Source organism: Artibeus jamaicensis, unplaced genomic scaffold (assembly GCF_021234435.1).
Source record: "Artibeus jamaicensis isolate MK-2021 breed Jamaican fruit bat unplaced genomic scaffold, CSHL_Jam_final scaffold_474, whole genome shotgun sequence".
NCBI lineage: Eukaryota > Metazoa > Chordata > Mammalia > Chiroptera > Phyllostomidae > Artibeus > Artibeus jamaicensis.
Genome location: NW_026522046.1, coordinates 21,363,151 through 21,507,329, shown reverse-complemented (window position 1 = coordinate 21,507,329; position 144,179 = coordinate 21,363,151). Strand labels below are relative to the sequence as shown.

The 144,179-nt window shown below is 33.0% G+C and overlaps 1 protein-coding gene across 1 annotated transcript; it reads right to left on the bottom strand.

Annotated features, from left to right (window-relative positions):
* Positions 1-62,279: 62,279 nt before the first annotated feature.
* SI (sucrase-isomaltase) lies at positions 62,280-140,631 on the bottom strand. The gene is made up of 48 exons (XM_037141239.2): positions 140,590-140,631; positions 136,588-136,705; positions 135,296-135,429; positions 133,023-133,140; positions 132,000-132,109; positions 130,965-131,116; positions 129,551-129,722; positions 127,510-127,609; positions 126,438-126,550; positions 123,711-123,836; positions 123,055-123,186; positions 122,395-122,514; positions 120,433-120,546; positions 117,113-117,197; positions 115,421-115,538; positions 113,504-113,675; positions 111,308-111,424; positions 108,442-108,596; positions 107,561-107,645; positions 106,713-106,769; positions 105,733-105,857; positions 104,044-104,132; positions 100,934-100,983; positions 99,839-100,009; positions 98,852-99,007; positions 95,346-95,549; positions 92,872-93,026; positions 91,193-91,361; positions 88,701-88,797; positions 88,492-88,604; positions 88,275-88,400; positions 87,162-87,290; positions 86,237-86,347; positions 83,924-83,986; positions 82,598-82,714; positions 80,571-80,658; positions 79,526-79,664; positions 78,157-78,290; positions 77,212-77,246; positions 77,012-77,128; positions 74,402-74,550; positions 72,272-72,356; positions 71,831-71,887; positions 71,117-71,241; positions 68,464-68,552; positions 64,991-65,040; positions 64,582-64,749; positions 62,280-62,544 (listed from the first exon to the last, which is right to left on the bottom strand). Exons 2-48 carry the CDS (start codon positions 136,703-136,705, stop codon positions 62,476-62,478), a joined length of 5,478 nt encoding a protein of 1,825 aa, XP_036997134.2. The 5' UTR covers positions 140,590-140,631; the 3' UTR covers positions 62,280-62,475.
* Between the last annotated feature and the right edge of the window lie 3,548 nt (positions 140,632-144,179).

The window sequence follows — 144,179 nt, the reverse complement described above, 5'->3', positions numbered from 1 at the left end:
GAGTCATAAAAAATCTAAATAATGAAGCGCTCTTACTTTGTTTGTAAAATTAATAGTATTAATTATTCAGGCACCTGATTTGGCTTCTGACTAAGATTTTCCATTTCTTTCTTTACTCAATTTATGTTTGTTAATATTTCCCAGGCACAAAACCCGTGTATTGTTATCATGTCACTCACATTTTACTTTTCTTCTTCCTGTACAAATATACTCCCTTAACTTCAATCACTTTTCATTCTCAAAAAGCTATTTCCAAACAAAAAGTGGCTATTTTCTTGCTCTTGATTTTGGAATTCATCACTTTAACATATTCTCTGTAAAATTCTCCATTCCATTCTCAACTAGAAATTTTAGGTTTCTGGTATGTTTCTTAATAAGAAAAGTATGATACCACTTTACACCAGTCAGGATGGCTATCATAAACAAAGCAACAAACAACAAATGTTGGAGGGGTTGTGGGGAAACGGGGTCCTTAGTTCACTGTTGGTGGGAGTGAAGACTGGTACAACCATTATGGAAAACAGTATGGATTTTTCTCAGAAAAATAAAAATCGACCTGCCTTTTGACCCAGCAATTCCACTGCTAGGATTATATCCTAAGAATCCTAAAACATCAATATCAAAGAACCTATGCACCACAATGTTCATAGCAGCACAATTTACAATAGCCAAGAGTTGGAAGCAACCTAGGTGCCCATCAGTAAATGAATGGATCCAAAAATTGTGGTACATATACACAATGGAATTCTATGCTGCAGAGAGAAAGAAGGAGCTACTACCCTTTGCAACAACATGGATGGAACTGGAAAGCATTATGCTGAGTGAAATAGGCCAGGTGCTGAAAGACAAATACCATATGATCTCACCTTTAACAGGAAGCTAAACAGCAAAACAACCAAGCAAGCAGAAAAAAAAAACCCCAAGACACTGAAATAGAGAACAAGGGGATAGTGACCAGAGGGGAGAAGGAAGGGAAGTTAAGGGGAAAAAGGGGGAGGGATTTGGAGGAACAAATAGGAAGGACACAGGGACGAGAACTAAGGGGGGGGGGAGGAAATGGGAGGGAGGTGGGGAGCAAGGGGCAGGGGAGGCTGGGATGGGAAAAATAGACAAAAAACTGTACTTGAAAAATAACTAAATAAAATTTAAAAATTTAAAAAAAAAAGCATACATAAAGTAAATTTTTCTCTGCGGACTTTTAAAATAGGCACCATGTATTTTTTCTAGGTCCTGAAATTCTGGTGATATTAAATGCCAGCTACAAAACACTGCTTCTCTGGCTCTATATCTTCCATTTGTAAGAAACCCAGTTCCTTGAAATACTTCCAAAACAGTTTCATCATTTTAGTGAGATCAGGCCCCTACTTTGAGTCTTCTAACACATGTAACTGCTATTTTAATATTCTATTTCTCCTGCTTTGGACTGTGAAATCTCCAATTTCTACTGATAACAAAAGTAAAAAATATAATGTCAAGGTCTCCAGAAGGCACAAGAGAGTTGGTGCTGCTGTTGTATCATTTATTCCAAATTTGTAAATGACCAAGTTTCAAAGGAGTAGGTCTTACAGTAAGAGTATCAATGCCCCACGTCAAGCATGTGGAAAGTGGCTGTAACCACAGTCAATATTACTGTTTCTGTTGTCAATGCTTTGGCCTTTGATCACTATCATGTTAAACTTCCTGCTGTCATGGTCCCACTTTTTATGCTGAAGCTAAAGCTGCTCACACCTTGCACTACAGCGTTATTTGTTATTGTTGTCTGTTGTTGTCTTTTGCTTCAGGTTGGTACCTTGTCCCATCTTATTGGGGCATTAATAAACTGATTAAAGCCAGCATTCATTCCAAAGTACAGTCAGTTAACAACTCTTGGAATAATTCCAATCTTCCAAGGTTTTTGTAATCTTTTTAGAAACAAATCAGAGTTTTGATTCTGGGATTAAGAAACCTCAAGTTTCATGCAAGGTTGAAAAATATAATCCTTGAAGGATAATTTACTCTCATAAACTTCAAAAAGATTATTCTGAACTTTTTAAATGAAATGAATGCATATGTTTATAATAACACTAAGTAGCAATTACTTAGTGTATTCCTTACTTAGTGTACTCCTTGCTCCCTGGGCCTGAGTAGAGATTATGTAGTGTACTCCTTAACTGTCTTGTTAAGATTTATGGAGTGCATTAATATGGAATCCTGTCAGCATCTGAAGCTGACATTATAAAATCTGCCCTCAATACCTAGAGTCAATCTAAGAAAGAAGTGGAGTGGATCACTGATATTGTTAAAGAATAAAATCACAAAACAAATATATTTTCTTTTCTCTGTTGAGCTATAAATTTATCCAACATTAATCTCTTATTTTGATGGCCATGAATAAAGAATTGCTACTCAAAACATTATCTATAGAACGATCAGCAGTGATATCTTTATAGAGTTTGTTGGAAATGCAGAATATTGGGCCTAACCCCCAAATCATTAAAACAGAATTTGTACTTTAACGAGATCCCTACAAGCTTTTTGTGCACTTCAAAGATTAAAAAACTATTATAAGCATTTGCCAGCTAACATTTAGTCATTCTAAGTTCAAGATTTTCTCCATCAATTAATAATTATCAGCTGTTTTCTAATAACTTCATTCATAAATGTTATCTCCTACCTTTTCCTTACTCTCTAATTATCATGTATAATAAACAAAGCCAGTTAAAAGTATCATTATTTTACTTTAAATTTTTGTAAATTCATGATGAGCTTAATACTATATAATACTACCTGGATAGCTTCCTTCTCCATTTCATTATTATCACTTCCCAATTTCCTCGTTAAGTAATTCTCCAAATACTGTATGTTCCATCTTGTTTACCAAAAGTCTTTAATCTAAGATCATACTCATAAAATGATCAATGTTATTTTTTTGTGTGTGTTAGAATCTGCATCCATTGTACTTTGAAATGGCCTGATTATTTTTAAAGGATTACTTAGTTCCCTGGGCCTGCAACACTCCCAGGGTGTTTACAATGGATGTACAGCAGAATCAACAAAGGAAGGTGATTTTAACTGTTAATAACTGAATTCTAAACTCATAGATTTTAATCAGATGAAGATGCAAAGTTTTCTAGGAATGCACATTTGGAGGAAAAAGAGAAAAAGGAAAAGAGGAAGGGAAAAAGAGAGTGAATGAGAATCCTGTTACAGCAGTTAAGAAAAGAATCACTACCCTGGATTAGTGATTCACTCTCAGTCATATAGTCAACTTTATCCCAAACTCAGAATAGTTCTTACCCTAGATAGGAATTAGACAGTGACTATTCCTAAACAGCTGAAGGATTTCTACTTTTGTTTCTTGTGACTGAATTCCAAACCAAGCCTCTAGCCTCTAACGACTGGATTATTCTGCCTTCAACCACAGCTTCCCAGAAAAATAAGACTATCCTATCGTGATGAGCTTTTAATTGTCATCATGGGCTACCTGCATCATTCACATTTATCCGTTGCTTGGATTTCCACTGATAACCTATGTTTTCCCCTGTTATGAAGATCACCATAGTTTTTAGATTTAGATTGATTTCTAGTTAATTACTTTGCATGCAGCCTTTCTCATTTTGTACTGTGATCCGTCTTTTTAAATATATTTCAATTGAATTTCTGGGGTTACATTGGTTAATAAAAATATATAGTTTTAGGTGCACGATTCTATAATGCATCATCTGTATATTGTATTGTGTGTTTACCACCCAAAGTGTAGTCTCCTTCTATCACAATTTCCCCCCTTTACTTACTTCTACCTCCCCCTCGACCCTGGCTATTCTTCTGCTAACCACTATACTGTTGTTTATGTATGTGAGGGGTTTTTATGGCTTAAATCTTCACTTATTTCACTCAGTCCCCCTCCCCTCCTCCTTTCTGACAGCTGCCAGTCTATTCTCTGTATCTATAATCTGTTTCTATTTTGTTTGTTAGTTTATTTTGTTCACTAAATTTCACATATAAGTGAAATCATATGCTATTTGTTCTTTTTTTCTCTAACTGGCTTATTTCACTTAGAATAATACCCTCTAGGTCTATCCATATTGTCACAAAAGGTAAGATTTCCTTCTTTTTATGGACAAGTAGTATTCCTTTATTCAAATGTACCACAGCTTTTTTATACATTCATGTATTGATGGACATTTGGGCTGCTTCCAAATCTTGGCTACTATAATCTGTTCTTAATATTTAAACTTATCTCTGGTCTTCCTCTTAAAGAAAAACAATTAATCAACACCTCTCAAACAACATACTTATCCAAACTCCTGTTTGCACATTTCATTGTTTACATCTAAATCACAATCTGGCAACCAAATATCTCTTTGAATATGATGCCTAGAATAACTTTGAAAGAGATAACTAGAGGCACTGCCAGAGAGAGCAGGCTCGGTGTCACCTTTAAACATCATAAATGCATTCTAAGTAATATGACAAAAATAATTTTTCTATATGTCACCTTTAAAGATGTTTTATTTTTCCAAAGAAGGGGATGATAGACACAAGTAGTTCAATCAGTGGTGTCTAATAGATTAATTCATCAACCCCTAACCTATTTCCATCTGTTTTCTTTTTTCATTTGCCATTACTTCTTCATTATTTTTAAGATGATCTGGGAAAAGTTCATTCTTTCTTTGAGCCTCAATTTGTTCTTTTCTTTTAGGTTAATAGTAAACACTATAAAAGCATCTCATGAGGGCCAGTCATAGTTTCCAACTGTACATTCTATAAAACCATAGGACATCTGCAACCCTTTAGGGACTCATGTATGGTTTCTACATTTTTCCAAATAAAAACAAAAGCAAACCCTATAACTATCATGTGTTATCATATAATCAAATGAAGCTATTTTAACAAGAAGAAACAATATAAATTCAGAATAAAAAACAATGGAATTCTACACAGAAGAAAGAAAAAAGGAGCACCAACCCTTTTTAAGAGCATGGATGGAACTGCAGAGCATTATGCTAAGTGAAATAAGCCAGGCGGTGAAAGACAAACACCATATGATCTCACCTATAAGTGGAACCTAATCAACAAAACAAACAAGTAAGCAAAATATAACCAGAGATATTGAAATTAAGAACAAACTGATAGTGACCAGAAGGGAGGAAGGAGGGAGACAGTAGGGAGAAGAAGGGGAAGGGTCAAGCCAAGGAACATGTGTAAAGGATCCAGAAGGAAGATGGGAGGATAAAGAGGGGGCAAAGGGTGAAGGGTTTACAGGAACAACTATGAACAACACATGGGCAAAAACAAGAAGGGGATGGAAACAGGGGAGGGAGGTAGGAGGTGGAGATGGCTGGGTAAGGGGAATAGGTGGGGGGGAAAGGCAGAAAATTGTACTTGAACAACAATAAAATTCAAAAGTATTTAACAAAAATAAATAAATAAAAATAAAAAATAGGATCTTATAAACTTAAAATATACTTTTACGCATTTTAATAACCACCAATTTACATAGTGATTTTCTCATTTTACTTTGGACTTTTGAATATTTTGTCATTAACTGAGCTATATATGCATGCAACACAATATAAGCCATAGAGCAGGTGTTCAGGGCCAATTAGTTCTTCTTTCCAATAGTGAAATTAGCTAGAAAATTTTAGGAGTAAAATTATGTCACTTTATAAAAGATTAAAATTCCCCTATTCATTTTTTAAACAAGCACAGAGATGAGCACTCATTTCTATACTTATTGTATTTCCTATATCACATAATGAGACTCAAAGGAGAATCCTTTATTAATATTCATACATTTTTCTTAGATAATTTTTATCTCACAAAATGCAATTTGTTTTTGAATCCTTATTATATGCTTCACAAGGAGAAACAGTAAGTGTGGAATCAGGACACCCGTGGGATTTCTATGGAATTTTGAAATCTGGTGATTATTATATTAAGTGAAAATATTAACCACAAAATTATATAATTATATTTTTCTCTAATTTTAATATCTTTTTGAATAAAGTACCTAGAATTCTGCTAATTGTTTTGAAAGAAGTACTTTAAATATTTCACAGATCTTTCTTGATCTTATTACTACTGCCTATTAGATTTTCAGTGAGATAAATCATTATTTTTGCAGATAATGTTTTTCTTTATAAGACATAACCAGAACTGTTTAATGTTGTAATTCAAAAATGAAGTGTTATTTAGAAAAATAAACATTACACATTTCTAAAAGGAAGTGTTTCCTCTAGTAACATTGCAATTCATTTCACTTTATTGATTTTGGGAGCCAATCAGTTTATAAGAAGTTGTCATTCATTACAGAATATTAAATTCACTGACCAGAAGCTTTCTCGTATGTCATCTGTCAAAATGTTAATGAAAAAATATAGGGTTTTTTGGGAATGGGAATATTTTCAATAATTACTATTTATCTAGTATACATTGAATCAGGGTTTTTTTTCTCAAGTAATTTGTTAAGCTTTAAAAACATCAAAAATTCACACAATGATATAATAAAGGATGGAAAGTGCATTTCTATTTAAAAAATAAAAATAAATTAATACAAAGAATATTAAGTGGAAAGATATCTTGTGTTGACGGATTGGAAGAATTATTACTGTTAAAATATCTATTATACCCAAGGTGGTCTATACATTTAACATGATCCCTATGAAATTCCAATTTCATTTTTCACAGAACTAGTAATAAACAATTTTAAAGTTTGTATGCAACAAAAAAAACCCCTAAAGAATTAAAATAACCCCGGAAAAAGGAACAAAGTGAAACGCCTCACACCTTCTAACTTCAACTTGTATTTCAAATCTGCAACCTAATTTCCAACAATAGATAAATAAAGAAAATCTAATTTATATAATATAATATAATATAATATAATATAATATAATATAATATGTAAAATTTTCAACCTTAGAAACATGAATTGCTGCCATTTTTGAAAACAGATGAACCTGCAATGCTGTGTCAAGTATAACATCCTAGGAATGCTCTAATTCTAAAACAAGCACTGCACAAGCAAGCATTCATTTGGGAATCACTGTGCATGCTGCTCATTTGTTATTATGTTTTGTTTTAGTAACTTCTAAATAATTTTTTAAAGAGGATAAAGAAAATATTTTTTATTTGAAAATATATAAATAAAGGGAAAAAAGGAGAAAAATGATTTAAAAGATTAGTTTATGTAGATATGCATACATGTTTTTAAAATCATGATAAACTGTGAAAGTGTCTAGAAAGTGTTAAAAAAGAAACATGGACCTAACGTGTGGATTTAAAACTTCATTGGTCTAAAAACTTTGGTGAGCTGATATGGGATATGCTTTGGCAGGAGTGAAATAAAAAAAAATGAATTGAGGATGGCATGTAGAGTTTTTGCTTAAGAAAACTGATGCTTTCCACTGAGAAGAACATCAGAGAAGAATCTGTCCTGGGGTAGGAGGTTTCTATGTTTGACACTAAGTATACAGGGTTAAAATGTCTATTAGACGTTCTATTAATGTCAAGAATAGAAATAAAGATTTCTATCATCAAATAGAAAAGAATGTAAAATGATGGTTTTTACACATCATCATCAAATAATTAAAAAGCTATGGTTAGACAAAAACACGGAGGCAGAAGGTAGAAGTAAAGTTTGCTGGGTCACTCCATTGTTTACAGATTAGACAAAAGAGGAGAAGTAAGGGCTTTTGTGGAAGAGTCAGTTTGGTAGGAAAACAAAAGTACTGTTAGAGTAGGCAGCTACGAGTTAACAAAGAAGAAGGAAGCTAGACTGTTAAGCCTGATTAACTCAGGAAATTACAGCCGTAGACACCCCAAGGGAAAGCTACATCCTCCACCAACTTGGATTTCATCACCAGAAGATCAGCTTTCCAATCTCAGCAGTGGACAACCAGACATTGGCTAGATCAGTGAGGGAGGGAAAGGGGAAATTCTGCTGGGAGCATACCCAGTGGAAACCCTGACCCAGGAGGAGGTAAGCACATACGAAGTCCAAACCAGATGATGCAACAGAACTTTGGGATGTGTGCAGGAGAAGCCAAGATGGTGACCACGAAGGGGAGGTACCTCTTCTGGGGAAAGAATCAGATTGGATGAGGACATGAAACCATGGAAGATCTGGAAAAGAGATTGGATAGGGAGAGGACCCAGCACAAGTCTGCAAAGTATTAGGAAAGAGACTGATTAATTTGAAAGAAAGCCTTTCTCCCAAACCTGAGGTAATGTAATCAAAGCTTAACAAATACCCATCCGGCTAGCACACATTTGTGCATTTGTTCACCAGTTCATTTGTATGTTCTCTTTCCGTTGCAGCCTCCCAGGCCCAAGCTTGGGCAGGTTCCAAGTATCTGTTTGGGTGTAGCGGCAAAGTACTGGCAGTGGCATAGCTGGGAATAGAGTGTAAGCTAGAAACTGAGCTGGACTAAGCGTTGGCATGGCCTGAACTGAACCATAAAAGCTTCAGATGCCATGCTGGCACTGGGCCAATGGCACAGATTCTCTGGGCCCTGGTGCTTCTGGTCTTGGTGAGGACCAGTGAGGGCTGTGGCTCCCAAGGCTGGACTTCCCCCTCAGTGAGATCAAGTTAAGCCACCTACCTGGCCATGATTCATACTGGGGACGAATCAATCAATGGACAATGGAAAAAAATGCACTTAGCTGCATTGCACTCATGCATTGTGTTCTTCATGTAATCCCATATTTCATGCAGAACTCTGTGAGAGCAACTCTCACATTTCATTGTACTGTTATCATTATTTTGATTGAGATAATTGTATATTCCATGAAGTGGTAAGAAATAATACAGAAATCCTTATACACTTTACTCAGTTTCCACTAACAGTAACATTTTGTAAAACTATAACATGATCTCACAACCAAAATATTAAAATTGGTACAAGCCACTAATCTTACTCAGATTTCACCACTTCTGTCTCACTCACTTGAGTGCGGGTATGCATGTGGTTTTATACAATTTTATCACAACAGTATGTTCATATATCTTCCACTTCAGTCAAAATGCCAAACAGTCTATCACCACAAAGTTCCCTCATAATGCTCTTTTATAAACACATCTATCTTTCCCTCCCACTGGCAACCAAAATCTGTTCCCATTTCAAAAATGTTATCATTTACGGGGCAGGGTGAGCTGGGATGGGAGAAATAAACAGAAAACTGTACTTGACAAATAATTAAATTTAAAAAATAATTAATTAATTTTTAAAAAGCAGTAATAAAGTTTGTGATATTTGGGAATTGTGTTTTTCTATCCAGCATAATTCCTGGAGTTTTATCCAATTTATTGGGTAAATCAATAGTTTCTTTTATTTATTTGTTTGTTTGTTTGTTTGTTTGTTTTAGGGAGAAGGGAAGGGAGGGAGAAGAAGAGGGAGAGAAACATAAATATGAGAGAGAAACATTGATTGGCTGCCTTCCCTAAGCACCATGACTGAGGACCAAACCTGCAACCCAGGTGTGCACCCTGACTGGGAATCCAACTGGCGATGTTTTGGCGCACAGGGTGATGCCCAACCAATTTAGTCACACGGGCTGGAGTATCTTTTTTATTGATGAATAGTGGTCCGTGGTATGTATGTGCCACAGATTGTGTAAGGACATGTACACTATTTTCAGTTTTTGGCTGTTATGAATAAAATTATGGGAACATTTTTGTACAGATTTTTAAGTAAACACGAGGTTACATTTTTCTGGGACAAATTCTCAAAAATCTATATGCTGGAACATATTGTAGTTGTATGTTTAGTTTTATAAGAAACTGCCAAACAAATTTCTGCAGTGGCTGTACAAGTTTGCTTTCTTACCAGCAATGTAGAAGTGACTCCCCTTTCTTACATTCTTACCAGAATTTTGCATTTTTTACCCAACCTGATTTTTATGTAGACTCTTCTTATTTATAAGATGATCTCTTTTTCTAAAAAATCTTTGTATCTGAACATCAACATTGATTTCTTTCTATATTTCCAGTGTGTTACATACCACCTTGCACATAATGAGTCCTCAATTAATATTTTGTTGGAGAAATAAATGAATAAGTTAATGAATGAAAATAAAAAAGCTTTTAATACTCTAAAATTTTAAAGTCAAATATATTTAAATATTATATTAACACAATATAAATGAGAGCTGAAACTGAAATCTACATTGCCATTAAAATAAGCTTCACACAGATGACTAAAACAGGGAGATATTTTCATTATATTAATTGCATTTTATGAATATTATTTGAAATTATGATGTTATCAATAGATTAACTTCCTGAAGATATTTACTGCATTATAAGAACATGGTGAAATATAGTTTATGAAAATATGCTTAAATTATTTTCCAATGAAAAGTTTATCCTAGAATCATCATTATAGTTATTCCACAATAGAATTATTATTGAAACAGAACATATTGTAAGTGAGTATTTTTAGATAAGGAAACATCTCATAATGAGTAATTAAAACAATGTCATACTGTATTAGAAATAATAACATATTCACTTCTCTTTACAAATCTGGTCTGCTATTATATAATCAGAACGAATTACTAAAGGGTCCATACAGTTGAAAAAAATTCTCACACCACTAGGTGAGAAAATAGAATTTTGTGTTTTGTATTCATTTTGAGCAAAATACTTTTTTTATCCAAAAATGTGAATTGGCATGGAGTAGACAGTGAACCAGCTAAACCTGAGGTTTCACTTCCTTTTAACTTAGAGGGAAATAAATATGAAAGGCTTAAAATGAAATTACTTCATCAGAATTCACATTTGATTTTCATCTTTTCAGCTCCCCGTATGCAGTGATGCTCAACTGACTGTACTCCCAGCTGCATTAGTCAAGGATGTTATTGAAGAAGAAATACTTGCAATATGTGTTCTACTGAGTAGCAAGCTAATTAAAAGAACTTCGCAGCTGGATTTTTAGAAAGCTTTGATCTTAATTGTAAAGTGGTAAAAATACTTGTTGGTTGAGTTTTGTTCTTTATACCTTAAATCTATAGTTTTCTCTTATAAGAAAATTGGTAAGAACTGTTTACAGATGAGTTAGTGAATTCTTATTTCTGTTTTTTTCTGTTACCACTTAATAAATTATACAGGATATATGATTGTTTACATTTTAAAGGGATCCCCTGCCTTGGAGTAATGGTAAGAATGCAATACTATATTCTCCAAGAATGTTCTATTATTGCTATGGTCAACTAAAAACTCTACATTTTTTAATCCACTCATCTATGGATGGACATTCGGGCACAATAATTTTTTTAACTTTTTTTATTACTGTTTAAATACAGTTGTGTCCATTTCCCTCCCACTAACCTCCAATCCCAGCCACCCCCATCTCCCACCCTAAACCCTACTCCCCTTTGGCTTTGTCCATGTGTTTCTTACAGATGTTCCTTGACAACACTTCTCCCTTTTCCCATTATTCCCTCCCACCTCCCCTCTGGTTACTGTCAGTTTGTTCTTAATTTCAGTGTCTCTGGTTATATTTTGCTTCCTTTTTTGTTTTGTTGAAGAGTTACAATTATAGGTGAGATCATATGAGTATTTGTAAAAATACGTGTTTTGAAAACTGTATTTCTTTAATTCAAGACATAAAATGCTTGCATGTTTTGCTTTGGTTTTATGTTCTTCTCACCAAATTGTAAGAATTTTTCATTGCTAAAATGTACGGTTAAATTTAGGTCATGTGAGATCTAGAGGGAGTGGGCAGGCAAAGCTAGTAAAGGGGACTAAACAAAAACATAATATTGAGGCAAATTGTATGGACCATATGAAAAGGACATTGGACAAAGAAGTAGCAGTGGAAAAACTTGTTGTAAACCACCTTTGTCACTGACAAATAGTCTGACCTGTTAATCTACCTCTTCGGTTCTGTACATCAATATCTCCAATTACAAATATATACACTGTGCAAGTTGGTATAATTTTATTCCAGAGGTAAGTTATTGTGTTAAAAGTAGTTAAAATTTGCTTTTATTAGCTTAAACAGAAAAGGGGAATTAAATATAAGGAAAAGAGTGAATTTTAAAAACCAAGAGCAGATAGTATACTTGAGACATGGAACCAGGAATCCACTTGGATAATAGCCTTTTTTGAACTACTTGGTTTCTTCTTTCTGCTGTGATCTAAGTTAGATCGAATGGTTTGATTTCTTTATCTCTCATTCTCTCTCTCTGTCTCTTCCTCTCTCCATTCTGTGCTTCTTTGGACAAGTCCTCACAGGCTAAGTAAAAGTAATACAGCCTTAATACAAACTCCAACTCCATAGACAGAAAAAAAGACTTGTCAAGCATGAATCAAAATCTGCTCCTTTAAATCAATTGACCTTGAAGATGAGGACATATGACTCAATGTTTTTTCAGGTGGCACATTGGAATCTACAACAAGAAAGGTCAGTATTAAGAGAATAGAACAAGGTGACTGAACAACATGTCTACAGACTATTATGAAAGTTGAAATAACATAAGTAAAAATACTTTAAGTATTCAACAATGTAAATGTTCTAAATAAAATGAATATATATATTTATAAAATATAGTGAAAGGAGATCTGTTTAGAGAAAAATCACAATATTTTGGGACCCTATGTAGCTTTTCACTTTTAGGATTAATTGAGAAAAGTCTATGTGCATAACCTTTTCACTTCACAGTTATCTGTGAATTAGTCTTATAACTTCTTTCTGACTTCCATATTCAATTTTTTTCCTCTCAATCTTCTTTGAAGTGAGCTATTAGAGATGTTCTTTATTATTTCCCTTTTCTGCAAAATAACAATACAAATGGAAGTAAAATTAATCTTATGAAAATCACTAGAAGATGGTCAGAAAACTAGAGAATTTATATATGTTGATTTAAGCTCAGTAAAATGAGATTCTCATTTCCAAAATGCTCCACATTTTTGATACAGCTTATTCACTAGTGTGGACTACCTCAAGTTTCCATTAAGTTATTTATTCCTCAACTACTTGATGTTATACCAAAATGTTTTAATTTGAATTATATATTTTTATTTTTTAAATAGCATAGATTAAAAATTGAAATATTCAGCACTTTTAAATTTTAGAAACAAATCATTTTCTCAACTAATTAATATTTATCTAAAATCTGTGTTATATGAGTCATTCAGCTCAATCTCTGCCATCTTTAAATATTTAAAAAGTATTACTTAGTAGTGGAACTAAAGAGTATTATGCTGGTGAAAACCAAATATCATATTATCTCACTTACAAGTGGAACCTAATCAAGAAAACAAGCAAATGAGCAAAACAGAAAGAGAGACATGGGAATAACGAACAAACTGACAGTGACCAAAGGAGAAGGGGCGGGGGTGGGATAATGGGGGAAATCATTTTATTGCCTATACTAACAAAAAAGGTAAATATATTTGTAAAAATAAAAAAAAATACTTGATTAATTTTAGAGGCTAATATCTGATGCTAAGGTATTTACCATTATAGTGGCTGACAAGCCCTGCCTGACTGGTATAGCTCAGGTGGTTGGGTTTTGTCCAGCAATGCAGAGGGTCTGTGGTTCGATACCCAGTCAGGCACATGACTGGGCTGCGGGATCCATCCTGGTCTGGGAGCCTATGTGAGGCAACTGACTGATGTGATGTTTCTCTTCCTCTTTCTCCCTCTCTTCCCTTCTTTCTATAAAATAACAAAAATCTTTTAACAATAGTGTCTGATATGCAGAATGTTATTGCTATATACATTAACTTTTAATCTTAACAGCAACCACATACACCCAGTTATTTTCTATTTTTAGAGATAAAGAAACAGATACAAAGAAGTTATTTTTCTCTCTGTACATAGTTAGCAAGTGGGAGAGCTAATATTTGAAAATAATCAGTCTTAATATTCTGTTCACCATCTCTCATTATTAAGATGGATTACTGACTTTCACTAGAAATAAAACACTATATGAAGAAGTTTGAGTGAAGAGTAGACATTTAAATTTTTTTCATTGTACAGCTTCTGTCATCCTGTTGATGTAGAAAACCAGGGCCATTGGATGAAAGTGAGGGTTTCATTTACTCCCTTAGTAACAAACCACAGTTGCAGTTTATATAAATTAAGCTCAGTGCTGACAATTGAGGATTTGTTGAAAAATGAAACGTGATTTTTGCTCCAGCAGAGAATTCAAATTAAAATATAAGAAAATAGATCAATAACACAGCTATGAACAAAGATAATGTGCCTTGAAAAAATATATACAGGGGCTGAGATAGAGGAGGACAGTCCTGAGAAGGGATCAAGCTTTATAACAGGGTAAGGAAAATTCCTCCTTAAGCAGTTGAAATTTAAAATGAAACTTGAAGGATTATATGAAACTAGCCCAGTGAAAAATAAGAGGAAAGAAATTCTGGATGAGAATACTAAAAATGAGAAAAGGATTTCCAATAGAAAATGTTACAGCATGCTGAAAATAACCAAAATAATTTGAGTTAAGACTAGTAACACATAACAAGACATACTAAAAAACAGAACTGACCATTATGTTTAAAGTTTGTTTAAATGGTGATTTAAAGAAATCAAGACCAATCTTATAAGCTGGTTGGGAAAATTTAATGCAAAATAAATATTTTAGGATAATAAGAAATTTTTGTTTATTTCTTTAGGTGCAACGATAGCATGGAGAATATTTTTTAAAGTAATATATTTTACAGATATGTACTAAATTAAATGTAAAGAAAATAATCTGATCTTAAAAATTTTCCGTAACACAACCCAGTAGCAATGGAAGTAGAGATGTAGTGGTAGGGAGTTATACAGATGAAAGTCAATTGATCATAAAATGGTAATTTTTTAATCTGAATGACATGCAAAAATGGAGTTCATTATGCCAGTCCCTTATATGTTTGAAATTTCCTATTATTTGAGGTACAAAATAAGATTTTTTGAAAAGATAATTCAATGCTAAAAATGGAGAGATTTGAAACTACACTTTAGTTATAATATTTATATTTTTTATGAACTTCAATGTATATTTTATCTGCTAAATACTATATTTAAACTTCAAATACATAAGTTTAATTTATATTTAAATATTGAAAGATAAGAGAAATAAACATGAGATATTTTAGTGTCTTTATTCTTCAACCAACCTTTGCATTATAGCTAGTCTCCTTTAACCACTAACCCTGTTTTCTCAGTATTTTTACTTTTTTACTTAAATTTCATATATTTTAAAGGCTTAGTGAAAAGAACCCTCATATCTTCTATATTTGTATGTCATATATCTTTGTATTTATTTTTATTCATAAAGCATTAGATTCCATCTAGGTGTCTATCATTTATCTGTTATCCATCCATTCGCCCATCTCTACACTTATCTGTCTATAATAATAAAAGAGAATTACCAATTAGAAATGATTTGGGCTGCTTCTTGTATGATTCTTATACCAGTAATGGACAATAAATTATATTACTTAGGGAAGATAATTTTGGGATTATTTGGTTCATTCATTTCATTTGGAAAAAGAGTGAAGCAAGACTGAAAATAATAAGCTAATAGTCATGTGACTACTGAGTTGTTTTCTAAAATCATTTTAAGTAACTTTAATGCCAGGGTAGAAGTCTCTTTGAAGAACTTCGAAGAGATTATTCTTGAATTATAAGTAATAATTCAAAAGCTAGAAACTCTAGAAAATGCAGTGCAATAAATGAGGCTTAGAATTGTTATAAAAAATAATAAGTGTTCTAGAAGAAAACTTAATTTTGATTTAAAGTGGCATGTACATAATATAATAGGTAGTAGAAAATCCCTCTTGGTTTCTAATTATTTTTCCTGTCTTCTTTTCTTCCTCCCTCCCTTTTCTCCTTTTCTGTCTTATCCCTTCTCTCTTCCTTCCGTCATTCCTTCCTTCCTTCCTGCAGATGGATACACACTGTAAATTCTATTCTTAGTTTCTACTTCTATTTATTCTTTTTAAATTTTATTTATATGTGTGTGTAAATTATAAAAACATGGTAATATATCTCAACTTTGCCTATTAAGGCACTTTATCTTGACTTCTATAAACCACATATAAAATCAATTTTATTTATATTATAGTAACAATTTTAGATAAAAATAAAGAGATTGTGCTCAGTTACTAATTTTATTAGATGTTTTAGGCACTTAATATTTTATTTTCTTAATCTATAGGACATGTTACATATATATCTTTATACTCCATCATCTCAGAAGTATTCTTTTACTGAATTCTTGTCATTTAGAGCAATAATAAAGTCCTGTGGAATTTTGATGTTAAAATAAATATAAGTATTCAAGTTAGTGAAACATATTTGTGCAACAAATTTTTCACATATGAAATGTTAAATTGTTTCAATTTGCTTAATTTTTGGAGAAAAAATAAGCCTTTAAGTGAATAAAGTGGTTATGTAAAGGAGACAAATGATATTGGGAAACAGAAGCTACATTTCTCTGAATACAGTCTGTTTTGTCAATTTGGCATTGGAAGCACGTAAAATGTTTTCATAATTATAAAACAAAATTAAATCAAAGAGAGAAAAAGAAGCCCTTCCTGAAAACCATGAGCAAAATTGGACAAATAAACCTGAATTGGTGGCTGCATCATGCAAAGAGAAAATATTTTCAATGATTTCAAAATACAGTAATTTGATTGTGGATAAAAATAACTGGTGTGGGGGAGACCTTAAAAAACTTTCAGTAGAACTGTTAGAGATACTATTAAAAATATTCTAAAAGAAACATGTAAAATAAATAATTACATTAATGTTTAGGAACTAAGATTTTTAGTGTATGAAAAAAATAAAATATACACAAAGAAGTATAGTAAAAGCCTACAGTCCTAAATTTAAAATGGAAATATCAATATAAATCCCACCGACCTTTTTTTTAGAACACATACATTTCTGGCTCAGTTTTTGCTAAAGGTTTGGAAACAGTGACCAGTCCCATGAGCAACAAACACTCTATCATCCAGATGGCGGACTGTAAATACCACTTGTCACAAGAGAGAATTGTGACTGCTTGGAGAAATGCAAAATTCCATGTTCACAACAAGAAATGTAGAACGAGTACTAGCTTGTAATTTTTATATTCTTAAAACCAAGGAATATTATTGTGGTTACTGTGGTCACATTTAATATGTCTATAAACCAAATGGAGGAGGTCATCGGGAGAATTTAAACACAAGTTTCCTTGTGGCAAGCATTTACTGCAATACGAACCAAGATCTCTATACCTCATCCACAAGCCTCCATTCCCATAAGCTGCATTGAGAGACCAAATAATTTACCAACAGTTTTAATACCCAAAAACCAAAATGTGAAGTCCCCCAACTTTCTAATTACTCATCTATAAACAAAGGAACTTCCTATGAATCTACCAATGTCTTTTTCTATATAATTATTTTACCATGCTACAATATAAAAAAAGACTTGAAACAACTTACAAACTGTACTCTAAAAGGTCAAAACATAACTGTGAAAACATTAGGTAAAGAAAAAAGGACAGGCTGGGTAAAATTTAAATTCCATTATAATTATAAGCAAGTTAAAGGTTGATAAACGAAGACAGCAAAATCTTTGGTATTTTCAAATAGCTTCCAGAGTGGAGAGAAGGGTAGGGATGGAACAGTACCAAAGCAGAAACTGTTCGATATCTATGTGTCTAACATCCGAGTGTGTGGATTTAGATGAATATTAAAAGTGCTCTCTTACACATAAACCATATATAAGCATTTATATATTTGAAAAACAGTTACTGAATCTCTATTATGTGCTTAACATTGCAGTAAATTATGTGGAACAATTGAGCATAAGTATTAGAAAATATCTTTGGTCACAAATCAGAAAATGTTCATTCTAGTCTTTAAAAGTGTTAACATAATACATTTTATTTTACTTTTTTGGCAAATAGTTATTAAGCTCATTCTGCATCAAACCTGTGTTTTAGCTCACAGCATTACATACATTAAATCATTTACATCCTCCTAACAATCCTGCATGACATGTATAACATCTACTATAAAACTAGAAATTTGGACAAACAGCTCCTCTGAACCTCTTTTTCAACTTGTACAATGAGAATAACAATTTCGATAGTAGCTGTTACAAGGATTGCTGTAGGAATAACATCCAATCGTGGGCAAGAGTGGTCCTCACAACTTCAGTGATATTGTTAAGTCAAAGAGCCTCAAATAGTTCCTTTGAACAAAATAAACCATTTAAGATTCAATTCTAAATTTCTATTGGGAACTCTAGAATATGCCCCACATATATCTCAGACCAGTATATACATCATCTCGTCCTTTGGTAGCCGGGATGTTGTTTTAGTTAAGTGACTCATAACTGCCAGCCAACCAAGGTGCCCTCAGAGTTCTGACAGTGTCCACCAAGCTGCTGTCCAGAAGCAGGAACTGGGCCACGTCCACATGCTGTTCTTTGTGTTCAAACCCAGAGGAGAAATTAACACTCAGAAACAGGTTTTGGGGTTTTGTTTTATGGCTGGAGTTTGAGAAGAGAAGATGAAGAAGTGATGTTAGTTAAGAGACAATTACTTTTAGTGAAAGAGTATATTTTATTGTTTAGGCATTTCTGCTTTTTAGGGAAAAGGGAGCAGTAAACAAGGGGGTATGTCTCAAGAAGAGGAACCAACTGATCTGGCATACTACTGGCCTCTATGAATAACTTCCCCAAAATCTACAAAGATCACTGTAGACACTCATAGAGGAAGGAAAGGGAAAGTTCAAAGAGAAAAATATAATACAGAAAGCAAGGGCCTAACTTTCAAGAGCAAGGGATGAGTGCGGAAGTGAGTGGAGTTTCTTCAGCAACCTTATGCTTATCTTTTCTATTTTTTCTTCTGTTATCATTAGGGCATATTATTCGGACCAGTCTTAGCTCCTCAATCTAATTTTCTCTAGCAAATGAAATAACAATGATTAGTTCAAATATCTAAAAACTATATATGCAAATTTAATATCTTTGGTACAAAAGCACTGTTTTCTATGTTCCCATATTTAATAGGTAAATTATTTTAAGTTGATGAGCAATCAAATTCAGTTTCACCTCTCACAAGCATATTACTGACATTTAAATCATAACAATATTAGAGTCAGAAAAAATTATTTATACTCAATTGGAAATAAAAATAAACCCAAATGAATTAGTACTTTCAATTTAAATTACATATTTTTTGTATTTATTCATTCAAATTAAATTGGTTTAAATCACATTTTCCTAGAACTTCTATTCCATTTGTGCTCTATCTTAAGGTGGCATTGTGAAAGTCTATTATTCAAAGAATATACCATATTTTTAAGTTTTTAGGGATTTCTGAAAAGGTAAATTTCTATGATTCAGATCTAAATGGAGTTCATAAACTTCTTTGATTTTGAAATAAGCATGACTATCAAAGAGTACAATTTAGCCTGTTATAAATAATTTGCACATGTAAGAAAAATATAATTTGAATATTTTGAAAGCAAAATCTTAAACTGCAAACCATTGGGTATCTTTCTGTTGTGAGAAACCCATTCTTTTAAAAAATATTTTATTAATTATGCCATTACAGTTGTTTTATTTTCCCCCTTCATTCCCCTCCACCCTGCACACCCCTCCCCCACCATTCCCCCCTTTAGTTTATGACCATGTGTCTCAAGTTCTTTGGATTCTATATTTCCCATACTATTCTTGACCTTCCCCCTATCTATTTTCTACCTACCGTCTATGCTACTTATTTTCTGTACCTTCTCCCCTCTTCTCCTCTCCCCTTCCCCTGTTGCTAACCTTCCATGTGATCTTCATTTCTATGGTTCTGCCCCTGATCTAGCTGTCCTCTTAGTTTGCTTTTGTTTTAGGTGTGGTTCTTAATAACTGTGAGTTTGCTGTCCTTTCACTGTTCATCTTTTTTATCTTCTTTTTCTTAGATAAGTCCCTTTAACATTTCATATAATAAGTGCTTGGTGATGATGAACTCCTTGAATTTGATCTTATCCGAGAAGCACTTTATCTACCCTTCCATTCTAAATGAAAGCTTTGCTGAATAGAGCAATCTTGGATGTCAGTCTTTAGATTTCATGACTTGGAATACTTCTTTCCAGCCCCTTCTTGCCTGTAAGGTCTCTTTTGAGAAATCAGCTGACAGTCTGATGGGAACTCCTTTGTAGGTGACTGTCCCCTTAGCTCTTGCTGCTTCTAGGATTCTCTCCTTCATTTTAATCTTGGATAATGTAATTATGATGTACTTTGGTGTGTTCCTCCTTGGGTCCAACCTCTTTGGGACTCTCTGAGCTTCCTGGATTTCCTGGAAGTCTATTTCCTTTGCCAGATTGGGGAAGTTCTCCTTTATTATTTGTTCACATAAGTTTTCCACTGGTGGCTGTTCCTCTTCCCCTTGTGGTACCCCTATAATTTGGATGTTGGAACGTTTCAAAATGTCCTAAAGGTTCCTAAGCCTCTCCTCATTTTTTTGAATTCTCGTTTCTTCATCCTTTTCTGTTTGGTCATTTGTTTCCTCTTTCTGGTCCACTCCTTTGATTTGAATTCCAGTTTCCTTTCCATTACTATTGGTTTCCTGTGCATTTCCCTTCATTTCAATTAGTTTAGCCTTCATATATTCCTCTAACTTGTGACTAAAATCAACCAGTTCTGTGAGCATCCTGATGACCAGTGTTTTGAACTGTGCATCTGAAAGTTTGGCTATTTCTTCATCGCTTAGATTTATGGGCTCTGGGGCTCTGAGTTGTTCTTGAACCATATTTTGATCTGTTCATGCCTATTATGTATGAGTGACGCTGTATGTGGAGGCAGGGTCAGAGAGGGACAATGGTGGTTCCCTTTGCTGCTTCCTGCCACTGGGGCCTGCACTGTGTCTCACCACTCGCTCCTTCACCAGTTTATTGGTTTGGCTGAAGGGTTCATTGTTGTCACACTTCCATGTAGTTCAATTTTCTGTGGTTTGGCTGCATTTTTGTTGCTAAAACTTTGTTGTTTTTAAACTTGGTTGTGCGAGAAGGTGCAGTGCTTCCACTTACGCCTCCATCTTGGCGGAAGTCCATGAGAAACCCATTCTTAATATCATATCCAAACAGAGTAGGTGAATTTATCTTGCTAAATTTGGCTTCTGGCACTTAAGTCAAGAACAGGGAGAGAAAGAGCTTATGAGCATTACTATAGAGCTATATAATTAAAGGGCATACTATTTGCAAAGAAAAGTCTGCCTCACCAATACTTATCTATCTATCTACCTATTTATTCATTCATTTATTTATTTAGTCAGCTAGTTATCAAGTTATAGCCATGGTTTTCAGGAAGGAAAGGCTTATTCAGTGGATGCCAGCAGCAGCCGTGCCATTTACACGCTGTGTGTTAAAGCATCACAAAGGGTTACATTATTCACCATTGTCCATTATGTCAATCTGAAATTTTTACATAGACATGACAGTGACAATTGTCATTTCTCTTTTGTACAAAGTGTACTTCATCATAAAAATCATTAGACTTTAGTGGATAAGAAATACCATTTTGTCAGAGAGCAAATCTTCCAAAGGGTTGGAAGTGCAAATCTTCCACACTATCAAGATGGTAATTTAATTAAAATACCCAAGCCTCCAACCACCACATCTGGAAATGGGTTATTATTTTATCTACCTTAAATGGTTAGTATTAACTGTGATGATAGATATAAGTGTTGACATGGTACATACCATGTAATAAATTATTAACAAATGATTGGGTATCATAATACACCACATACAGAATTGTGAATTGGTACTTCTTCCACAATTAATTATAAAACTTGAACCAAGGGGTTTACATTTATTATCCTTAGATACATAAGTAAATAATAATTAAACTGTAGCTGAATTAAAAGGGGAAAGTTTAGCTGCTGGTCTCTATAAAAGCCAAAGTCATAAGGCAGATGCTAGTGCAAAAGTAACGAGATCTTGTCAGGTGCTTTGCAGTCTGAAGAATGGCAGACTCCTGTTTGAAAGCCCATCTCCTCAGCAAGACCAAGACAAAAGTGAATGTGCAGAGTTCCTGCTCCAATTTAAAGTACAGTCCTCTGGAGCCTGTAGGAGACTGCTAAGCAATGACAGTCCCCAGCCAGGTAGTTTGGCTTCTTCCAGGAAGCTGTTCATTTCAGGGTCCCTCCTGGAGACTGAGTGTGGAGCCCAGGATGCCCATGGGCCATGTGGCTGCTAGGGCAGCAAGAGAGTACACAGATGTACCAGCCAGTACATCACTAAGATCACTAAGTGGGCAAGAGAGAGCGAAAGGCTCCTTCCTAAAGGCCAGGGGCCATATGGCTCTAAGGCCACATGGCCCATGGAGAGAATGGGGGAGCTCACTGTGCAAGTGCAGGTTATGAGCCAGTGAGCCATGAGCATGTTCCCTTGGGATTATATTAGCTTGAATGTGGGATGGAGCAGGTGCTTTCTCAAAATAACCAATCATCTTTTCAAAGTTTTGTGCACCTTGGAGGGGTCCACCTCCCACCCAATCCCCTCTTTCTCCAGGTCAGAGTGACTCTATGGTTCCCCGGGTTAGGTTTGACTCTATGGTTCAGCACCTCCCCCTGTGTGAGTTTGACTTCTATCGTGCATGTGCCTGCCTTCACCTGGTCTCACCCCCAATCTCGCACAGGAGTGGGGGTGCTTTTTCTCTATTCAGTTATGCTGCTAACTTTTCATGTGCTGAGTGCAAGAACCTCCCTGCTGCCACCATCTTGGTTGAGGGGGAGACTCCCTGGCACTCTGGAGAGACTGTCTACCTGTAACAGAACTGCTAGTGATTAATCTTTATAAATCACTTGCTTTTAAAGGGAGTACATCCAGAGCCAAATTCTTAGGTACACACCTGTGATACATTCACATACTCAGAGAACATAACGTAATGAGCAATAAGACCTTCATCAAAGTAATGACTTTTATTAAAGCCAGTAAAATTATCTTTTTTAGGAAAGGGATTTATATAAATATGCAATGGTACTAAACTAAAATTGAAATAAGGATAAATCATGAAGATTGAAAATGATATTTTTAACACTTGGACAATCTTCTAAAGATGAAAAAGAGAAACAATATATCAGAAATGGGACATTATCATTTAAATACCTGACAAGTGTTTCTTTTATATTATTTTTATCTTCTATATTACAAATGAAGTTCATCCACTATCTAACACTTCATTAGGGGAGTGTGTGTGTGTTAAGGGATAAAATGTATATATAAGTGCCTCAAATTCTGCTGTTTTGTTTTTGATCACACTCTGTCTTCAAGGTAGTTTAAAAAATTCTGGACACATTTTGATCTCTTAGTTTTATAACAATAAAAGCTGTTATTTAATTTCATTACACACATCTATTTTTAATAGTTTATTTATTTATTTTTAGAGAGGGAACAAAAGAGGGAGAGAACCATCCATGTGAGAGACAAACACCAATGTGCCTTTTGTATGTGTCCTGACCGGGGACAAACCCACAATCCAGTCATGTGCCCTGACCAGGGTTCAAAACAAGGACCCTTTGGTTTGTGGGACCATGACCAACCAAAGAAACCATGCTAGTCAGGGCTCATTATATATATATATATCTCAATAGTATTTTCTACTACAGTAGCTTAAGTGACAAGATATGTTCCATATGTATTTATGTTTTTACCACAAATACTGTTTTGCCAATTAAATTATGTTGTGAACATTTTTTCTGTAAATCAAATGAGTTAAATCTTTATCTTCAATGTTTTCACAAAAAATATATCTGAAACATGTATATGAAGTTAAATACAAAAAGGGACACTGGACTAACAATTCCCTGAGCGGATAAAAGTATTTGTTATATAAGCAAATCTAAGTCTGCTCATTTTCTGAACATAAGCAAAACCTAATAGGTTATATCTTATAAATTCCTATGCTAATTAAAAATATACTTAATTCACCTTTCTAAAATGGTATGGGATAAACATTTTTGAGCAATCGATTGCAATAATCCAGGCTATCTGAAGACAGCATATAGTACCCAATCATGGTGGTTATCATATTAGACAGTGAGGCCTATAATGCATAACCGTGTTTCAGAGCTAAAACAGCAGTGCTTATTAATGGTTTTAATGCTGTTTCAAATATTTTCCAGAATAAATAGTGTAGTGATAGGACAAAAAAACAGAATAGTCCTTTTTGATAAGGACTATCAAATGTAAGTAAGTAAGTAAGGTAATCCATACTTACCTGAGGCTATTTCTGGAAGCTTAACAGAGTTAAGTTACACACAGGGAAAACCATAAATGGATTCAGACAAAGTCAAGAAAGTTTTGTCACCACATTCCTGTCTCAAGTTTTTGACCTTGAACAGCTCCTGGTGAGGGGAAAGCAAGTGGAACATGCATTCCAAGGGCAGGGGTAAAGGTGAGGAGGCCTCAATTGATCAGGGTCATCCCACCAGCTGTATACTAGATGACCTTCCCCAAAAAGTGAAGAATGTTGTGGCTACTTAGAATTTAACTTTATGTACAATAAGCGACAAAAAGAATTATTTTTGGTCTGAAAAGGGCAAAATAAATAATCTTGAATATTTTAAGCTAAACATCATTAAGGCTGATCATTAATCTTAATTTTAAAGTAGGGCACTGAAGTAAAGAAAAATAAATATAGAAAAAATGGAAAAAAGATTGAAGAGTTTTTTGAACACAATGTCCTCTTTTCTGGAGATTGTTATAAAAGCCCGATCCTATGCTTTCTGACAACCATAATAGAGATTTCCATAACTAACAGTGACTACAATAGGGGGGAAAAAACTTCTGCTATCCAGAAGTGTCACAGTTATTCCCAGAACTAAGATCAAGGATTTGTCTTCTGCCTGTGGTTACTAAGAAATAGAGCACTGTGAAGGTTTTCAAAGCTAGGAGTTAAGAAAGCAAAAAACTCATAGGGCTGTTTCTTATTTTATTTCTCTTTAGGCTGATGACATAATACCAAAAGATGGTTCAGGAAAATAATTATTTGAGTAGCCAAAATACAGTTATAGGTATGCAGCTGTCCCAGGAATGTTCTAATTTAACTCTAGGATATAGAAGATTGGATGCAGTGTATATGCTTTGACTTTTACTTTATATTTCCTCAGACAAGGACAGGTAGGTTGTGCCTGTAGTACCTGTTATATTTTCAAGACTCAGAGGACCTAGAGCTTGGACTGACACTCTCTTATGGAAATTGAGAAAGTTATGATAAGCTGTACCTGAATCAAAGACTATCACATTTACTCAGAAGTAAAGTTTTCATAATGCAGAATAAGAAACATTTCCTTCAAATAATTATGGGTCCTGTTCCATGTATGAAAAGTAAAGGGATGACATCTCAAAATGTTATGCCTTAGAGTATGGTAACAGTAGTGACAACCAGAAAAAAATGTGAAGGCCTACCAAATTATTACTTTGCCCATAAAAAAAGATGTAAATAAATCACTGACAAAGATGTTAAGCAACCAAAAAAGCAAACAATCCCATTGAAAAATGGGCAAAGGACCTGAATAAACACTTCTCCGAAATGGATATACCAATGGCCAATGGACATATGAAAAGATGCTCATCACTAATCATCAGAGAAATGAAAAATAAAACTATAGTAAAATATTGCTCACACCTGTTGGAATGGCTATCATCAATAAATCAGCAAAAACAAGTGCTAGCAAGGTTATAGAAAAGGGGGAACTTTTTTGTACCATTAGTGGGAATACAGATTGGTGCAGCCACTGTGGAAAGCACTACGAATATATCTCAAAAATCTGAAAATGCCTTTTTCCAGAGAATCCCAAGACACTAATTTGAAAAAAAAACATAAACACCCTTATGTTCATTGAAATGTGATTTACAGTTGCCAAGATATGGAAGCAGCCCAAGTGTCATCAGTGGATAAAACAACTATGGGACATTTACATAATAAAATACTACTCAGCTGTAAAAAAAAAAGAAGAAGAAGAAGAAGAAGAAGGAAGGAAGGAAAGAAAGAAGAGAAAGAAAGAAAGAAAGAAAGAAAAGAAAGAAAAGAAAAGAAAGAAAAAGAAAGAAAGAAAGAAAGAAAGAAAGAAAGAAAGAAAGAAAGAAAGAAAGAAAGAAAGAAAGAAAGAAAGAAAGAAAAAGATTTACCCTTTGTGACAGTATGGATGGACTTAGAGAAAGTTATGCTAAGTGAAATAAGTCACTTGGAGAAAGACAAATATCATATGATTTTATTCATTTGTGGAATCTAGTGAACTAACTGAACTAACAAGCAAAATAGCAAGAGAATTCATAGATAGGAAACAGACTGACAGCTCTGGAGTGATTGTCTAGGGGGAGAAAGAATCCAGCCAAAAGGGAAAAAGAAGGACTCATGGTCTTAGACAACAGTATGGTGATTTGGGGGGGAAGGGGGCATAAGACAGGTAAATGGTGATAAAATATACAATAAAAATTTTAAAAAAATGTACTATGAAACTACCCTGTTTTCACTGAACCTTAAGATTTGCAGTTAGAATTTATTAAATGTAGAGTTATAGCTTCTTAGAATTTTATTTATGTAGTTGAAATAGTTGGATTGAAAATAATATTTCTAGAAGTAATTAAATGGCATTATCTTGTTCATTAGTTAGGCCTGTATAGAATTTAAGAAAATATAAAATAATTAAAAATAAACATTAAAAATTTTCAAATATAAATAAAATAATTTAATATTTGAAAAAGATTTAAAATTTAAAATGTAAAGAAAAACTATTTTTTATCTACCAGGATTTCTCAATCTCAGCACTAAATTATACCCTGGGAACAAGATTGTTTCACATTGAAGACCACTGTATTGTACCAGTCTGTTGTTGTAATAAAATATTATAATTTAATTATAATTTTAAATAAAATAATTTAATTTTTCTAGTATTTATTTTGAATACTCATTATTCATAGCATAAACATGATGAATATTTGGAGTGAATAAATGCATAGTGATTTAATAAAATCTAACCAGTAACATATCTTATTTCAGAAACTATATTTTGTTTGAATATTTTTAAACGCCATTTGTACATCTTGAAAAAAAGATTATTCCTATTACTCTCGTAAGTCAGCATACCAGCATTTACTTATAAAGAAGTTTGACTCATGTCAGTTAAATAAGCCAATACTTTTATGAGTCTGTTAAAGTGAATTAAGAAATAAAAAAATAACATTATTAGAACTTCAAAAGAACAAAATAAAAGTGAAAAATCTTACCTCAGACTTGTTTTTTTCAATATTTTTTAGAATGATGGTCAAGTGAACAAGTATGTATATCTATTAACAATTTGTATGGTTATATTGCTTTGCTATCAAATCTATCAGTAGAAACAGTAAACATTTTTATATCAAAAAACTAAATTTAATCATGGCACCAAAAATGACTGCCATGGACAAATCAGTTTAGGAAGTTTAGTTGTTAATTTCTTTGTTGTTTTTACCTTGCTCATTATTTTGTACTTTATGTTTTAGCTGTTGATTTACCAAAACAACTATTGTGAAAACATACAAAATGCTTTTTCATGCTTTTCTTTCAAAAAACAAAAAAGTGTTAGTTTAGATCTCATTTTGGATTGTAAATGTGTAAATACATTCAATGTAGAAAAATTTCTGTGAAATATACAGGAAGTATTTTACTGAGAAAACATTGAATGACAAAATAGATAGTCAATTCAAATTTGCCTTATTGTGAACTGGGAGGAAATGGAGTCATCTTTATTTATTTGGAATTTCATCCACTGAAGTACTGAACTAACCACACACATATCTTTTATCATATCATCTCAAACTAGTGATATAGACCTGATGTTTTCTCCCAGGATGTGAATTAATGTTCACAGACTACAGTCATATTGATCTATTTCCCTTTGAAAATCTCTCTTTTAAGATCTTTACAAATAACATAGGTACTTTTATAATCACAATTTCACAACTGGTGGTGTCTGAGTTCTTTTAGCTATGTATATTCAGTATGTGTTCCCTAAATTAATTAATATATATACCTATCATCTCAGCTTGTGTCTATCAATTTGACACAAATCATGGCTACATTCTAAATGGTCTCCTGCATTCACAAATTAATCAATTAACTCAACTGACATTACATTTTCTCACCATGTGGCCAGCACTGAATAGTTACAGATTTTTGGCCTTAAGATACATATCTAATTCAATATTAGGAAGTTCACTTTGTCTTTCAAAAACAAATGAAAAACCTCATATAGTGCCTACTTTCTAAATTAGAAATTTGACTAACTCTTAAACAAATTTAGAAGCTCTCTATGATTTTTAGGATAAAGTACAAAGTTCAAAATCTTATGTGAAAGACCCTTAATGATCTAACTTTATGCATTCATCTGTTCACCTGCTTGCCTTCTTCATTGTATTTATGATCAGACATTTGTTGTTTTGTTAATTAATATCTTTATTATTTTATAGTTTTGTTTCATATATGGTTTCAATATATATGTAATACAATGTAGATATATAAATATAACATATGAAAAATAACAAATAGAAATTGTAATAAAAATAAAAACAATGGTAGAGACAAAGAAGTTAAATATGTCTAAAATGTAGTGTCATATACCTGCCTCTACTTTTCATTAGGTCTATGTTTTGTGCCACCTTTCCTTTTACCAGTCAACTTGATAAAAGAAAAAAATTAATAATACTACTTTTTATTGAAATAAACAGAATAAATACAGGTGCACAAACAGAGAAGAAGCCCTTTCAATGTTCCACATAGAAGCTGCAATGTTGGAAAAAGGTCTTCTCTGCATCCTTTATACAGATAACACTACTTTTATTGAGGCTTCTTTTCCTTAAAATTGATCCAGTATGCTAAAGTCTTAGCATATTCATTAAGGCACATTTCAGAAGAACAATTCTGAGATGCACAGTAATGCCGTACCCCTACTTGTCTGTTTCCCATAAATCTTGTTCATCATATGTCTTTGCAAATCTCAAATACTATATAATATAGACATTGCCATGCTTGGTATCCCATTAGGCTAAAGGTCCTTTCAAGAAGTCATTATATCTTATTATACTTGACACCACAGTGATTTCCACACAGTTGAGAAAATGTTAAATAAGCCTTGAAAAGATATAAACTGCTTGATATTTAATTTCTTAATATGTCAACTTTATAATTATTGTAGACAATGGGTTAAAGAAAAGTGCTTATCAGTTAATGACTGTTTAGGTCATTTTAATAATAGGAAATTACTTTGTATAGCTTGAATTTAAACTCCTAATTTACCGATCCAGGGGAAATCCTCTCTTCTTAAAAAACAAGATACAGAACATCCTCTCTATTAGTCAAAGTCCAACCAATCCTTATACTTAGGTTAATAAAAAAAGCTAAGTTCTCTCATATCATTTTTAACAGCAAACTACTGGCCTTTACTGTAGAAAGAAATAGAATAATTTTAATCATTTGATCAATTAAATCTTTATCTTTCTTATAAGGCTTCCTCTTCCCAGTCTGCTAACTGCTGAGTATAATTTAATTTCAGATAAAAGTTCTCATATTAGCTTCTAGTAACACTGAAGCATTAAGAAAAACTCCATAAATCAGCCCAAGTCAGAGTATTGACAATATGTTACAGCCATGAGCTTCAGGACATTTTTTATATACTGTTTTCAATAATGCATAAATATTTTTTACTCTGCTGTTATCTTTAATAAACTTCAAATTTTACTTTTATATATTGTTCCCAGTGAATTCACAAAGGTGTGCGCTATGTGTTGACAACAATGAACATAGGATTGATTTTGAAACCCACATACGTGATCACTTTTCAAGTCTGTCATCCTGGTAAGGAATAGATACTATTCACTGTCGAAAGCTGCCAATGTGCATTCTCGGGGTTCAGCTCAAACCATGTGACTACAGTAGACTTGTGCCTAGCCTTTTTGCTGCAGCATCTTTGCCATAGAAATCTTTGCCTTAAGTATTGTTTCTGCAATTATTTTCTCCACACAACTAATTGACAGTAAGGCAGTTTTCCTATAAAAAAAGCTAAAATTACAACAAATAAAAAAGAAACATTAAAGATAACATAAAATATGAAAAATTAACAACAAAATTAAAAATACTTGCCCTGGCTGGTATAGTTCAGTGGATTGAGCGCAGGCCTGTGAACCAAAGTATTGCAGTTCAATTCCCAGTCAGGGCACATGCCTGGGTTGCAGGCCAGTTCTCAGCAGGGGATGCATGAGAGGCAGCCATACATTGATATTTCTCTCCCTCTCTCCTTCCCTTCCCCTCTAAAGATAAAATAAGTAAAAATCTTTTTAAAAATAAAATAAATACTTTATTGTTTTTTTACCAGACCTATAACAAAATTATGAAAAAAATAACAGGTCTGGTTACATTTCCATTTTGGGGAGAATTACCATAGACTTCAGGGAGTTACTTTGAAGATATGCATCTTGTATCTGAGTTTACATACAAGCCAGGGCTTGTATCTGAAATCAGGGTGAGAGAATTTAGTAAAAGCAAGTTACAAAGCATCATTGAAATCAATAAACAATCAGTGGGTCCAATGACTCAAATTCTTAGATCAAGTCCATCAAACCAATGTTTGGGGTTCAGCTAGCTAAAATTGCAGCGGAAGGTCTGAAAAACCTCTTGCTAGGTTAAGAGTTGAATGTCGTGCAGCTAATGACGTAGTTGAGCTGCAATTTATCAATTCGTCCCTTTAAGTTGGTAGAAAAAATCCCTCTTAGGTGATGTTGAATACCACTCCAGGGGTGTTACACACAGCTTGAAGAAGTCTGGATCAGGAGACTCTAATGGATGGAGATGCATCATAATCAGGGAAGCCTTGTCTGTGATATGGCTTTACCTTCTTTGCTGGCAGCTCCAAAGATCATTCCACAGTTGCCTCTGAACCCTTTGGGAATAAAGCATTGAGTTCTGTCTTTCTTAGGTGTGTGCCCATGGCATTGCGGCTTGAAACTTCTGGTAAATGAAGGAGGTCCTGAACTCGTAGGGTCCCTGTCCTGGGCACCAGATGTGGGGGCAACTTTTCCCGCAAATCCGCCCATCCACCACAGATGAAAGTAAACAAGACAAGACATGATCTGCTTGGGGAGGAGAGGTGGCCAATCCATCAAAGGGAAGGGCCAGGAGCGGTGGCCAGTTTCTCATGGGAAGAAGGCCTCGAGGCCCCTCCTCCAGAGGCTTTTATTGGGTTGTAACACACAGGAATACAGGGTGGCAGGGATCAAACAGTAGATAACATTTCAAAGAAGTGTGAGGGCTTAGGGAGGTGGGGTGCATGGGGGAGGGGTGGGCTGGAATGGGAGAAGTAAACAGAAAACTGTACTTCAAAAATAACTAAATAAAAATTTTAAAAAATTTTTGAAAAAAAATGTAATACCCCCCCAAAAAAGAAATGTGAGGGCTTAGTCTGAGTCAGAGTCTGTCAGGAAGGGAGTTTTGCAGAAACTTTTAGGGTTTCCTGCTTGGATCCTTAACATATGAATGAAAGCACTTTTAGCAGAGCAGATTTCACAGGTTTTTCAGGAGTTCTTTGGGATGCCAGATTTTCCCCTGAGATCTGCTCTGGCAAGGCAAGGAATTGCACCCCTCCCCATCAGGTATTCAGGCTTAAGAGGATTAGAGCCAGAAAGTGCTTCTCCCAGAGGACATGGGGACTCAGGCTATGTCACATAGCCAAGGGGGCAAGAGTTTATTGCTTGCTCTTTTTTGCAGTCCCCCAAGTCCTTCCATTATGGCCTCCCAAGTGATCATGTTAGGCTTATGTTGCCCCTCACTATAAGGAGACTTACCCGTCAACAATATAGACCAGGCTTTGGGGGAATGGAGGGGAAACTGAGGCAGTGTTTGCTGCCAGAGATAAGCTTTGTCTCCTGTGGCTTGCATTCCAGAGGTCACTGGCTCATCCTTAGTCACAGTGGGTAGAGTTACAATTCCTGAAACCAGGCTGAGCAGCCCACAACACTTTATTTAAAATATGTGTAGATTCGTGGCAATACTGTGAAAATAATTGACTTTGTTTTGTGAATTGTACATTAGCACTCATCTTTGTTCTATGGGAAATGGGGCTTGAATGATATGCCCTCAAAAAGCACCCTTAGCCTCTCCTCCCAATGTAGTATATTTCAAAATAAGAAACTGACTACTGGGGCAAATCACCATTATCCAGGAAAAATGCTATTTTAAGGCCACTACCACACCTACTTGTCACTGTATAAACCATTATGAGGGACAGTTAAGATTTATATCTAATATAAAAATGAAAATAACTGCAAAAACTTCATCAATGGAGAAATGAAGCCAACCAAAGAACAGCAAAAATCAAAGTTATTTTATCTTTTTTTATAGCAAAATTTTCTTCTGACAAGTTAGTGATGTGGCAAAAATGCTTGCAGCAAAGATGTCTATGTCAAAAATGTGTATGGGGAAAGTATCTGAAAATAGACCGTTTCTATCTGATTGTTCTTAAAAATAGGGCAGACAACAGCAACAAAATATGTCATAAATACTCATTTTAATGTTTAAAAGCATTTCTGTCCATTTCACAAATCTATTAGGGATGATGAGATCTGAACACTATTGTGTTACCTCACTCTCCTTTTTGTCACGTGCTTATTCATCAGATTGTAGAGATCTCAGTTTGGTCCTTCCCACTTCATGCCCAACCTTTCTTTAGCTCCTTAGCCTGCTTTAAGTATTTTGTTAAAACTTGCCACTAACTCATATTGTATTTTATATTAATTTCTATATTTGTCTATTTCCTATATTTTCTTTTACAGTTAAGTTCCATGAAATCAGGGATTTGTCTTCCTCTCGGCTAAATCTCTAGCCAAGATTAAGCTGTACCTAGAATCTTTAGCCATTAAGCTGTACCTAGAATATAACATTCAAATGTTTTATTGAAGGGATAAATATAACTCACTGCAAAAGCTAGATCTCTAGTTTTAGAGAATGAATCACATAGATCCCTATATGATTCAAATTTGCTTTTCATTTTAACATTTATTCTTGGAACCTAACACAGTGCCATTTTTTCTGAAGTCAGTAGTGTCTTTTTTCTCCCTAGCTTTTTTTTTTCATTTGTTAGGTATTTGTCATGAGTTCTTTCCACGCTCTCCAAGAGAACTATGAAAGCACATTCAATAAATATTTACATGATTGAGTCCATCATGTAATCTATTATTTTTTTTACCACATCCAAATGGATGCTCCCCTCACTCACACTTGCTCTAACCTGATTTCACAGTAGGCCAGATGCACGGCTTTTGTTCTGGTGTTATTAGGTATTTCCTTACCTTGTCCCTGTGTTGTATCCCTTCTTCCCATGATACCATACACATTCCTTTTTGTTCCTTTTTATTTTTGGAAAATAACCATGAAATATGTGGCAAACATACTCTAGCATTCCCGCTCTATGATCCTCAATTCTGGTATCTCTCCCTTTGAGTAACTGCTCCTTGACTGTGGACGAACCTGGACTAGCTTCTAACCAGTAAATACAGCAAATCTGTAGGATAGAATGTACATTATTATATATGAGTGAAGCATCATTCATGCTGGAGTGTCTGTCTCTCTCTCCTTGTTGACGTCATGCTGCAAGCAGTCATGTTGATGTAGTCCACGTGGTGAAAACTACAGGAAACCTCTAGGAACTGTGGGCAGCTTCTAGGAGATGATGAGAATATCTGACAGACAGCTAAAAAAAACAAGTCTGTAACTCTTAATTCTACAATTGTGGGAACAAAATATTGCCAAAAAACAATTGACTAGGGGTATGGATCCTTTCCTAGCTCAGCTTCCAGATAAGAACTAAGTCACAGCCAACACCTTAATTGCAGACTTGTGAGGCTCTGAGGACAATGCAGCTCAGCTGTGTTTGGGCTTCTGACTCATAGAAACTGTGAGATAATTAAAACGTTTTGTTGTAAACTGCTGAGTTTATGGTAATTTGTCACAAGGCCTAGGAAATTAATACAGTGAGTAGCTTTATGAGTCCATATGTGTCTGAAAATGTATTTTTCTACTCATTAATTTTGGATTGGCTGATCTTTAAATTTTATACATTAAATTTTTTTTCAGAATTTTAATACATTTTGCTATTGTCTTTCAGCATTCATTGTTGTCAACAAATAAAATTATATTCTAATATACAATAATAAATGTATACGTTCTCCAGTCTACTGTTTCTTTAATGATCTGCTCAATCTTCCAAAAATGTTTTTATATCTTGCATCTGGTGTTGTCCACTCTATTTAAATTGCTCTTATGTGTCTATAAATTTTGAGCTACTGTTTGCGATTAGAGTAGAAAAACTATATATGTATTTTCTATATTAAACTACTATTTAAGATATTGCTTTTAGGAGTTCCAGCCAAGATGAAGGCATAGGTAGAAACCCTTTGCTTCCTCTCACAACCAAAAGGAGGATAATAAGCAATCTAAAATCAATAAACAACCAGAAGCACCAGAAAATCAAACCACATGGAACTCTGACAACTAAAGAATTGAAGAAAAAAATCAACAGAACAACCAGACCGGTGCACCAAGACAAACAAATATGGCTATGGCGGAAATGAAAGAACACAGCAAAACCTCAGAACTAAGTGATGAGGAAATAACCATCCTAACTGATGGAAGATTTAAAGCCCTGGTAATCAAAATGCTCACAGAACTGACTGAGCTTGGTTGAAAAATGAAAGAAAAGTGAAATATACTCAAAATGAAATAAAGCAAAATATTCAGGCAACCAACAGTGACAAGACACAAATCAGAATTTGAAGCAACAATTTGGAACAAGAGGAAGAAATAAACATTCAATTGGATCATAATGAAGAAATAATACTCCAAAAAATGAAGAGAGCCTGAGGACTCTCTGGGACAACGTAAAAAGTTTCAATATTCTAATTATAGGGGTGCCAGAAGGAGAAGAGCAACAGCAAGAAATTGAAAACTTATTTGAACAAATAATGAAGGAAAACTTCCCCAATCTGGTGAAGGAAATAGACTTCCAGGAAGTCCAGGAAGCCCAGAAAGTCCCAAGGAAGTCGGACCCAAAGAGGAACACACCAAGGCACACCATCATTAAGTTACCCAAGATTAAAGACAAAGAGAAAATCCTAACAGCAGCAAGAAAAAAGGAGACAGTTACCTACAAAGGAGTTCCCATAAGACTATCAGTTGACTTCTCAGAAGAAACTTTGCAGGCAGAAAGGGGCTCTGAAGAAGTATTCAAAGTCATGAAAGGCAAGGACCTACATTCAACATTACTCTATCCAGCAAAGCTCTCATTTAGAATGGTAGGGCAAATAAAGTGCTTCCCAGATAAGGTCAAGTTAAAGGAGTTTATCATCACCAAGCCCTTACGACATGAAACGTTAAAGGGATTTATCTAAGAAAAAGATAAAAATATGAATAATAAAATGACAACAAACTTGTAACTATCAACGAATGAACCTAAAAGAGAAAACAACAACAACAAAAAGCAAACAGCCAGAACAGAAACAGAATCAGAGAAATGGACATCACACAGAGAGAGTTGAGTGGGAAGGGGGAAGGAAGGAATGGGGGGGAAATGTACGAGGAAGAAGCATAATTAGTAGGCATAAAGTAGTGGGGGAAGATAAAAATGGTATAGGAAACAGAGGACTCAGAATTTATATGTACAACCCATGGGCATGAACTAAGCGGGGATGCTGGACAGTTGGAGGGAAGGGGGTGTTAAAGGGGGAAAATTGGGAAAACTATAATAGCATAATCAATGAAAAATACTTTTAAAAAGATATTGCTTTTAGATATTTTATTTTTGGCTTATTTGGGTTTTATTTTTTGCTATTAATAATTTCACGTTATTCCCCACTTTCCCACAGAAATGTCTTATGAGCAGGAAAAAGTCAGAGGGCTCCTTTTCAAGAGAGCAGAAGGAAATTTTAATGGTTCAAGTTTATTGGAAACACCTAACATCCGAATTAAGTTTTTCTTTTTTAATGCATCTGTCATTGCCCATGTGTATATATATAGCCTCATACTTTTTCTTCTCTCTGTGTTCTTTTTTTTATTTTGAACATATCTTTCTTTTCTTGTAAGGGCAAGGTGAATGTACAAGAAAAGAACCCTAAGAAGATCAGGTACAGGACACTGGAACACTCTGCGCAGAACATGTCCACTCGAAATTCCTAACACCCTCTGCACCATTGAAGGTGAACTTCTGAATTTCAGTATAATTCAAATATGTCAACCCCAAAAAGAGTTTTACAGTATTTATTCTGATAAAAAGAGAACACTTTTTAAAGAAAATCCTAACATTGTATTATTGTATTTTTAATTTAATCTTTATTGTAGTTTTTTTCTAGTACCATTTAGTCCCCTTAGACTCCCCACCCACCAGCATATCATCACACTGCTGTCCATGACCATGTAAATATTCAATCCAGGTGGTCCACTCTTCATGTGGACACTGGCCCACAGTGTCCGAGTCATTATGGATGAAATGAGACATTTACAGGGACTACTGAGTCCACTGGAAGAAAAGGGACAGCATGACTTTTTCTTTCAAGGAGAGCAAAAGCCTCAGCCCTTGCCTTGACCAGCCTTTATTGGGTTTCTTGGCACATTACATGATGATCCTCATTTACTATGAACAGGTGGCTTTAGGTGGTTACCTTTTACAAATAACAAAGAAGCCAATGCTGCCAATCACCTCACAGAAGAGGGGCATTTGCAAATGAAAAGGCAAAAGTGGTTGAACTGTTACACTTGTCCTTGGAAGGTTTAGCATGGATTTTAGAAAGTTACTTTGCAGTAAATGTTTGCCACTAGGGACTGGGTCCATGCCACACAGAATGGTCTTCCACACACTCTTAGTTATTTATTTTTATTATTTATTTATTTACACAATACAAATAAAGCGTATTATTTCTTTTTTAAAATTTTATTTAGTTATTTTCAAGTACAGTTTTCTGTTTATTTCTCCTATCCCAGCCCACCTCCCTCCCATTTCCACCCCCCTTAGTTATTGTCCCTGTGTCCTTTATACTTGTTCCTCTAAATTAGTTATTTATTTTTAATTAAATAATGTTATGGCTCCCCAAAGTGAAAATGTTAGGCAAATCAGGACTATTACATATAGCTTGGTTTTACTCAAGAAATACAATTAGTTTAGCTTGTGCCTTTAAGATGATCGTATCATTATAAAAAGAAGGTAAAGATATTTATATTTTGGTATGAGGAAATTATTGAGGAAGAATTAGCTGAGTATAGATAGAAGTAAGCCATAAATGATTCACATACATAAAGTCCAAAGTTAGTTATATCTACTCTATGAATATTAATAAAAATGCAAGAAAATAAGTTAATATTACTCTAAATGGTCCTAAGAAAAATTACCCTTGAATTCTCAGTCTGCTTTCCATAAATTACTTTTATGGCTAAGTCATAAATGCTAATCCTTAATAGAACTTGAGTTTCTTTTACAAAAAAATACATATTCTAGATGGTTAGTAACCATTTGACACAAGTCACCCAGCAAATGATCAATCAGGCCTAAATCTGCAACTGACATTTCTGATTCATTCTGTCTTACCTTTTAAGCAACACAATGAGCTAAAGTGTTTATTTATTTACTTTTTTTAATGTCCCATTGTTTATCAGGGCATTCTGCCACTTATCTTCCCCAAATATTGTCATTTTCCTTTTATTAAAGATGGAGATAATTATTATTTTCTGCAAAAGCCATCTTTTACTGTTTCTTAAGATAATTACATTTGTAGTTATATTTTATTTTAATGCTGAAGCCTTGTACTTTTATTACAAATGTATATAGATGTTATAGGTGCCTCTACCTACTTACTCACAAAATATTGTGTTGGTCAAAAAGTTCATTTTTTTCTGCACAATAGATGACACTTTTTTTTAATTTACCCAACAACTTTATTGATTTGTGTATTTTGAGTATGTTAACTAACTCCCACATGGTACAAAGTTGATCATTCTCAATTAATGTCTCGACTTGATTGTTATCAACTTCAACTACTCTACTCAGCCATGGAGCATAGTCTAGCGAGAAATCTCCAGCACGAAACTTCACAAACCACCTTTGATACCTTTAATTACTCACAATAACTTCTCCATACACTGCACAATTCTTTTTTGTGTGTTTCAGCTGTGTTTTTACCTTTCTTGAAATAATAAAGTATAATATACAGAAAATGTTGCTTATTTTCTTTCATCTTCAATTAAAATGGCTACTCAAAAATTCACCAATTTTTGTTTTATTTTTAAATGCACCCTGATATTACAGCTGCCCCAATACAATCTAACAAAATTGTTTGAAATGAAGTTAAAGACATCTAAGCATTGCTAGAGCCATCTTAATGGGGAAAAAATGAACTTTTTGGTCAACCCAATACCAAGGAATGAAATTGCTGGAGTATACAATAACTAATGTTTAACATTTTTTCCTTTTTTTTCTTGCTTTTCTTATTGTCATTCCAGTACAGTTGTCTCCATTTCCTACCACCACTTTCCCTTGACCCTCCCACCCCCAACTCCCACTCTCAATCCTTTCCTCCTTTGGCTTTGTCTGTGGGTCATTTATTCATGTTCCTTGATGACCCTTCCCCTTCTTTTCCCTGTTATCACTCTCCCTCTGCCCCTCTTGTTATTGTCAGTTCATTTAACTTTTTGAGGTAACTCCACCTTATTACTCAAAGTAAAACAAATCATTTATTTGGCCAACCCAATATATTTACTGTCTTTGTAATTTTTCTCAATTGTCAAAATATTTCTGAATTATCTCCATAGTAAAGAGCAGAGTGTACATTTTTTAAGAGTTTATATAGATAAATCCTTTATGTATTTTCAATTAGGAAGTATATATAAAAGCTAATTTTAAGTTATGCATATTATATCTCATTGTTTTTTATTGAAATATGATATAAATTGTTATATTATATTTATATAAATTTTGTAATATAAAACATTTATATGTTTATAATATGAAATGTATTTATTTTTAACATATTTATAGAATAAAGTACATGACTGCTCTCCTACTTTGTCAATGTATAAACTGCTAAATCCTATAAATACCAGAATGTATATATGTAAGCAAATATTCCACAATCAATATGATACAGAGGATTGTGGAAATTAGTAGAACTTCAGTTTATTCTGCACCTTTTGCCTCAATTCATAGACAAATATAGGACAACTTGACTCATGAAAAGTATAGTTTAAGCCCTGGCTGGTGTGACTTAGTGGATTGAGTTCAGGTCTGTGAACCAAAAGGTCACTTGTTCGATTCCCAGTCAGGGCATATGCCTGGGTTGCAGGCCAGGTCCCCCATGGGGGATGTGAGAGGCAACCACACATTGGTGTTTATCTCCCCCTCTTTCTATCTCCCCCTCTTTCTGTCTCCCTTCCCCTCTCTCTAAAAATAAGTAAATAAAATATTTAGAAAAAAGACAAAGTGCAATTCATACTGCAGTACTGTTAACATTTGGTACAGGATGAATATAATTTATTTTTAAAAATCTGTAGAACATCAGTTTCGAAAGTTTTTTCCTTATTCCTTTTTTAATGCTAGTATTTCCTGTTAAATCTGAAACTGCTAGGATTTCAAGACTACCATCAATTTTTTCCCATCTTATCTAAACATTCATTGCTCAACTGTTACAACATGAACTCTCTAATGTATAAAGGCCAGTTTCTAGACACCCCACCAATATACTATTTTAAACATCTGGTAGTTTGGGTCTCATCTACATCCTCTCCATTTAAGAATATCACTTTTTTCATCTACTCAAGCTGTTGTTCATTTCTAATAGTTTCTCCTATAGGTCAAATTCAGGCTTTGAAGCAGGGATAGGGGATAGATGTCATGGCATTTTTATGGTCTTTATCTCTTCATTGCCCATCTGTTCTTTGCAGCTAATTGTTAATGAATAAAACATACTATCAGCAAGAGCCCTGGGACCACCAACTCATCATTTCAGGCTAAAATATGACAATTTACAATATATAAAGGAACAAGCAACGGAAGAAAGTAAAACTTTGATTTAAAAAACAATGATTTAAAAATTTGTAATGACAAAATGTCAGCCTGCATATAAGGTATGAGAAAAAAACCTGTTTATTATCTATCTACAATATAATTAAAAGAAAAATACATTAAAAGTAAACAATAATTGTTTTTGGATGAAAGAATTATATATTATAATTACCTTTTTATAATGTTTTACTTCATTTTTATTATAACTAGTATGAGCTATGTTTATATAAAAATATGTTGGATCTAAAATATATTTCAATTTAAAATAGTTTTTATATAACTCTACCTAATCAATTTGCCTATATATGCATGTCTATATACGTTAAGTGCCTCATTTTTTTATTCCAGAATTTATTCAATTACATTAGGTTTAGTCGTTATGTGTGTAATAGTTAAGATTTCCCCATTTAAATGCTAATTTTTTTAAAGTGTGGATAACAATTACTTAACATGCACCTTCTTTGCAGCATATTCTCACAAAAAGTCTCAGGATTGCTGTAGCCATGTCAAAAATCACATAAAAATAGCAATCTCTGATCAACAAGACTCAAAAGGACAATTCTCTTTACCATGTGACTTGTGCTCCCTTCCAATTTCAGATTCTACCCAGAGCTGACTGGTCATCATGATGATTGGCATCTTCACAATTTTCTCTATACCACAACATCGTTGTGAGTGAGAACTCTTCTTCCCTGTAAAATTCTAAAAGTGTCATTTTTCATTTGAGATACTTCTGCTTTGTCCTTAGTGTCCTATTTTTTGTAGATATGAATTACATTTAATTAACATAAAGTGTTCCTTTATAAAATATTTTTGAGGTGATGTTTTAATGGCCTCCATTTTATCCTCCATTTGACCATCGTATTCAATTTATCTTTATAATTTTGACATTAAAATTTATTATCTATTTTTATATTGCTTTTTAATTACTCTTTAAAATTTCCCTGCCTTGTTTTTCTGCTTTATAATTTTTTATATAAAGCAATAACTTAGATTTGAGAGTTCTGTACTCCTTTCTTTCCTTGTGCACATCTTTTAAAATTAATTTGATGTTTATTGAATCATTATTTAACAGTTATTTCATTAGTTCTGATTTCACTTTAATCTATGTTCACTACTGATCTTTATTCCATTCTTGTACATATTTTTCTGAACCTCAAGATCTTTGAATTTGTCTCTCTACTTTCTTCCAGAATATTCCGTTTTATCTCTCCCTTATTTAACAAATAATTATCTGACATTATATTAATCTTTCTTTAGTTGTGTTTCTATAGTAAGTATATATAATCCATAATCCATATACCTGAGAGAATCATGATCCTTTGTCTTTTATTCTATTATAAAAGGGGGTGGCTTTCTATATAATTATAAATGCTCATATTTTAGGATCATCAGTAAAAAATGGATACTTTTCTGGAAATATGTGTTTTAGATTTGTAAGATGTAAAGAAGAATTGAACTTGTAAATATTCCTAGATGAGATTGTGAATGAATATTTCCAAGATAAATAAAAAGTCAATTTTCTTGGTAGGCATACTCAATGACATGGTTCTTTATTGTCATAATTTACACCGTACCATGTCTGATCAAAACATTTCTCAGGGGCCTTTGGGTAATAGCATCCTATAATTTAGGATTTTAATAATAAGGGATACAAATGAAAACAAAGCCTAATTCTATATATTTATAACCAGTTTGTAAGCTCCTCACTAGTTGTCTGCTCCAAGTTTCAATGTGTACGCGATGTAAAATAAAACTAATTTCTGCACTTGCACAGACATTCCATTCAGAAGTCTGCAAGGTAGATGTTTCTGCATTAATTCACTGAGTAATTTCAGTAACACACATGCTCACTTGTGCACACAGAGGCATTCTAACTTTCTGAATATAAAAAATATATATCACTTTGCATGGCTATGAAACAGAATAGATGGAATTGAATCTTCCTGAACAATGCTATTACATTCTAGGAAATTAAATTAAATTCAGTAAAAAACATATTCTTGCACAGTCTGTTTTCAAGCAGTGTAGTCATATTAGTCAACCTGTCTTTTTTGCCAAAATGCGAAAGAATATTTTAGTTTTCAAGAGTATCTAAACAATGTTACTCAATCATGTTTAGAATATTTTACTAGGTAACAAATTTGAGACATGATTTCATAAAATACTGCTAACACAATTTTAACAAAATATAGTTTTTTCTAGCTACTCATTCATGTATTTTTTTAATTTAAAAAAAGTAAGAATAATCTGATGGAACATATTGCTAGCCTTTCCTAGTGTGTCCTCTAAGAAACAATGGTGTGGAAGACATGTTCCTTAGAAGGAAGGAGGAAGGAGAAACAGAAAAATAAAAACAATCTATAGATAAGTTATCCTTGAAGTAAACATAGATTATAGGTAGAAGATAACATATTCAGACCTCTCAGAAATTCTAGTTTAAAAATTTCTAATTATATGAGATAAATTTTCTAAGTCAAAAAAAAAGAAATATTGAAGAATATACACATCTGCCCACCGCTTATGACTACACAAGGATCATATTGTGACAGAGAGCGGTCCCCAGCCTTTTTGGCTTCTGGGACCAGTTTCATGGGAGACAATTTTTCCATGGACCAGGGTGAGGGATGGTTTTATAGTCTGCCATCAGATGCAGCTCAATTGTCACTTGCCACTCACTATTAGAGTTTTGATATAAGTCTGCAGGCAACGGATTTGTTACTGTTCCTGTGCAGTCAAACTTCTCTGCTAATGATAATCTGAATTTGCAGCTTCTCTCCAATGCCATCACCACCTCAGCTCCACCTCAAATCATCAGGCATTAAATTCCCTCAATGAGTATGCAACCCATATCCCTCACATGTGCAGTTCATAGTAGGGCTCCTATGAGAATGTAATGCCCCTGCTGATCTGACAGGAGGAGGAGCTCAGGTGGTAATAGGAGTGATGGGGAGCAACAGTGATGGGGAGATGAAGCTTGGTCTACTCACCAGCCAATCACCTCCTGCTCTGCAGCATGATGTTGGGAACCCCTGTTGTAACAGATTCCAAAAGAATCTGAAAGATATCTTTTGGAGTATCTTCTAAAAGATATCCAATCAGAAGAAAAGTGTTTTTATGTCACAGAGAATCATTTAAGTAACAGATCAGAAGCATTGTCTACTATTCAGTGGTAATAAAGAAAAATGGGTTTTCATTCAAAATATTCTAATGGTTTACTATGTTGTACAAAGTTGAGAATATTTAGCCTTCTATCTATAAAATGGAAAATAGTATTTTTACTAAACTATTCTTTGGAGAATTTGGAAACCGATATTGTAAATCATAATGTAAGTGTAGCTCACAGGAAATCATAATTGTAAGGCTGAATTAATTTGACTATAAAAGTAACCTGTGTATTGAAGGAAATAAAAATAGGAATTTCAAAATATGAGTTATTTTCCCAGAATTGGTACAACCCAAATCTAGGTAAACCAAGTACATTTTATGATATAGTTGACATTAGTACTCTACTAATTATACCCTTTGGGACAATAATTTCACAGTATGTCAAAAAGTTATTATAAAAATAGATTTGATGAACATATAAATGTAAATAATTCTGAATAAACTAATTTATATAAGTTTTAATACTTTAGAATTTTATCATTTTCTTCGTTATTTTTAAAGTATACTTTATGGATTATGCCATTGCAGTTATGCCATTTTTCTCCTTTTTCCCCCTGAGCCCTGTACCCCCTCCCCGCAGCATTCTCCCACCTTAGTTCATGTCCATGGTTCATACATATAGGTTCTTTGCCATCTCCATTTCCTACACTATTCTTAACCTCCCCCTGCCCATTTTGTACCTATTAATTGTGCTTCTTATCCCCTATACCTTTCCCTCATTCTCCCCTCTACCCCTCCCTGCTGATAACCATGTGATTTTCATTTCTGTGATTCTGCTCCAAGTCTATTGTTCGCTTAGTTTTTGTTGTTGTTGTTGTTTGTTTTATTTTGGGTTTGGAGTTCAGTTGTTGTTAGTTGAGAATTTGTTGTCATTTTACTGTTCATAGTTTTATTTTTGTTTTTTTCTTTTTCTTAGATAAGTCCCTTAACACTTCATATAATAAGTGATGAACTTCTTTAACTTTACCTTATCTGGGAAGCAGTTTATCTGCCCTTCCATTCTAAATGATAGCTTGGCTGAATAGAGTAATCTTGGATGTAGGTCCTTTCCTTTCATGACTTTCAATATTTCTTTCCAACCCCTTCTTGCCTGCAAGGTTTCTTTTGAGAAATCAGCTGATAGTCGTATGGGAACTCCTTTGAAAGTAACTATATCATTTTCTCTTGCTGCTTTTAAGATTCTCTTCTTAATTTAATCTTGGATAATTTAATTATGATGTGTCTTGTTATGATCTCCCTTGGGTCTAACTTTTTTTGGTCTCTCTAAGCTTTCTGGACTTGCATATTTGTTTCGTTTGCCAAATTGGGGAAGTGTTCCTTCATTCTTTTTTTCAAAGAAGTTTTCAATTTTTACTCTTCTTCTCCTTCCTGGCACCCCTATGATTCTGATGTTGGAATATTTAAAGTTGTCCCAGAGGTTCCTGAGTCTCTCCTCATTTTTCTGAATTCTTGTTTCTGCATTCTGTTCTGGTTGAGTGTTTATTTCTTCATTCTGCTCCAAATCATTGACTTGAGTTCCAGTTTTCTTCTCTTTTCTTTTGGTTTTCTATATATTTTTCTTTATTTCATTTTGCATAGGCTTAACTTTTCCTTTATTTTATGACCATACTCAATTATTTCTGTGTGTATCCTGATTACCAGTGTTTTGAACTTTGAACCTGATAGATTGTCTATCTCCTTGTCACTTAGTTCTTTTTCTGGAGTTTTGATCTCTTCTTTCATTTGGGCCATATTTCTTTGTCTCAATGCATCTGTTACATTATAAGGAGTAGAGTCTTAGGTACTCATCAGGGCTGGGTAACCAACTTCTCTGACATTGTCAGAGAGGGAACAGTTTTGCTTGCTCAGCTCTCACCTCACTTAACAGTCACTTTTCCCATTACCCACAAGTAAATTGGGCTCTTCTGGTGCTGATTCCCAGGTGGGTGGTTTTATGTATGTTCTAGGACCCTGTGGGTCCCTCTAATGGACTCTCCTGTAAGACTTGGAGTTTCTACAACCACCACACCCCCTGTATATTTTTACTGCCAGAGGTTTTGAGAGTTAATTTCCCTGTGCTGGAACCCTGGGCCGTGCAGCCTGCCACGCTCCCCAGTTGTTCCTGCTGGTTTATCCACAGGCAACTGTGGGACTGCCCTGTCTGCCAGCTGCTGCCTTTCCATGACTCCTCTCCACTCCAGCTGCCCCTTCTACTAGTCTGGATGAATGTTTTAACTCCTTGATTGTCGGACTTAACTATTTTAAGATATAGTCCCTATATATCTAACCCAGACTTATATAATATTTATTGTCAATAACCATAAAACAATATAATCAATAATTACAACTTATTTTTATTGTAAAACCTAATCTCACACAAGAGAAGATATTGAAATTCCCCCCAAGGAGTAACCATTTTGATTTTCAATCATTTTCCAATATTAATGAGCAATTTAATTATCCCTCAATGTTTGTTAACATGGCAATTTAGTCAATATTATTAAACCTTTAAGCTACTTTGACATATCTATTTCTAGTAAGCATTTGCTAGGCATTTAAGTATAAAATTGAATCTCACAGCATCAAACATAGCTGTTTTACTAGCTAGAGGAAAGAGACTAAACAACGGCAAAAAAGAAAATGGACTTTTCTCTGGATATTTGTTATTATTTTCTTCATTAGAATTCCTTTAAATTTCATTCCCTATTTACTGGTATAAATGAACACTGAAGTACAAGTGTACACATTGAAATACATTAACTATGAAATATGAAAGATGTTAATGATCTGTGATTATCTATATAATAGCCCTTATTTGAAACCCATGCATTTTAGCAATTTTTCTATTTTTTTTAAGTATCCATCTTTCTTTCCTAAAGACATGTGCAGAATTCTTCCTGGCTTATTATTAATTTGGTGAGGATGACCAGAATGATTTTGACTGTGAATGACTCAGTGGGTTTAGAAAATGCCAGAGCTTAGGTAAATTAGTGATACAACTTGGAGTGGACTGCATCTTTTGATATTCAGTTAACCTTCTATTTTTTCACACTACCCAATTTCATTATTGAAATTAGATAAAAATGCTTTATTTCTTTATTTTTTTCACTTCTCTGACTTTTTTTCTCTCACTTAAATGTGGTGTTATTTAGTCCCTTCGACTCATGGAGATCATTCTGTCTGCTTTTAAATATCATCTGTGCCAATCCTAAATGATCTTCAAAATTTATTTTACTCGCTCAAGTACTATATGTTGATTATTTCCAGAATTCTATCCTTAGCTCATTATTTCTCTTTTGCTATATGCCTCACATGATTTTACCAGTTTGCTGGATAAAAGATTAACTAACTTTGGAGCCAGAAAGAGCTGGGTTTGAATATTTAACTTTACTACCTAGAGCTGCAGGACAAGATGCTTGATTGTTTTCTAACTGATCCTTTCTTTCCTTGCATATGGAAAATTGTTCACTAATTTTAGCAAAGGCCTGCTGACTCTTATATCCAGAAACCCCCTCCTCTATAGTCTGGAACTGTTCTCCACTTTCCTAACTCCTTATTCTAATATCTTAGTTGGTGGTACTATTTTCTTCCCAGTTATGACACCACAGAAAAAAATCACTTGGCATGTAATGAACCAGCTATTCTCCACTGCTGCTTTTCCTTTTGATGCTTGACTGTTGGCAATTGATTACCTTTGTGCTGCAATTTTTACAGCCTTGAAATTCTCATACCCACAAAGTTAAATGTAGTGCAACTATGTCAAAATGGTTTATAAATTTAAAACACCCAGATATTATTTATCTGCCGGCTAGCAGTCTCTATCTCAAGCACAATGATAAATTTATCTCAAATTTTACAGTGCTGAAATTCAAATGCACATTTTTGTGATCTCTAGTAAGAAGAAAGTTGACCATTGTGTCCACAGTGATTCCAAAAATCAGTTAGTATAGCCAAAAGTTAGTACTGCCTTGTTCAACCAGCCAAATACTAGAAACTGTCAAGCACTCTTGCTAACTCAAGAGGATGATTTTTATCAAGCCACAAAGAATGATGTATTTTTCTCAAGCTATATGGTGCCACATCCTCTTCCAACCATGTTGTCTGACAAGGTCCAGGCATGGAGGATTTAAGTTCAAGGAATTTGTCTCCCTGGAGGAGAACATGGCATCCAAATTGGGTTAACAATTGGCTGTTTTATTTTAATTATTTTACTCTTGCTACTGAATATAGACATTGAACTGTACTTACTTATTCCTGTGAAAATCACCCAAGAGGAGGGAACAGTTCAGAGGAAAACATTAGTATTCCCAACGAAACTGCCTGAAAGGATGGAAAAATCTCCGCAGACTCCCCTCTCCCTTATACAGGGGAATACACCAGCCAGGGTAATATAATTGTTAACCATAAGGGAAAACCTGTCAAGTTGTATAAATTACCCTGGTTTGAGCAACTTAAAATGATCAGGACTGCCATGGTGTACCAGAAATAAGAAAAACAAGTTACATATTTGTTTTGATAATCAAAAGGTGGTGGGATTATTAGACACTTATATTTCAGGTTCATTGATTCGCATAACTCCAGTGAAGATGTACAAAATAATTTCTTGACCAGAGAACAAAGTTTCCTCTAATGAAATAGTCCCTGAATGTTTAAAAGTTGTTGGAGTAACAGCCCCTCCTTTACCTTGAATAAGAATATATATCAATTAGACAGGCAAAGAAATAACAAAAGCTGGCTAGTACAAACTAAACACATAGAAACAGTTACTAAAGAGTCAGAGTTTATAGCACACAGAGAAACATTTTAGACAAAAAAGAATAGATAGCTAAGTTAGATATCACAAAGGCCTTATAATAAATTTTCTATTACCTCTACTCAATCTAGCGTATCCTTTTGCCCCATGACAAAATCTGAGAAATTTTAATATACAATAAGATATTCAAATTCTGTACATACAGCTACTTCTAATTGTCTGATTAATGGCTGTCCTGGTCAAAATAATCTTTGTTTATTATAACTGAATCTATGGGAACTTTCGTATTTTTCCTGGTTACCTTTGTATTAATTTTTTCTGCTTAACTGGTCATGCTATGCTGCAAATGTTAATCACTACCTAAAATGAAAATATAAAAACCTGCTTGTACTTGCAATAAACAGAACAGAGCTTCACTGTCCTTTGAGGCGTGTTGTCATCTGTTACCCATCGCCAACTCCTTACCTACTTTTGAGGAGTGATGTTGTCTGTTACCCATCACTGACTCCTTACCCACCTTCTGGATCTCTGCACCCTGCCGAGGCTGGACCCCGGCAATGTGAAAACTCAGAGTTGTACCCATCTTTGTCATGCATACAGACATATTCACAGGTTCGAAAGAGTGTAACATGGGCATCTTTGAGGGGGTACAATTTTTCTTTCTACCACAATTAGCTACTACTTGTAGCTAGACAGTTAAGTTTTCAGATCAAAAACACATAAAGTTGGAAATTCTCCTAAGCTTATCAGTTTAGAAATTGATAAGCTTATCATCTACATAGTTTCAGGCAGTTGTATTTTGCAACAGTGCCCTCATATTGTTATGTTAAGTATATTCTATCTACATGTGTTATGGCCTTTTGAATTCTATGATATAAAGATCATTGTTCTCTAATAGAGTGTCTATCAAATACTTCATGTTTAAATCTCTGAAATATAAATAAAATTGATGATTTTGTTAAAAAAAGGAAATGTATAATTGGATGATTGTATGCTATGGTTGTGTTTGAGTAAATATACTAAGTTTTTCAAAAGAAATAATGTATTTGCTGTGATGGTTTTTCTAAAGGTAGTCATGGCAGTTTGTGGATATCTGTACGGATTTTACTATTATAAATACAGAATGCAGCATTCAGTTTTCATTTTACAACATTGCTCTAAGCAAGGAAAATTACCTTCCTTTAATGAAACTTCTACTTTAAAAATAACAATTTCTAAAGAGATAAACCACACTTCTGAATCCCATTTTAAGCCAACTGACACCTATTAGTACGTGTTGAACTGAAAGAGGAAGCATCCATATCTATAGTGTTCCTAAAGCCTATATTTCCTGCAGTTTGATGTTTCAGGCATGAAAATGCTCCTTTGGTCAGTTACATTTTGCCACATACATGCCTAGTTAAATGTAGAAATCTATCAGTGCCAAGGTAAATAATACTGATTTTTATTTACTAATAAGATACATCATTTAAAATAGACAGAAATAGGGAAATGGAGTACCCCAGGAATGTTAGTATAGAATAATAACTATTCTTAGAGTTGAATACAGAGGTGTGTAAAAGAGACAGAGGGGGATAAAAAGAAGCTCGTGGTAGAGATATGACCTGGGCATTACAGTTGTTGAAGTTTGAAATAATAAACCACCAGAGAAGCAGTGACATCAGCCATCAGCCTGGCTTCAACTAAGGATAACAAAACATGCTGTTTGGAGAGGTTAGAGGAGAAATTGAAGATCAGAGCATTTGCTGACTGTGAGGCTAAAATGTGTTCTGGGCCCTGAGCAAGCAAAAAGGTGGAGAAAGAAAGGTCTGTATCAGGGCAGAGGATGCACTGAGACGTGAGGAGACTCAGAATGTCTTTAAGTTTAATTTACACAGTTCTGCTCTGAGTTACTGAATGTTAATTTTACAGACAATCTTACATTCAAACCTCCAGATTTGCTTTATTATATAATCTCTATGTATTGATAATCCTTCACATTTGACCTAAATACATCAGATGAAATTTAAGGTAAATATATGGTAAATGCTAATCTTATTGTATTACTAGATAATTATATTTCCCAAATAGTTGTCATATGCTGTGATTACAATTTTTGCATAATAGAGCATATTCATATATTTCAAGTGTGAATCTCACCTGATTTATAATTTTTCCCAAACTTAGTTTTAAGAAAAGAGATATACTTGTTAATAAGTATATAGTGATATGTATTTTCTTTTTCTTTTTTTAATATTTTATTTATTTAATTTATTTATCTTTAGAGGGGAAGGGAAGGAGAGAGGGAGAGAAACATCAATGTATGGTTGCCTTTTTCATGTGTCCCCTGCTGGGAACTGGCCTGCAACCCAGGCATGTGTCCTGACTGGGAATCGAACTGCAATTGTCTGGTTCGCAGGCCCGCGCTCAATCCACTGAGCTACACCAGCCAGGGCTGTATTTTCTTTTTCATTTAACCTATTTTATTGCAGTCTTATTTTTATTTTTTTAAGACTTTATTATTTACTTTCAAAGAGAGAGGAAGGGTGAGCACGGGCCTGCAAACCAGACAATCGCGGTTCGATTCCCAGTCAGGGCACATGCCTGGGTTGCAAGCCAGTTCCCTGCAGGCCACTTCCCAGCAGGGGACGCATGAAAGGCAACTGTACATTGATGTTTCTCTCCCTCTCTCCTTCCCTTCCCCTCTAAAGATAAATAAATAAAATCTTTAAAAATAAATAAATAAATAAATATTTTAAAAAAAAGAGAGAGGAAGGGGAGAAAGTAAGGGAGAGAAATATCAATGTGTGATTGCTTCTTACGCACCACTTACTGGGAACCTGGTCTGGAACCAAGGCATGTGCCCTCACTGGAAATCAAACTGGTGGCCCTTTGGCTCCCAAGCCAGAGCTAAATTCACTAAGCCACACCAACCAAGGCTGCAGTCTTATTTTTAAAATAAAGTTATATAGCCCTAGCTGATGTGGCTCAGTGGATCAAGCACCAGCCTACAAACCAAAAGGTTGCCACTTCAATTCCTGGTCAGGGCACATACCCAGGTTGTGGGCCAGGTTCCTTTCCCCCTCTCTAAAAAATAAATAAATAAATCTTTAAAAATAATAAATAAATAAAATTATATAGCTGCTCTTTACATAATGTTCATATAAAAAATAAAGCAATATGCATATCCAGAATAAACAGAAATTTACATCAAAGTGTCTTTAAATATTTATAAATGTGACAATAAATAACATAAAAAATGTGTAATAGGAGGGAAAGTTAAACAGTTTTAAGAAATTGAAGTGTATTCTTTTATAAAATTCCTGTTCTTTTTTTGTTTATATAACTTATTGTCATGTCACTAAGTTATTGTCAGAACTTATTGTCTTTTATTAATTATGAATTGTCTAGATATGCAACAGCCATATATACGTTTGTACCACTTTAAACTAGACATATTATGTAGGACATGAAATTATCAGACTTTCAGTCAGATAATTAATCCCAGGACTTGGAATTGAAAATACGATATAATTAAAATTAAAAAATAAAATATTTAAGTTTTTAGAAAATACATAAGGTACTTTTTATGATAATAAAAATCAGAAAGAATACATATGAATGAATACTTGCAAACCACAGTATTCTGTCACTGTAAAATAATCCACGTGGTCTTAAAAGAAATTGGTACATTTGTTTATTGATTATCTTATCAACTTTACTCAACTTCTAGAATGTAACAGTTGTTTATTTAGAAATAAAACTTTATGATCTAATAAAATAATATTTTTATTTTCTACTTATTGACCCCCCCACTTTCTATTTTTCTAATCTATCAACAACCAACCACTATTTTTCTATGTGCAAAAATTGCCATTTTGAATAACCTAATAAGCAGAGGAAAATTATTGGCTCTCATTTAATTTCATATTGTATATGGAAAGAAAATTTAGAATTCAGAAATGTGTAAAATATTAGCTCAGATTTAGCTTCCACGTAATTGTCTCTTTTGATTTTATATTTTTGTGCTGTTCTAATCTTTTTTAACCTCAAATTATTCAATGGTAAGATTGATGGATATATTCCGTGAACATAAAACCCTGTGATATTATAATTCTAGGAAGGCAATGAAAATTTTTTGTACTAATAAGGAGGCCAAAGGCAGAAAAAAGAAGTTGGAGGAAAATAATACAAAACTCTAATATCTGGGAGTTTGCCTTCAAAGGCGCTGACATCAATTTTACATGACCTCAATGGAGAAAGTCTATTTCTTCATCTTCTTGAATTTTGGTTGGTCTGTGATGGCTTTTACTAATTTTATCAATTCTTCTCACTCGGAGCTCTGAGTTTTCAGGTAAGTCCAAGCAAATCAACAGTCAATAGAGTCTATGAGGATGAACAGAGATGCACCATACACAGGTGAAAATGTCAGCTTTAAATTCCAGCCAGTCAAACTTTTAAATGACTCTAGTCCCAACCTACATTTGACTCACAACATGACACAGACAGAAATTTATATTTTAGTGATATAGACTTGAGGTTTTTCATCTCTTAATTAGGTGATTGTTATTGTAAAAAAAAATGATGAGGGCTAGAAGGAGGATATGAATGGGACTGTAAACAAATGAAAAATGACATCAAGGTTTTCAAGAATCTGAGTCAGGAATGTAAACTATTCAGTAAAAGAAAGCAGAGAAATGTCGAGATGTACAATACACGCTCTGTGACCTGTGAACATTTATTTTTACCTTCGGGTTGTGAGTTATGGATGTCATATGTTCAATTTCTATACATGTGAGTTTGAGAAAACTACAGTAGATATGAGTCTGAGCACTTATTAACTTAAAGAGTGGTGGCAGTGGTGAAAAAGAGTACATAAATATTTGTAATTATAAATAAATTAAGCATTCACATTGTTCAGTGACTTATAAGAAGCTAGTGCATTGCTTAGAGGACAAATAAGTACTTAGTGCTAAGTGTTTTTGAGAGAGTAATTTCACCAGTTATATGCTTTTTAAAAACTTTTGAGCCATTTCATTATATTAATATATAAAGCTTCATTTAAAAAATTGTACACCAGAAGCAGACTGAAACATAAGTTTGGTATTGAAAAAAATGTGTGAAAGATACGAACATAATAGTTGAGCTCACTAAGAGGATACTTGAAACAAAAAGAATGAATAAAGACATAAAATAGAATGACGAAAGACATGAGCAGAAGACTTTGGAGCAAATGATTTAGGAAAAGAAAGCATCAGGATTTTATTATATGTTGCTTATAGTTTCAGGAGCAAGTGTAAGTATCAATATATCTATATCTGTGTTCTACAACTAATGCTGTAAAATAATCTTTGTCCAAGATGTAATGATTGTGATTATAGAAAATTATGAATCTGATTAGACAAAGACTTCAAGAAATGAAATATAGAAACTAAATCAAAACTATCAACCATGTTTCTCTTTATCTTATCTCATAAATTCCTCAAATTCCAATAAATTATTGAAATGTACACATAGAACTATACACAAGTTAAGAACTAAATATATTTCCCTACAGTGAATCCACCTTTGGAGCTAATAACTTGATTAAGAAAAATAACATTACTAGCACCCAGAAACCATGTTGCTGTCTCCCTTGAATGGCTACCTCCACAAAGGTCAACACTGTCATGACTTTTAGCACCATCCATTGCTTTTTCCTGCTTTTTGATCTTTATATACTTGGAATCACATTGTATCTTTACTTTTGTATGTGCTTTTTAATTCTTGTGGTAAAATTTACCCCTTTAAGTGTACAGTCTGCAAGTACTGAGAAAAAAAATATATATATATACACCTATATCTGTGTAGTTGTCCCAAAATAGGTCTCTGTGCCCCCTTGTAGTAAACCCATCCCCTCACCTGATGTCTATGACAACCCTGGTGTGTCTTCTCTCTCATGGTTGTTTTTACTCAATTCCAATAAATGAAATAATAAAGCATGGTGTTTTGAGTTTCACTTTCTGCAGTTAGTATGATCAATTAGAATTTCATCCATGGTTTCAGAGGTCTCACTTGTTTATTTGCTCTTACAGGTATACCATAGTTTATTATTCCTTCATTGAGGGACATTTAGGTGGTTTTCAGGTTCTGGCTATTATGAAAAAAAAAAAAAGCATTGTAACATTTGCAAATAGGAGTGAGATTTCTGGGTCATGTGATAGGTGAATACTTCACTTTTAAGAACTTCAAATGGATTTCTAAAGTTGATGTACCATTTTGCCTTCCCATCAGCATGTTTGAGAGTTTCAGCACCTCTGCACCCTTGTCTGCATTTGATATTGTCAGATCTTAATTTTATTTTAGTAATTCAAATATGTGTGCAGTGGTATTCTGATCTTCTGGGCTTACCCTGCTACATGTCTCTCCTCTATATCCAGAGAAGGCTCTTGGAGGACAATGGTTATAAACTAGTAGTCTGTATTATTCTACATATTGTAAAATCTATAGCATGCTATCTCATTGGAAGGTAAAATAAATTTATTTTAGGTTGATAAAGCACTATATTGAATATATTACTTATTCAGTGAAACAGTTTTAGTTGCAGTATCATCGATTTAAAAGTATTATCCATGTTGAAATTTATCATGACTTTCAATGTACATATTTTAATATTCTCTCTGAACATTCTTGGCTCCAAGAGCCAATGATGATATTATATACATTTTATGTATTTTTAACTCAGTAAATAGTTGTTAATATGTTATTATGGAGATTTTAATGGTTTGGGGGATTATAGATATACTGTGGTTTTTGGATTTTAGAATCTTTTGGGGATTCTTATTTCTTGCAGGGAGTTATTTTATCAGTATGATAGTGGACTGCCAAAGTACCCTCAACAGCTATCTATTTTAGCTACAATTTCAAAATTGCAGCTTTAAGATCCATAAAATACTACTTCACGAATCTAAGCACAATTCTCATTTAATGCCACTTTATTTTATATGATACGAATCATTTATTTATATACTCATTTAGTTGACAAGGATATATTGACAAGTATCTACTCTGTGTCAAGATCAGTTCTAGCCTTCAGTAATAGAAAGGAGAAAAATTGCATACACACACATCTCTCTTGGAGTCCATACTCTGGTGGGAAAAGTAAAAAAATAAATAAATAAACATACAACTAGTTTTCAAAGATTAATAGTTACAAAAATAAAATAGTAATGGGCAGAAAGGAAAGGGGGATGGTGGCTGTTTAAAATGAATTATTTAAGAATTTCACAGTCTGTGGAAATTAAAAAAGAACAGTGTGTGAGGATATTCCTGTGAAACCGAAAAGAAAATAGAACTTTACAAAAATAAATATCAACATATTCAGAAAAAGAAGCTTCGTGCATTATAGAGAGAAAGGTAGAAGTTGAGATTAAACAAGTATTGTAAGAGGGAAATGTCATTTTTCTATCCAGCAACTAACTTCTTTTAATCCTCCTTAATACAAACTTCAGTTTTTACCATACTCTCCAATTTTTCATGCAGCTAGATGATGACCTACCTGGATGGTGAGGGAGGCCATGATTTACATAAGGTTAATCACCCCAGATAGATGTAAATGTGTGCCTCAATTTTGTCTGTAAGGAACTGTATAAGGGAAAGCTACTGAGGAAGCATCTGAGAAAAACATTGTTTGCTCCTAAGAGAAAGCCACAAAAAATAAAATAAAATACTAATACAAGCTATCTTTTTCCTTTACCTATACTGTGCAATATAGTCTTCACTAAACATGTATAGATACTTCAAGCACTAAAAATGTGCTTCCATTTTGGATGTGCTACAAAAAGTAATACATTAGATCACAAATAATTTAAAATTTTTAATAGTTGATTAATAACTTTTATATTAACTACGTGTTAAAATAAAATTTTGGATATGTTCAATTTCTTGCAGGACATTTGGTCCTGCCGAAATGTCCATTAGTCACTTTTGTGCACACCAAATGTCCTTGAAATTTGGCCTGTCAAAAATACACTTAGAAAATGTCCCTGGGTTTAAACAGCCCACAACATTTGTGTATACTTTTGGTTTAGAGAGTTAATATGTAAAAAGTAATATTATATTGTTTAGTCCAATAAATATGTTGTGGCTATACTGTCAATAATAACCCCCTGCCTTGGTAGCCTAGCTGGTAATATCACATAGAGTTAAGTAGATGAGTTTGGTTTTAAATCTTGCTGAAGAGCAGGCCAGATGCTTTCATGGGCATTTTGGGCAGAATGAAATTTCAAGAATCTTTTTGGTGTAGATTAAATGTCTACAGAGATATTAGCAGGACCAAAATATCTGCTAATCCACTAAATTAAATAATATATGTTACTGTGCTAATCCACCTGTCACATTATACTTTTTAGGTGACTACTTAACCAGTTAAAATTATATAACAGTCCCTTGCATTTGTGAGTTACATTGTATTTCTTTTGGCAGTGCTGCTCTAGATATTACTATTTTTGGACATGGAACCTAAGACAGCTGCAACCATTTTTATAGGAACCTAAACATGGAAACTTGAAGATGCAATAGATATGGGTCCATGATATTCAAAGAGACATGGTATTGATTATCCATCCCTACTTCTTGGGCTTCTTATATGAGATAGTTGTTTGAGCTAGTTTTATAGTCAAGTGTTTTATTCTGTGGAGCTGGAAACATTGTCTTTCAAAGAAAAATACTGGAGGACATTGGTTAATAAAATTATACAGGTTTCAACAATATATTTCTATAATATGTGATGTTGCAATGTATATTGCATTGTATATCCACCATCCAAAGTCATATAATTCCCTTTAACATTTACTACTCAGTAACCACCACTGGTAACCTCTATACTGTTGTTTATGCCTGAGATTTTGTTTATTTTTCTTGTTTGTTCATTTGTTTGTGTTCAATTTTATATCCCAAAAATGATGCTAGGAGAATTGGAAATCCACATGCAAATGAATAAAACTAGATAGCTGTTTGTTCCCATATACAAAAATCAACTCCAAATGGATCAAAGACCTAAATATAAGACATGAAGTAATAAATTACATGGAAGAAAAACAGATACTAAACTTATGGACCTTGGTCTTAGAGACCATTTTATGCATTAGACCCCAAAGGCAAGGGAAGTAAAGGCAAAAATAAATTAATGAGACTAAGAAGCTTGTGTATAGCAAAAACAAATGGCCAAAAACATACACACACAAAAAGCAACTGATCAACCATGAAAAGATATTTAAAAAAATAGTACTGTACTTCTGCCAAGATGGAGGCATAGGTGGAAGCACTTCGCCTTCTCACACAACCAACAAAGTTTTAGCAACAAAAATGCAGCCAAACTACAGAAAATTGAACTACACGGAAGTCTGACAACAATGAATACTTCAGTCAAACCGGTAAGAGGGGCACAGCCAGCAGCAGAGCGGGGTAGGACAGGAAAGATCCACCTGACCGACCTGGCTGGTGACCCAGGTGCGCCGGCAGCCCTGGGTGGATCCCAGGTGTGGAGAAGCCGGCGGACCCACTGAGGGTGGACCATGGTCACACATTCGCAAGCAAATAAACCAGTGGAGGAGCTAGCAGTGGTGAGAAGGACCTCGCAGGCCCCAGCGGCGGAAAGTGGCAGAGAGAACCACCATTGTCCCTCTCTAACCCCGCCCCCACATACAGTGTCACAAACCAGCGACCTGGGTGGCCCCGCCCTGATGACGAACTAAAACTCCGCTCCTCATACATAACAGGCACAAACAGACCAAAACATGGCTCAAGAACAACTTAGAGCCCCAGAGCCAATAAATCTAAGTGATGAAGAAATAGCCAAACTTTCAGATGCACAGTTCAAAACACTAGTGATCAAGATGCTCACAGAACTGGTTGATTTTAGTCACAAATTAGAGGAACATATGGAAGTTAAACTAATTGAAATGAAGGGAAATGCACAGGAAACCAATAATAATGGAGAGGAAACTGGGACTCAAATCAAAGGAGTGGACCAGAAGGAGGAAAATAATGACCAAACAGAAAAAAATGAAGAAACAAGAATTCAAAAAAATGAGGAGAGGCTTAGGAACCTTCAGGACATCTTTAAACATTCCAACATCCAAATTACAGGGGTACCAGAAGGGGAAGAGGAACAGCCACAAGTGGAAAACTTATTTGAACAAATAATAAAGGAGAACTTCCCCAATCTGGCAAAGGAAATAGACTTCTAGGAAATCCAGGAAGCTCAGAGAGTCCCAAAGAAGGTGGACCCAAGAAGGAACATACCAAGGCACATCATCATTACATTAGCCAAGATTAAAATGAAGGAGAGAATTCTAGAAGCAGCAAGAGATAAGGGGACAGTCACCTACAAAGGAGTTCCCATCACACTGTCTGCAGATTTCTCAAAAGAGACCTTAGAGGCAAGAAGGGGCTGGAAAGAAGTATTCCAAGTCATGAAATCCAAAGACCTACATCCAAGATTGCTCTATCCAGCAAAGCTTTCATTTAGAATGGAAGGGCAGATAAAGTGCTTCTCAGATAAGATCAAATATAAGGAGTTCATCATTACCAAGCCCTTATTATATGAAATGTTAAAGGGACTTACCTAAGAAAAAGAAGATAAAAAAGATGAACAGTGAAAGGACAGCAAACTCACAGTTATTAGGAACCACACCTAAAACAAAACTAAGAGGACAGCTAAATCAGGAGCAGAACCATAGAAATGAAGATTACATAGAGGGTTAGCAAGAGGGGAGTGGGAGAAGGAGAAGGGGGGAGAAGGTACAGAAAATAAGTAGCATAGATGGTAAGTAGAAAATAGATGGGAGGAGGGCAAGAATAGTATGGGAAATATAGAATCTAAAGAACTCGAGACATGTGGTCATAAACTAAAGGGGGGAATGGTGGGGGAGGGGTGTGCAGGGTGGAGGGGAATGAAGAGGGAAAATAGAACAACTGTAATGGCATAATTAATAAATATATTAAAAATAAAATAAATAGTTCTGACAGCGTTAATATTAAAAATATATTTAAAAACTCACAATTCAACATAAAAAAATCACACAATCCAATTAAAAAATATGCAGAAGACCTCAACAGATACTTCTCCTAAGAAACATACAAATGGTTAACAGAGATATCAAAAAATGATCAATTTCACTAGCTATTAGAGAAATGCAAATCAAAAGCATAATGAAATACCTCCTCATATCAGTTGGAATGGTTATTATCAATAAGTAAAGTGATAACAAGTGTTGGAGAGGTTGTGGAGAGAAAGGGAACCCTCAGTCACTACTGGTGGGAATGTAAACTAATACAAGTACATGGAAAACAGTATCGAGGCTCCTCAAAAAATTAAGAATACAGTTACCAAATGACCCCGTAGCTCTTCTTCTGGGTATCTACCCCCAAAATTTGAAAACATTTATTTGCAAAGATATTTGCATCTCTTTTTACTGCAGCATTATTCACAGTGGTGATGCAGACACTGGCCTGTAGTGTCTGCAGCCTTAGGGATGAGTCGAGACATTGACACGGACTACTGAGTCCTGTGGAGGAAAAGGGACAGCACAACTATTCTCTCAAGGGGAGAATGCCCCCAACCCTTGCTTTGACAAGCTTTTATTGGGTTCAATTTACACAGGAATAAAGCTCATCAATCATTGTCAGGCAGAAATGATTAAGCAACAAATAATATTTGAAGAACTCTGAGGGCTTATTCTGAGTCAGGGTCAGATAGTTAAAGGGCCATAAAACTTTGGGGACAAACTCACGTCCTGCCTGATCCCTTATTTAAATTAAGGGTAGTAGCAAAGTAGGTTTCATAGGATTTTATGCATTCTTTCTTAGACCTGATCGCCCTAGGGAACCTGCCCTTTCTCGCACAGGGTGGCACCCACCTCCAGCATTGTTTCAAGCTTAAGAAATTGTTTCAGGCTTCAGTCAGGCAGGAGAAGTAAGGCAGCCAAGAGATTCTGTCTACAGACAGAATGAAGACTCAGACTATGTCAAAGCTGAGGGGCAAGGGTCCATCACCCTCTTTTTCTATAGCCCCCAAGTCCTTCTCTGCCCCACCCTGTGATTGTACCTGTCTTAGGTTGCCCCTTTCTTGAGGAATCTTACCCATCATTGGCTAACTGATTGAGTATTGGGGACCAGGCAAGGTGAAGTAAAAGGAGCAGAGGTGGTGCCCCTGCCAGGGAGATAAGCTTTGTCTCCTTAGTGGCTTATGGTTCCAAGGTTGCTCACTCAGCCTTAGCCATGCCAGGGCAGTTACAGCTCCTGACAGCAGGCAGGGTGGTTCCCAACACAGTGGCCAAGACATGGAAAGGACTGATGTGTCCTTCCACAGAGTATTAGATAAAGAACACGTGGTACATATCCATAAGGGAATACCCACCCATTATAAGAAAAGATGAAATGCTGCATTTTATGACAACATGTACATGTATGTACCTTGAGAATATTATGCTACACTAAGTCATATATTCTTAACAAAACAAATAACAGAGAAGAGACCATAAAAGTTATATAGGTGAAAACAATTATTTTACTTTATTTGCAATGAAAGGCCATGGTCTATGTTTTTGTGTGTGGAGAATAATATGAACTGATTTTTACTAAGGTGATAAAGTAGATATTAGCTTCTACTACTATGAGGGTCAAACATTCCCTGATTCAGTCTTTAGTTCATTCCCTAAATCGTGTTTTAAAACTGAGTCATCCTTCTTCCTCTGTGATATAATATACTTTTCCCCCTTAAACTTACAAACGGAAATGGCTATATTGTATTTAGAGTTTATACTTTTTTACAATTTTGTTTGTGAAAGGCACAGACTTGTTTCATATTTTATTCATTCATGCTCTCTGTTTTATTCTCCATCTCCAGTGTGATTCTTATCTGCAATTAGGAATCTACCCCCAGTGACCTAAATCCTTCCAATTCAGCTTCCTAATATTTTCACATGTATGTGGTTCTGTCAAAAAATTATATTAAAATAGATATTATATATTTTACATTTTATATAATATATATAAAACATTATATATATTTTGTTTTTCATCAAATTGTCTTAACAATATTTACACAAAAGTTTTCAGCAATACATATTGTTTCTTATTTTATTTTATTTGACATACTGATTGAAAGTTCTATCCACATTGTGATATGTAGAATCTTATTTTTTTTCTTTTTGAAATTATTTTCCAAATATGGTAGACATTACACGTAGATGTCACAGATGGGAGTAAAAATCAGTATGACTTACAGCTGGCCTATCATCTACCCAAGACACAAGGAAAAAAAAGTGGAGATACTAATACCAAAAGGAGGACTTTCTTCAAACATCGACTCCAGTTTGGCACATGGATATTCTAGGATGTCTAGCAAACACAAGTTAAGCAACCCATGTATTAAAAATAAACCAATGAATACAATTTGAGGACATAATTTAGAGACTTCTCCAATCTTAATAAATAAACTAAGATAGTTCACTCAACTAACTAAACTAAATAAACAATATTTTTCTCATATATAAAAAGCAAGGCTAGAAAAAAATGATTTCTGCTATAAACTGAATGTCCTCCTTCTGAAACCATACACTGAAATTGTGATCTCTCAATGTGATAGTATTTGAGTAGAGAACGGCACCTTTGGGAGGTAATTGGGTTATGACGGTGGAACCCTCATGAAAGAGTATCTTATGAGAGACACCAGAAAGTCTGTGTCCTTTCTGCCGTCTGCTATACGAGCATACAATGAAAGATGGCTATCTGCAATCCAGAAAGAGGATCTTCACCAGACACTGAATGTGCCAGCACCTTAATCTCAGACTTTCCCTGCTTCCAGAACTGTGAGAAACAAATGTCTATTGGTTAAGTCACTCAGTCTATGGTAATTTGTTAGAACAATAAAAAATAAGACAGTGTTCTTTTAGGAAACAAAGAGAAATTATATATTTTATATGCTTATATACATCCTAGTTTTTATCTTACAATTGAATTGTACTTACTAAAAATAATTAAGTCTCATGACAACTATTGGTACATAACAAATGAACAAAACACTGAAGAAAACATTGTATACAATTATAGAATAACTTCCCTAAATTAAAGAAATCATTTGTTTTAATTATATGTATTTATTACACACATATACTTAGTAACTAGTTTACAGTTTTATTTGATACTTAGCAAGTGTAATAGAACTATTTAAATTCCACCAAATATTTTAAAATATCGTTCTAAGCCACATTAATATAACAATTAGTATTCATGTTGTCATATGCTATACAATAACTTTAGATTTATTTATTTATTTTTATTGCTGTTCAGTTACAATTGTCCCCATTTTCTCCATTATGCTACCCTGCTTCACCCTCCACCCACCTCCCACATTCAATCCTCCCTGCCCCATTATCTTTTTGCACGATTCCCTTGTTTTACACAACATAAGAAACCAATGAAGAATAAAGCTTGTAAGTAGGGTGAAATGTAAACCAAGATGTTAATGTCCCTTTGGCAACTGGAATCGATGGTGATGATCTTCATGACCAGTTGATTTCTATTGGCTCAGTTAGAATGACATTATTTGTTGTCACATTGATATTTAATATCTAAAAAAAGGAAAATGACAATGAATTGTTTAATCGGAACTATGTTTTAACAAAGACAATATCTACAAATAATGTGTTTTCTAAGTAAACAGAGCATTGACTATTTATGCCTGGGGGATTAAGTTTTCTTTTCAGGTAGTATTATTTAGTCTGCCATAAAAGGCTACTGACTAAGTCAGTGATTTCATTAAGCTGGAATTTTAAAAACCAGGAAAATATTTAAAAGAGGAAAAATGAGGGTTAAGATCTGGGTTATAAACTGTTATTTTACCAGGAAAATACGTTAAGTATGCAAAACTCTATTTTCCCAAACTTGATATAATTAAATATAATAAAAGTATTTTAATACCAAAGTAATAATTAAGACAGTTCCATGATAAAGGTGAAATCTCAACAGACTATGAAACAGTAGCAACAGGACAGTGTTAGGTGGATAAAATGGCTCCTTAGGTGATGTCCAACTCTCTCCCATCCTATGAAATCTACAAAGACCTAAGACTGTGTCCAAGACATAATTGTTTGTTTTTCAGTTGAAGTCAATCAAGTGACTGAATATTGTGTAAGTTATATTCATGTGAAGTGATTTTTTGATTAATAGCTAGTTCTTTTCATTCGGCTTTAAATGCAAATCAGTAAGTGCACAGGCACTCGCACAATTTTTTCAGATGCAGCCTTAAGCTTAGATCAAACAAACTGACCAGAGGGGAGAAGGAAGGGAAGTCAAGGGGAAAAAGGGGGAGGGATTTGGAGGAACAAATAGGAAGGACACAGGGACGAGAACTAAGCGGGGTGGAAATGGGAGGGAGGTGGGGAGCAAGGGGCGGGGGAGGCTGGGATGGGAAAAATAGACAAAAAACTGTACTTGAAAAATAACTAAATAAAATTAATGATTAAAAAAATAAAGTAAAAAAATAATTTAAAAAAACAAACTGTAACAACTACCATAGCTGGTTTCTAGAATATATTTTTGAAATTTACCTTTAGAGGGCATAGATTCACAGAATTTAGGGTTGGAAGGAGCTTAAGGGAGCTAAATATTCTCTTAAGCTCCTTCCTTAAGCATATTCTTATTTAATCTCAAAAGAAAAAGGGCATAAAATTATTTGTTCAAAGTAAAAAGCTAATGCCCTGGCTGGTGTAGCTCAGTGGATTGAGCGCAGGCCTGCGAACCAGACAATTGCGGTTCGATTCCCAGTCAGGGCACATGCCTGGGTTGCAGGCCAGTTCCCAGCAGGGGACACATGAAGGGCAACCATACATTGATGTTTCTCTTTCTCTCTCCTTCCCTTCCCCTCTAAAGATAAATAAATAAAATCTTTTTAAAAAGTAAAAAGCTAATTACTGGAACTTTAACAAAAATATCTGACCCCTTGTTCAATCCACAAATTATAGCTTCATGCATCTCTTTGTCAAAATATTTATGAGTGCTAATAGACAATAGTATTAGTTTTATAAGACTTTTCAAAGATACTTTATCTAAGACATATCAAAAGTTGAAATACAGGTATTTTGTTTTTGAGTAAAAAATTGTATGTCCTCGCTGGTATAGCTCAGTGGATTAAGGGTGAGTTGTGAACTGAAGGGTCACTGGTTCTATTCCTAGTCAGGGCACATGCCTGGATTGCAGTCCAGGTCCCCGCCAGTGGGGGCCACACGAATGGCAACCACACATTGATGTTTCTTTCCCTCTCTTTCTCCCTCCCTTTCCCCCTCTGTAAATATAAATAAATTTAAAAATCTTTAAAAAATTTTTGAGGCACTTTACCACATATGGATGACAATAATTTAGATGTTTAAGGTACATTTAATCTTGCTTTAATTACATTAAGATACTTTTAAAAATAAAAGCCATTAAGTTGATTTGTATGACAGGTTACCAAGTATGATAATATGAAAATAAATATGAAAATTCAATGAAAATAAATAAGAAAGGTTAGAGGTCATCCATAATAATGTTTCTTTAGGGCTAAGAAATAAAATATCTATGTAGATATTTTTAATCACTCCATTTAAAAAATATTGTCTTATATCACTCACCTTTTGATCTGGTTCATGAGTAAATCTAAGTGACTCTTGATTTCCATCGTATATGAGATTAACTTCAGTAACAGAAGTCATTTCTAGCCCCCATATGCTGATGAATCCAAGCCTCATTTCATCTGTGTTTACATAGCCTCTTTGCAATAGAGTGCTTGTCAAGGTGGTCTATAAAGACAAAGAAATAACTTAAATCCTTCATTTGAAAAAATAATTTAAACTTTAAAAATATATATGTTAACTAAAATGTATCCCATAGTACAGAAAATTGTTTATTCAAATATTTAAAATAAGGTATGTTAATTACTACATATAAATATATAAATACAAAATAAATATAAAGTATGGCATAAAACTTGATATATTATTAAACACAATTGCATACAAATGCTCTTAAATTAATACATACCTTGTTAAAGTTAAATTGTATCAAGGAATACAGGCCTTTTTCATAGGTGTCTGTAAGGAAATATAAAAGTGATATATTTATATTTCCAAAGAAGAACAATAATAAATACTAGCATAATTTGCTTCACTTTTGCAGTATAAAGCATACAAAAACCATCACTGCATTTTATTTAACTTGTTTAAACACAGTCCAAGGAACACTAAACTATGAAGAATGAGTCACCAGAGAGGGTTCTAAAACATAAGGTTAATATCCACCTCTTTATAAAATATAATCTTGCCACATTTAAAATTAACTTGAACAATAATCTAAAGCTAAAATGTATTAAATGCTTTCTATTCATCAACTTCTAAGTACTTCATCACACTACCCTGAAATAGGTATTATTATTACTACCCCATTGTATAGAAGATGAAAGCGAGTTCTAGAGAAGTTAAGTAAAGGGCCCAAAGTGAAACAACTAATTACAGATACTCTTTATTTATGATGTGGTTACATCCCAATAGACCCCTCAGAAGCTGAAAATATAGTAAGTTAAAAATGCATTTAATACACCTAATCCACCAATATTTGTGCTTAGCCTCGCCTACCTGAAACATGCTCAGAATTCTTACATTAGCCTATACTTGGGAAGAATCATCTAACACAGAACCTGTTTTATAATCAAGTGTTGCGTACTGAAATTTACCGAATACGTGAAACCTAAAACAAGGCATCAGAAACTACTGGCAACCGTACACCGCACGGTAAAGCTGGTTTACCCCCACGAGCCCCTATGCTGCACTTCCGGCTGCTGCCCCGGACTGCAACAGAGCATCAGACAGCCCATCACCAGCCTAGGAAAAGATCCAAACTTAAAATTCAAAGTACTATTTCCACTAAAAGTGTATCCCTTTCACACCATTATAAAGTTGAAATATCCTAAATTGATCCATCATTAATTCAGGGACCATCTTCATTACCGAGGTCTGGTTTTCCTGACTACTTAAGATTGAGTTCCATAAAACCATACAAGCATAAGACACAAAAGTAACATTAGAGTCATAGAAATGACTGAGACAAGTGTTAGGTGAACATTGAAAAAGCAACACCTTTTGATTTTTTTATTTCAAAAAAATTAAAATTACTTTATTTTTGTTCAATTACAATTGTCTGTATTTTCTCCCCACCACTTTTTAATTCCCTTTTCCACTTACACATTCCAGCATTGCACTTAATCATGTGAAAAAATGCTTACTTTGTAATTAATTTTGCCTACACTAAAATTAAATGATATTCTGTCTAAAATGTTTTTTTCTCTCTGTGTACAACTGTCTCGGGTCACTCCCCGAGCCCCGCCCATGTAGTGGTGTTTGGGAGAAGCTTTCTATAAATCAAGGCTGGCTCATCATGATTTATTCAATATGCATATTGAGGCAATATTTTTAGTCTTAAATTTTAATATGGTACCATAAATTCAGTTTTTAAGGGTGACTCTGAAAATATAAGATAGAAAATAGAAGAGACAGTTATTATGGGGCTATGAGCAGTTTTTGGTTGTTTGCAATGAATAAGAGAAAGATACCACATGAAATCATAGTTAAGGGTACACATATATCTATTTCATTCACATAAGTAGGGCAAATTAACACCTTACTGAGCTTTGGTGAAAATGTATTTAATGTACACATTTCAAAATATGTTTATTTTGAGTTATCTTTGATTTTCTTTGAGAGAATGTCAGATAATAATATTCCATGAAATCTGATTAGACTTAAATGAGAAAATAATTTAGATAGGTACCTAGCAATTAGATTGGAAATCTTGCTGGAACAGAAGACTTTTTTTGAAGATTCTGATCTAATAAGTCCAGAGGCTCAATGTATTTGTTGTGTAATGTTGTTAATTACTGGAAAATTGCCCTGGTTGGTATGGCTCAGTGTATTGAGCACTGGCCTGCAGACCAAAGGGCTGCCTATTCAATTCCCAGTTGGGGCCTATGCCTGGGCTGAATGCCTGGGCCCCAGTGGGGGGCACGTGTGAGACAACCACACACTGATGTTTGTCTCCCTATCTTTCTCCCTTCCTTCCACTCTGTCTCAAAATAAATAAAAAATCTTAAAAAAAGGAAATTATAAAAGGTTTTTTAAATTTTTATATTCCATCATAAGAAATGTAGTGAGATTACAAAATATATCCCAAAAATGTGGTCATAATTTGCCAGAACCATTTGGTTTACCTACATGATGAAATCATAAAGAAATATCTAAATTATGCTCAGTTACTTTCCAGTGATTTAAAACAATAATTTGTGATGAAACTTCAATCGGATAAAGGTCAGTAGTACCTCAGTTAATGTGTTAATGAAGGACAGGACTCTATAAACATAGGGTTTTAACTAATTGATTCTTCAACTTCTAAACCATAAAATACTAGGAAGAGTTTTTTTCTTTTTAATTTTAAGAATCTTGCTTATTTTCATATGATTCTTATATCAACTAACATACTTTTTTATTTTAATTGTTCAAGTACAGTTTTCTGTCTTTTACTTTATTTACCCATAGATTCCTATTTGCTATGGTTGCAGAATATTGACTACAATTTATCTGCAATGATGAAAGGTACACATCTTTACTATTAAGGAAAAATCTCTGATCTAGGCATACTTTATGGAAATTGCAGTGAACTGGCCATGAGAACATCAACTCCCCACAGATGTTAGTTTTGTGAGTAAGGTTTGTATCATGAGAATGTTCAGAACATCCATCTAGTAGAGTTGGTATTGTCAACCTACCCCTCTACCAGAATGATAATTACCCAGGACATTTCACTAAAACAGATTCTTGGGCCTCTCCTAAAATAATAAAATTTGAATTGGCCCCAGAATCTTCATTCTTCACAAACTGCTGCAGCTGATTCTGATAGCAACAATCAGCAAAGCACATACTACTAAAAGGTTAGAAGTTCAGGCTGGTCTTGAGGAACAGTCATAGAGTGAACATATATTTAAGTTTAAATCCTTAAACTTCTCATGTCAAAATTGCTTGATATCAAAAGCAAAAAACAAAGCAAAATCGTTATAAAGTATAGAAACTAAACTTGACTTTTGTTTCTGAACTCTTTCACATTTTAGAGACACCTTATGTGTTAACGGAACATAGCTTTTCAGTCAAGTTGACCTCACACATAGTGAATGTCTATTATTATATGAACAGCACTTATATAGCCTCTTGAAGAACAAAAATGACTGATATACAAACCCTACCCACACAAATCTCCTACTTATCCAGATATTTAACATACAGATTAACTATATTTAGGATAAGAAGAAATTCTTTAAATGATTACAACACTTTAAAAAATAGATTGCACTATTTATTAAACTATTTTAAGTAATACTAATTTTTAGCTTTCAAAGTATGATGAAACAACATAAAAGTAATATAACTTATGTACATCATGAATTATATTTATCTACTAAATGAAACACATACCTATGGTTTCTCCATCATCCCAAAACAGAGATCCTTGTGCTACCTGATTATCATCTGCTGCAACAATGAGCTTCATGTAGTTTTGTCGACTATAAGAAAGAAATACCATTTTACCAGTATCTATAGAGGATCATGTGCCTTGTTATGACATGACATTCATATAAGCAGACAAACAAATACAACAAAGAATATCAGTTAAGGAAAATGCAAAGTGTTTTAGACAAAGAGATGAAGCACTTCAATATTTATTATGAGTTCATGAGCATGAACCATAAAACTATTGATATTTAATAAATATATCATGCATGTCTTTTGATCTCAAAAGTTTACCTACTGCAAAAAATCAGAGGTGGCCTCACTTATAATAATTAAAACCATATTAAGTCTATTGACATATTTATTCTTTTCAATGGTAATACTGTCATTGATCATTAAACATAAAACTATTTTAATGGCATTTTATCTCTATGTCTTCCTTACATTTCCATATATAAATCACTGAACTATCATAGCAATTATTAGTAAGAATGTGGAGAATAGCCAGCAAGTTATAAGTCCCATTTTAGGAATGGACACTATCTCTTAAATTTTTGGCTTCACTGGCCTACTTGAGAACTAAATATTTGCCACCATCCACACTGAATAAGAGAGTTGGTTTGACAGCCTCATTAATAAGGAAGGATTTCTCAGGCAAATCGTGCTTAGCTACCGGCCTTTTCAAATCACAGATGTTTAAGATTGTACTGCCATGGAACTTTCTTAAAATACCAGAATATCTAAAATTTAAATCTTCATAGCAACTTGATATTTTCCATGTAAAAATGTTAGCATGTCTTAGCATGCATACGTGTATGCATGTCAGTTCAGTTCACTGGTTTAGAAGTACCTTATTGGCCACATTAAAATTCTGGTTTAACCCACAGTTTTGCAACATATTTTAAAACAGGTTTAAAAGGATTTTACAACTCGCACTTTATCCTATATACAGGGTGAGACAAAAAGAGAATTATAGTAGTTTTTATGGAAAATAATATAGTAGTTGGTTCATAATAATACAAGAATAAAATGTTTTGAATATTCACAACAATAAACTTATTTTTCCCTACCCTATATACACCTAAACCTAATATCCTATTTACTTTATCTCTGATACACTCAGACACACACACAACATACAATTTTCTCTTTCCTCCTTTTTCATAACAAAATGGTCCTTTAAGGAACAATTTGAATGGTCCCCTCAATGAAGCACTCATTGTTCATATAAAATCATTTTTCTCATCTTCAATTGATATCAGGGTAAGATATTGTTAGAAATGGATCTAAATGTTTCCAGAGAATTGAAAGAAACTTTTCATGTTAACTGAGTCTGTAAGCATGTAGATGATGAACAGAGTGGATACAGTATAAGAGAAGAGACAGAGGGACTAAGTCCTCTAGAATATGATTGTTTAAGCCAGGAATTTAAGCAACTGAAACAGATTCTATGGCTAGTATAAAAGAGTCACTATTACATCAGTCATAAGAGAAATAATGGACCCATGATCCTTGATGGATTGGACATATTGCTGAATGAGAGATAGAAAATACAAGGCAGGGAGCAAAGAAGAAAGGAGAGTCTTAATCAGATAATCACTGTAAACTGTAATGCACAGAAAATCTGAGTTACCTTTTATCTTTATATGAACGAGTCTACTAAAAAACCTGTCTGGTTTTCCCATGGGTCTCAAGGTGTAGTGAAATCATCAATAGATAGCCGCATCGTCAATGATCAAAGTGAGTCAAAGAACATGTACAGGACTAAAAGAGAGAGCCGGAGGAGGGAAGAGAAAGGATGGGAAAAAAGAGAAATCCTCTGAGCGATGTATGCTTAAAGTTCTAGAAAGTTTCCTTTAAAAATCATGTTTTCATGAAGTAAACAATATTTATTTCCACATGTCAGAGTGAGAAAAAGTTGAGGACCTAGGTAAGGCAGCCATTCAAAAACAACACCTTCATTTGTGATTACCATTGCATATTTACATAGAAGACATTAAGGTTTAATTGGTTTATTTGTCTTAAAAACTTTCTCACTATACAAGGAAATGTCATATTTAGAGACAATTTTCCTTGATTCTCTCATGGTTCTATATATCCTGAATGCTGAAGCACTGAGAGTTTTTCTTTTTCTGAACTATTCTTTTAAAGATGTTTTAAGGCAAACAGTATTGGAATACAGAGCAGTGTTTGTTTGTTTAATTAATTTTAAAAAATCCTGGCCAGTATAATAATTCAAAGCAAAGAGTGAACAAGTTGGCTTACAGTCCATAAAGAAGGAAGAGGAGGAGGAGAAGGAGAAGGAGGAGAAGAGTTCCCTTGAGCTTGGAATTATTAGCTATTATTCAAAGTCCCAACATGGGCAGCATCTAACGAGCCACTCCATGTCACCCTCATGGGACTTGGAGGAACGGGAAAACTGAAGTAAATGTGAAGGTCATATTTCTAGGTATGCCATGTGCAAGAAAGGTCATTGCTTTTGACCCAGCTCCATGACATTGGCAGGCTAACTTGTAAGCTTGGAAGTAGGGTAGAGTCTCAGACCTTTCCCAATTCTTGACCACTCTACTTGATGTATCTGAAAATTTAATCCGAGCTCTGTGAACACTTCATTTACCTGAAAAATGTGTTTTTATCAGGCTCTTGGCAAGGTAGAATGTAGCCGCCACGAACATGAAGGTTTATTTCATAAAACGGAGCATCAAAGTTGTGAAAAGTTCCTCTGACACCAATGTCTTGACCCTGGAAATGACAGGGTTGGAAGGAAGAACAAAAGCAGCAAAAAGTAGAATTACTAGTAATATTGTAATTTGAGGAGAGTCATTTATAGAGTCAAATGACACACTTCCCATTTTAAAATCAAGAAACAAGTATCTATTCAGAAGATCATGCTGCTTAAAGCAGAGAGTCAGTACTTGGTTTACTGGTAGCTTTGAAATGGATTTGCCATTACTTGTTTTTGTGGTGCTCACATGCAGAAAATGGCCAGGTTTTGAAAGCTCACAGAAATCATTGCCAACATACATTATTTGGGGGACGACTGTATTACCTTTGATGACCCTTTTGTATAGCCAACAAAGGACAATGAGCTTTTGGTGTACAATGTGCACTTCTTATGTTTATTGGGTAAAATAAAAGGATGACTACATAGACAATTATGGCAGAATAAATTCTCTTTTACTGTGCATTAATCTGATTGAGATATAACTAACAAAATGCCTTACTCATTTTAATTGGGAAGTAAACCAAATATGTCATTAATTGAAAGGTCAGGATCAAACTTAAGCCCATTTGTGATTAGCCAGTTCCTCAGAATTCCTTAATTACTTACCGTATGATAATTAAACCACCGAGCATTAGGGACATAGCCTTGTATAACATAAGTATCCTAGAATTAAAAAATATGGTTATTTTTGTTCAGTCCCTCTTCCACCTAACCTCCCCACACCCTGCAGCTATCATCCTGCTCTCCATTCGTGTGTCTGTCTCCATTGTCTTTGTTTGCTCAGTTTGTTCATTAGATTCCACATGTGAGTAAAATCATAGAGTACTTGTCTTTCTCTGACTTGTTTATTTCACTTAGCATAAAGTTCTCCAGGTAAGGACCGGTGGATCTGGACAACAGTGTGGTGACTGCAGGGGCTGGGGGTCATAAGTAGACTAAATGGTCGTGGAAAAATATAATAAAGATGGAATAAAAATAAATGTATAATTATTCAAACATATGCATTAATAAAATATTTTATGAACAAAAATATACGGTAGAACTTACAGGTACCAGTACGGGGGTGACCATAAATGCCGGGCCCCACAAGAACTGATAGGATATATCCCAGGTTGCCTTCTCTTCAAAGAACCTTGATGAAATATTTACAAACAGTTTAATAAAAGCACTTCATCTCTAATGAATACCATGAAATAAGTGTTCATTTTGCAGTGTGTACATTTGTGGATTTATTGCAATGAACAATAAACTATAATTTTTTTTAATTCTATGACTTGGAATTCAATATGCAATACTATAATTCTTTATAAGTAAATCTAGACTATGACTAAACTTCCTGACAACATGTCGAGTATTGTGATTGGTCATAGAACATTGAGTAAGAAATTTCCTTTAAAGAGAACTCACAAAGGTACAGATACTAACCAGGAATAGAGTATCAACAAACTAGAAAGTAAAAGTTATAAATGCCCTGGAAGTGTGAGAAAACTGTGGTTTAATAAAGCAACTGGAGAGAATAATTTGAATGTAGAAAAACTATTTTTTTAAGAATGCTGAATCTTTCATCTTATTATTAGAACTTAAGGCATATTGATCAACTTATTATTTTGGTAAATTTACCTTGGTTATTATTGATCAATTTGAGTAAATATATGTTGGATATTCTTATTGATTTACTATATTTTTATTACACTGGTAATATAGGGTACACAGGAAGCTAAATATACTGTGTGAGGGGACCCCCACAAAATGAAATTATCTTCTAGAGGGCAGGCCACTTGTAGAACAGGCTTCCCCTGGAAGGTGAGTGTTCCAGGAACCCATCTGTATCAGTGTACTAGCTGCTGTTTTTGTGAAAGGCTACATTTGGCTTCAGTGAATTTTTTTAACATTCTCTCAGTGCATTTGCTCATTTTATGAGGATGATTTATGAGCATACCTGCCCATATCTTGCTGAATTTTCAGAATTTTTTACCAAAAAACAGCATGACCCCCATGTCCCACCCTCCGTATTCAGTCATCCTCTCCCCAAGCAACTTGTTTTTTTGTTTCCCTACATGAGAAATGTCCTCAAAGGAAAACACTTTGCCAACATGGAAGAGGTCAAACAAACAAACAAACAAACAACAAATACACAGCAAAAGCACTAAAAGGCATCATAATCAATGAGTCCAAAATTGTCTTTGAGCAGTGGAGAAAACATCCAGATAAGTGTATTCCATCAAATGGAGAGCACTTTGAAGGTGACTGGTTTAAATATGTAAGAATAATATACAATTTTTTACAAATGAATTCCATTTTTTGATCCCCCCTCTGTATGATTATTTCAAGGGTTTCTTTGTTGAATATGTGTGTGTGTGTGTTTTTGTAATAGCTATGATATGAATCAGTTTGTATTTGTCTTAAGGAAAGAACAGGTTACATTTTTTGACTATGCTCCATGGAACATTTCAAGATTTGTCCATATATCAGTTTGAGCCTTGAAAAATGAATCCAAGCCCTGGGTGGTGTAGCTCAGTGTATTGAGTGTGGGCTGCGAACCAAAGGGTTGCAGGTTTGATTCCTAGTCAGGGCACATGCCTGGGTTGTGGGCCTGGTCCCCAGTGGGGGCCACATGAGAGGCAACCACACATTGATGTTTCTCTCTCTCTCTCTTTCTCCTTCCCTTCCCCTCTCTAAAAATAAATAAATTTAAAAAAATGAATCCAAAATTTTTTTGAGGAGAATGTTAAAAATGTTCTAAGGTATCCCATTAACACACTGACGGAAAGGAGTGAGATTTTCTTTAATTAAGAACTTATATGTGGTCAATTTCCTTAAATGCTGTAAACTGTAACTAATTTAATCATAATGTAGAGACAATATTATTTACGTAGAAAATGTTTTGAATATATTCAATGTAATAAGTTATGGCAATTATCAAGAATAACACCTGAGGTATTATTTTTTCCTAATGAGAATAATTACTTTTTTAGTAACTAGTTTGTTATATATTTAATAGCATATATTAATCTTTCAGAAGATTCATTTATGAATATGATATGTTTTTAAGCCAAAATGTACCCTGAAATAAGAATAAAAACATTCCAAGTCAAAATATCTCTATATTGTACTGAGAGATACTAAGTAAAATAAATGAAAGCTATCTCTCTATGGTAGAAAAAGGTTTGCACTTACTCATTCAAAAGAGGTCGGATAGCAGTGCCACCATAAGCATGAGCTTCATGCATCTGTGTATAGAAGTAGGGCAATAAAGTGTATCTTATATTTAGAATGTCCCTTGACATTGCAGAAAAAGTTTCATTCCAGGAAGGAGGATCTTGTCTCTGAAATAAACCAAATTGAAATAGTCACAAACTGTTTGTCTTTGTTTAAATCATACTTTTCAAATGCATATTTGGAAACTAAAAAGTAAAGAATAATATTAATTCACTATCCTGCGCTTTATACTATTGTCACAAAATGCTATGCAATAATGTCTCTATCTCTTACTGAGAGCACAGCATTGACCTTTAATAAGAAAAATGCAGATTAAATTTCTGGCTTGGTTTAGTTTATCATGTGTGAAGAGCAAGCAGTTCACATATGAATAGGGGGCAAATACATGGTCAACTATGATGATATTCAGTGTAGAAGTGAAAAGTGTAGAACAGATATGAAATGTTATACAAAAATGAATTTCAATAAACAGAGACACGCAGAGCCTGTCATGGTGACCCTGCACATTGTGTGTTCTCATGAGAAATAAGTAAATTATTATGCTGAACAACTAATTGTATATGAGGATGAGAAAATCTAATTAATTTGGGCAAGGGAAAAGAGCATGCCCCAGTTTATCCTAAAATATACATTCCAGGTAAAAAGACTAAAATTAATATGTGAAAGATTAAACACCTCTTTAAAACATTTTGGCACTAACTGGTTAAAAATAATTCACAGTTAGAGTGATTCATATTTTATATTTCATCTTTTCCAGGGAACAAATAAGGCTGCCACATAATTCCAGGCACAACACTTCCAATGTTTGTTGATATCAACAAGAATAGGGTTCTTAAGAGCTTCCTCATATCTATGATGATTCCAACTTTTCTAGATTTTAGGATTAGGAATACTTGATGATGACTGAGTGTTGATACTGGTATATGTAGTATTAGAATAGGCACATACTTAAAAATGTTTCAAGAACTACTAAGCTAGAACTGATCATATTGTTACAGGTTTCAAAGTCAGGTAAGAAGGAAGAGACAAAGATTAATCTGTTGCTCATTGACTTCAATATTATTTCACCTTTAAAATGTTGATGCATATAATTCTAAACCATACATTCCTAGATTCAATTCTATTACCTCATAATTAAACTTAGGTTGAACATTCTGTTCTTTTGATTTTTGTTTTAGAAATATTTCCTTAGCCTTTTTTCTCTCCTCCATTGCATCTTCCCCAAAACTCCAGCCACATTCCACCCTGGGTTCTTTCCCTTATTCCCTCCCAGGAACTCTCTTTCCCAATACAATATTTATATCAGCTGCTTTCCCCCACTCAGGTCTCTGTGCTAATTGTAATGTGACTTCATCTTAGAGAAGTCGTCCTCCCTGATCCCCCTCCATCTAAAACAGAACCCCTATAAATCTCTATCACTTTAGCACACTCCAGTTTTGCTTCATATGCATTTATTTGTATGTCATATTTTATCTAAATATATACATATAAATACATGAAATATGTATAAATATATGTACACATAATTATCTATAATCACTGTCTTTCCTACATTATGTGAATTGGTGGTGCAGGGGTTTTGTAAAGATCAGCTAGTAGATTCTCAGTGAATACTTGCTGAAAGGATCCATACTGAAGCTTCTATTGATCCATAGAAACTCCACTATCCTAATATTACAGCTTTCTAACTTGTGTCTTGATAACATGTTTTCCTGCTAAATATTTCTATACACCAAGTTATGTCTCTATTGCCCAACTTTCAAATTCTTACAAAATGTGGTACTGTCTTTCTACCCTAAATAGATTTTCCCTTTCATTTTCTGACTAAAATTTCCCAAGAGTAACACAAAGATTTGAAGCACACGGTGAGCTCTGTCATTCAGTTACTATGGCTAGATTGCATTTTTAAAGACGATCTCTGTCTACAATGCTTTCATAAGGGGCTCTTGGTAATTTATCTTTGTTCTGTACTCCTTCACTGAAAGTCAGTATCACAAGATTTAGTGTTTAGCTAAATATTTCTTTTAAGTGCTCATACTTTTCCATAATTTTCAGTATTGTCTCCCCTCTCATTCAGGAGTTCCTCTGGACAACTTGGTAAAGTGTATACCTGTATCACCACACATAAGTAAGTTCTCATGATTCCCTTTTTCTTTTCTTTCTCTTTTCTTTCAATTTCTCAACTCATTTTTAACATACGCCTTTCTAAATTTCCTATTTCATGTATTGATACAAGTATTTCAAATGGCTTTTATTCTAATTATTTAGTATGAAGCTATCTTTTTTATTGTTCCATTCTGGTTTGGAAGAAGTTCCAGAGGCGATTTTCCCCCCCGACTGCTCCAAAATTATACAGAACAGCAGTAAATAAGCGATCTATCAAAGTTTTGGACCCAATATTATAAAGAGTAACCAAGGCTGGGAAATTCTCAAAATGATGAGCATAGAGATTCTCAGTAAATGTACAGAGAGTAAAAAACATTCATCTGGACATCATTAAAAGAAAGTTGATAGAAAACTTATATGTTTAATGGGGGGCGGGGAAGAATAAATGCAATAATTACATACCCTAGTATCCTTAATATTGTGATTTCTTGAGTATGGATAAAATGACCCAACTTGCATCCAGCGAGCACAGAGCTGATATTCCGAATTATTGAAGAAGCCACAGATATCTGCTCCACTCTAAAAGGCATTGTTATATCTCATTAATTTTCAGTTTTCTGTAATATTTATGTTATAAATATGAAAGGACTAGAGTCACTTACATAAGATACTCCAAAGAGACTAAATTCCATCATACCTAAAACAAAAAATTAGGGAAAGTTTTAATAATCTAGTTTCATATTTTGATATTTTGATTCATGAAAAGGTTATATTTCTAATGTCAACCTCTAGCTCAATGCAATATTTTAAGGTAATTAACACAGCTTTTGATCATTTATTTCAATAATTTTCATGCATGTTAAGTTTATAGTGTTAATGTCATTTATGGGAAAGACAGGATATGTTTTCTTGACACTTCTAAGATAACATTTAGAGCACAGAACTTATTTATAAAGACATTATACTATGAGAAGAAAGTGTAGTGGTTTTCTTGGTTTTATGTTTTACAATAAAAGGTTATCTCTGTAATGAGTTAATGATTGATAGATCTCATCATTTGAAACAAAATAAGTTATTTTATGAAATAAAATCCTCAGAGGAAAATAGAATGCATGTGATTTCCAAGATTTTCAATTATAAATCATTTTTAAGACTAGATAGTAAACAGAAAGGTATTCATTTGCCCTTTAAAATAATAATGTCTTATTTACTGTTTATTCAGTCATTGCCAGAAAACTGCTTCTAGGTTTGGTTTTAAATATTTCATTCTTTAGCATTTATGAGTGATTCTTAGAATCTAGAATTTCTGCCCATTTCTATTCTTAGCATGTTATCCTCCCCATCTATCTCCCTTTCTAACCAGGAAACAAAACATGATAAAATTATTTCCTCAAAATAAACTGTTTGGAAATCATTAGTTTCTATAAAGCATGCCAGATCTTATTTTTTAGCCTGTTGCCTTATATCATGGTGGTATTTGACATTAAAATGTGATGCTAGAAGTATATTTCTGAGACAAACCTATAGAGTATAGGAACAGACACCAGAAAAAGTAAATACCTAACAGAAAACTCAAAACAATGATAAAGATGGTGATTCTCACATACCAATGACTGATTTTGCCAAGTTGTTCCAGTCTGCATAGTTGTCCCCAAGCCAGTGACCTGTCCATCGTCCACTACTTGGATATGTAGAACGAGAAATAACAACTCCTCTTTTGCCAGTTGTCTTCTGCAATGCACTAATATAAGTGAAGAAGGATCTGTAAGTCTTTACATTAGGTGTTTTCTTCAGCTATTTCTACTTACAATCACTTCATTAAAAATTGAATTTGATTTATGATATCTATGTTGTGTTATATTACAACTAGTTCTTCATATGTGAGCCTTCTCTCATTATACTATAAATTTCTTACCAGTATGAAGGTATCTTTTTTCTCTTCCAACATTTACAAGCTTGAAATACCTAAGTGGCCTGCAGTTATTTGTTCAATTAATACAAATTAAGTCAACTATTGGTATTATCAGATCGACAAATTAATTGTTTTTGAGTTTTTTTACTGAATGCATTTTATTCTACTTGTTTTCTCTTGATAAAAGGTCTAAGCTCTAACTACTGACTGCTCCAACCCTGCTCAGTTGTAACTTGTCAACACTTAATCTTTATATTATTGTGAAGAGAATATCTGTTACAATATCCCTTGTTTTACAGGTTAGTTTAAATAGAACAAGACTTTCTTGAGCTCAGAAATGAAAGTAACTGTTCTATAGAAGAATAGAATGTATTCAAAGTCAGATTAAAATAATGGATTTTAGCCTGGCTGGTGAAGCTCAGTGGATTGAGTGCAGGTCTGTGAACCAAAGGATCACAGTTTGATTCCCAGTCAGGGCACATGCCTGGGGTGCAGGCCAGTTCCCAGCAGGGGACACACAAGAGGCAACCACACATCGATATTTATCTTCTTTTCTCCTTCCCTTCCCCTCTAAATATAAATAAATAAAATCTTTTAAAAAATTATGGATTTTACAAATTATGTCATTTGTATCCGCACTCTTTGGAAAGTGACTTAACTTGTTTTGTGCTTTAGTGTCAAGAATAATGCCATCACATAATGTAACATTACATATTATTTACTCATTTACTCATTCAAAACTATTTATTGAGCACTTATTATTTGTTAGGTGTTCCCTACTATGAGCCGAGTATATATATGGTAGGGAACAAAATAAAATAGTTTAGGATTCTTTTGGAAATAAGATACAAGTTCAAAGCAATGATTCAGATGAAAGAGAGAGATGTGAAAAAGGAAAGCAATTATCCTAACTGTCATGAAAGACCAAGTAAGTTACAGATAACACTGGGAAGAAAAGTGCTACACAACAATGCCGATAATGAAGACCTGTCAAATGGATAACAATACATCTAGTATCTAACAGATATTAAAGAGTCAGAAAGAATAATTATGAAACTGCTTACTCATAAGTAGGCTTAGTTTGTGACCATCCATACATATTGTGGACATTGTAATGCAAAGCTGATGTCCCATCACTGAGGATCTGCTCCGTCTCCATGCACATAGTTCTGAAGTGCAGTCCTCGATTTCTTTTCGTGAGTGCTAGGAAAAACCAATGGAAAACATGAGCATATTATAAAGGACCTGATACTAAAAATGTGTAAAATACAACTCTATATTCTTTTGGTAAAAACATTATTTTTTGCTTTAAATTTTATTGATTTTTAAACCATTTGCATACTTTGTCAATAGTATTTCAAATGGAAAAAAACAGTGTATAACTGTAATTGATTATAGTTACTATGGTGACTGAAAAATACATAAAAAATACTATACTCAGTACCAAAAATGTTACTATTAATCAATATAGCCCTGGCTACTGTAGCTCAGTGGATTGAGTGCCAGCCTGGGAACAATGGGTCACAGGTTCAATTCCCAGTCAGGGCACATGCCTGGGTTGCAGGCCAGGTCCTGAGTTGGAGCTGTGTGAGAGGCAACCACACACTGATGTTTCTCTTCTTGTCTTTCTCTCTCCCTTCTCCTCTCTCTTAAAAATAAATAAATATTTTAAGAAAAAAGACTAAAATATTAAAATAACAATTAATGCAAATTAAGGGGGAAAAACAAAAAATAAATGTACTTCTAAATGTCTCTTATACTTTGTTTATTTAGATGAGAAATACCGATTAAGTGGATTTTTAAAAAATCAATTCTGTACATAAAGCCCTGGGGTTAAGAGCCAGGCAAATGCTATAACAACATTATTTTTTGATCCATTTTTTTTCCGAGTTTAAGATGCACTTTTTTAGGGATTTTTCCTAACTTTATGTTAACAGTTATGAAGTTTATTGCCTATGTAAGTGTATGAAGACGAAGTGTGGTACCATGTGTAGATGGGTAGTAAGAATTGGGAATGGAATCCTGTTGCCCTACATCATAAGATATATAACCTAATTAACTAATTAATTATAACATTATAACATCAAAGGGAAAGCCACAATATTGTACCTGGCATATAAGGTGGATAATTTAGCTCTGTATTTCTGCACTTATTATCAACTGATCCATGTACAAAACTTGATGGTTCATTCATATCCTTAAAAAAATAAATAGAAAACAAATTTAGAACATGCATTCTCAAAATAACTAATTCAGAGGGCCATTACTCAGTATTCTAAAAAGCAAAAATCTATATCTCAGTGATACTACAGACTTTAGTTTAGCTCGGTATGACTTAATTTTTTATAGTACTTTGCCTACTTTTAACAAACATAATATTTCCAATTTTCTCTGAAGATATAATATGAAGGGGGAATTAAAAAACAAAGTTATATTCTGGAGGGCGGGCCCCTTGTATTGCAGGCTTCCCCCACTAGGTGAGTGTTCTAGGAACCCATTTGTATCAGTTCAAAACTGTCTTGAGCAGTAGAAAAAATGTTCAACAAGTGTGTTGCCTCAAACGGAAAGTGCTTTCAAGGTGACTGAAGTTTAAACATGTCAGAATGAAACAGTATTTTCTAAATAAGTTCTACTTTGGGGAGGGTCTTCCCTCATATACATATAAAATGAATTATTTATTAGGCATAAAATTAAATTATAATAGTGTTTATTCTCCCATGCCCTCTCTTGAATATCATGCCTTGGAGTCAGCCTTGTGCCAACTGCTTGTTTTAAAAAACAATAGTTTGTGGTTTTTAAAACCCTAACATATAGTTTACAAATACAAAAATAAAAATAATAAAGTTCTAATAGTATGTGAGCACACATTTCAGGGTCCTACTAACTGCATATGAAGGGACCACTGTCTAAATATATAAATTAGCTACCATTTAAAGGTGATTATTCTATCTACCTCAAAAAAATAGGTATGTTTTCTGGATCAAGTTATCATTCTTGAAGATATGTTTAATAGAATCCATTATAGTATATAACTTTGTATATGAAATAAACTTGTAACCCTGGCTGGTGTGACTCAGTGGACTGAACACCGGCCTGGGAACCAAAGGGTTGCTGGTTCGATTCCCAGCCAAGGAACATGCCTGAGTTGTGGGCCAGATCCCTGGTAGGGGATATGGAGAGGCCACCACACATAAATGTTTTTTCCCTCTCTTTCTCCCACCCTTCCTCTCTGTCTAAAAATAAATAAAATGTTTAAAAATAAAAATAACCTTGCATTACCCATTAATTTAAAAAACAATGTTCTAAAGCTTACACATAACAACATCTTTTTAAAAGGTTTCTTTAATAAGAAAATAAGTAAATTAATGCATACCTGTTAAAAATCAACAAAGAAATGCCACCTCCCAAAATGTAGAGAAGTCATATAAAATCTCCTGTATTAAATATTTACTTCTGGTAAGCTTTTTTAATGCTGTCTTACACCGTATTGTTAAGGATCTGCTCTGACGCATGTGGCTCAGTGGATTGAGCATGAGCTGGGATTCAAAGGGTCACCACTTCCATTCCTGGTCAGGGCACATGCCTGGGTTACAGGCCAGGTCCCCAGTGAGGGCCAAATGAGAGGCAACCATACATTGATGTTTCTCTCCCTCTCTTTATCCCTCCCTTCCTCTCTCTCTAAAAATAAATAAATAAAAATGTTTATGAAAGAATTTTGTTAACAACATTTGAAAGTTAAACCTAAAATTAAGAGATTGAGAGATAATTTTGCGTAATTTATATGAGATTATGATTTCTTACACGATGGAGAGTTGAATATGAAATGTGTACCTACACTGAATAAAAATGAAGTAGATATTAATAAGCACATAAATATTAGAAAAGAGGCTATTTGAGTTCATTTATTAAGTTGAAAGTATTCAACTTGAATACTCAGAAAATAGCAGTCATATGCATACATTAAATTAGTAAGACTGTATTTAACAGTCCTTTGCATAGGAAACATTTATGAAAAAAGCAAATGAGCTAATTTTCATGAAGAATGGTTTGTTGACATTATTAGAATCTATTAATAATTTTGCATCATCAATACACAATTAATAACTTAGAATATATATTACTTAATGTTTACTTACAATCCACAAACCATCAAACTTCATTTGGTTATTGTAGAAATCGATGACTTCCCTTGCCCACCATTCTGCTGTGGAATTCCTGAAGAAATCTGGAAAAGCTACATGAGCTCTGGAAGCCTGCAAAAACAAAATCCAGAACCTCAGGAGTAAAATCATAGAAGAGACCAAATGTGTTTTAAGTCAGGTATTCATCTGTCAGATCCAGAGGTTATGGACAAGTGATAATAATGGCAACCTAACATCAACTTGAATTGCACAAATGCATATGATTTCCTCAAAGTACTCCAGCAGCAATGGGAAATAAAAAAAGACAGAGACATATAGGGAGAGGGGAAAGAACAGAGATAGTCCAATGCCTATATATTAAGAAAAAAATCTCATTTAAAAATGGACAAAGACTAAAATAGACATTTCTCTAAAAAACACATACCAATGTCCAACAAGTAGATAAAAAGATGTTTAACTTTATTTTTGCCAAGATAACACTTATCAAAATAAAAATGTATGGATCTTTCTCAAAATATTAGCAATAGAACTACCATCTGTGGGTAGTTACCCTCCAAAAAACCTTGAAATCAGTATCTCAAAGAGATATCTGAACTGAACTCTGAACTCCCATCTTTATTGCTGCACTATTCACAAGAGTGAAGGTGTTGAAATAACCTAAATGTCCTTCAATGGATGACTTAACCAAGACAATGTGGTATATACATACAATGGAATACTATTCAGTCTTACCAAAGAAGCAAACCCTGCAATATGAAGCAAAATAGATGCACCTTGAAAATATTATGCCGAGTAAAATAAATCAGGTACAAAAGGATAAATACCACATGCCTCCATTCATATGAGGTATCTAAAACTGTCAAACTCACAAAATGAGAGAATGCATTGGCAGTTGTCAGAGGCTGGGTGGTGGGGATCATGGGGAACTGCTATTCAATAGGCATAAAGTCTCAATCATGCAGGATAAGTTCTAGTGATCTGCTGTACAACACTGTCCCTAGTCTCAAAGATGCTTTATTGTGATGTAATAAATGTAAAAGGATAGATGTCATAAATTTGCTTACCACAATAAAATAAAAATGTAAAGAAATAATTATTGCTTGCATTAAATAAGATATGTAAAATTGCTTAACAGAGTGACTCTTTTTGGCAATTAAGAAAAAATAAATAAATTTGATTTAAATATAACCTGATATAGAGAATTTTTTAAAATCTACTTTTTTTTAGTAAATTATTGAAATTGAATGATTGGTGGCAGTGATCATTAAATCCACATGCTGAATTTCCTTCAGTTATATAATCAATGAATGTAAAACTTACATTAACAGCTTCATCTTCAGTCAGACTAGTATCTATTGTTATATTAGGTAAATCTGGCCAAACCTGCAGAGAAAGAAGTTGAAAACCAATTTAAAATAACTTCAGCATTATATGATTGTGTTGTGAATAAATTAGAACTTTAGAGGCATATTACAGATTGAACAAATTACTAATTTTAGTTATTCATAAATTCCAGATTTTAGTTATTCCAGATTAGTAATTCCTTCAGGTTTTTTTTTCTTCAGTGTTTGTTTTGGTATGTGTTCTATTTGCAAACTAATCCCATTTTCCGTATTGATATTCTATTTGATATAGCAAATAAGGAAATAAAAGCTAACCTTTGTAGTAGTTAGTGATATGGAAAATAATTCATGTAACCAAAGTTCTGGTAAAGAAATATGGAAGCAATATATTAAATTTTATTGAATGTAGTATATTAAAACTGTTTGTGTAATCATTCTAAAATTAAAATATAAAAATAATAAATCTATTTTTATTTAAAAGGAATTGACTATCTGAGTTGAATGATGCCATGCTGAGGCAAATATCTTCATGGTTTTCACAGTAAGTACTAAATCTTTGTTGCTGATTGTGGAGGACCAGACTAGAAGGTACAAATCTGATGAAATGTATAGAAATATAAAATGACAAGAAAGTGGGAAGAAAAATCCCTTTTTATGGCCTACATGTCATACTCTGTACTTGCATGTTTCTAAAATAAGGTTTTTCACTTTCTGTCATAGTTTTGTTAGCTAGGAATGAGTAGCCAGAAAGGAAATAAAGGCAGGGCCCTTGCCATTACAATCTAACAAAGAACTTAATACAAGAGACTGGAAGTGAAGGAAAGAACTCAGCAGTCTAAGCTTGGCTTGATAAGATTTCCAGGTGTCCCAAGCATTACAAGCAAAACAGCACAGGAGGAGAGTCTGTGAGTCTGTGCCGAGGAAAGGGGATTCTGTAAGCTTCTGTAACAATCTTACTAAGTTTGCAAGATGTCCTAAACATCACAAGCAGGAGTCATACCAGAAGGGGGAGGGAAGAGTCATCCTTGAGATTCTATGCTGGAAAAGGCAGGTTTCTGTAACAACTTCACTAAAACAAAGAAACTTTACTGAAAAAGAAAAGCTTTGTAGCTGTAAATTATTCCCAAGGCAAGGGAAGAAGGGGGAACCTACTAGCTAGCTGAGGCACATAACTCCTGACCTTCAGTAGTCAGCATACTTAGATTAGGTAAATATCTACCTGTAGCTTCAACTCAAGTGTGTAGAACAAAAACTCACTAACTTATTAACAACACCCTTTCCTCTATATGTGGGGCATTTACACTTGCCTGTTGTCTGATTGTTGCTCCATGTTTATCTGTGTTTCATAAGTAAAGTTGCTATTTCATTTCCACTACTGTGTTTGTCTCTAATTTGAATTATTCTCTTGCAAGCAAGACAAGAACAGAGGCAGGGGAAAAGGCCTCATGACTTGGGCCTCTCTCTCCATCTGTAAGTTTTTTTTTCTATTTTAACTTAAACTCTTTTATTTTGAAATTAATTATATTCAGACTTACAGAACAGCTTGCAAATATACCTAGAGTTTTTGTACCCTTCACTGTCTTCCCTAATGTTAACATAGTTATAACTACTGTACAATTACCAAAACCAAGAAGTTAATATTAACATTATACTATTAACTTATCTACAGGCCATTTTGTATTTTATCACTTTTACCACTGATGACCTATTTTTGGTCTAAGATCCAAAAAGAATCTCATAATACATGTAATTATAACTTCCATTATGGGATTTTGTTATTTTTTCTAGTAATGACTTATGTTTTTCTTCCCCCTCTTTTATATGTCAGCCAAATCAGGACATTTTCTAAAATATATTAACATACCAGGTCTGAATATTATTGTTTAAATGCAATATAGTACATTATATTTATTGTTCACATCAGGAATATAAATTAGCTCTTAAAAACATTGTTTATTTTTTAATGATAGGTTTTTAAGAGAAGTGGACAAATTTAAATGACTCGAGGTATAAAATAATGATTCACTTTGTTATTAATAGTAGTTTTATAATAAAACACAAAAGGTTGCAAAAAATACAGTAAGCTAATTTAAAGGTGAAACAAATAGTATTGAACTCACAACGTTTAATTTTTCTCTGTTTCTAATAATTTGGATTGAACTCAAAATAACATGTAATTTTCTTAACTATTGTCATAATATATATATTTCTCTATGTTTATAACAATTTTTAATTAAAATATTTCAATATAATATTTTTCTCATACTTTATCTCAAGGTCAAATCAATACCTTTGCCCAACAAATATCATTGGTATTTGGCCATTTGACAAAGACATCTTTCTCCTGTCCTCTTAGAAATGGAGAGTAAGGCCTCGTTTCATTTCCTGAAATTGCTGGATCCTAAATTGAAATGAAATACAAAGCAAGTTACTATGAAATAAAACCATAGCCTCTTGGGTAGTTATGAAGTGTTCTAATATTCTATTACATATATATGTATATACACATATATATGTATATGATTGTGCATCATTATACACATATATGTGATATGTGTCTCATATATACATATATATACCATTATATTATACTTTCAGAGACATGAACTGAGAGATGGACTGCTGATACAACTGTTATTGTTCTATCCATACTGCCTTCTAAATTTCTTATAAAAATTAAGAACTTTGAAAATATATTGGCTATCATTTCAAGCAAGATTACTAGATGTTTTCTTTTGTTTTTATTTTTCCAGTGGGATTTCTAGCTGTGTAGCTTGCTTCTTATGAGATGGTAATACAATATTCTCCCTACTGAATCACTAAGTTGAAGGCAAAATTTTAAACATAAGAAATAGAAGAAGCAGTCTTACAGCATAATTTGGAAATTGTATAGAAATAGAAAATCCATCATCACTTGGGGATATCTTCTGTAAATCAAGGCCAATTTACAACATGGGTGATTATTAAAAAAACAGCTTGCCTTTGACTCCCAGTCTTAGTCTTAGATTTCTAAAAGTTGTGCCAAGCATACAACTAACCTGTGGCTGCCCAAGTAAATAAAAGTGTTAAAGGAAGGAAGTGTTAGATTACAGAGTAGATTCTAAACTTACATACTTCCTGTTTTGAAACACCTCCCCATATCCCTCAATCGAGGAGAGAAATCTTAATAAAACTAAGGTAATAAGGCTTGGATAAAGCAAAATGTAAATACTGACCAGGATAATAATGTATCTCATTCCTTCACTTCTTATTTGGTCAACAAACTTAGGAAGGTCTTGGAATCTTTCACCAATTGTGAAGTCCAGCTGCCTCTCCATGTAATCTATGTCTGTGTATTGAATATCCTGAAAAATAGGAGAATTGCAGTAGTGTGGCAAGAATCATATTAATAATCCATTCATTATTACAAGATACATTTTAACTAGTAAATGTTTCAGTGTTATAATAATAAAACTATAATTTAGGCCTAAATAACATATTTGTATTTCTGTGAGTAGACATTAACTTAATTTTACTCTAGGCATTATAAAATATATGCCTAATACAGTGGACATAACTTTTTATTAAAAAAATTTACCTTCATATTTCTATATCATCTACTACACAGTTAATGTCCTTATAATAATATATTCAGGAACTATGTATTAAATTCTATTATATTTACTGGTATCTTATGAGGTCTTTCCTATTCTTCTTAGAATGAGTGGTTATGCGTATTTACCTCCCACTCTAAATTTTCATGCTTATATGTTACCAGGTGAATTTCTTATATTCTTAATATCACTAAAAAGTTACAGGGACTAATTATTTCTGGATACTTAGAAATATTTATTTTCGCAAACATTGAGAGAAGAGGATATTCTGCCAGCCCTCTAATTCTATATTTTAACATTACCAGTAATGATACTGGTAATGTATCCTATTACCCTATTTCAGGGCCAAAAAAAATCACTCTTTCACCTCCAAGTCTTTCCCTGTACTTTGCCACAACAGTGGATGGAATAATTTTGTAGACCCTTACTCTTGCCCGAAGGAAATACAGAGAATGGGTTTGAACAAAGTTTATGAGAGAAATCCAAGTGCACAGTAACTGGTTTAGTACATGGAATTAGAGAGAAAGTAGGAAAAAACTGTTAATATTCCTTTTCATTTATCAATCTAATAAAGACAATTTACAAAAAGTTCATATCCAGTTCATTAGGTGCTACTTGAAACTAAGCACTATTTCCAAATGCTTAAAATAATTTTAAAGTATATAACTGTTTAACTATGTTTTTCAATGTTATATATCATATACTTAACACGGTCTTAAAACTTTCTATACTTACATATGGGATCTGAGCCGCCACCATATCCTCATACACTTGCCGAATTTCTGAAGTATTTTGGTACCCATAACGACATAATTGGAATCCCAAAGCCCAATAAGGTGGCATGAATGGTCGGCCAATTAGCTTTGAAAACAAAGATAATTTGTGAACTAAAAGAATTATTTATCTTATAAAGAGGACTTTATGAATTTTCTAAAAACAAATTCAATCATACTTCATGGTATTGCTTTGTTGCAACTTCTGGATTTGGGCCCAAAAACATATAGAAGTCCAAGATTCCTCCAACCGTGCGGTAAGTTAGAGCAGGTGCTGGCTGAAATGTAACATCTGGAAATTTAAAATATGATATCATTTTATCTGTGTATAAAATATTTATTAAAGAGTCACATAAAAGGTGAAAAAATTTTAAAAGGATTATCCTACCCATTGCATTGCTGTTAAGTAAGAGAAGTCCATGAGCATTGTCTTCATCTTCCACGGCCATGTAATAGGGATGAAATCCATAGGAATTAAGTTTGTACTAAAATAAAATAAATGTATAAATAAACATAACATATATTTAGATAATAATGCAATACCATGTAAATTTTGTCAATGTAATACTTAAATTTATTATATGATTGAGCCTAGGAATTAAATGCTCCTTCCTTGCACACACAAACCAAACCAAATGCATTTCCTTTAGAAATCAATTTTTAATTAAAACAGTTATTGCTTTAGAGTATGCAAATAAATATACAAATACACAACTGCGTAGCATCCGCAAATGCTGCCTCATAACTGATGTAAAATGAAACTTTGGCATTAGAGTAATTGAGTTTCTTTTCACACATTAGTTGTGTTAATTTACTTAAAGAATTTGTGCCCCCTTTTCAATAACATAATTTCCTAAAAATGGTTAAAGTGATTGCCGTGGCCAGGTGGCTCAATTAGTTGGAGCTCTGTCCCATACAGCAAAAGATTGCAGGTTTCATTCCCAGTCAGGGCACATTCTTGGGTTGCAGAAGAAGATTTAAAAAATGAATGAAGTGATTAAACTACTTAATCTAAAGTAATTAATATGATAATTATCTAAGTTTATATAGTTCATATTAAGTAACATAATAGTTTACATTTATAAAACATTTCACTTTGTTTTTAGCTAGAACTTTTTACTTTTTAGAATAAAAACTTAGATAACTCAAAAAATTAAAAATGGATCTGACTTTTGATCCAGTGATCCTTCTTTTGGGAATGTATATGAAGGAACCCAAACACTAGTTTGTTTGTTTTTAATGTTATTTATTTATTTTTAGAGAGAGGGTAAGGGATGGAGAAAGAGCAGGAGAGAAACATCAATGTGTAGTTGCCTCTCGTAAGACCCCTGGGGTCTGGGGATCTGGCCTACAACCCAGACATGTGCCCTGACTGGGAATTAAATCAGAGACCCTGTGGTTCACTGCCTGCACTCAGTCCTCTGAGCCACGCCAGCCAGGGCTCTAAAACACTAATCAGAAAAAACATAAGCACCCCTATGTTTAGTGCTGTTATTTACAATAGCCAAGGTACAGAAGCAGCCCAAGTGTCCATCAGTAAATAAGTGAATAAAACACTATGGGACAGTTACACAATGGAATACTAGTGGGCCATAAAAAAAATAACATTTTGCCCTTTGCAACAGTATGGATGGACCTAGAGAACATTATGCTATGTGTAATAAGCCAGTTAGAGAAAGATAAATACCATATGATTTCACTCATATGTGGAATCTAATGAACAAACTGAACTGACATGGAAGATAGAGGCAGACTACAGAGCAGGATGACAGCTAAGGAGGGTGATGAGGTTAGGGGGTGGAGGGATTGAGCAAAAAGGAAAAAGAACTCATGAATACCAGCAACGATGTGGTGATAAGTGGGGGAAGCAGGTGTAAGGGGGCTAAATCGTAATGGAAAAAAATGAATAACAACAACAAAAATATAGTCATGGCCCTGAGATGACTTGCTAAAAGATCACAAAACTTTGAAGATAATGAGCACTAAAGAAATAGACATCTTTGACCCTCAGGATATCCCAAGAATTGATTAACATGTAAAAGATAATTTATATATTGAGAATAAAGGTTATATTAACATAATAATGATAACGTTAATGTTGAAAGCTTTAATGAAGTAAATTTTGGTAAAATATATTTTTTCAGTTGGTGTAAATGAATTTGTATTGTGATACAAAAACTTTTGTTTGAGTATCTACATATAAAAGGTGGTTGCAAAGTATACATATTTTATAATTTCACACTTAATACAACCTTTAAATTAGCATCACATATTACAAATAGAAATAAGGTAGCATTGTATGAAAATGTTATTTCATATGTCTAGAAAAATTACAGTTAATATTCTTTGTGCAGTGCATTAAATATCTATAATGTGCATTTAATTAATAAGTTGAAACATTGGGGACAAGTGACATGATCTCATAAAAACATTTCCTAAAGATGTAACCAGCAGGAAAGACTCATAAAAATGCACAACTGCAGCTGGGTGTCAAAAAGGAAAACAGGTGACATCAGATCATTGTTGAAGAAAACAAAAAGGTTAAAGAGTGCCTTAGTTATTTTCTAAAAACTGAGTATAAATAAGCATTTGGCAGGGAATATTGAATTTGAATGTTCTTTTTATGCAGTCGGGAGGATTAGAAATGGGGTCACTACCTCAATTCTCACTGTACTCAATGTTATCCATCCAACCCTTGCTTTTGTTAATAATTCATGGTAATTTTTTTAGTTTGGTTTTCAGAAAATTATTATTGCAGCTCTGGGAATTTCCAGCCCCTTTGTCATAACTTCAATACCAAATTACAGGCCTACATAGAAATGGCTCGGATCTTAATCATGGTCTCGGGTGCCTCATGAGGTAGCAAACATTGGTACCTACCCCAGGGGGTTGGTCTCTTGTGAACATTCCCCAAGTATTCCAGTTTAGATCTCGCTTAAATGCTGTGTGCTCCACTTCCCCAAAACCATATATATATTCTGATGGCAGGCGAGTAGATATTTGAATGAACTGGTCATTAAAAGTAAATCCAGGTAAGTGAGAATCCCAACTGAAAAAAAAAGAAAACAATTATATTTCTGTAAACATTCACAAAGTAGTATCACTAATAACAATGGTAATTCTTTCTTGGATGAGCCGAATATCAAAAATATTTTCTCTATATACATTATTTTAATAAGATATCAATTAGAAATAGATTATTACAATATATTTTCTTTTTTGCTAAGTTAAAGAATATGGTTGAGGAATGCTAGTGGAGAGGGTACAAGGCAGAGGGGGATAAAGGGGAGAAAAATGGAACAACTGTACTAGCATAATCAATAAAATATACTTAAAAATAAATAAAATAAATTATTGGCAATGATATTATAACTCTTCAAAAGCAAGTCAATTGTGCACAGAATAAAAAAACAAATTAATAAAAAAAAGAATATCTAAAATATATTTCAAATATTCAGCATTATTATATTACATGGTTATATATGTTTATATTTAGACATATATTGCTTTTAAACTAAAGTTAATATGAAGCTATTAATAATATATAACCTATACATCATATATATTCTAGAAATCAAAAGTCATCCATTTTATTGCTTCCCTGAGATAATCAGTTTTTCTACAATATAATAAATAAAAATCAATATTAAAATAAACTATTTTATTTTTGTCTTGCTTTTTGTGTTTATTAATTCAGTGTTTACCAAAAAATTCTGGAAGAAATTTTTTATAGAGAATGTGTTGGTTTTCTAGCCATTTGCAAGAACAAAGGAAGAGGGAAAAAATTAGAATTAGCAGTGTAAGAAAACATAAGCATTACAAAGATTTGAGGACATTTAAATTTTTATATTAATTATTTTGAAAAGGTTTTTACTGAAGAATAACTATTCTTAGATAATAATAATTATATTTTTACACAGGAATTTTTTACAAAATAACTTAGATTCTCATCCTTTGAAACAAATACATAATCATAAAAATTTTTTCAAAATAATACACACATTCTTTTCATTATATATATCCAGTATGACAACACCTGAAAACATCCAAATAACACCTTCAAAATTATAGCAAGGCAAGCTTAAATTATATAAAAGTATCTTTTAATATACTATAGATTTTTAATTTATTCACTGCAACAATAATATTCAATGCCTGGCAGAAACTGTATTAACTCAGTCACATTCCAGGACAAATAAACTTTGATTTCAACAGTTCCTAAAAAATATTTACATAACACATTTTTCAGTTACTTATTTTGCCAACATTTATCATGCTTTTCAAGAGGAGTTTTGGTTTGGTTCTGAACTAGATTAGAAGACTAAGTCTGAGAGTTAATAATAAAATAAATCATATTGAAAGTGAAAGAGAAATTTTAACAATTCTTAATGATAATTTTATGATGTGCTAATTGTTTAAGTTAAAATGTTAAAAAAGTCAAAACCATTTTTAGTGTGATGATACTTTAACTCAGTGAAGTCCATGAGAATAATCATCTGCTTTTCCCATCTTAGGCTAAAATAAAAGTATCATTCATACCAAATAATTTAATCACTTACATCACTCTGCCTGTGCTTCGCCGTCTAATCTGGATGCCAAAAGGATTTTCCTTGATTTCAGCATCATAAAGTCTGTTTTCATAAGTACTTGTGGGTGTAGTTGGAATGTTTAATGGTATTGGAACTTCATACCTCTTATTTTGGGAATCATAAATCTATTGCAGGAAATAATAAAAACAGAAATGATTTGTGCTAGTTCAGTGACATATCATGTAAATATTAAATAATTTAAATGATGGTTAAAACAAGAATATTTAGAATTTTTATTTATATAAATTGTAATTCTGCATCTATAGCATGCATATATATATTTCCCATATATATATACATAGTAGGTAATGAGACCAAACTGCTTATTGCATTTTACCTTCATAAAATACCTTGTAATTTTTTTTCTATAGAATGAGAAATCTTCAAAAACAACCTTTAAGGCTAAATAGTCCCACAAGGGTATACAAAACCATTTACCACTTCTGTTTAGACACAGAGTTGTTTCAATAATTTTGTTTAATAATTTTGCTTCAATAATTTCAATATTTACTAATGTTAATGTCAATTTATGTTTATTAATATCTTTATTTTCTTAGTATATTCCCTAGAAGTAAAGTATTAGGTCTGAATATTATTAACATTTATAAGATTCTTGATAAGTATTTATGAAGAGTTTTTCAGAATTAGTGTACTAATTAATATTCTCACCCAAATGGGTACTCTAATGCTGTTTTATATTACACAAGTGCATTTATTTTCTAAATTGTCCTTTATGTCTTTGATGATGAGGAGGAAACTGTTTCTACATGATTATTTAACATTTAGATTTTCCACTCTTTGAATTTGTCTTTTGTTCTCTTGGTTTTTAGTGTATATGTAATATTTTTATTTCTCAGTATTATTTCTTCTGTTACCTGTCTGCTTATAATATTAATATTTTCTTGTTTGTATAAGCTGAAATCCCTTGCCTTTTATGATAAGGGTGTCAGATATTTATCCATTTATTGTTTGTCTTTTGATCGTTTAAAGTTATTATTGATGTTGAAATACATAATTATTACATAGGAAGTTACATTTTTATCTATTGTTACATGACTTTGTATCCATGGTTTGAAAGAACTTTATTAGCCAGATTCAAGATAAATATGCAACTAAATTATTTTTCTGGGCTTATATTAGTTAAATCTTAAATATATACCTATGCATATTTATATGTTATATTTACATACATAAAACAGACTTTCAGGTAATTCTAACTGCACTTCCCCTGTTTTAATTTTGTAAATTTTAACTATTTTTATGTAAATTTTAACTACCACCATTGTCATATGTTTATTTTTTCAAATAAATGTAAAGTTTATATTACTAAGTCTCAAGATGTATTCCACTGAGATTTCTATGGAAATGATTTAAAAGCATTAACTGAACTACAATAAGTTTAACTTTATAAAATTTAATCTTATTTAGAATTTCTTAGTACTTATTTAATATCTATCAATATGTTTTATTTTTTTAAATGTACTTAATTGTTGTTCAAGTACAGTTTTCTGTCTTTTACTCCCATCCCAGCCCACCCCTCCAGTGCTCCCCACCTCCCTCCCATTTCCACCCCCCTTAGTTTTTGTCCATGTGTCCTTTATACTTGTTCCTGTGAATCCTTCCCCTTTTGCCCTGAAATTCCCTCCCCTCTCCCCTCTGGTCCCTGTCAGCTTATTCTCTATTTCACTGTTTTTGGTTATATTTTGCTTGCTTGCTTGTTTGTTTTGTTGTTTAGCTTCCTGTTAAAGGTGAGATCATATGGCAATGTCAAGACATTTTAATAATTATTTTGAACAGAGTCACTTACTGTTATGATTGTTTAATATTTTTGCTTGTTTGATTATTCTTCCCATGTGATTTTGCTAGTGAGATTTAAAATCATTTCAACTTCTAAATGGTGAAGGATAGTACACAGGAAACATTTCTTGTAAATATTATTTTATATCCAGTCATTTTGCTGATCTTATCATTTGTAACTATTTTTTAAATAGATATCATGGAGCTCTTAATTTAAAAAAATTCCTATGTGTAACTATTGAAGTGATTATTTCTTTTACATGTCTAATTAATTGGTGAAAAAAATTAGGTCAGTATGCAAAAGTAATGAAAATAGTAAGCATACTGTTTCATTTTTTATTTTAATGTTATTATCAATACAATAAATTCAAAGTAATTTATCTATGTAGTATAATTTAAATATCTTTTAAAAATTACCATTATATTTAATTATTCACAAAGTCAGCAAAAATGAAAAGCTTTATTTACTGTGCACCTAGCCATGAGCTTTGTAAAGGAAACAAAAACTTCATTTGTATAAAATCAAAATTCTATCAATCCAATTAATAATCTGTAATGTTACACTAAAGATCTAAGCATTGAATTTATTCAAAATGTCTCATCTTGACAAATAAGCCATACAGTGGTGTTATTTATATGAAACATACCTTAAACTGCAGCATGTCATTTTTGTGATATTTCACTTCTACACGAAGATTTGAGATGGGTTCAGAAATCCTCTGTCTTTGAACACTTGCAGTATTTATCTGAAGGTCTGCTGTGATGCCCATTGAAGTATAGTTAGCTGAAGTGACTGAGTAAGGGTTGTCATCTCTAGGAAAGTAACACTCAGGTGCTGAGGATTCAGAATTCTAAAAATGCAATACATGTTTACTGTCAGAAGCTGTAAGCATTGTAATGTTTGACAAAAAAAGATAGACATGTTTAATCACATGCTGTAATCTCTCTCTTGCTTTCTTGTACTTAACTGCAAAAACAATCCTGGTAAAACTGTCCTCTACCTTCTCAATACCTACAATTCTCTGGTGAAATATGGCTTGAGAAAGACACATCCATGCAGATTTACATAATAGTGAGAGTTAGAGTGGGTCTTAATGATGTAGTGTACTAATATATATTTCCCTAGTTCATTCACTATCACACTGCTTTGGATGGTATTTTCCTTTCTTCCCCAACCACCAACAAATCTTCTCTGTTCTCATTATCACCTAATGGTTTTTCTTGTTATTTCAATATGCAAAAAAAAGCAATCAGAAAAAAAATTAGAATGAAACTCATCTACCCACCTACCTCTTCACCTCCTATTACAAGATACATGATGCTAAAATGCACTATTTTATTTGTATATCCAGTGCCATGCTCCCGGCCTCCTTTCCTACAAAGACATTTCTTCTGCAATTCTCAGCTCTCTCCTGTATCATTAATACTGCACCCATTATAGATTATGCTCCATGGCATAAACCAATTTTATTCTTCCCATTTTTCAGAAAAAATATTGTCACTTCACTAATTTCTCAAGCTACTTACCCATTTTTGTATGCTTTCCTTAGAGCAAAACATAAAAACAGTTCACCATATTCATCTATCTACAAGTTGTCCCTCTAATCTCACCTAAATCAGGCTTTTTTACTCCCAGCACTCTATCAATATTTCCTTTTTAAAATTTACCAAACACTTTCATACTGCCATATCCAAATTTCAGTTTCCAGTTCTTATCTTACTGACTTATTAGCATAATTTGCACAATTGATTACTTTCTCCATTGGGAAATGTCTTGTTCACTTGTCTTCTCGGAACCAACATTTTCTTTATTTCAACTTAATTATTTTGCTAATTTTTTTCTCAATCTCTTTTCCGGTTCCTAATCATTTCCTGGACTGTAAATGTTGGACTGACTTGGGGTTTAGGTTTGAACTCTTCCCTTTTTAGCTAAGCTCTTCCCTTCAGTGATGTCACCCCAGCATATGACTTCAAACGATGTATGTACACTGACTCCAAAATTATACCTTAACTGTAATATGACATTCTAATTTCTTTAGTTCAATTATCTCTCACAACTGAAAAATTGCAGTTGGATTTCTATTAGGATTCTCACCTTAATTTGTCCAATACATAACACTTCCTCTCCAAGCTTCCCCTACCATTGTTTTCCCAATCTCTGTTAATATCAACTTAATTTTTCTAGTTGTTCAAGCTAAAACTTCATTTTTTTTACCCTCGTCTTCTCTCATATTCACATTCAACAAAGAACAAACTTTTTCGGTTTTATCTCAAAATATGCACAAAAGTCAATCAGTTATTACAAATTCTACCATTACCAACAGAGCTCAATCTACCAAAACTATCTTCCCTTGATTTTTACAATAGCCTCTTTCCTGGTCTCCCTGCCTTGGTCCTCTAACAGTTTATTCTCAACACAGAAGTCATTATGCTTCCATTAAGATAGGAGCTTAATCTGCTTACTTGTCTGTTTAAAACTAGTACGATTTTATCTTGGAGTAAAAATCATAATTCTAAAACCAGCCTAAGTTGTTGATCTCCATTATCTGTTTGAACATGTCTGTATCATCTGATACTCATTCTCTCTCCTTCTGTTTCAGATGCATTGCCCCCCCTTGCTGTTGATATACAATATCAAGTACGTTCTTACTTCAGACGCACTGTGGTGGATGTTTCTTCTTTCTGCAATGTTATCCCCCTTCCTTTCCTTCATCTCTTTTAATGAATATCACCCTTTTCAAAGAAATATTCCGTGTGCAATCATTCAAATTATACCACTGGCATTCTTCTCTCCTTTCCTTTTTTTTTTTTTTGCGTAATACTTAGCTAACATAATACATACTATGTATTTGTTTCCTCTCATTAGAATATAAGCTCTATCATGGAAGCAGGTTTTTTTTTTTTATTTTATTCACCTACAACAGTGCTTAGAATATAGTAGGTCTCAAGAAGTATTTGCTAAATGAATCAATGAATAAACATCATGATCTATAGAAACATAAGGGAGTTTATCTGTACTTTAAATTATCAATATTTAATGGATTTCTGGTAGCTGATATCTAGTGCTTAACCTTTATTTACTTGATCTAAGAATGTGTAAGGTAGTAAAATACTAATAGTTCTAGGAAAAGTACATTTTTTACATATTTTTATTAGAAGTAATTTTATTAGAAGTAATTCTGCCTTAGAATCCAATCTTTAGATTTGTTTTGATAATAGGAGTGTGCACTGCATGAAATGGGAATGATTTGAATATGAATGAAGAGCTACAATTAAAAGAGAAGATATTGAAGATGAGAAAAATACATCATTATGTGGTTTTTATTGATTTCAGAAATCTTTCTCCTACTCACTCTGTTCTTTAATTCTTCCATAAACTTTCTTAATGGTGAAGATTAGGCTGTTTTATCAAACATTAGAGATGAATGGGGACTTTTTCTGTGGTGGTAGAGATTGTCATATTTCCTCATATAAATGCGGATATATGTGGGAAGTTACTGGCATGAGTGTCTTGACTATCACCAGTCATATAACACATGATTTTAATTTCTTGATTATACAAAATAAATGTTTTTGCTGAGAAAATCTAGTGATATGCCCAAAACACAGAATTTGAAACATAAGAATAACAAAATTTATTTGCTAAATAAATTTTGAGTCAGTCAGGGGACTGACTCTTCCTTTATTCCTTCCTGTCAAAATTCCTGCCTTCAATAGGTGTCACCCTCTTGTCTAAAGAATAACCAAAACAACTGCTCAGAAATTACCACTTCTTAGTGGAACAGACATAGCCCACCAATCAATTTCAGAATTTTAACTTGAGACAATGGTTTTGAAAGACTGCCCCCTACTGGCATAATATCTTGTTTAATTAAGTTAGTCAACCACAGCTAACAAATGCACCACTATTTCATTAAATAAAGTAACATAATACAAAGTGCCTAAAAACAACTTACACTTCCATTTAGTCTGATATTTACTAAGCATGGGAATTAAGATAAAGATAAATTTTCTATCAGAAGTTATAATTTAAAATTCCAAATGCTTAACTAGATGAATTTAGGTTATACATTATAGAATTAAAATTATGAAATGTAAAGTTACATTGAAATGCTTATGTGAAAGCCATAAAATGAATCATAATTCTTATTACCGTTTCCCATACACAGCCACGTTCTTCACAGGTTGTCTGGGTTGGAAGTTCTAAATCTGGATAACAGTCAAACTTTTCACTTTCTAAGAAAACTTGATTCCATTGAACGACAAAGTTATTTCCAAGGTTCAGACTGAGATCGTAAATTACGAGGCTCTTTGAAGACAAAGAAAATGTTAAAGAATATTTCTGACCATTGTACAATTGAAAAATATATAATAGTTATAAAATATGGCAACTATAGCAATTCTTCAAGTCATAAATACTTATAATGCTTAAATAATGGAATAGAAAGGAGAAAATATGTTATGCCACTGAAATGGCTAGAACCTCAAAAAAGGAAACTATGGAACTATAGAACATTGATGTAATGCATTATCTTTTTTTCTAAGATTTTATTTATTTATTTTTTAGAGAGAATGGAAGGGAGGGAGAAGGGAGGGGGGAGAAACATCAATGCTAGATTGCCTCTCCTGTGTTCCCTACTGGGGACCCAGCCTGCAACCCAGGCATGTGCTTTAACTGGGAAGCAAACTGGCAACCCTTTGGTTCACAAGCCTGAGCTCAATCCACTGAGCTATACCAGCCAGGTATTATCTTTATATCCATCCAGGTATAAAGTTCAATTAAATTCTCAGTTCTGCCATTTAATGCTCATGAGTCTTGTGAAAAATGGTCTATCCTCACCTTCCACCTCCCTTTAAATGGGATAGTTACCTCTTCTAAACACACAAAAATACATGGCATACATAATTGCTATCAATGACAAAAATTAAACAGGGAGAAGTAGCAAGAAGTCTTATTATTAATATCTAAATATAAATCGAAATGACCAAAAATGGACTATTGGCAGCACATGGACAAGAACAAAAAGAAAGACATGTCATGAAAAAAATCACAAAACCAAGAGCCTGAATAGTTATGTAACATTTAATGTTAAATGTGAGAGCACACAAGAGCTAAAACACTTTAAAAGATTGTATTTACCTGGTTGGAAGCATGGTAAGTGAAATTGGAGTGAGTTTGCGTCTGTTGATTATTTTCCGTTACTGTAACTTCTGTAACAGTATCTGTGAGCCCAAGGATTTTAATAGTCTCAAATGCTAAAGCAGTTCCTTCTGTGTAGGATGAATGTGTGCACGTGATATCTAATTTGTTCTGAAAAAGGATATAAAGTTATATATTAAGTAGGTCTTTGGATACAAAATTGAAATAACAATGCAATTGTGAAATAGGAAAAGAAACAATCATCTGTCTTTGAATTCCCACCAGCTCGCCACATTCAAATAGTATGTGTAAATATATTCATTAGTAACCATTTTTCACTTTTTGTACAAATACCATAAGGTTTATTACAAAGACCATCTAAATTATTAATGATGCAACTCTTACACACATTTTCTCACTTTAGCCTTAACTGATGAAGAATGACTTAGCTTTAGGGAAAAAGAATATATAAAGAAACCCTACATATACAAAAATTGCTATTGATTAATCAAAATTTAACCTTGTTCAAAGATTTTTCATCCTCATTCCTAACTGATGATAATTACTGCAGTGATTGACATATTAAAACATATTCAGAGAAGTTAAGATTAGTTTCCTAGGGCATGTTTCTTTAACATAACACTTAAAAAGCTACTAAAATGTTAGTGAATCAATTTCATCATCATTAACTCATCTACTACATTTAAAAAAAACTTTTATGTATTTATTTTTTAGAGAAAGGAAGGGAGAGAGAAAGGGACAGGAACACCAGTGTGTGGTTGCATCTTGTCTACCCCCCACTGGGAACTTGGCCTGCAACCCAGGCATATGCCCTGACTGGGAATTAAACCAGTGACCCCTTGATTCTCAGGCCAGCACTCAACCACTGAACCATACCAGTGAGGGCTCATCTGTGATATTCAAATATTAAAATTTAACCTAAGTTTTTTTATGATTTAATTATTTAATGATTTTTTCATTTATTTCCATTGAATCTGGAAGGAAATATCAACATATTTCAAAAAATCCATACTAAATGTAAAATCCAGACATTTATGAGGTATATATTTAACTGTGTCCAAAGTGAATGCTTACATTAGAAGCAGTAAATGTGTACAAAATGTAGGTGCCAGTTTCTATGGTATCTGAAATTAAAAAAAAGTAAAGTTACCAAATCAAAAGCAATATTAATTCTCTGCTCCATTTTAGTTATATAACACAAGAATTTTGAAAAATAGTAGTTAATAATAAAGCAAATTATACGGACTCTCTTTTAAATTAACTTTTGAATTACCTCTAAATAAAATAACATTGGTAGTATATTTTCTCGGTAAGTAAAGATAATAAATATATATTCATCTAGTGTAATGTTTCAAAGACAGCTAAAATATTTATGGAAATTCAAAGAAAACAAAAATTATAGTAAAATGTACACTGTCCTATATTTATTGTTTTGAACAATATTTCATCCTTCTAGTAAAGTATGTGCCATTCAGTTTATCATCAGAAGAAACAGTATACTGCAATTTTAGTTCATATCTTCTAACTTTTTTTATTATATTTGAAGAAAAAGTGAATCTGAGGACACATTAAAGATTGAAATAAACTCCAATAAGGAAAAAAGAAGGCAATGATTTTGTGCACCAGAGATATAATTAAACTTCTTGTCAACATGTTTTTCAGCAGAAAAACTTAAAATTATGACCACAATCATTTCTAAGAAACCAAAGGAACATTGCAAGAGATTTCTAGGATTAATATAGAATTTTCTCAAAAACTTAAATTTACTTAAAATTTTATTCCTAGAAAACACGATTAGAATCATAGCCTGAATTGTGTATCATTTTATTGTTCACATATTTACTTAAAAATAGATTATTTATAAAATTCTGATTTTACCTTTCAGAGCCAGTAATTATATAGATACCATATTAGTTGACTGATTAAATCACACCTTCTTTGTATTTTTAACCATCTTCTTACAGAAAAGTAAATTATCAATCTCATTTTACAAGTTGAAAATGAAATATATTTGGAATATTTACATCATTAAAGATATAAGAATAACCTTAAAATCAAGTTCCATATACTACCAATAGTAGTATTATCTCAACAACATTTTTTAAAAGATTTTATGTACTTTTAGACAGAGGTCAAGAGAGGGAGAGAAACATCAATGTGTGGCTGCCTATTGCAAACCCTAGACCTGGGACCTAGCTGGAAACCCAGGCACATGCACTGACTGGGAATTGAACAAGCAACCCTTCCATTCCTAGGGAGGCACTCAATCCACTGAGTCACAAAAGCCAGGGCCCATAACATTTTTTTACTGATGGCTACAAATAATTGAGTTTGCTGGGGTCAACATTTATGACACATTTCTAGGAATAAGTGCTCGGAACCTCTTCTCACTGCAGAGTTCACTTTAGTGTTCTTAGGCTCTGAAGTATCTGAGAATTAATAAGACGGCTTGTGTGTTAGAGTAGATTGAGAAAAAGGGAGCTATAGGTGATAGTGTGTGTGTGTGTGTGTGTGTGTGAGAGAGAGAGAGAGAGAGAGAGAGAATGTATGCACACAAAAGGGGAGAGGGGAGGGAATTTAAGGGGAAAAATGGGAGGGATTTAGAGGAACAAGTATAAAGGACACAGGGACAATAGCTAAGGGGGGTGGCAATGGGAGGGAGGTGGGGTGCATTGGGGAGAGGTGGGCTGGGATGGGAGAAATAAATAGAAAACCATACTTGAAAAATAACTACATAAATTTTTTTTTTAAAGTAAAGTTAATGGTGAATGCTTTAGGTCTTGGTAAAGACTGTGGCTCCTTGACTGAGTCAACTGGAGAACCATGTATAATGTTGATGGGAGTTCAGCCTACAGCCCAGGATGGCTATGAATGTGGCCCGACACATAATTGTTAATTTACTTAAAACCTTTTCTTTGTTAGTGTTTGTGTATTTAATGTGTAGCCCCAGACAACTCTCCTTCCAGTGTGGCCCAGAGACACCAAAAGGTTGGACACCCTTGCTAGATGGTTCTGAGCAGAGATGGGATGATTTGAGTCATCTTTTGAAAGAATGACTCTACCTGTTATATTGAATAAAATGTGAAAGGGCTTGACAAGAACTATCACCCTCTAGAACAATTAAATAGCTATTGTATTAACTAAAATGAAAGACAGTGATGATGGTGGTGGAGTTGAGATGATGCAGATGAAGTAGAACCGAGAAAAATTCTGAGGGTGTGAGAGTGGACTCAATTCTAAGATTTTCAGTATTTTTGTAGTGATGAAATGTACCATCAAGTGGCAAGGGGAAGGAAGAATGTAGGTGGACTAGATACATAGGAGCAATATATATTGGGTTGGCTACATTTCCACAGATAAAATTGGAAAGAGAGGAATTTTTCATAGACTCCATATTTTTAAGTTATAAGAAAGCACACCAATAAATACACTATATTTTGGAGTTAATTTAGAAATATTTGGATGTTTAAAATCATAGGATATTCTTTAACACATACAAGAAATAGTGAGCTGAGACAGAAATTATATATTTTATATACAGAAATATTAAAAGCATATCTAACGGCCCTCCACTAAAAGAAACGGAGTAGAAATATTTAACAAATATATGACAGTAATTATAATATACTAATTATAACTGAGCAGGATATTTTATGGTTGGAATGATTATTGCAAAAACTGGCTCTTCTTTATTCTCTTAGTTTACTGAATTCTCCAGTTTGGACTCAAGAAATAAAATTAAAGAGAATAATTAAACAATTTTATGTGGTAATATTATTATTAAATAATTTTGCATTAAGTAAAACTTTATGTTGATTTTCTTTCATTTTTACAGTAACAAAATTTTATTTGAACCACTACAATCATGTAAGAGAATTGAAAATATGATACATCTTATACATCAGTAAATTTTACTATTTTAATAAAAATGATAATGTGACCAACTACACTTGTCAAAAGACTTATAAGGAACCACTACATAAATAAATATTGTAATTAAAATATAATTTAAATAAAAAGTTAAATTTTATAAAGTAACCCAGAACCCTAAAATAGATTTAACAATAAGAATTAAAAATTAAAACTTGTAACATTTGTTAAATGGATACAACTTCATATGAATAAAGCCCGAACTTCCCACCTTCAGAATGAATATTTAAAAGCATATCCCCTTCCAGACTCACTTTTAGTTTCTCCATCATCCCAGAAAAAGTCTCCTTTCGCTTCGTTATCTTCATCTAATGCAACTAAAAGTCCTAAAGGGTTCTTTCGGCTGTTAAGTAAGTTTATGTGCATATATGATTAAAATAAATTTATAAGTACAAGTTCCTATAGTCAAAATCAAGCTAATGGATTTATAAGCATTCTGCATTCATATGAAAATATTTCAAGAATTCATGTTCATATATATTAATACTTTTTCAATGATAAAAATAAGTTATATGCTTAGAATATAATGAAAGTAATACATATATATACAAAATTTCTTGGAGGCTAGGACACCAACAGATTTTTAGCAGTATAATAACATTTCAATTAAAATGAGAAAAAAATAAATATCTATGAATGCTCATTATATCTTGTATTTGCCACATATCAATTAATCCTAAATTGCAGTGTATTAAGTAAAGCTACATCTTATATACAAAACAGTGGAAAGTCAAGTATAACATTTTTAATGTTCTATGAGATCTCCAATATTCTTAGAAATGAAGCTAATTCTATTATGAGAAATGAAATATGTGACTACTAAATATTTTTCTTACCTATATATTACTTTAGGGTGTTTAATCTAAAATAGTACCCATGAAACTTTAGTCTGAGCAATTGCTTTCTACAGAACATGCTCCTTGCAGCTCGCACTCACCGAAGTGTTTAATACAGCTCTAGAGTACATCCCATTTTTTTCCAAGAACACAAACATGAAACAGTGACAGTATTGAAGTTATCAATTTAAAATGCAAAAATAATTAATTTATGAACATTCATGCATGTATGCAGTCATTCATTCATTCAATTGATCCTTTAACACTATTCAGAGAAAACAGAGTGCCAGCCTGTTAAGGGCCAGACACTACTGATCCAGGTACTCAAGAATTCAAGGCAAGACCCTGCCTTCATGGAGTTTATAGTCCAGATGAGTGAACACATTACATTCCAGAAAAATTAAATAATATGGCTCTGGATTTTCTTAATGTTACAAAGAAATAAAAGCAGAGTAAGGAATAGTGAGTGACTATATGTTGGAGTGTTGCAGAATATGTGGAAATTGGTGAGTTAAATATGGCACCTTCTGCACCCTTGTGACTAGAACAAACACTGCCAGATGAAGCTGCAGATTTTTCAAATTTTTCCTCTTTTTTCTGTATATTTCTGTAATTCATTCTTATTGAATTATTTAGTTACTATCTTTTAATTTACCTAAATAGAAATATCTACCTCATTTATCAACTTAAAAGTAAAACATTTAAGCAGAAAAAAACACATTGTGACAATCCAAATGTTTAATAACTGACACTACTATCAAGTAGAGAATTTATAATTTCAATTACTATGAGTAATATTTTTATTATTATATTTCAGTCTGAATTTAATGTTTGTAACTTTAATTACACATATTCAATTAAGAATGTCAGTATATTTTTGACACAGAAAATACAATTCTAATATAATTATGCTTATTTTACATTAATAAGTTTGTATTAATATGTATAATTTGAATCTTATTTTTATAATCATTATGGTTATGTTTAAGAATTGCTTCCATATTTCAAACATTTTCTAGTAAATAATGGAATATTAATCCTTGATGCTGAAAAATATGAAGTATTAAAATTATATTTCATATTTTAGTTTATTAGCCTTCATTTTACCTTGCAGTTGTAGTTACATCAGGTTGTTGAGTGGGTATAATATAACCTCCTCTAAGGTGTAATCCTATTTTGTCTGCTGGAAGATACATAGTAACATTCTGTTGTCTCCATGGTCTTTTTGCACCCTAATATTTGGAAGTTAAGATTTTTTTTATTAGTGGTAATGACTTTAAATCCCAATTTCCAACCATCAAAATTTATACATAGATATAATTTTTATTATGAGAAAGTAATTCACATCATCTAAGTAAATATTATTCTGTAATTTTTTTAAATTTTCTTTTCAGTTTGTTAAACAAATAGGGGAAATATTAGTTTATTTTCTCAAAAATTAAGGTAGAAAAACCTATTTTTCTTCTATGATAGTTAACAATATTCCTAATTAGCCATATTTTTCTTCTTTTTTTATTTATAGTTAAGTATGTTTCTGAAAAGATGTTTTTTAAGAATCCAGATTTCTATAAAAATAAAAGGGCTGCTTAGCAAATATAAGTGATATGAAAAATAACGACTTTTAAAATAAGCACATCTTAAAATGTCTTGTGCTGCTCTGTTACCTCTCTGAAATTGATATAAAAAGCTTTCCCAAATATTTAAATGTAATGTATGAAAACAAATGTTTAATATTAGCTCGATATTCATTATTCTGGCAATAAGTTAAATATATAAGAAAAGTACTAAACACCACCACACCTCTCCAAAATTACTCCAGACCTTTTATTTTCACAATTTGAAAATGAATAATATAACACTTTATTTAATAAGTATAACCTCATATCAATCATGAGCAAGATGATATACTTGTTGATTTGCAAAAATGAACACATTTTATACATTATTCATATGTGTAATTATTCATTTTTTCAAAATAATGCCAGAAATACTGGAAATAGTTATGTTATTTGTTTGGAGTTATGTTTCCATGTGAAGATGTTATACAATAATATTTGTTAGGCTACTATTATATTAAGGTTACTTACAGTTTCATAATCATACCAGGTAGCATTAGGGATGTATGCAGTCACTGTATCTGCTCCCTATAATAAAGCAAGATAATTTATATTTATATTATACATAATTTATATATATATATATACATATATATCTTACTTTAACACTTCACAGAAAAGAATTACATAAAATATTAATTTGGGTATTCATAACAAGGGTAAAAATCTTCTCTTACATTGTTAAACTCTATAAGTAATAATCAAAAAGCTATTTTACTAGTTTTAGACAATATCATAATATAAAATATACCAAAAGCAAAGATGAAATTAATTGAAGTGGCAATTAAAATAATACATGCATGAACTTGCACTATTATGTTCTACATGGTAATTGTGAATGGGAACACATTCACTTCTGTATATTTCTATGGGCATTAAAACATTTAAGTAATAGGTAAAAAACAGATAGATTATTTTACCATTGTTTCAACATTTTCATATAATCAGCTAGTTCTCATGTTCCCCTTTATTTACAACTTAGAAAAATTTCATTGTCTATGTATACTTAAGTGATTTAATTATTATTACTATAAGATTCAATTTCCATTCCATAAATCAATGTTTTTTTTCTGAAGAATATTTTAGGAAATTTTATTTTTCCTAGTTATACATTTTGTATTTGAAAAGCATAAATCTACTTAATATTTTTGTAATATTTCAAAAATTTCTTCCACTATCCAGAATCCACATTTATCAGGTTGAAACAAGCTATTGAGTAACATCTATTATGAAGACATTTTGTAACTTGGTGTAGATTTGGTAGATTTTGTTACACAAGCTTCCCTCGAACAATACATTTATTAAATTTTAAAACCTACCTCTGTTAAGACAGGAGTAATGAGCAACGAGGGGCCCCATAGGAACTGAGTGTCCTGAGTCCAGCTGTTTGTATCATCATAAAACCTAAGAACAATGACAATGTTTACAATGTGATGATAGAAAGTTTATCCAAATTCCCTCTTTGGTTTATCTTTTCAATTTTTTCTTGGGATTAATTATTAGCTTTCATTTTACTTGTTTTATATGGTACTTTGAATCTGCCTTCCTTTCATCTTTATGGCTCATCTGATGCTGGGAAGGAAAGAAGGAAGGAAGGAAAGAAGGAAGGAAGGACAGGAGAGAGGGAAGGTTACTCTGCTAAGGTTACTTTTGATCTGTAATAAACAGATATTCTGTTTAATTCATCCTCTTCTGTAAGATGGATTTATAAAGTACCAAATTTTTTAAATCCCATTTCCTTCCCTTTAATTTTTTTCATTATTAATTCCCATTTTAACTTGGATTTGAAAATATTTTAGTAATTTCTTGAGAAAAGGTCCTGTTTTGGTCAAGACATACAGAGACAAGCAAAATTCATAATTTTCACTATATTATATTTGATCTATATTTAGGTGAGTTTCACAATGTACTTGTATGCATGATGTTTTCAATAATTGTATATTTATTCTTGTTTACTGATATAATTTCCCTAATACACTCTCTATACCTTTTACTTTCTAAATTCTATTCAGGACTCACATTTCTCAATCTTGTCCAATCACCAAATTAATTATATTTAATAAAGTCATTCTACAGTTCATCAAACCATTGATGTGAATGTAAAAATAATCTTGATTTATCTCCATTAATCTGTTAATATATTTAATATATATGCAATTATAATTGGAAAGATATTCAAGTTCTTGACCATAGTACTCACTCTTGAAGCAATGACCTTGCTACTGTTTCTCCAAGTGTATGGGCTTTGTAAAACAGAGTATAGAGGTAAGGTAATAAAGTGTAGCGAATTTGCAAATAGTGCCTTGATGAATTAACCAAAAGAGAATTTTGTCCAAAAGCTGCTGGATCTTGATCCTATGGGATAAAAAAAAAGAAACTGAAATGAGAAAGCTAAAATATGAATGAAAACTAAGATAGAAACATTTCATCTATTTTTGAGATGCAAATTGTATACATTTTAGCTGGTTTATAAAAGTTGAAACTACTTTTATTACATCACCATAGTATATGAACTTTCTAGTTTTTATATTGTATTGGGATATTTTCATTTATTTTTTGCAGAACATCAGTAGATTTTCCACCTAAAACACTTACACTAGATCCTACTAACATAATGCTTAACACATCATACCCATCCATTGTCTCCTGTACCTGCTAAAGCCAAGATGGTAAAGCCAGTTTGGTGGTAATAATGTCATAAGAATAGAATACTACCATCAAAAAAAATCAGCAAATAACAGTAAGGGTAGATGAATATTTTCACTCTGGTTCACTGAAAAGGGGCCAAAATGTTAAAGGTCCATAGTACAGCAGGTGAACAATCACCATGTAAACTTCTCCATGTGATGTTTCAATGATGTGTTCACGGAATGTAAAGCCTAACATTCACAATATGTTTTGTTATGAGGATGATGTTAAATTTGATTTTAAAAGATTTTTCTCATTTAAATACACACAGAGAAAATAAGAATATTTTAACAAGGACTTTTTTAAATTTTGTATTGTTCAATTACAGTTTTTCCCATTTTTCTCGTTACTCGCCCTTGCCCTACCCACCTTCCACCTACCACATTCAATCCTCCCTGCACCCCTTGGCTTTGTTCATGGATCCTTTACACATGTTCCTTGGCTTGACCCTTCCCCTTCTTCTCCCTACTGTCTCCCTCCTTCCTCCCTTCTGGTCACTATCAGTTTGTTCTTTATTTCCATATCTCTGGTTATATTTTGCTTGCTTGTTTGTTTTGTTGATTAGGTCCCACTTGTAGGTGAGATCATACGGTATTTGTCTTTCACTATGTGCTTATTTCACTCAGCATAATGCTCTCCAGGTCCGTCCCTGCTGTTGCAAAAGATAGAAATTCCTTTTTTCTTTCTGCTGCATTAACAAGGAATTTTTCACCCAATTTTTGTGGTAGATTGAATTAATGGCTCAAATTTTCCTCCTTCCCAATAACCACACCTTTCTATGTAGCTTTGCAACCCCTAAACTAATGATGGAGTATATACACTTACCCATTTTCTGACTTTATGCTCAGCTATGTGACACACTCTGGCCCACATGACACATTCAAGTTAGGGCTTCAGATGCACTTGCCTTGGGACTCACTGCCTTGTTCCTTACCATTGCACACAGAAGAATAAGCCCAGGTGGTCTGCTGCCCAGAGATTCAAGAAACAGAGTTGTTTGGCCAACTTGCAGACTTGCAAGTTGAAGGTCAGCCTTTCTGCCAAGCCTAAACTAGATCAGCTGACTCTTAGCCAAAATACAATTATGTGAGCAAATCTGCTTATATCTCCTGCTATGGGTATCAGAATTAAATAAGGGTACTGGCTATTGCCTCCCTGGACTCACTATCATGTTTGAACCATAAAGCCATGTTTCCCTTTGGCTGCTCTCAGCTAATCAATTAGAAGCATGAGGATACTCTGCCAATGCTTAACTTTGCCTTGAGGACCCAAACACTAGGCTGACTGGAACTTTCTTAGAATTAGCAACTCCGTGAATCCAATGCATGACTCTTTCCATCAAACCTTCTTCCTTGCCTTCATCTCACCAGGTTCAGACCTAATCGTGATCTGAAGCCTCTCTTCATGTTTTTTTCTGCTCCCTCTTCTCTTTCCTACACAAGTCTTTCACCAATAAGTGTCTAACGTGTTTAATTCTGCTTTGGCATTTGCTTTTTTGGAGGACATAAGTAAACACAGAGTGTAATATAATTCATATCAGGAGCTCCCATGAACACAAATTTCTTGAAAGCACAATTTAGATAGATTAGGAAGTTACTTATCTCCAATTAATACCTTTTACTTCTGTTCTATTATGCCTCTTTCCAGGCTAAATTCCGAAAGGCTGTCCTTTTTCTCAAACAGATTAAAGCCCTATACGTAGCCAGTATGTGAACAGTGAACAATTTTTTAACCACTATATACATAATTTAATTGATGGTTTACCCTAATTCCCCCATTTCCTCTGAAAAAACAGGTCCACGGGAGCCCACGGCAGGAATTCTCGGGGCTGGTAGAATAGCTCAGTATGTCCCCCTGTACTTATGCTCACACCAGTGTAGATGCATGTGTTTAAAAGTGTTATTGTATTTTTTTTCAAACATGTAATTCCAGTTTGTTTATTATAGAAAGACTCTGGACTCAAACTGCTTTGAAAGTGGTTTTGGCTTTTTGTGTTTCTTAAATTAAACAAAAACTGAAAATCTTTAACAGTATATTATATAGTTTATGAAAATATTACCTGATGCTTGTTAGAGTCCACAAATCAGACTAAAAAATCTTTGGCTTTAATTTAAACTATTGTGATTTAACACAGTTATACATGCTTTAGTTTTAAATAAAATATTTATGTACCGATTACATTATCTTTAAAATTCCCTTATTTGAGCTTTTTTGTACATACAAAATATTTATAGGCCTTGAGAAAAGGAGGTCTAACTCTTGTTGACAAATTGTGCTCCAAAGTTTCAGACCATATCTTCTATAGATACGAATTTAAGTACTTTGCTCAAAATAGGATTATGTTTCATTTCAAAACAAGGAAAACAAGAGGCACTTACCACATATATGTCAGAATTATGGTTTCTGGAAAACGGATAGAAGGCCCCAAGCTGCATCCATCTCCTGCAGAGCTCTTCTGTGGTATCGGCCTCGAATCCACAGATGTCTGCTCCAATCTAAATGACAAGTATGTCTATTATCTATAATGGAAAGATTCTCACATGGTCCCAAGCATCACCTTTTTTGCCTCAATGGATTAATGTACAGTACTTATAATCATTTTGTTTTACTGTCTCCATATACTCTTCTTCAATGTAGGTTATTTATTTTATATATTTGTTACATAAATGTCTCTAATTCCATATTTTACTCTCTTTTCTTCATCGTCTCTTTTTCTACTTTAATTTTTCAATTTAAATTTTATTTATTTCATTGTCTTTAATATATATTGTCTTAGGCTTTTGTATTTTATTCTTTGATCTAATAATTGTTAATTCAATGTATAATTACATTATTATAATGTGTTATTCTTAAGTCCAAAACATCTCCAGTTTTATTGCTAATATAATACCATAGGAATAAAACAGTAGAAAAAGTTACCTGATATGTACTTAAGTAAAATTGCGTATCTCTTTTTTCAAGGACCCTTGAGAAAACTATTAACCTCATTTTAGCATTTACTGTTTGCAAACATTTCTTTCTTTTTCCTAAATAGTATTTATGTATCTATAAACAATATATTAGTATAATTTTCACAGCAATTAATTTTATAAAGATGGTACATTCTAGGCATCACACTGCTTTTCATTTTTTCCCAAAGCTTTGTTTCTGTGAGACTAAGTTTTGTTGAGTGAGTCTACTACTTCCCTATTGTATAATATCCTATGACTATAAACACCGATTCTATGAAATTTATATACATATTTCTTTGTGAATATTTAAGAAACATACTCTTTTATAATTTTATATGCATATGTATGATATTTCCTGGTTTATTGGAAATGCATGTTGCTTAATCAAAATCAGTTGTAACCATTTGTATGGATGGTGTCAGTGCATGACATTTCCAATAGCTTCATTTGCTTGCTAATTTCTGACTTTTAATTTTTGCTGTCATATATATGTATATGAAATGTATATTTCATTTTAGTTTATATTTTCACTTCTCTGATTTAGTGTAGATTTCTCTTTTTATAAGATTGACTACAAATATCTTTTGCTAATTTTTAAAAATAATTTGTACCTTCTGGAGATTCATAATAGGTTTTTTAAATTAAATATTAAAAATTTTGTCTATATATGTTGAAAATATAATTTCCCAGTAGGTGGGAAACTTTTAAACTTTATAATAGTCTTTTGATGAACAAAAATTTTCATTTCATTGTGGTCAAATTTATGTTCCTTTATTTTTTGTACTCTGTGTTCTGTTTAAGAAATACCCTCAAATCACAGTTACCCACCTATATTTTCTTCTAAAATATTTGAAGTTTTACATACAGGTCTTAAAGCACTCTGGGATTGATTTTTGTATATGATCTGAAACACAAACCCATTTTATTTTATTTTGTCAGTGGATAATCAATTGCCCATAGGAATAATTGGTACTTTACTTTCTGATCTACACTGATAGTGTTATCATTTAACAGTTTCATTAATGCATAGGCCTATGTCTCTTTTCCATATTAATCTACTTAAAATCTACAGTCAAGCATCATTGTTTTATATTACTGTTCACTTCGTAGTGCTTAATATGAACATTGCATACTTTTTTTACTTGATATAAAGGGACTTACAAAACGTCTTATGTTTAGAATTACCAAGTATAAATTTTCTCTGATTTAAAATTTTTTAAATGGTCTCTGTTCTTATTTTTTTCAAATAGAGAAAAAAAGGCTTTATTTTTTAACATAGATTAATAATCAAAGTACTTTAATATATTTAGCCTTTTATTACTAATACATTTGGGTTTTCTTCCTACTATTTTATTTGGTGCTTTTTATTTATATGCCTTTTCTATGTTTTATTTATACTGATATTTGTTTCATGAATTATTTCGATTTGATTAAATTTTGTTTATTCAATTTTATTGATGTTATAGACATTACTATTATTCTTATTTTTCTCATAAACTCCCTAAGAATAAACGGTGAATTTTATGTAACATACTTTTAATTATTTTACTACTAATCGTAAAGATATCATAACATCAAGGTAATTAACAGCTTTTAGGAAAAACACTGTGTGAAACTGCTTACCAAAGGTATCCCAAACAAACCGAACTCCAGCAGGCCTGCGATGGACCATTCCATTTGCTCCCACGAAGCAGTGTTGTCTCCTAACCAATGTGCAGCATACCTTCCAGACCCAGCAAAAGTTGACCGGGTGAGAATAAAGCTTCTCTTGTTGGGAAACACGTTTTCTACAGCTCTAAAGGTAAAATCAAATTAATATGTAAAATTTATTCTAAAATAATATTGATATTTAGAAATTCCAAAAATCTGAATTTCAAATGCTTATATTACAGTTCCTAGAGCCAAGCCATAGTATTTGCAGCTATTTTATCAATGTTTTATGCAAATTTTATATTTAGCTATCAATATACTTATTTAAATGTGTCCAGATCAAATACTGACAAATGAAATCTTTTCAAAATGATTCAGAATATAAGTGACTTCCTTTATAAAATTAAATAAATATGTAGTCTTTTTATCCATTCTATATTTGTTTTTAAAATATATGATTTTATTCATTGAGAATTTTTAATATGAAATGTAGGAATCTGAACATTAATGCGGTACACATTTTTTTGTGGCACAATTAGTCTAATTATATATTAATGTCTGCATTCTCAAGTATCATAAGTAATGTTGGGATAAAATTAACTGCATTCATAAGTAATGTTGGGATAAAATGTACATATTTAAGAAATATTTTAGTTTGTTTCTAGAAGTTCATTCCTCACAACTACTAAGATTATTCATCTCACTTGTACTGGTACCTGAGAATTACTGACCATTTTTCATAAATGAGAAATAATCAGGAAAAGATACAAAACTTTAATTCAGTGTATACTAACTTAGCATAATAGTATTTTCAGCTGCTTTTTTGTATTAGTGCCTCATAATGCTGATTTATAGTGTCTTTTTTTCTATAATTCACTCATTTGTATAATGTAATATATAATGTTTCACTGAGTTTAATAACTGAAAGAAACAAACATGGGTGCACATAAAACATGGGTCTGAATTAAAACTATATTATAGTTGCTTAATTGTATAAACATAAAAACAATATTTAAACTAGGGTCTGGTTTTATAGATGATTACTTTGTAGATCTTTATACAAAACTTGGAAAATAGCAGGCAATAAGCACAATATTGTCACCTTCTTTGTATTTTGTTCTTTTTTATTGTTCAAGTACAGTTGTCCCCATTTCTGCCCCCATGACTGCCCCCCACCCCAGCCATTCCCACCTCCTACCCTCAATCTTACCCCCTTTTGGCTTTGTCCAGGTGTCCTTTCTACATACATGTTTCCTGATAACCCTTTCCCCTTTTTCCCCCATTATTCTCTTCCACCTCCTCTCTGGTTACTGTCAGTTTGTTTTTAATTTCAATGTCCCTCATTATATTTTGATTACTTATGAAAAACAAATACCATATGATCTCAGCTGTATGTGGAACTTAATCAACAAAACAAACAAGTACGCCAAATGCATTTGTGTTCTTTTTTTGTATATAGGTAATGCTTTGCATTAGAAAATTACATTGGGAGATCCTATATCAAAAATTACATTTTAATGGAATCCCCTGTTTCTGAAAAATAATTAATGACTTGTCCTAGAAGCACCATTCTTCCAGGCCAATTGTAAAGTTTATGCTTAGAACGTGATTATATTCAGAGATGGAAAACCCAATCAAAATTTTCAAGAGGAATTTAAATCTATAATTTCAAAAAGAGCACAGTTAAATATATAGACTATGTTCTTCTTGATAACCAAGCTCCAAATTCTTATAAGTAATACTAAAACAGCGGATGCTTTTAATATATTACATTTTACCATGAAAATTTTACCTTTCTCATGCTTGCCATTTTTCAACTCTGTTAGTTAATTAGCAAAGATACTTTAGATAATAAATATAAAAGAATGTCCTGTATAAAATTGCACTTACTTCTCTGTGGCTATAGCCATGCTGTATCCGTAGAGGCTGTGAACATCATACTGCTTTCCCCAGTAGTGCACAGCATCCATGCAAATTGTACTGGAGTACAGGAGTTTGTCAACAATATCTTGGAGAAAATATATCAGAAGTTTTTAAAGAAATTCTTTGCTATTTTAAACTCTACAGCCCTGAACAGGTAGCTCAGTTGGTTAAAGCTTTTTGTCCTGATCTACCAAGACTACAGGATCTATCTTCTGTCAGGGCACATACAAAAAGCAACCAATGATGTATAAATAAGTGGAACAACAAATCAGTTGTTGTTGTCCCTCTCTCTCTCTTTCAAATCAATAAATTAAAACATTAAAGTTTATAATAAGAGATTTTTGCTATTTGAAAATGTATAATCCTTAAATGGCATGTTACACAATATTATACTCAGTTAAAAAATAATAAAAGATAATGACAACCTAAGTTCCAACTAGGTATCCATACTCCACTCCTATTGATTAATTATCAAATTTGAATTTTCATTAATAAATACTCTGCTCCCCAAATCCAAAGGAAAAAATAACACACACACTTGTATATACACACACATACATACACACATTTGTATTATACATCAAATAATTATAGATCCATTTTAAAGCTTTATAGTGGAATAGTCTACTTAAATATGACCTAATTCTGACTTCCACTCCAGATGGAGGAATAGGTAGATACACTTTGTCTCCTCACACAACCATAAGAAGAATTATAACTAACCTCAAAATAAATAATAGAACAAGGGGACAGAGACCAGAGGGGAGAGGGAAGGGAATTTAAGGGGAAAAAGGGGGAGGGATTTGGAGGAACAAATAGGAAGGACACAGGGATGAGAACTAAGGGGGTGGAAATGGCAGGGAGGTGGGGAGCACAGGGCGGGGGAGGCTGGGATGGGAAAAATAGACAAAAAACTGTATTTGAAAAATAACTAAATAAAAAAAAGAACCTATATGTAACCCATACACATGAACTAATTGGGGGCATTGCTGGAGGGAAGGGGCATAGTAGGCTGAAGGGGGGGAAAGGGGGACAAGTAAGAACAATTGTAATAGCATAACCAATAAAACATGCTTAAACAATATAAAAATTGTTATTGTTTATATTGCTATACATGTAGACCTGTCGTGCAATTACAAATCATTCAAATCTTTGCTTTTCAGTTTTCTTACTGTGTTTTAATTTACAGGCATATATAATGTTGCAATATTTATTGTCTTTTTTTTTCAAATGGCCTTGTAGCTCTGTATTCCCCTAAAAACATATTATTTTCTTTGTGTTTAATTTCACTCACATTTAATGATACAAAAGATGTTTTTTAGAATATGTGTAATGAACTATTTTTACCAGGTATATTCTAACAACTACACAGACTTAGATTAAAGTGCTCATGAAAAAAATCAGTCACTTAAATTATTATTTCAAAGGAATTTTGTTTCTTTTCATTAATTATACTATCACCAAAAATTAAAAATAAATCAATATGTTATATCAAAATTTAATATCTCCTTTTCTTCATCATAACTATTTTGGCCAAAAGTAAAAGCAGAAATATTGATTTCAGGGTCGCAAAATGTAACACACTTTGTGATTTAGAAATATATGCTAGAATTTACCCATCAGCAGTCAGAGGTAAGTAAATAACCAAAGGAAATTTACCAGGAGTAAAAGGTGGATAATTTAGTGTGTTCTCCTGGCAACCTTTCTGTGAACCTTGAACGAAACTTGCAACTTCATTCATGTCCTGAATGGATATAAAATGAAGAACAGCAGATTTGAAGTAATTATATTCTACTCGTTTGCAATTTTTTATCTAAGACAAACATGAAATTGTTTTACTCCTAGAAGACAGCTATAAGCTACCAATCTAAAAACAAACTTGCTTATCTATACTTACTGCTTGATTCTACCTTATGAATGAGCCATTATTCTAGGAAAAATAATATTATTTGCTTTTACATGGATGTAGAAAATAAGTAATGGATATTTTAGATTCAGAAATTGTATACAAGCAAATGCATTTCATTTACCTGGTTTTAATTATACATATAAAACATTAGACACAAGTATTATGCAACTGTCTAAAAACTGTATCACTTTCTAATGTGAGTCTATCTTGCACATATTTCAGCAGATTTATTTATTCAACAGTTTGTTCATTTCAGCTGACATATATTTAGTCTCTAAGATGTGCATTGTTCTAGTGTGTTCATTTCAGCTGGCATTTATCTAATTTCTAAGATGTATATGCATTGTCAGCAACCAGGCACAGTATTCTTTGTCTAGCCCACAACTTCTACACTCCCATGAGAGAATAAAAGTGAAAAAATCAAATACCATTTTAGTATCCTAATAAAAACAGTTATGACTTGACTAAATCCACGGAGGAGTCTTGGGAACCACAGAGGGGGACAACCGCAATGAGAGAACCAGTGACCTAAACATCTGTTGGACACAGAGTGGTGAGGTACTACGCTTGCTGATTCTCTCGACATATAAACCTAGAACCCCAGACTTGTCTTGCCACTTACTAGTTCTGTGCCCATAAAAAGTTAATTCTTTGTACTTAAAAAGAGAAAAGATATCAAATCATATACCACACTATACAAGCTCAAGAACTATGTATTTATTTTTCCTTTTCTAATAATTGCATTGAAGGGAAGAATTCAATTGCATTGAATTCTATACAGGGTAGGGGGAAAGTAAGTTTATAGCTGTGAGTGCACAAAACAGAGTTTATCCTTGCATTATTAATATTATTTATTAATTATTATATTATTTGTAACTGTTGCCCCAGACCCACTTTTGCCCCGCCCTTTGCCTTTTTCAGCCTTACTTCTCACATCTGCATTGTATCTATCCTCACAAAGGCAACAGGCTCAGTCGAGTGAGTCTCATGAATGCTTTTTTCTTCAGAGAGTTATGTTCTCTTCACTACTCTTCCCTTCCCTGGTCCACATCATTTCCAGGTGAAATTAAAGTGAGAAAAAGTGTGTTCCAAAGAACTCATTTCCCACTATGGTATAGATTTTACAAACTAAATGTCCCCATTTTCCAAATATTTTTTAACAGCCACAAAGAAGGAAAAGTATGTCGTTCTTTTAAAGTATATATTGGAGTTGTTCTATTAAAATAACCTAGACTATTATTATGTTCAATATTTTTCTATGACAATTTAGTTCACATAATTTTTCAAAGTGATTTTAATATTAAAACTTAAAATTAAAAAAAGTTTAGCATGAGATCTAAATTAGGTATCTAGTAAATTATAAAACTATTAATTTCTCTTAAAAACAAAATGTCATCTGTTAAATGACAATTATTTTACTGTGTATTCATTCTACCAGAAAAAATAATCTGAGGAAATTAAGAATTAAGGAAATAACTTTGTAGTAGGATTTGGCAATTATTCCAGGGTTTTCCACTGTTTATATATAGTATAATGAATTCAGTGATATTTAGTGAGGTTTGAAATCATACTAATTATCATGATGTGTTTTGTTTTATTAAGCACTAATCAAAGTATTCCTGCATTAGCATCAAAACAACTCTTCCTTTCTCAAATGTTCTTTCTCCTGCCATTCCATCCTTCTTTGGGGATGATCAGGTATTCCAGCCTTGAAAGGACTTAGGAACTGGAGGATTCTCTCTTTTTACAGACCAGCCAGCATCTCTTTTGCTACTATTTAAGTGTCATTTATATTCCTAACTCCATTCTAATGGACTCAAATTATTTCCTAAGCAAGAGAATAAAAAGAAATGAAGAAACTTTTCATTTAAATTAAATAATACAACTGAAATTAGAGCTAGAATAAAAAAAGACTCAAGAGCAAGTATGTTTTTTTTTTTCACTTCTACCTGCTGCTAGGTATTATCATCATGACTTCACTGATTTTTTTTGGTTAAATAACTAAAGTCTCTTTACCTCATTCTACTACTATTAGGAAAATCCCAATGATTATGCTTAATCTTTCACTCAATTTCATGTTGTTCACAGAAGATGCAATTCCCCAGAACATATATGCTGATGGTGCAAGATAAAGACTTGTTAACTAAACAATTGTTTGAATTAATAAATACATTAGTAACTACAATAATGACCAAATTAATAATGAGCACTGAAAGAAAACAGAGATACCATGGGCCTAAACAGACAAAGAGAATATGGCTAGCCCTCGGATACTCATTATCTCTCCTTTCAAAATTCTGAACCGTTGTAATAACTATCAACAAAATCCCTTATGTTTTCTGTTTTCAGGTTTATTAGACTACTTTTTTCCTGAAAAATAGAATTTCAGGCTCATCAAGTAGTTTCATTCCCAAATGCAGTTATAATTTCCATAACAATAGACACTAAACCATTAACAATAATCAAGTATTATTCTATACAATAAACCTAGCAGAAGGTTATCAATAACTACAGGTATAAAACTTCATCCAAGGAAACTTTTAAATATTAGTGTTCCCATTTAATAAATAGAACATTTATCTAGGATTTTATTTGTTGTGGTTGACTTTGAGATATAACATTGAAACTATTGACAGTTTTGATTTGTTCTTTTCATAATTTACCAAAAATGCTTCTAAAGAGTAAGGGTTTATTCAGGTTAATAATAGTCTTGCAATTGCTTGACTACTGTAGACTTAATAAATGTTTTTGGAGTTTTATTATCATAAGATTATCCATAAACCTTGTTGACTGACTTTCAACTATAAATTATTAATCATAAAGATACAACGCTTTAGTAACAGAAATAAAATTATTCTATTAAGGGTATTACTAAAAAAGAAAAATATCAATTTGCAGCTTTTAGCATGAAGATGGCAGGTATGACATTTGTACACTCTAGAAAAATAACATAAAATACTTTAATTTTATGTTGATAAAATACAAAATATATCTTGTCAACTGAATAATTCTTTAATGGAAAACATTTCGGTTTATTATTCAAAATCACTGGTTTAGAAGAGCTACTTACAATCCAAAGTCCATCATAATCTACTTCTTGATGGAAAACAGTGCATTCATTTGCCCACCACTCTATGCAGCTTGGATTAGTGAAATCAGGGTATACTGATAATCCTGGCCACACCTAGAAGAGACCATGCACATCTTTACATAGATTTTAAAAACAAATGCAGTATAATTCAAAATAATCGGGCAGAGAAGAATTATTAGAGTTATAATGTTGTACTTCTTTAGCTATATGGGATCCGTGCACCATTCTTGCTTACAATAATCCCAGGCCTACTTTAAAATGCATTTAAGAGAGGGCAGTTAAAGTGAAGAAGTAGAGTGAGAACATGAAGCATTTATGAAGGGAAACATAGAAATACATGGGGTGAGACTGTTATTTTAACTACAAATTAATTTAATTATTAGCATCCTAGTAGGTTTGGTTAATAAAAAATATATAATATATTCATTGCCTGGTGATAGAGAATACATTATTAGTTCATTTTCAAAGGCAACTGCTTCCTAATAATTTAAATGAAAAAATGCTTACATGGTATAACAAATGCAGGTATGATACTTACGTGCTGGGCAATGTTTCAAGCATTTTAATTACTATTAACCTATTTATTCTTTACTAGAAATTTAAGAGATAACATACTATTTATATCATCACTTTACAGATGATGTTGGCACTACAGTTAATCCATTTTTACAGGTAAAAAAATGATGAACAGAGGAGTTAAGTAAGTTGCTTGAGGTCAAATACTAATAAGTGTCAGAGAATAAATTAAAAAGCCAGGTACTCTCTAATCAGAGCCTATGCTATTCAACTTTTCACAAATCATGCTGCCTCTTTATGATTGGTGTTTCTTTAAATTATTTTACTCAACACTTAAAATAACATTGGAGAAGGTCAATTCAATTTCAAATAAATTAGGACAGATAGTATTGTTTTATATCCAAATCATTCACATTGGTTACCTGATCTGTCCATATCCAACAGAGCAGGTCTTAAGAAAATGCATTCCGGGAGTTCTCATTAGGTTTTATAAATAGGAAATTTACCTCTCTCAAAATCACTTTTTTGTCTGTAAATTAAGAATTTGAATTATGGCTATCACATTAAATATAAAGGATTATATTTATTAGTGAGGGTTTTATATTTTGTTATGAGGATTAAATATAAAGCATAAAACAATGCACAGCATATCAGCACTCTATTTGCACAGGCATTACTTTATAGGGAGGAAATTTGCTTTATTTTCCAGTGGAGCTCATAATTGAAGAGGACTTTCAACAGAAATTTTAACTTTAATAAATGAGATAAAAAGTGATAGGATATTCATCAATATTTTAAATAATGCTATACTAAACATGTATTTATAAATTTATATTTTCTCCTGTTTTATTCTTTTAGCTAAAATACAGAAGAGGAATCACAAAGTCAATGTATCTAGACATTATGGGTTTTAATAGGTCTTATATAGTTGTCTCCAAAAGGATATTTATCCTGGTTAAGATTTTGCATTTTAGAGCTGAGCACCTTCCTGACTCTGCTCTTATTAGTGCTCGATATTAGGAAAGTTACTTCATCCCTCTCAAATTCACCTTTTCACCTATAAATTAAGAACTTTAATAATAACCATCACATTATCTATTTGAGGATTAAATACAAACTGTAAAACTTATTACACAGCAAATAAATACTCAAACTATAATACATTATTTTATATGAAATTATCAGAATTATAATCTAAATTAATTATATTCTGCTATCTTTATTTTAGCTGTGCATCACACTAAAAATAATCTGTCTTGTTATAAAAACTGTTTTAGAGATAACTGAACAATTTCTTCTGTCTAAAATTCTCTACACAAATAAAATATCACACCTAGTTTTGAATGTGAATACACTCACACAAAATTTTGTCACTGCACAATAGAATAGCTGAGCAACGAAACTTTAACAATTAGTATACTGTACCTCTCCAACAATTGCTGTAATCCCATCTGACTCATTTACCCACACGTTCTGCGCTTTTCCTCTCTCATAGGTGTCATATTGTGCTCCATTTGCACGATTACTTATGGAAATGCCAGGGTCCTAGTAACAGAAGAGTTAGAAAAATCACCAAAAGTGAAGATGTGTCATTAGAAACCAAGGCTAAGATCGCTTATATCCTCATGTTCCCAGTTACTACATATGTATGTTAAAGTTGGACAATGAAGAAGACTAATAGAGAAAAAATTATCCATCTGAAATACAATGTTGGAGGAGAGCTCTGTGGATGCCCCGGGTCACCAGAAATACAAACAAGTTGGTCATAGAGCAAATTAAGACTGAAACATCATTGATGACAAAAATGGCAAGACCAAAGCTGGCCTACTGCCAGCACATCATGAGAAGACAGAGTTCTTTGTGAAAGACAATCGTGTTGGGAAAATTAGAAGACAGCAGGAAGAAAGGAAGACCAAATATGAAATGACTTGACTCCACAGAAGAAGCCACAGGCATGGTAGCTAGTAATCAGAGCTGACTCAACAGCACATTACAGACACAATAGAAAAATAGAAACTATATCAAATCTATGAACTGACAGAAGTGCAATTATTAAAATTATATTGATATAAAATCTGCCATTACCAAGATGATGACATATTTCTGTCCATGATCATGCAAATCTTGAACAAATTCAGGGAGGCCATTGAAATTAACTGTATCGTAAGTAAAGTCTTTCCTGTCTTCCATGTAGTCAATATCAGTGACCTGTGTGTCCTAAAAACAAGCAGAGTGTGTGTATATTAACAAATAGTACCGAAATAACTCTCTAATCACTTCAATTTTAAGTCCAAAAATGTTGTATTATACATATAATTATTAAAAGTAAATGAACTTAGATCACTTTTATTTCACTAAAGAGTACTGATTTTTTTTTATAAAACTAGCTTTTCTAATTCTAAAGTGAAAAAGCATTATGATTCTTCACATTTGTTTCAGTGATGAAAACTAGATATGTATTATGATATAATCTGATTAATTGTATAGAAAATAAAACCTACACAGTAAATAAAATATGTTAAATGTTTACTCTATTACAGAGTATATAGGCTTTAAAAATAGAGTTTACTAAAGACTATGATATTGCGCACAGTTAAACGTGTGTTCTATCAAAATGTGACTCATAAGTTCTCAAAATTTCGCATAGATCTGGACATTAATTCTAATGGTTCCATACATTTATTATTATGTGATAATATTTAACATGGTACCCCTTCTCACAAACCCTTCATCCCACTTACAAATGGTATGGCAGCTTCCCGATTTCTTTCTACCACTTCTTTCACTGCATCAAGTGATTTATAATTCCAGCGACTCAGTTGGAATCCAAGACTCCAATAAGATGGCATTGCTGGTAGTCCAATGAGCTTAAAGTAAATGGATTATAATTAGTTTCAATAATTAGCATCACAACTTAGTATTAATATGCTTCTTATTCTATTATATTTCTAGCATTCATCTAACTACATATTTCAAATAAATATTTAGAGTCACTGCATTTTCAATGTGTCCAAGATAGTCTGTTAGAATTCTGTTCTTAAAAACTTAAAACATTTATGTTTTGTCATTTTTTGTTTGTATCTGGTTGAAAATTTAGAAAGTTAGCACTTAAGTAACTTTGCAAAGGCAGATGATGAACAACATGTAAAACGAAAGAAGAGAATAAATAAATAGTATCAAAGAGATCAGAGAAAAAGGAAATTGACCTCACTTCCACTTCTATTAACAAAATGAATGAATGAATGAGTGATCTTGTAAGAAAAGGTGTTTAAAATTACACAGTTTTGCTTTGGCTTGTTGTGGCTCACTGGGTTGGGTGTTGTCATGCAAACACAAAGATCACTAGTTCCATTCCCAGTCAGGGCACATGCCCTGGGTGGTGGGTCAGGTGCCCAGTTGGGGGTATGTGAGAAGCAACCAGTCAATGTGTCTCTCACACATTGATTTTTATCTGCCCCTCTTTCTTCCTTCCTTCCTCTCTCTCTAAAAATAAATAAAATAAAATCTTTAAAAATGTATGCAATTTCTATTCCCTTACATTTTCAAAAATACATGTCATACAAGGCTCCCACTCAGTTATTTTATAAGGTACTTGTCTTATCTCATTCACATGTAGGCCATGGCTTCTTCTCCCCTAAGGACCAAATAGATTCTCTCCTTCCATTGCCTCTGTGGCCCAAGTAGGCTCAGTGTATGACTAAAACAGAGTATCAGTGTCTCATCACAGTAACAGAGAGCATGGTTTTGAAAGTGGAAATATGGGTAAGCTAATAATACTTTTTCACTGCAAAGCAAGTATTAGTTTACTTTAAGACAGATGATCTTATTTGGCATGATGGTTTACATTTGCTTGTATGTTTATCCATGATTTCTCTATTATGTATGTCTAAATACCACTGTGTAAAAATTAAAAATAAACAATAATATTGGGATATTATATTCTACTCAGTGTAAGCATTAGATTTATTTTTTAAAATAACTTATCAAATAAAGCTTTTAAGAACTCAGTATTTTAAAACTCTTATTATAAACATCTCCATGTTCTACAAAATGTATGTAAAGATTTGGACATATGATTATACTTTCTTTGTGAGTTGTACACATTATTTATGTGACATATTTCATAAAAGTGCATAAAATATTTATTAGTATATATTATAGAATAATAGGTTAGGTTGCACAGAGAGGAGTCTTAGTTTTCTTTCAAACAAGAAGCAAAATTTCTATTGTTTTCTCTCCACATAATTTGGGCCTCGTTTAAATGCATCAGTGTTTAATAGTGCTCCATTATATATCATTCTTTTACGTTACTGCTTAAATCCAAGCCTCTGCAACTGAATCCATAAAATTGTGTGAACCAGTGCACTATTCACGTGAAGATGACTCAATCTCAACTACTGCGTAACCCACATGTAGTAGTCGACTATCCCAATCAATATTTCAAAAATCAAATGTGAAATTCCTTTAAAACTGTGCTGCCTCCTGCTTTGATGATGTGCTATCTACACACAAATCTGTATGTAGGTGAGCCTGGCATTATGATTTCATATAACAGAGACTATAACTTTTGTGTTCTTTCTGAAATTCGCATTTATCAACAGCAACTTGGAAATTGGTAGACTTTGTAAATTACTCAATTGTGTATAATCATAGGTACTCTCCTTTTAGGCTTTTGGATCATAACTGAAGACAGTTTTTGAGAATAATTATTTCCTCTAAGATTATTTTAGGAAATGGAAATTATATGTCAAAATATAGTTGATAAAGAAGATCTTTACAATAGGCATGTTTCTTAAAGCCAATACCAATAAAATGATTTCTTTTTTCATGATTACATGAGAAATTATATATGCCACAGGAGAACAATGATATGGAGGACACTTTGAAAATCATGCTCAAAATAAACCCTGATTTTTAATCTTCCTAAGGTCCTTTTTGGGCTCAGGTAAACTAGGATCTTATTTAATAAGTAAGTGAGAGTTACTTAGATAGTAATCTTAAGATGCAAGACTTCAGACTGTGATTGAAAATCTGCCCTTTTAAATAAATCTAAGTATCAGAGTCAATTTTCCTGGAGTTTACCTACTGTCCATCGACAGCAAGTTCCATTAGCCTTCCTCATAACTAGGCTGCCTCTAGGATTTTTATTACAAGGATGCTCGACCCATACGTCCATTGCCTATCCTGAAGCTTGAAGATACTTCCTTACAAAGAAATTCAACTCCTATACTCAATGACCTAATAATTTCATATCAGAAATTCAAACATTTAAATATGCATAAGCTTCACTGTATAGAAAACAAAAACAAAAATATAAACCACCAACTCAGACATGAAAAAGTATAAGATTTAAAAACATATTTAGCTGCCAGGCCCCAGATACCTTAAATAGCATCACTTAAATCCATAAACATGTTAGATACAATATATGGAAGAAAAAAGTTCTGTAATATGGACATGAAGCACACCTCTTGATACTGTTGAACCACTTGTCCTGGTGTGTCACCTAGAAAGATGTAAAAGTCCAGAACGCCACCAATGACTCTGTAAGTCACAATAGGAGTAGGCTGGATGAAAACCTCTGCAAAACAAAAATTGAAAAAGCCTATGTAAATAGTGAAAAAAAGGTACACGGTGATAAAATAATTATGGTATCTACTTACTTTATAATAGTTACATAATTTTATACTGTTTTTAAATAATTATGAGGAAATAAAATATTGAAGATAGAAAGAATACAGAGGAAAAGTAGAATGCCAACAAGTGTGAGGTTTATGATAGGATATACCAGGTTTTTCCCTGGAAAATGCTGAAAAAAGCTTTCTTAGAAATTGCATGGCAAGGAATAGAGGACCAGTCATTTTACAAAACAAAATATTTATTTCTAAAATTGTGTATCAATTAGTTATTTAAAAATGAAGATTCTCTGAAAGGTCATGTTATTACAGGTTAATTTCTAAGAAAAAACATGTAAAATTTTGTATTTCTATATGTAAAACAGAATAATTGCCTGGAAAACCATATAGCATTACTGTTTTTACTGAACAATTATTATTTTTTTGGCTTCTTATTTTACCAATTCACCTCTTATATATAGATATTGTACTTATAACATTAAAATCAAAAGATCCTACATTTACATGAATTATGATAAACTAAAAATAGTCTTTTTTCTTTCTCTTCCCATACAGACCTTTTTCTTTTTTATTTGTAGTGCATGCTAACATCTTAACAAATGAGGCTATAGAAATGGGAGTGTCCCTTGGCATTTTGACACCAGTATTTCGATGTTACTCTGAATGGGAAGGAACGTACCTGAAACTCACAATATAGCTAAATAGAGCACTGACATGCAAAACCTCAGTGTCTCACTAACTATAAAACCTGCTTAAAATTTCACACACTAAACCATTAACAATACAGTTTGCTCTGATATATAATAGCTATGATTGGAATGAAGAACATAGCTAAAATATTTCAAGCTAAAATTTAAAATATTTTAAATTTTATTTAAATATATTGCAGATAAAGTACTCTTACCCATTGCATTGCTGTTCATTAAGAAAACGCCAAATGACTTTCCAGAAGTATCTTCAATGCACATGAAGAATGTATGGTGGCCATATAAATTATTATTATTCTATAAGACAAAAGTTGGAAATGAAATTTTAACTATATTTCCTATACAAAGATTCCTTATTCAAAATGGCTTTTACAAACTCCAAGTTGTTTCTATAACTTACCCCTCACATCGCTAGGTTAATTTTATTAACATAGTTTTGCTCATATGGCAGACAGTGTATCTCTCATACAAATAAAACTTTACAGCACAAAAAACATCAAAATGATTTTAATTATTAATATATTGAGATAAAATGCATAACATATATATTGCATTAGTAATAGACTACTTAACTTTCTTTTATGTTTTATTATGATTAAATGAGCTTTAAGAAGCTATTCAGGACAGGGTGTTGACATGTTTATTCATTATGCCCATGTATTCCCAAGGAACTGCAATGAATGCCCAGATTATGTCCACCCTCACAGAGCTCTGCAGTACATTTGATGAGAGGTAATGAGTGGATGAAATAAAGGAGAAAAATTGGTAATATAAGCTGAAAGAAATAAGACTGCTTGAGTGTATTTAATATAGCTGCAAGGTCATCAGCCAGGAGTTTATTAGGTGTTTATTACTGATAGTGACACTATAGAATTTATTGGTAGAATTCATTAGTGGTTCTGTACCAAATGAGATTTTGTTTTGTTTTGTTTTTATTTTTTAATTATTTTTCAACTACAGTATTCTGTCTTTTACACTTCTTCAAGGAGGACATACGGAGGATCCAAAGACACATGAAAAGATGCTCAATATCGCTAGCTATTAGAGAGATGCCAATTAAAACCACAATGAGATACCACTTTCCACCGGTCAGGATGGCTATCATAAACAAAGCAACAAACAACAAATGTTGGAGAGGTTGTGGGGAAAAGGGGTCTCTAGTTCACTGTTGGTGGGAATGCAGACTGGTACAACCATTATGGAAAACAGTATGGAATTCTCTAAGAAAACTAAAAATGGACCTGCCTTATGACCCAGCAATGCCATTGCTGGGACTATATCCTAAGAACCAAATGAGATTTTTTAAAACAAATGTATGTATTCATTTTGGGGAATAAAATATTAGCATCAGCATTTTAAAAGTTGCTAAAATTTGACTCAGAGCAATCATAAATTAATAAATGTTTAAATGGTTCTGGCTGGCGTGGTTCAGTGTATCGAGTGCCAGCCTGCAAACCAAAGGATCACTGGTTGGATTTCCAGTCAGGGCACATGCCTGGGTTGCGGCTCAGATCCCAGGTAAGGGAAGAGTAAGAGGAAACTGCACATTGATGTTTCTGTCTCTCTTTTTTTCCCTTTCTTCCCCTCTGTCTAAAAGTAAATAAATAAAATATTTTAAAAAGAGAAAATATATACACAAATAATACACTGTGATTTCTATACTAAAATATGAATAAAGGGTTCAAAAGTAAATATTAATTCTGCATAAAAGAATTTGGGAGAAATTTTTATGCAGTGAAATTTCAAATGAGCTCTCAATGACATTGTATACATTATAAAGAACTTCAAGTTTCAGTACTTACAAAGAGAACAACTTTTCTGTGCAAATATGTGAATTTATAAAAGATTATCATAGATTTTAGAAGGGGAAGAAGTAGGCATATGATATCCAGTAGATAAGCAGACCCTATATTACACAAACCCAGTGTAACATAAGAGTTTGGAATTATTCTAATGAAATGACTAGCCATGGGTAGTTTTAAATACAAGTGTGACTGAAAAGGAAATGATAAATTGTGAAAATCAAAATAAAACACTCATAAACTAGAAATAACTACTAGGCATGAATAAAATATACTGCTCACTTATTGATGTAATTTATGTCTTTGTTATCAATCCTTACCCTTACAGTGAAAAAAGCTTCTGAATTAAGTAAAACTGGAGAATTTCAAATAGGCTAAAAATACCATCTGCTCCAGTATAATGATTTTATTTATAACAAGAAAGATTGTTCCTTACATCAGCAGGAAGTTTATCTCGGGTAAAAATTGGCCATGTTTTCCAATATAAATCATGACGAAATCTCTTATGAATGTGTTCTCCAAAGCCATAAATATATTCACTAGGAAGTTTGGTTGAGATCTGTAAATACTGATCAGAGTATACCAGGGGGCCAATGCTGGTGTCAAACCTGTACCATAAAAGAAGTATAAAAATGTTAAAGTGAAGGGATTATCCAAATAATATATATACATAACCCATAGACACAGTCAACCGTGTGGTGATGGTCAGAGGGAAGAAGGATGGGGGCTGGGAGGAGGTAGGCAAAGGGCAGGAAGTGGGGACATCAATAAGAGTATAAACTAAAAATAAAATAAAATCATTCTACTAAGTATGAGTCCATATTATTTCATTATAAATATGTCACTCTTTAGCTGTGACCGTTTCTCAAGAACACATGCATTACACCATAACCAGAACTTGTTAAGCCATCAACACCATGTGCTTCATCATCCCCAATGCACAATGCACTCTCCCCCTCATGCATTCTCTCCTCTAATCTCATCCTAACACTAAAGCACAGTACCTATATCAATACCATTTCACCAATGTCAGAAATTTGGGAAATTAATTCCTGTTTTCCCAGGTGATGAACTGGGAGGCATCAGCGTCAGATTTCAAACCCACTTCTGTCTTTCTGCAGGGACATGGTTTTAAAATGAAGTCTTATTCTGACTTCCCACCTCTGACCTATATACTAAAATTAAGCTCAAAATCATTTTTAGAAAAGAATAAAGGCTGTTTGCTTTTTGCACATCAAATATATACTATGAGACATGTGAAAGGACATTTAGTGTTTTTGTGATGTTACATAAAATAATTGCAAACTATTAAAATATATTTAAGGAAAATAAATGCAAAGATTCGATCTTGACTGCTTAATTAACCTCTCTTGGAAATGCAAGATAATTCATCTTGAAAACTATCAACTTCTTTGTCACTTATATTCCTCACACTACATTCATCATTTAGACAATAAAAGCTATATTTAATTTAATATATATATGAAAAATCTTTTAACATTACTGTGAAAATTGGCCCTTCTTGAGTAGAAGCTATTTGATCCTACACATTGACAACAGGATATGGCAAATAATAGGGAAAGGTCACCATAGGGGCCTGAGGTATGGGAAAATATAGCAAGGCCAACACTGAGTGACTGGTGCGCTCCACCTTCGGCTGTGTTGGCCCATTCTTGTACCTTCCATCCATAGGAAATAAACTCCCTGTATCATTATATCTTTACCAAGATATACACCCATTCTTTTTGGAAGAAAAAATGTTTTTTTCTGAAAATGATTTAATATTTTCCTAATTCTAAAACAGGATAACATTAAATAGCTGTTTAAAGTTGTATAAAATAATTACTTACAAAGTTTTCATTGTGCTTTTTCTAATAACTTTGATGCTAAATGGACTTTCTGTAACCTGCACATCATACAATGTATCAGAAGCTGCATTTCCATCAAATTCTTGTACGTACTGATGAGGAACTTCATATCTTTTATTATTTGGATCGGTGATCTACAAAGATTTAGACAAATTAGTATTATTTGACTCAAAACTCTTACTTAATTTTGTAATTCATAATTAAATATTAAAAGCAAGTTCCAAATAGAAAGTGATTAATAATTTATAGTTGAGCTATTAATCTAGTCATAAACTTAATTTCAACATTGTTAAATAACTACATAGAAAATTAATTGTACAGATTGGTAGGAAATAAACTGAATTTGTTGGTTACAAAAGTAGTGTATACAAAACAAATATTTTTATTGATGAATAAAAAGTAGTGATAACATTATAAAATATTTATTTTTGAATACTAGATTTTTGTTAACTCAGTTATCCTTGCTGCTTTTCAATGTTTATCCCTTAAAAATTCTATAGGGATTTTAAATTCTGTTTAAAAATTTTCTTAATTCCTGTGAAATTTTTGGTAAAAAGGTAATATGCAAAAGATAGGGTGCTGTTTTCACTTCTAAATAAAAAAAAACATACTAGTAAATTACTTGCTTAAAAAATACCACAAATTTTAGTTTCTTTAAAATCACAAATGAAATGATACAAATGAAAAAATTAAGGAGTGTGAGTCACATTTATATGGCACATTTAAACCTCCTCTCAAATTAAGTTTCAAATGAATCCCTAGTCACAGTCTGCAGTTAAAATAACTTTATCAAATATTTCTCATTGACTACATTATTACATTTTCCAGAAATAACTTCCTGAGAAATTATTTATGTCACATTTGCATAAACAAGCTCAGAGAAGTCGAGTATTCCAATTAGCCCTTCACTATAGAATACATATTTCTTGAGAGAGCAAATGCCTTGGTAGGTTGAAGGGTATGCTTATAACACGCCTTTCATTATTAACTTTGTTTTAGAAATCTCAAAAACCAAACCTTGAACCGGAAACGATTGGCTGTCTGATTCTGAGTTGTGAGGAGAACACTGCTAATGTCATTTCCAAACAGTGTTGGGGAAGATATCCTGTTTAATGTGGCTTCAAGTCCTTAAAGAAACAAACAAAAAAAAAAACATGTTATGAGTCATGCCTTTATTTATAAAGATTAATAATTATTAAATGTTTTCTTATTTTATAAAGTTATTGACTTGATCACACATATCCCTTTTTCAATATAGAAGATACATAAAAATAAATATAATTAATTCATTTCCATTTATTTTTTATACATTAATTATTTTGCTTGAGATAGTATGAATGTAGCTCAGGCATAACCACATCCAACTATTTTTAACTACCTCAACACAAAATAAATCCGTATCAACCTCACCATCCCTGCCTAATAGTGATGACATGGACTGACTCTGAAATCACCAAAATTTGCCCTGGCCAGGGTGGCTCAGTTGGTTGGAGCATCACCCCATGGACAGAAGGGTGGAGGGTTTGATTTCTGGTCAGGCACTGGCCTGGGCTGAGGGTTCAGTCCCAGTTGAGGTGCATCCCGAGAGGCAACCAATGGATATGTCCCTCTTCCCAGACGTTTCTCTCCCTCTCCCTCCTTTCTTCTCTCTCTAAAATCACTGGGCACACATCTTCAGATAAGGATAAAAAAATAATATTTAAAACGCAAAATTGTGCTCATTACTTCCAGACTAGAATATACTTCACAAGTCCTTAAAATTTAGGACCAAAAATACTCACATTTTTGAAAAAATAGAAAAACTTATTCTGGAAAGCATAGTAAAATATAATATGTCTCATTTTTTGATTAGCTAACACTTTAAATATTTTCTTATTATATTACAGTTGCCCCAATTCAGTGTAACCAATTTAAACATTTTTTGTATACATCCTTTCCATCTGATTATATTGAAGATATTTTCCAAAGAAAATTTCAGAATATATGTTTATTCCTCCTCAACTATAGTATATTAGATCACCATGAGAGAACAACTCTCACCAGCATTTGTTGTTTTAACATCCTCTGCATTATAGCCGTGGTTGTCCACAAAGAAGCACCAAGGCACAACTGAGTTGTTCCAGGGCCTCCAGCAGCAGCCTCGCAGTGCACACGTGGCCTGAGAAAACATTTATAAAAGAAATTACACGACCAGTATTGGTAGCATTTTTGTCAGCCTCCATTTTTTACACACTCCTTCACTCAGCTAAATGTTTGAATAAATGTTTGAAAAACTTGCGGAGTCTAATGAACCAAATAAACTGACATCCAAAATAGAAAGAGAGGCATGAACACAAGGAACAGACTGACAGATGTCAGAGGGTCGGGGGGACCGGGTGAAAGAAGGTGAAGGGATGAGCCAGAAAACATGACATACGTAACCCATAGACACATACGGCAGGGTGATGAAGGCCAGAAGGAAGCAGGATGGGGGCTGGGTGGAGGTGGGCAAAGACAGGGAAAAGGGGGACACCTATAATGGGGACATCATTTCAACAGTAGAGATGCAGTTTAAAAACAATCATACTTATTTGTATATATGTTAAAATATCACTTTTTTTATTTCTCCCACTTGGAAGAAATATAAATATCCTATCAATGCAATTAATTACACAGTATCAGAGATTAATGCTCTGAGTTATGCTTAATTTACATACAAGTGCACATTATTATAAGCTTATATATTTTGAAGGGTGCTGACCTCTGGGTAATTACAATCTATTCTGCTGTTGTACAGTCAATACAGAAGAACTAAGATATTTATTGCATGTACTAATTATGTATCAAGATGCAAGCAAGGCTATAAAATGAAGATATGGTCCTGAATGCAAGACTGCATAATATGTGTAAGGTATTTATTTTCAGCCAATTGTGAGTTTGAAATTTACTTAAACCTTTTAAACTAGTTTATGTGCCAGGTGTTGCAAATAGTTGCTACCACTATTATATTCAATGAATAAAGCAAAATACTGTATTATCGGTGATTTTATTACCCATATGAAAAGAAATGTGTGGACTAGAGGAAAAAATTACATATAGCTATATAAAAAGTCGAGCCACATAGTGATGATATATATCTGTGAATATTAGTGTAATTAAAATCTACTTAACATTTAAATATAATATGTGGTATACTTTCATAATTTGACCACCTACGGTTTTTGCATTCTTGGCTGTTTCTCTTGAAAAAAGTTAAAACCTCTACTTTCAGTAGCTAAAGTAACACATGCAAACTTCTCCCCTTTTTCTAGCATCAAATTAAAATGGCATCAGAAACACATACATGTGCACTCACCAACAAACACAAACATACATGCATGTGTATTGCAGATGAGAAAACAATTAAACGTGACTATTTGTTAAAATGTTTTATTTATTTCTTTTAGACAGAGGAAAAGGGAGGGAGAAAGAGGGAGAGAAACATCAATGTGTGGTTGCCTCTTGCGCGTCCCCAACTATGGACTTGGCCTGCAACTCAGGCATGTGCCCTGACTGGAAATCGAACCAACAGCCGTTGATTCACAGGCCCACACTCAATCCACTGAGCCACACCAACCAGGGCTAAATGTGACCATTTTTAGGGTAATTACTTATCAGACTCTAATGTACATGTAACTTTTTTTTTTAGAAATGGGTTTTTTTTTTAGAGATGGGAGGTAGGAAGAGAGCAAAAGAAACATCAATGCGCCACTGCCTCTTGAGCACCCCTACTGGGAACCTAGACTGCAACCCAGGCATGTGCCCTGACTGGGAATCACACCAGTGACCCTTTGGTTCGCAGGCCAGCCCTCAATCCACTGAGCCACACAAACAGAACTCTACATGTAACTTTTGATCTGGTAATTTTGTCTATAATTATCTAACTTACAGAAATACTCCAGACAATGAAAAAAGATCATTGTATAATAATGGTCATTTGCAGCCCTGGCTGGTGTGGCTCAGTGGATCGAGTGTAAGCCTGTGAACCAATGGGACACTGAAATAAATTTCAATTTGAGAGAATAAAATTTTAGGAAGATTTATAAAATAACAATAGCTTGTTAAGCATGGAAAATATTAACTTTGTAATTTGAATTGAACAGAGATACAGAAAAATAAGCTCAATTATTTCTGTAATCTCTCTTCTGTTTATACAGAACTATAATAAAACCATAAATGCAACTTAATTCACAGCTACGCCTTTAAAGATACAGCATCGATCTGATATTAAATAATTATTTTATAATAATTATTATAATATATATTCATAAAAATATTAAAGACTTGTTGCAGACCTGTGTTGGAAATTGTTCTGGAATGCAGTTTATTCTCTCATTGATAGGGTCATTTAGCTCGGTGGGACACTTTCCTGAGACAGGGTTCACAGTGGTCGTGCGAGTTGTCACTGGACTTGAAGTAGGTGTATTGTCTGGGCCAGAAAAAGGTCAATAGAATAAAATGTGATATTAAGTTACTTGTTTTTCTATTCATAAGTAATGAATGTTTACATTGAAAGAACATGTCAATTTACATATAGTAAAAATAAACGATGTTAAAACAGAACACACAAATTCAAATCCTAGTCCTTAAAAAGAAAAGATTCAAGTGATATTTAAAAATTGACTATGTGGAGCCCTCTGGACTCTTTCTTCAGAAAAACAAAATATATTCACAGAAGGACTTGAAGTGGGCTCAAAAGGAAACAAAATGTACAATCCCACATTTACAATTTGTGTTGTGTAGGTGAAGAAAGAAGATGAAATGTGGAGAGGAAAAGAATATAGAGAATGAGAAGAATTAAAGAAGAAAATAAAAAGTTGGAGAAAGAGGAAACTTTGAAGTAAATAGAATAGAAAGCAGGGAATAGCAAAGAAAAAATAAATTTCAACTCTACATGATAAAGAACAACTTTTCACCCATTAGATATTGGTAAGAGAAAAATGATTGCTTCACAATGAAGTGAAATTTTGGTTTACTGGAAGAAGGTAAGACAAAAGACTGACAACGGTACAAAATGCTAATCATAGTTACCTTGGAGACAATTTTTTAAGATCCTTTATAGTTTTGATTTGGTTAAGGTGGAATGATGAAAAGAGAAAATAGATTAGGTCGATCAGAGTAGTATGCATCAACTCTAAGTTAGAATAGAATAATTTACAAAGAAGATAAACAATCCAAACCTCATTTCCCCTTCCCTTTTTCCTCCTACTTACACAACCTCTCTCTCTAAAAGCTGAAGTATAAACCCAGCCTTTCCACTAATTAGAAGGATCTCACTGGTAACTGTAGACAATTATTCCACCTTCTATTAACACCTTGATTCCTTTGCCTCTTTGTTATTTCTCAAGCAATCCCATAAGGGAAGGCAATTAATGTAAAGGCACATACATTCTTAATTACAATGGCTCGTTATTGAAATAACTTGAATATAATCGATAGAAAAAGTTGGAGTAGTTATGTAACTTACCCAAGATCGTACTTTACAATTTTCATCTCATATAAATTACTTTTCAAAATTCATAACTATTACGGAGTAAACTTTATCTTAACTTCACTATAATATGTGATTATTTTTAACACTACTTACCGTCAGTGGCAGGAGTGTTGGTTGCTAGAATAGCAACTAGGGCAACAGCTATTATTGTAACTATTATAAAGAGGGCAATCAGAATGATTTCTAATCGAGAAAATTTCTTCTTTGCCATCTAAAAGAATAAATGTATGTTTAAAATGTAAAATATATAACTACAAAAGCCACAGCTGTTATCAGTAAAATTGTATATATTTTAAAAACTAAGCACAACAGAAATGAAGCTAGACATAGCCACATAAATGTATAACATGAAATAATATACATTGGAAAAATGTAAGCCACATATTTAATTTTAAGTAAAAAGAATGAGTTTATGATGGAGTTACAGTAGTACACTAACATGAAGACATATAAGGAAAAGATAAGCAAGGAGGTATGCACTAACTTTCTCATTTTAGAGCGTTTTTCAAATTGAACAAACCTCACATTTGTACTATGTTCCTTGATGCTCACAAAGATACATTCTATGAAGGAGATGCTGTTTTTCACATTTTGCTTATGAACTGTAATGTAAAAAACAAAACTCTAGTTCTTCGTACTATAACTATCTAGGTAGCAGCTAGGAATGGGCAGCTGGAGGGAAGTAAAGGCGGGAGGACCCTTGCCATTACAATCTAACAAAGAACTTTATTTAATACAGCAGGCTGGACACAAAAACAAGACATGGCTGACCAATGCACTTAGGAGTCCTGAGCTTGGTTTACGAGGTGTCCAAGTATTACAGAAAAAAAAATGGCACAGGAGGGGAGTCCTTGAGACTGTGTTGAGAAAGAGGGGTTTGTGCAAACTTTTCTAATAATCTCACTAAGATTACCAGGTGCCCTAAATATTACAAGAAGGAATAGTACCAGGAAGGGGGTACTCCTTGAGATTCTATGCCAGGAAAGGGACTTTCTGTAACAATTTCACTAAGACAAAGAGTCTTTACTAACTGAGAAAGCCTTTGTAGTTTTACATCATCCTCTAGGTAGGGGAAGGAGGGGGAATCCCAAGAAGTTGAGGTTCCGAGGTATATAACCCCTGAACCCCAATAGTCAGTGTACTTAGATTAGCTAAATACCTGTTGATAGCCTTGGCTTAAGTGTATAGAACAAACAAACTTACTGACAACTTTATTTTCTCTATACATGGGGCTTTTAGACTAGCTCGGTGCCTGCCTGCAGCTTTATGGTCCTATGTGTTGTAATAAACTTACTGCCTCATTTACACTTTACATATTGTCTCTCAATTGAATTCATCTCTTGCAGAGAGAGAAGAACCTAGGTAGGGGAGAGCTTCTTGACTGAGGTCTCTCTCTTCCCACTATAACTATTGCCTCTCAAATTCCGATTGTTTTCTTATAATCATATTGTGGAATGACAAAAATATAAACATATTTATATTTATAATCATAAATATAAAAGAAAAATCACAGTATAAAAATAAATATACAATATAAATAAATATCCATATAAAATATATAAAGGTATAAATATAAAATGAAAAATAAAATATATATAACATATAGAGAGAAAGTATATATTTGGGAACTCTTTAAAAAAAAAGATTCAGCCCTGGCTGTTGTGGCTCAGTGAATTGAGCCCCGACTGCAAATCAAAGGGTCTCCAGTTTGATTCCCAGTTAGGCCACATGCCTGGGTTGTGGGCCACATTCTCAGTGGGGGGTGCTCACAGGCAACTACACATTGATGTTTCTCTCCCTCTTTCTCCCTCCCTTCCCCTCTCTAAAAATAAATAAAATCTTTTAAAAAAGATTCACATTATATGATCTTCAAGTTCCTTCCTCAAAGAGCAAATAAAGTCCACCAGATCAAAAATACATAGTGAAGACATTATTCATTTGAAGTAAAGTTCAGAGGGCATCTAAACATAGGTAGGGCTCTTCTCTAGTGATCACCTTGAAGCTATTTGTCTAATTTCATTTTGACCATGTGTCTTTTATCTTGTTTAGTCTTCAAGTTTTTATGGCTTTTGAGTATTCTATGATTTTTATATAAATCTTAATTCAATGACATCTACCTAGATGACACGAGAATTTAGAATATCCACAGTAAATGCTTCAATAAATTTTTGGTTTTAAAAATCAAAGTTTTTAAAAGAGTCCTCTCAACCTTCCTAAACCTTTCTATGTCAGTTCATGTACCAAGTTAACCCAACCAGAAAACTTCTTTTCCCTCTTCCTTATCTTTCTACCACATTCTATCATTCTATAGGTCCTGTTGATTCTACCTCCAACATAGTTTCAGAATTAAACCCACGTCCTATCCCCATAACTGCAACATCTTTTGGGGGGTAATATGTCTTCTTAGTTCATGCGATTCAATCTTTCTTTGATCTTTCCATAGCTGTCCTTCCAGGTTAGTTCCAATTTATGCCCAGTTCAAATGCCCTTTTCTCTGTGAGCCTGTCCTACTCTCAGAGGCTGAGTGAATGTATACTTTTCCCATTTTACCACAGCAGGTAGGAAATCTATTTGTGCAGATGTGAATTTCCTCTATCAAATTGTTGTAGATTTGTAGCAAAAATCATGAAAGTAGTTCAGAGCTTGACATTGAGTAAGCACTATCTCAGTTTTCAAAATATACCTCATGAACAAATGTTTAAAGATTAAGATTTCATAATGAACGCATATGTACAGTATTCATTGCATTGGTAACTTTCAGACAACTGAAATGTTAACTGAACTTGACAGGTGATACATGCAGCTGTTTAGAAAATGAAACCCGGTTGCTCAATGTTATATGAGAAATGAGGCACTTGCACTTAATGTTTAACTTTAAAGAAGTTTAAGTCTCAAAGCAGTATTCTACTTTTGCATCAAGAAGTCAATAAAAATGACTGGTGTTTCTTTTGTGAAGGGAACTCTAAAAAATACATATTGTCATGAAGCAAACCCTCTTGTATTGAGAAAATGAGAACAAAATTAATGATCTAAAATTAAATTACTCATGTGAGTACTCATAAACAACAAGTATTAAAATTGTTTGTATGCTCTAGATGATAATGAAAGTGATAATATTTTGAACACAGTAATATTAAGCAATATATTTGGGTGAAATTATATATTGATGTCCTTTCTCTGTATACTATTTTCAAAATGAGTAATACATTTTTAGATGGTAGCTTAATGACTGATCTTTAGAAGATTTTTCTTGAAAAGATTAAATGTTTTTTTTTAATATTTTACTTATTTCTTTTTAGAGAGAGGGGAAGGGAAGGAGAAAGAGTGGGAAAGTAACATCAATGTGTGATTGCCTCTCCTGTGTCCCCTGCTGGGGACCTTGTCTGCAACCCAGGCATGTGCCCTGACTGGGAATCAAACCAACGACCCTTTGCTTCACAGGCCCATGCTCATCCACTGAGCTACACCAGCTAGGGAAGATTAAATATTTTTAAAATGTAGCATTCTACTCTGCCTACATATTTTTCTAAGATAAAATATTTTTAATCATTCTTAGAGTATTTTTCTAAATTATAAAATGTTTTTATTCTTATTTTCCTCTACATAAAGCAATTGAACTAAACCTGCTATGATTCCACTTAAGTCTGACAAAAAGTTTAATAAAGCTCTGGATGCTGTGGGTCAGTGAATTGAGTGCAGGCCTTGTGAACCAAAGGGTCACTGATAGGATTCCCAGTCAGAGCACATGCCTGGGTTGTGGGGCAGGCCCCCAGTAGGAGCCATGCCAAGGGTAAGAACACACTGATGTTTCCTTCCCTCTCTTTCTCCCTCCCTCCCACTTTGTCTAAAAACAAAGTCTCTTTAAAAAGTTTAATAAAGAGTGGGCAAAATACAAAATAAAATTCTTAGATCTTAAAAAATAAGTGTTTTCTCCTACTTAGTTCAAGTGGCTATATATTTAAAATGACAACTGGAAATATGTCATTTTTGCAATATTAAACAAGTGCAGATAGACAGGAAGATTAACATGAATTAAGGGAGCATGTAATTACCTGAAAACATGAAAATAACAAAAAATATTATTCATAAACATACCTTATTTCATAGCCTGTTCTTTTTGCTGTTTGAGAAGAGCTGGGTAAGGCTGCCAAAGTAATGATCAAGGAACTCTGCTCAGGTATATATGGAGCTACTCATAAAGTTTTATTGCACCCTCAACCAGCCTATCAGTACTTAAAAACATGTGCAACAAGCAATTGTAAAAAACCTTAAGCCTGAAAACAGTTTAGGTCAATATTTCTCTCTGGGAATTAATCAGTAACTGAGATCTCAAATAGTCTTTGTTTTCTGTAAGTTATAAGTTAGTCTAAGAAGATAAAAGTATTTATTTATATTGTTTTTTCTGTTTTCAAAATTTTATTTTGTTCATTATTAAGGTGTTTTCTAAATAAATCTTTTATCCCATTGTGTGCTATTTAAACTTATACTGGAAAGTAGGAACATATTGGTAAGCTGGGATTTAAAAATATATTTGCAGAAACTAATGATTAAAATATAATAAATCATATAAAGCAATGATTAACTAAAAGTTATCTCCTGTGTCTCATTGTATTAAGTTTGAAGAACCAACCAAATACATAAAAATAAAATGTAAAAGTAGAGATAAACAAGTAATTCAAAATTAAAACTAACAATTTATTTATCTATTTTAATTAAAACACTGTTAATTATCAACATTTTATTGGAAACAGCACTTCATACAGTAAAAATTATAGTATCAAATATGCTACTGGTTTAAAATATTTAAGAGCAAAGTATTCAATATTAGAGACCTGGGATAAAATCTCAGCTAGGCTACATTTGCCTGAGGAACCGTGGGCAACTTTGTTAGTTTCTGTAAACTTAAATCTCTTTATCTATAAGTAAACATAAAAATACCTACTCAAAAGGTCACTGTGAGGATTATATGAGATAATACAATCTGTTATCATTATTACAGCTCTACTATCATGCAGGAAGTACAATGTGACTCTTAAAAGATCAGGATATGAGTTGTGCACACAATCTGGCCACCATATTTTTAAAGGAATAGGATTTTTTCAAAATATAGCTACACAGAGCAGAGTAACTAGTTTTTTTTTAGTTTAAAAAGAAACAATAGACGTGTATGCTTGGATTACCGTAAGCCTTGGGGGAGATATAAAAGAGAACTTCTAGTATATTAAGAACAGTGATATGGAAATATGATTAGAATCATTATAGAATGTTCTCAATGGGAAGAACTAAGTCCTATGTAATAAAAAAATTATGAGTGATTTACTCTCTCTTCACAGAGCACAAAATTATAAATATATATAATTATATATATTATACATGTATAATATATATATGGAAAATGTTATTAAATCTACCCAAATACCTTAGAACCAGGGTGATAATGTAGCAAAGTCACAGGATAGAAGCTCAGTGTACAAAGTCAATCATGTTCCTATATAATAATTGGAAACTGAAGCTAAATATATGTACCCATGTATCTAACACATATACCTATAGATATAAATGGACAGATAATTTATAATAGCATAAAAATTAGTCCTGGGCCCTGACTGGTGTAGCTCAGTGGATTGAGCGCCGGCCTGTGAACCAGAGTATTGCAGTTCGGTTCCCAGTCAGGGCACATGTCTGGGTTGCAGGCTAGTTCCCAACCGGGGACACATGAGAGGCAACCATACATTGATATTTCTCTCCCTCTCTCCTTCCCTTCCCCTCTAAAGGTAAATAAATAAAATATTTTTTAAAGTTAGTCCTGGGTATAATCTAAGAAAATATGCAGAACTTCTATTCTGAAAACAACAAAATGCTAGTGAAAAAGACATCAAAGATCTAAATTAATGGAGGCCTTGGCCAGGGAGCTCAGTTTGTGAGAGCATCATGCCAACACGACAAGGCCACGGGTTCTACCCCCACCGGGCACACACAGGAACCAACCGATGGTGCCTCAATAACTGGAATAACAGATCGATCTCTCTCTCATTCCCTCCAACCCTCCTTCCATTCACCTCTCTCTAAGATCAATTTAAAAAAATAAGTAAATGGGGAGATACACTGTATTCATAGTTTATATAATGTAATATTTCATTGCTATTGATTCTTTATAACTAGACTGATATATTAAATATAATTCCAGTAAAAATTCCAGCAAGAAGTTACAGGCAATCTGACTATAAACTGTCTGTATCAGTGTTTATAGCGGCTTTATTTAGAATTTCCTCAAACTGGAAACAACTCAGGTGCCCCTCAACACCAGGCATATGCAGCAATGACATATTACTCAACAACAAAAAGTTAGGAATACTCATACAAATAGGAATGTTCATTAAGAGTAAGAACATTTATCAGCCTTAAAACTCAGGTAGGCTGTTTGTTATCCCTAGAATTTCATTTTCCGATTGGTTTAAAATAAAGCAATTTATTCCTAGTGTACCCAGTTTTTCCCTTTTTTTAAGGGTAAAAGCAAACTCTTTGTAGCCTCTCACCTTATTGAACTGAAACTGTAAACCTCTGTCAAGTTTTAGTCATTTTTGAGATTTCCTTTCATATGTACATATATTTAAGTAGTAGTTTTTGTCCTCTCTGTTGACAAATCTTTACATGACTTGAAACTTTCATATCTTCTGTATAAATCCATCATTCCCTGTCTGGTGCCATGAGTTAGGCTTTGCCTGGAGTAGTTTCTTTTGCTTCTTTGGTCTTTACTTTCTCCCACACTATTCTGCTCCCATTCATTAACCTCAAGAACTAGAGAGCAACAACATGGATGGACCTTGAGAATATCAGGCTAAGAGAAATAAGTCAGACAGAAAAAATTAAGAACCATATGATTTCACTCATACATAAGATATAAAGCTGAAGCAACACATGAACGAGTAAGAAAAACAAACAAAAACTCTTAGACACAGACCACAATGTAGTGGATTACCAGAAGAAGGGGGTGGGAGGTTTGTTAAGAGGAAAGTAGGTTAAATATATGGTGACAGAAGAGGATTTAACTTTGGGGGACAGTCACACGATAAAATATACACATCATGTATCATAGAGATGTACACTTGAACCTTACAGAAGCTTTTAACAATGTCGCCCCAATAGATTTAATTTTAAAAATATTCCATCAGAATTTTTCAATATTCATTTTAGTATTCACCCATATCAGAATTCATTTCATAAAACATTTTACTTTTAGGAATAACATATAGGCTAAAAGCACATTTAAATCGTAAGTTTTATAAAGAAATGCTGAACCAGGTGAGCTAAGAAACTATTTCCAGTTATCATATTCACTACATTTGAGATTTTTATGACCACTCTTGCCCATTGATATGTTATCAATGCTGACTCTGAGTCAAGGAGGATAAAGAGATGAATTCTTATTTGTGCAATATTCTTATTTGTGCAATAACTTTCCCTTAAAGTATGTGAGACCTTGCACTGGGTGCAAAAGTCTTAAGTCATTATCTTCCTACAACATAGTAGAAAAATTGTACAATACAGTGACAACGCAGGCTACAGTGATACCACGTTATGTTATCAACAAACTTTCATGAATTTTGCAGAATATACAAAAAAGAGTAAAGTATTAACATTGTAATTATTTTTCCCAGAAAGTTGGAGAATCTATAGCTACAATA

Excerpts from the sequence above, each read along its gene's own strand:
- SI (XM_037141239.2), bottom strand. The coding sequence starts at position 136,705 with ATGGCAAAGAAGAAATTTTCTCGATTAGAAATCATTCTGATTGCCCTC. Across the intron at positions 127,610-129,550 it reads GAGATAAACTTCCTGCTGAT|AATAATAATAATTTATATGG; the intron begins GTAAGGAACAAT and ends TTTGTCTTATAG. Across the intron at positions 111,425-113,503 it reads GTTTGTTTGGGATACCTTTG|ATTGGAGCAGACATCTGTGG; the intron begins GTAAGCAGTTTC and ends CTTGTCATTTAG.